At 36.7% G+C, this 125056-nt stretch overlaps 1 protein-coding gene across 1 annotated transcript; it reads left to right on the top strand.

The window, feature by feature from the left end:
* Positions 1 to 10762: 10762 nt before the first annotated feature.
* Positions 10763 to 77213, top strand: LOC141416277 (disintegrin and metalloproteinase domain-containing protein 25-like). Its single transcript, XM_074053321.1, is given in 2 exon segments — positions 10763 to 12818; positions 77107 to 77213. Coding segments are annotated over 2 exon segments (2163 nt in total).
* Positions 77214 to 125056: the final 47843 nt, after the last annotated feature.

Here is a 125056-nt window from a genome sequence, read left to right as displayed (position 1 = left end):
CAATAAGCTTAAAATGAATATGCAAAAACAACTCAATGAATACCAAGCGAACACAGATAAAAAATTCAAGAAGACTCAAAAACAATTCAATGAACTCTGAGAGGATTTCAACAAACTTCAAAATGAAACTAAGGAGATTACAAAAAAAGTGAAAAGTGAGACAAGACATCACAGGATATGAAAGAGAAGTATAACAAACATGGAAAGTCTCAGAAAAGAAAATCAAACAGAAATCCTGGGATAAAAAGTCCATGACATCAAATAAAAAATACAGATGAAAGTCACTCCAGTGGCCTGGAACAAGTGAAAGGCAGAATTTCAGGGTTCAAATTAAAAATAGATACAAGCTAAAGGTATAGGTAATATAGTCAACAAAGTAATAGCAGAAAATTTCCCAAATCTTGAGAAAGAGATGCCCATTCAGGTACAGGAAACCTCAAGGACACCAAACAGTTATGACCAAAACAGGACCTCTCTACAGCATATTATAGTGAAAAGAATTAATACTGACAACAAGGAAAGAATATTTAAAGCTGTAAGAGAGAAAAATCAGATAATATATAAAGGTAAACCCATCAAAATAACAACACATTTCTTAACAGAAACCTTAAAATGAAGGAGAGCATGGAATGAGATATTTCAGCACTGAAAAAAAGCAATTTCAGTCCTAAGATACTCTACCCAGCAAAGCTGTCATTCAAAATTGAAGGAGGAATAAAAATCTTCAATGATAAATAGAAACTAAAACAATACATGACCACCAAACCACCACTTCAAAAGATTCTGAAAGGAATCCTACACATAGAAGATGAGAACAAACATAGCCATAAAAAGATGGGAATTATTAAGCCTTAAGAGGGCCAGATGCCAGTGGTCTATACCTATAATCCTAGCTACCCAGGTGACAGACATCAGGAAGATGGTTCAAAGCCAGCATAGGCAAATAGTTCATGAGACACTATCTCTAAAAAAAAAAAAAAAAAAAAACCATCACAAGTTCTCTTTTTCCTCTTTCATGACTCATATATCTTATGAATTGTCATACTATGACCCCCCCATGAAAAGTTTTGAATTTTTCACATTGATGTATTGAAGATCTTTAGAATTAAAGGAAAACCAAATCCCAACACAGAGTAGTGAACATTTTTAAAGAAATAGGTTGAAGGAGATCCACGATTAGGGTAGGGAATCAGAAATCCTAAGCTCTGTGACTCCAGAATCCACCTTGAGATTTCAGAGCTACACTTGGGAAATTTTGATGGCTTCTAGTCAACCACCACCATCACATTAGGTGCACATAAAATTCAAGACTGACGCTTAACTTAGCCTTTAATTGCACTTAAAAGCCATAAAAATCCCACTTGGCATATCCAGATAGATGTGTCCGGCCCTGGGGAAAAAGCTACCTGGCAATTTCTCTTTTTTTTCTTTTTCTCCCAACAAGCAGAAGACAGATCATCAACCAGTCACATTGAACTCTGCAACATCCTGGAAAGCCTCCCTATGCCAGCTGGTTCCAAAGCTGCTTGTGTGAATCTGGAGAATGAACAGGTAAGCATCACGAACCACGCATGACTCCCCTACCCACCCCATGGGAACATAATCCAGTGCAGTCCCTGGGCAGACTGAACCCCCCCAACAAAACTGAAAAGCATAAACAGCAAGCTGTAATCTAACACTGACAGCAGAGGTGGGGATGCAACACTGAACCTGCCCCAAGGAATGGGGATGCGGAAAGGAGCCAAACTCTCTGTGCTGAACTTTCAGTTAACAAATGCAGGTAAAGGAACAGAAGCTGAGAACAGGGATGGAGTGACAAGCCAATCTCCCAGAGGAGCTGCTAGCACCCAGAAGAGGTCAGGAGAGACACAAAGGCTGAGAGCAGGAGTGAGGCAACAGGTCAACCTCCCAAAGCAGACAGGTGGTGGAGGGAAGTATTCAAAACTGCCTTGCCCCACCTTGCTGGGAGAGGAACTCACCAAACAGAGTTGTAGCTGAAGGGCAATGCAGCTGCTGCCTGGTGAAAACAACAAGAGCTCTGATCACCCTGCACAAACTGGAAGACTTAACTCAACTACCAATTGCAAATAACCCTGTGGACAGAAGGAACCAAATACTACACACAAGCCAGTCACATGGTGAGACACATCAGAGGTTCTGCTTGTAAACCAATACCAGGATTGGACACCTAAGGAATAACTCCACAACATTTACTAAAAGACTGAACTTTTTGTTGTTCTATACCTGGTGTATTGCTGCAGGGTTTTTTTCTGTATTATTAACTTCACCATCACCATTTTCTTATCTCTATTCTTACTCCCTTTACATTCCCTCTGTTTCCTGTGCTGCAATCCATTGTTCTCCCTCCCAACTACTCTTTCTGCTGCTGCTCATCCACTCTCTTCCTCATCTTCAACTTCCCCTCCCAGCTTTCCCCAACCTGTCACCACACCACTTCTCCCTCCTATACACTCACTACTCCCTGACTAACTAACTGTATCAACTGTATAGAACCCCAGTCCCCTGCAATCCCTGACACAAGCACCTTCCAATACAACAACAGAAATACACTCAAACACACACAAGGGGCACAAAGCCTAGAAGCACCCAAACATCTTCCCTCACTCACCCACCCCTTTTTCTACCCCCCTTTTTAGTGCCACATTTAACAATTACCCAATTTTCTATATCTAGCCTAACCACACCCCCTACCTCCCATTATTTATATATATCACCAAGGGGTTTTCTCTATACTGTGTAAATAACTGGTCTGGCATTGAGCCTGTAAACTTGTTATTGGCAAATTACCTCTCCAGGCCAGGGACAGAAAGAGCACATCAACAAAGCTAACAAAAAAGTCACTCAAAACATAAAAATTAAATCAAGGGAAAGAAAACAGGCATTTAAAACCACCAACTAGCCTATCAAAAACATAGTTACACAGCACCAATGGAGAGATGGGAAGAAGAAGGGAAGAAAAGAAAGGATTTTGAAAAAATAACTCAATACAGGATTTGGTGGGAAATGAAAAAAATAGATAACAGGTCCTGACCCCCAAAAAGTAATCATAAATGTCACTAAGGAGCCCAGTGATGCCCACAAAAAATCCTCAAAGAGAAATCTTGGAAGAAATCATGGAGAAATTCATGGAGAAGATACTAGAGATGGTTAACTATAATGTACAAAATGCACTCAAGAAATTTCAAGACACCACAAATAAAGAACATGAGAAGACACAGAAACAAATGAATTCAGAGAAGACATCAACAAACATGAAGATGAAATAAAGGACACTATAAAAAGATATGAATTAAAGATGACAACATAAAATATAAAAGAATAATTGAAAAAGATATGGAAAACCTCAGAGAAAACAATCAAATGGAAATAAAAAGTCCTTATGGTCAAACAAAAAACACAGTGGAATGCTACCCCAGCAAACTAGAACAAGTGTAACATAGAATCTCAGAGCTTGAAGATAAAACAGAAATTAAATTAAAAACAGAAAGCAATCTTAGTCAACCAACTCAAGACCTGTGAAAAGAATATGCAAGAACACAGCAACTACATCAAAAGCCCAAACCTAAGAATCATGCATATTGAAGAAGGAGAAGAGGTCCAAGCAAAAAGGGTTCATAATATATTCAATAAAATAATAACAGAAGATTTCCCAATTCTTGAGACTGTTTTGCCCAGGTATAGGAATCCTCCAGGATACCAAATAGAGTTGACCAAAATAGAACCTCTCCATGGCATATTGTCATTAAAACAACAAGCAAAGAGAACAGAGAAAGAATATTGAAGGCTATAAGAGAGAAAAAACAAATAACGTATAAAGATAAAGCCATCAAAACAACAGCAGATTTCTCAATGGAAACCTTAAAAGCAAGAAGGGCATGCAGTGAGGTAATTTGGGCACTGAATGAAAATAACTTCAGCTCTAGGACACTCTACCCAGCAAAATTATCATTCAAAATTGACACAGCAATAAAAATCTTCCACAATAAGCAGAAACTAAAACAATATATGACCACCAAGCCACCACTACAAAAAATTCTACAAGGAATTCTGCACACAGAAGATGAAAGCAAACAAACCATGAAAGGATGGGAAGTATCAAAGACAATGAATGAGAGAGTAGCATTGATTCAGCTGCACACCCTCAAACCCTTAGACAAATAAATGGATGGAATCACCACATACCTATTAATATTAATGCTGAATGTCAATACACTCAACTCCCCCATCAAAAGAGACTATTTGCCAAACTGGATTAAAAAGAAACATCCAACAGCCTTCTGTTTACAAGAGACCCATCTTATTGACAGAAATAAACACTGGCTTAGGGTAAAAGGCGAGCAGATTTACCAAGCCAATGGTCCCTGAAAATAGGCACAACTAGTAATATTTATAGCAGACAAAGTAGAATTCAAACTTACATTGGTCAATGAGACAAAGAAGGATATGTCATATTAATAAAAGGGGCAACACATTAAAAGATAGTAACAATGTTACCAATGTCAATACATCCAATTTCATCAAATATACACTAAAGGACTTAAAAACACATACAGATTGCAATGCAGTGGTAGTGGGAGACTTTAATACCCATCTATCACCAATAAATATGTCATCCAAACAAAAAATCAACAAAGAAATCCTAGAACTAAATGACACCATAGATTAAATGGACCTAACTGATGGCTACAGAATATTTCATCTCACAACAGCTCAATAGACATTCTTCTCAGCAGCCCATGGAACTCTTTCCAAAATAGATCATATCTTAGGGCACAAAGCAAGCCTTAACAAATATAAGAAAATAGAAATAATCCCCTGCATTTTATCTGATCACAGAGCATTAAAACTCTAACTCAACAACACAAGCAACAGAAGAAAAACAATTGGAGGCTGAATAACACATTGCTCAATGATCAGTGGTTCATAGACGAAATAAGAGAGGAAATCAAAAGGTTCCTGGAAACTAATGAAAATGAAAACACCAAGTACCAAAATCTATGGGACACAGCAAAGGCAGTGCTAAGAGGAAAATTTATAGCCATGAGTGCATATATTGAAAGGACAGAAAGATCTCAAACTAATGACCTAATGCTATATCACAAACTCCTAAAACAGAAGAGCAAGTCACCCCAAAATAAGCAGAAGGAAAGAAATAATAAAAATACAGGCAAAATTTAATGAAATGGAGACTTAAAAAAAATACAAATAATCAACCAAACAAAAGCTGGTTCTTTGAAAACATAAGCAAGATTGATAAACCCCTGGCCAATCTGACTAAAATTTGGAGGGAAAAGACCCAAATTAGTACAATAAGAAGCAGAAAATGGGAGATAACCACAAACACCAAGGAAATCCAGGGAATCATCAGAGACTACATTGAGAACCTATATTCCAATAAATTTGGAAATCTTGATGAAATGGACAAATTTCTAGACACTTATGACCATCCAAAACTGAACCAAGAGGATATTAACCACAAAAACAGTTCTATACCATGTAATGAAATTGAAGCAGCAATAGAATCTCACAAAAAAAGAAAAGTCTAGGACCTGATGGATTCTCTGCTAAATTCTACTGAGCCTTTAGAGAAGAACTAATACAAACACTCCTGAACTTTTCCACAAAATAAAAAGGGATGGAACACTGCCTAACTCATTCTATGAAGCCAGTATTACACTCATCCCAAAACCTGACCGGGACACATCCAAAAAGGAGAACTATAGGCAAATCTCCTTAATGAACATCGATCAAAAATCTTCAATAAAATAATGCCAAACCAAATCCAATAACATATCAAAAAAATCATTCATTATAACCAAGTCAGCTTCGTCCCATGGATGCAGGGGTGGTTCAACATATGCAGATCAATAAATGTAATACAGCACCTTAATAGAAGCAAAGACAAAAACCACATGATCATCTCAGTAGATGCAGAAAAAAACCTTTGATAAGATTCAACACTGTTTCATCATAAAAGTTCTAAGAAAACTAGGAATACAAAAAATTTACCTCAACATTATAAAGGCTATATATGACAAACCTATAGCCAACATCATAATTAATTGGGAAAAACTGAAACCATTTCTCCTAAAGTCAGGAATGAGACTAGGATGCCCACTCTCCCACTCTTATTCAACACAGTCCGGGAATTCCTAGCCAGAGCAGTAAGGAAAGAAGAAAAAAAATAAAAGGAATACAAATAGATAATGAAATAGTCAAAGTGTCTGTATTTGCAGGAAATATGATCGTATACCTTATAGACCCAAAAAGCTCTACCCAAAATCTCCTAAACACTATAAATAGCTTTAGCAATGCAGCAGGATAAAATCAACTTACAAAAATCAGTAGCCTTTCTAAACACCAACAATGAATAAATTGAGAAAGAATATAGGAAAACAATTCCATTTACAATAGCCTAAAAAAAAATCAAATACCTAAAAATAAACTTAACGAAGGATGTAAATGACCTCTACAAGGAGAACTACAAAGCACTGAAGGAAGAGATCAAAGAAGACTACAGAAGGTGTAAAGATTTCCCATTCTCATGGATTGGCAAAATCAACATAGTAAAAATGGCTATACTACCAAAGGAATCTACATGTTCAATGCAATTCCCATCAAAATCCCAATGACATTCATCACGGTGATGGAAAAATCTAGCCTACGGTTCATTTGGAAATACAAAAGACCACGAATAGCCAAAGCAATACTAAACAAAAAGAGCCATGCTGGAGGCATCACAATACCCAACTTCAAACTATACTACAGATCCATAGCAATAAAATCAGCATGGTATTACGCATACCAGTGGTACAGACTAGAGGACCCGGACATGAATACACACAGCTATGCCCACCTTATTTTTAACAAAGGTGCCAAAAACATGTGATGGAGAAAAAACAGCCTCTTCAACAAATGTTTCTGGGAAAAGTAGTTATCTGCCTGCAGAAAACTGAAAGTAGATCCATGCCTATCACCATATACTATCCACCTTAATAAATAACTACACTTGCTTCCATGGTTTACACCAATCAAACGCTTCAATGAAGTGTCTTAGATTGACATTTTTTCAACTATCAACTATCAGTTGCCTATGAAATCTATACCTGCAGTATTATTTTATTTTTTTTCTATTTTTTTGCCTGTGTTTAGTGTCAACAGCTGTCTCTAATAGACAGAGCATATTCCTGTGCAGCTAGGCACACATGATTACAGATATCTGGATTCCTTATGGTATGTTTTAAATAGGATTGAACTTTATTCAGGAACTTGAAGTAGTTCAAATGTGCCATAATATGGTTAAAGTTGTGGAAATAATATGGAACCAGGGTACAGTATGAGCAAACCTACAGAAGGTAAAATGATTGTACTGTGCATAAATAATATGGATCTAGCATAAGAAAGTAAAGATTATTCATGTTGAGCAATTATTGGAACACACTGAATGAGGATAATTCAAAGATAAGATGTAGTCATGTTGAAGAGTGTATAGAAATAAAGTTTGGTTGAGATGACAGAGCTAGAGTGCAAAGCAATCCTAGTGAATTGTCAGGTTCTGTTAGGCTGAGAGAGGCTTCTGTTGCCAGGCAGCTAAATCTAGAGCTTAATCCAATGAGAGACAATAAAGGAGGGGATTTATATTCTATGTCATCTGAGGTCTCAAAAATCTTTGCTCATAGAAATGGATATTCCAAGTGAGTCATGGAGAGATCTATAAAGAGAAAAGATCGTGGGTATCATCACCTCATTAGTTAGTAAGTCTTTCAAGAATTTTGCTCTAAAGGAGACAAGCACAAATAATGAGTTCATGAACACACAAACACACACACACACACATACACATACACACCATGATTCTTTGCCAATTGTTCATCTTGGGGAGGCTTACACTTTTTATTAACTCCCATTCTCCTCTATTTGTTTTCTTTGCTAACCCTATCCTGCATTCAATATGTTGTCACTCTGCCATTTGAAAAATACTGCAGACTCTAAATGACAGTGAGTTGTAAGTGTAATTAGGTCTCAAAGATTCATGAATTTGATAAAACTGTGGGAAGAAGAAAACAATATATAAAAAAAAAGTATATGATAGTCACCATTGTGGCCTCTGTACTCATATGACACTACATTGCTTTATAAAGGAAAATGTTACACGTCTCAGGCACTTTATGAATGAAAATGTTACATTGTCTCAGGACCTAAACCTTCTGGAGTCATTGTACAAAACAATATAATTAGCAAAAAGACAATCTGGCTTAATAAATGTTCTCTCAAGCTTGTTTCCCTTTTACCTTATAAGGTAAGGTTTCAGGAATAAAAACTGAAAATTTCTATTGGTTCAATCTCAATGGGGTGACATTACTAATAAATAATTATTTTCTATCACAGCAAAAATCTACCCTGCATAGCAATGACCAAATACATATCAAAATGATCATGTCAGAATTTTACTCACAATTTGGAGATGTCCTCAATGTTTTCTTTCAATGTTATTGCTTTCTTCTGTGTGCTCTTTGCATGTTGTGCAAGCAGTCTCTCTATATTTTACTTGAATTCTTTACCCAAGCAATGAGTGCCTTGATAAGGTAGTCATGTACTTTAACAATGAAGATAATGGTCAGTCTCATACAAGTACCCTGTGTGCAATAATTAGGCAAAAACTAACAAAAAATACAGGAGCAGTCCTGTATAAATAACATTAATGAAGAAATCTTGGTTTTATAAAAAGAGTAAAAGAACTTAGAATCAAGACAAACTTAGAATTAAGAAAACTGAGAGTGAAATGGGTCCTAGGTCCAGGTGCTGGATCTGGCCTCTTTCATTTCTGAGATCCCTACTGAGGGAAATGCGGTTTGAACAGTGTGTTTTAAGTCCCTGAGAACAGGTTTCGTTTCCCATGGTGGTTGTTTTTTGTTTTCAAATTCTAATCCACGTTGCTTTAGTGATCTCATGAAAACTGAGGATGTTTTCAGTAAATCATTAAAAATAGGTATTTTATATGTATGAAAGCAATTTTACAGATTCTGACAGAGTATCTTTGCCACAAACACTAAATATACTTGCTTAGGTATGTATCATCCAATTATATTTCTCAGGGGTACATCATAGAATCAACATATTATGTGTTTTTATTAATATTTTACCCAAGAACAATGAATCAACATTATAAGACAGGCTCTGTGCTACTACCAGATTTCTAATTTTCACAAAGTGATATACACTGGTATCATTTTGAGGTAAATTTTTGTATTTGTATTTTTAGTTATGAGATAAAACACATTTGAATGTTGATGTTGGCAGCTGGTTTCCATATAATCTTAAGATACCAGGAATTTTGATGTTTTGCCCCATGGCAATAATACCACCTTCCCCAAAGCTCTCCTCCTTCATTTTTTTTCTTTATTGTTGTGGTGGGTGGGGGTACATTGTGGCATTTACAAATGTTCTTACAATGCATCAAATATATCATACTTGAATTCACCCCCACACACACACCACTCTCCATTGCCCCCTTTCCCTCATTCTTGGAATAGTTTCAAAAGGTATCATTTTTGCATTTACATACACATACACATTTTTGCACTGTATTCACTCTACTACCCTTTTTCCCCACTGCCCCCCTTCCAATTTTGTAGAAGAAAAAAGTGACATTTTTGTTTGAGATAAAGGTAGCCACACAGGGTGTTTCCTTGTGATATTTCCTTATATATAGGTATTAAAACCCCAATGGGTTTATCTCCTCTAACTTTCTTCATTATGCCTTAGTCCCTTTCTTATGGTAGTTTCAGTCAGTTTCTTCCTTCCTTTTACATTTAGTGATTTCTTTTTCATTTCTGAAAGCATTTTGTTTTGCCTTCAGTATTATTTCATTTCCAACTCGTACTTTCTCAGCTTGTTTGATTTCCATTTCACTTCACATTGCCAAAGGCTTAAAAATAGTATTTTTCTCAATAGTATAATTGAATATAAACACTTTTGTGTACCCTCTATGTATTGACCCAAGCAAGGTAACTTCTAATTACATTATTTCTTTTTTTTATTAAAAAATGGTATCCATCAAAGTAGATAATAGTTATCATGAAGGACACATGATGCTTTGTCACTTTTCAATTTGCCAGTATTAGAGAAGATAGGACAATGATTTATTGTACCAATTACATGTTAAGGACTATGAAGAAAATAATGAGTGTGAGTATATTTTTACATATCTTTCTTCACTAATGTGACTAAATAGTTTTTCATTTTAAATAGAATGGAAGAACTATTGATACCAAGTTAACGTATACAAACGAAGATTTCACCATCAAAAAATGTATATCTTCACCTTTCCATTAAGACACTTCTGTTCTAAAAATTTACCGTGAAAAAATTCACACATGAGCATATATTTAGAAAACACTATACTGAATACAAGTGTCCTTCATCTAGATTTAGGAACTGTCAATCTGTGTCCAATGACATCCTTTGCACACACACACAGGCTAACTTGCTTAATCAAAACTAAAGAGAAAATCCAATGTAGTAGTTCATGTCATCTTAGGCCAAATTCTAATTTATTTTATTCCATACCATCCATGTTCTTTTTCTCTAGACTGGCTGACTCATAATTTCCCACTCATGTCTCTGCCTTTCTTTTTACTGCTTTTCTTTTAGTTTTCCTGCTCTGAAGAATTAAGTTTGTAGAAGACAGACCAAGAAGTCAGGACTGCATACAAACAACACAAAGGAAGGAGACAGTCCAATGCTGCCTCCTGCCCTGCCTGTGATAACTCTGGGTGAGGCCCTGGTGCACATGAGGATTGCTCTCCTGCAGTTCTGGCTGGGGATATTACTCTTCCTGTCCCAATCTATGTGTGCCCAACACCATAGCCCTCCAGAAGTAGTGATACCCTTGAGGGTCACTGGAACCAGTAAGTTTACAAGGTCTCCAGACTGGCTCTCCTATAGCCTGTACTTTGGGGGCCAGAGACATATCGTCCACATGAAGGCCAATAAGATTTTGGTATCCAGACATCTCTCTGTGTTCACCTACACAGACCAGGGCACTCTCCTTGAGGACCAGCCTTTTGTCCAGAATGAATGCTACTACCATGGTTATGTGGAAGGGGACTCAGAATCCCTAGTTGCTCTTACCACTTGTTTAGGGGGATTAAAAGGAACACTAGTGATAAATAATATTCTTTATGAAATCAAGCCAAAAAGCCTTTCTGGCAAATTTGAACATCTGATTCATAAGATGGACAATAAAGAGACAGAATTTTACCCCATGAGATGTGCACTAACAGATGAAGAAATAGAACAACAGAAGAACTTTCAAATAAGGGCTGATTCAACTCTGAAACTAAGGGGTTATGAAGACTGGTGGCCCCACAAACAAATAGTTGAACTAGTAGTGGTGGTAGACAATAAACGATACCTTCATCTGGAAAGTAATGTCACAAATGTGGAGAATGAAGTAGTTGTAGCTCTCAATGGCATGAATTCTTATTATTCTTCAGTGGGCATGGAATTTGTTTTAGTTGGACTCGAGGTCTGGACTACAAGAAATTACGTATCACCAAAAGTTGGCATAAATCCTTTCCTAAAGGAATTTTGCAGATGGAAGAGAAGAAGCTTAAATAGCCGCATTCCGCATGATATTGCACACATTTATATTAAGCACTGGTACTGTCACATGACGGGCCAAGCCTTTACTAATGCATTATGTCAGTTCCATTCCAATTGTGCAGTCACTACTTTCAATAATGATGATATGACTCGCTTTACATACTCTGCAACACATGAAGTGGGTCATGTTTTGGGTATGAAACATGATACAAATGATTGTACTTGTGGGCCACAGCACACCCATTGCATAATGAATGAAGAAAAAGTTTTTTCAACTCGATTCAGTAACTGCAGTTATAATGATTTGTATCAACACTATACAGGCTGTGTGCACTTTGGACCTACTGCAAAGTCCATCATGGCACCAGTCCAGTGTGGGAATGGTGTGGTTGAAGATGGAGAGGAGTGTGACTGTGGAACCTTAAAATCCTGTGCAAATGATTCCTGTTGTATGCTAAGCTGCACTCTGAAGCCTGGAGCTGCTTGTGCTTCTGGACTTTGTTGCAAAAGTTGCCAGGTCATGCCACCAAGGACCTTATGCAGAGATTAGGACAGTGAATGTGATCTTCCAGAGTGGTGTAATGGAACTTCACCAGAGTGTCCAGAAGATGTGTATGTGCAGGATGGGTTTCCTTGCCTGGGCATAGGCTACTGCTATAAAAAGATATGTAATAACCATCATGAACAGTGTCAGAAAATTTTTGGCAAGGAAGCTAGGAATGCAAACCATGGTTGCTACAAGGAATTGAACATGCGAACTGATCGTTTTGGAAATTGTGGTATGACTAGTGATAAATACTTAAAGTGTAAAATCTCAGATATCCTCTGTGGAAGAATTCAGTGTTACAATGTAACACAAATTCCCTTTCTGATAGAACACACTACTCTGCATCACACTCACTTGAATGAAGTCACCTGCTGGGGTACCGACTATCATCGGGGGATGACCATACCTGATGTTGGTGAAGTCAAAGATGGCACAGAGTGCGGTCTAGAACAACTATGCATTGACAGGAAGTGTGTCAATATATCAAGCTTAAAAGGTACGTGTTCAACAAATGATTGCAACATGAGAGGGATCTGCAACAATAAACAGCACTGCCATTGCCACTTTGGGTGGGATCCACCCAACTGCCTGAAGAATGGCTCTGGAGGTAGTGTTGATAGTGGACCTCCTTCAGAAAGAAAGGGTGAAGTTGCTCAAAGGGTGGTGCAAAAAAGGACTCGCATACCCTATTTTCCTATGCTCCTAGTTCCTTTTTTTTTGTTATTCTGTTTATTCATTTTGTTAGGGAATTGGCCCAAATTATCACCAAAGAAAGAAAAGCCCAATGTTCAAACTTCACCTAAAAGAAATGTTACTAAGGATGTCACAAAGAAGTGACAGAAATCCCAGAGTTCTTTAATGTTTCATGATCATAAGCATTCACCATTAAAAAATGTAAATCCTCAAATATGCCTGCTTTTCCTTATCTTAAGTAACTTAATTGTTAAGTTTATGAAATTCTTGTCTTTTCAGTTTCCTCAGAAAAGAACTAACTCATGGATATGTGTGTCTATGTTTGTGTGTGTGTGTTTTCACTTGGTGCCTCTTGATTCCAAACCACCTTCCCTTTTTACTTGCATTTTCATATGGAAAGAGGGAACATACAATTCCCATTTCCTTTTTTCAGTCCTCCTTACAGTTTTGTCCCATAGGGGACCTAATGGGAGACTGGGAACTTGAGAAAACTATGTGGTTGAGTTCTCATCAGCTTAGCCTCAGTAGAAGCTCTTTCTTTGATGGCAGCAGTGACCTTCAGTCTGCATACAATGTATATTTAGTAAGTCCCAGAGAACCAGAATTGTCAGTCCCACAGTCATAGCACAACTACCACACCACTTTACCCCACAGTTGTGACTCCCAGGACTTTGATCTCTGCAGCCAAATCAAGAGGTTCCAGATGCAAGCTGGTTGTACTCTCTCCTCAGAGGTTGGGGTCTTAGAACCATGGGACTAACCCCAAAACTCTGCTTTTGTCTATACCATACTCTTCCCTGGAATCTTCAGTCTGAATGGCAATAGGTTAAAAAAAAACAACAACAGAAAAGACTGGTAGAGCATTTGCCTAGCAATTGCACAGCCCTAAGTTCAACTGCAGTACCAAAAAAAAAAAAAGAATGTTAATGGTGACAAGTACACCTGTAGTTACCAACTTGTGATTATCTTAGAGGTGTGATTTCTCATTTTGTGACTGAATTCTGAATGATACAGAACTAACCTTCATATAATGGAGAAGGAGTCAAATGTCAGGTTTTAATTTTTCTCACTACTGCTGTTCATTACAAACTTCAGGTGATAATTTAAAGTAGAAATAGGCCTTTATCAAAATCTGTGAACAGGATAATTGTCCCTGCCATTCAACTCCTTTGTAGTTTTGCTTATAAAATATAGAACATACAATTTTATATAGGATGTCTAAGAAAACCATATTTCATGTAGAAAGAAAAAATCTCCATTAAACTTTGAACATTTAAAGGCATCAGAGAGCAGTAGATGCAAGGAGGACTAGAGAAATGAAAAGTTCAAACATAGAAATTCTGAAATGCATTGATTAGTGACCTCCATTCATTTGTCTGGAGCACTTAGCAACACTGCAGGTGAATTGATGTTGTGATTTAGTTGTTTTGTTCAGAGACAGTGAAATCCCAATCCTTTTAGTATTACATAGGACAAGTTCACAATTAGACATTTGGAGGCACTCAGTTCACCTTCATTTTTCTCTAAGTCACATTTTCTAATGTTAAATTTTTGTTAAAGTACATTTATTGTGTACAATGTAATATTTCAATGCATGTATACTTTGTATAGTGGTCAATTCAGGATAATTAACATTCTATCACCAAATATCTATCTATCTATTTGTGGTGAAAACATTCAAGAGTCCTTTCTTCTAGCTATTTATAACAAAGTATCATTGTTACCTATATTCATTCTACTGTACAATAGAGCACGAGAAATAATTTCCCCTCTCTCCTATAACATTGTACTCCTTAAGCAAATTTTATCCTATCTTCCATTCATCCATATTCTCCCTAGCTTTTGGGAACCACTCTTCTACACTCAACTTCCACAAGCTCAATCATTATACATTTGACATATAAGTGAAATCATGCAGTATTTGTCTTTCTGTTTCTGGCTTATTTCTCTTAATATAGTGCCTTCAGTACTCATTCATGGTGTTGCAAGTGACAAGATTTCATTATTTTGTTTTTGCTGAGTGGTATTCTATTTACTATATTTTCCACATTTTCTTTATCTTTTCATCCATTACTGAGCAGTAAGGCTGTTTCCACAATTTGGTTCTTATGGATAGTACTACGACAAACATACAAATGTAGGTGTTTCTTCAACACATTGATTTCATTTCCTTTGGATATATAATCACAATGAAATTATAGGGTAGATGGTAGTTTTTCAGTTTTATGTGTTTTTTTTTTTTTTTTTTTTGTGTGTGTGGGGGATCACACCCAGGTCGTTGCACATGATAGACCTTCTATTTTTAATGCTTTGAGAATCTTCCACACTATTTTCTATAACAGCTGTTCTAATTTAGTTTCCCACCATCATCATGTTAGAGTTCCTCTTTCTCTGCATTCTTGCAAGCATTTGTTAATTTTTTTGTATTTTTAATAATAGCCATTATTACTGGGATAAGGTGATATCTCATTGTGATTTGGATTTGCTGTTTTCTGATGGTTGGTGATGATGTGTATTTTCTTCTTGCACCTCTAGATATTTGTTTATTTTCTTTTAAGAAATGTTCATATTCAGGTCCTTGGTCTATTTTTGATTATTTGGAATTTGCTTGAGTTCACAAGCAAAATTTGACTTCAGTTCCTTATAAATATTGGCTATTAACATCTTTTTGGACACATAACTTGCAAATATTTTCTCCCTCTGTATAGATTGTCTCTTTGTTGTTTCCAATTGCTGTTCGGACACTTTCTATAACCACCTCAACACCATTTTTTTGTTTGTTTGTTTTGGGTTTTTTACTTTTTTATTTCTTTTTGCTTTTGTTGTGGCTCATGCTTTTGAGGTCTCATCTTAAAATATCCTTGCACAGATGGATGTCATGTGGTGTACCCCTTTTTTCTTGTAGTGTGTTCTTAGTCTTGGGTCTTTTATTTTGAGGATTAAATTTTATATCTTTTAAAAATTATAAATTAATTGAACAAAAGGTTTCATTGTAATATTTTCATATCTGCATATAATGTATTCTGATCAAATTCACCCCTTCTGTTACACTTTCTTATCCCCTTTGCTCCTTTTTAAAACAGCTTTTAGGTTAGATCAAAAAGAATTAACCTAGAAGGTAACACCCACGCACAGGAAGTCAATGTGAGTCAATGCCCTGTATAGCTATCCTTATCTCAACCAGCAAAAACCCTTGTTCCTTCTTATTATTGCTTATACTCTCTCTACAACAGAATTAGAAATAAGGGCAAAATAGTTTCTGCTGGGTATTGGGGGGGGAAGAGGGAGGGAGCGGAATGGGTGGTAAGAGAGGGGGTGGGGGCAGGGGGGAGAAATGAACCAAGCCTTGTATGCACATATGAATAATAAAAGAAAAATGAAAAAAAAAATAAATAAAACAGCTTTTAGTGGAGTATTCTATTTTCCTGCATATATATAATGTACTTCAATAATACTTACCCCTCATCACATTCCTCCTTCACCATCTAGTTTGAATCTTATATATCCAGTTTTTCCAGTTTAAAAGACTGTCCTTTCCCCATTGTGTTCTTGGCACCTTTTTTAAAAATCAGGTAGCTGTAACTTCTAGGGTTTATTTCTGGGATTTCTATGCTGATCCATTCATCTAAGTCTCTGTTTTGGCCACTTTGTCTTTATATTTTGAAGTCGGTTAGTCTGATTCCTTCAACTATATTCTGTTTTAACTCAATACTATTTTGGGTATTCAGGGTCATTTTTAGCTCTATGTTCATTTTAGGCTGCATTTTTTTCTATTTCTGTGAAGAATGACAATGAATCATACTAAAAATTGGACTGAATCTATAGATCTCTCTGGATATTAAGAGTTTTATAAATAGCATTAGTTGTTCCAATCCTTGAACCTGGGATATCTCTTTATTTTTATCATCTTTCTTTTCTTTCATCAATATTTTACAGTTCTCAATTGTAGAGCTCTGTCACTTCTGCTTTTATAGTTATTCCTAGATATTTTAACAGCTATTGTTAATGGTATTTCTTTTTTCTTTCTTTTCCACTTAATTCAATATTGGTATATAGAAATATTATTGTGTTTTGTATATTGATTGTGTTATCTTAGTTCTTTATTAGTTCTAATAGCTTTATCATGGAGAGTTCTGGGTTGGATTTTTATAAGATCATGTCATTTCAAAGTGGATAATTTGACTTCCTCCTTTCTGATCTTAGAACCCTTATATTATTTCTGTCTATCTGTCTGTCTGTCTGTCTGTCTCTCTCTCTCTCTCTTTTGGTGGTACTGGGGTTTGAATTCACTTTACTCCTATTTCATTCCTCTCCTGCATTTGGAGGTTTCCTATGTCAAAATTTCCATCTTTTTATATTATCTATTCCTTAACAAATTATTGCAGTTGCTGTTGTTTTCATATGGCTTGTCTTTTATGTATAAGGAGCTTACATCCCATGATTACCATGTCATAGCAATCTGAATTCTTTAGGATACTTTTTCTTACTCATACCTTCAGGAGTTGTCTTGCTACATGTTAGCATTCTTTTTTTTCAATGTAAAGAATTCCCCTTAGTATTTCTTCAAAGTTGGAGCATGCCAAATAAATCCCTTGGCATTTGTTTCTCTAGAAATTCCTTATCTTTATTTCTAAAGGAGAGCTTTGCTCAGTTAGATATTCTTGATTGGCAGTGTTTTCTTCAGTCCATCGAATACTCATAACACTCTCTCTGGCTGTAGCATTTCTGCTGAAAAATCTCTTTATAGGCCTATTAGAACACATTTGTGTTGTTTGTTTCTTCTTTTGCTGCTTTTTGCATTTTTTTTACCTCTGAAAAATCATATTTCATGATATTTTCTTATTTGAATTGAATTTGGTTGGTGATTTTTGCTCTTCCTATATCTTGGATATTTAAATTTTTCTCAAGGTTTGGAAACTTTTGTTGTTCTTTGAATAAACCTTCTCCCCCTTTTGGTTTACTAGTTGCTGTTGAACTCAAATGATCCATAGATTTCCTCTTGATGACATCCAATAGTCTACCTTAGGTTTTTTTTGTTGTTGTTCATTCTCATCATTCTTTTCTTTTTTCCCTCTGACTGTATTTATTCATCATCTAGCTTATAACTCACTGATTATTTCTTTTGCTTTGTCAATTATGCTTTTCATGCCTTCTACTGCATTTTTTATTTTGTTTGTTATGTTTCGTATTTCCAGAATCTTTGTGGGATTTTGCATTTTATTTCTATCTGTGTTGAATTTTTCTGATAAGTTTATAAGTTGTTTGTCTTTGTCTTCTTGAAACTCACTGAGTTTTCATACAATCACTATTTTGCTAGAATGTCTTATCCAGCAAATCATTCATCTGCATGTCTTTAGGATTAGTCAGTGACAATCTGCTTTGTCTTTGTAATGAAGCCATCTTTCTTTGGCTATTCTTCTGTCTTGTAGATTTACATGTCTTATCTATGCACTGGCATATTTGGTAGTTTTTCAAGTTCATAGCTTACACTTGGTGAATACTCAATTTCAGAGGGGTTGTTTAGAAGTTTGGGGTAGAGTGAATATTGTAGTTTGTTTCAGCATTAGAGGCTGCCAAAACTCAGTTTGAATTTGTGTTTCATAATGGCTCTTCTGAGGGTGTAGGAGGGTGAATATCATGCAAATATTATGAACACATATTTGTAAATGGAAAATGAGACTAGTTGAAACTATTCCAGGAATAAGGGAAGGAGGAATTAAAGGAGAATAATGGAGGGGATGAATTTAACTATGATATATTGTAAGGACTTTTGTTAATGTCACAATGTACACCCAGTACACTACGAATAAAAAAAAGTAAAAACACAAAATAAAAATTAATAATGGCTCCTATGATGTTGTAGTGTCATCCTATGTGGATGATTCACAGAAGAGTGAATCATCCTATGATCATCCTATGTGATTAATAATGGCTCCTATGATGTTGTTGTGATTAATAATGACTCCTATGATGTTGTAGTGTCATCCTATGATGATTCACAGAAGAGGTACCCAAGCTGTGTGACTCAGTCTGATCCTCAATTCCCGAGGATCTGTGGACTGTGTTTCCCACAACAACACACACCTGAAAATCCTCTCTACTGCAATGTCCTCCCTGGCAAGATGGAGAACCACTGTCACGTTCTGTGCTCTGGTCACAACTAACCCTACTTCTCTTTGTTACTAGCTGCCTCAGGTGTTTGGCCTCACTGGAGTTCATGACACTCCTTCTTCTTGAGTCATTTAGCTACAAAGCACCTAGTGTGGTGCAGAAGCCAAATATTCACTGCTGTCTCTTTCTAATGTAGAAATTGTGTTTATAGTCAGATTTATCATATTCTCTTCCACAGTGACGTGGTGCTAGGAGTACTGTGGACAGAGAGAACCATTTTCTATATATAGAACCAACCATGGTTCTACTCATCCTTGTTGAGGGGCTTCACAACTTCACTTTGTTTTCCTGAGGTTGTGTGAAGATACTGCTATGAGTGGATAGTTGCTTAAAATGATATTTCTGTCAAAAATTGACACTGGAAAACCTTACTCTATCACCTTGTTCCATCTTCCTTCAAAATTGTTGCTGAATTTGAAGGCTTTGTAAGATTCTGGTAAGCTAGTCTGAAGCTTCTAAAAGTTAGTTTTCTAAAATCATGTTATATTTTAGACACACAATCTATTAAAAGCTTTGTTTCAAGTCCATGTACTATTTCTCTGTTAAGATGCTAATTTGATTTAGGATTTATGTGGAGTGTTGAGTTATAAACCTGTGGATGGTAGAGCTTAATCCCTATTATCTTTCAGAGCTTGGAATACAGAATCACATAGATTCCCAGTTGAATGTCTAGTAGGTCCTGAGCAATATAAGCACAGGAGAATTATTTCAAGATTTACTAAAATCTCACTGACTTCTGATCTATCTCAATAGTGATTGACTTATGTAATCATTGATCTTCACCCTATCTTTCTAACAGAAGAAAAAGGGGAAAAAAAACACTGAAATTCTACCATTGTTTTATACACAATTACCTAAATACAATAAAATATTTTCATATGTGGTAATAGGAAAGTATCAACTGTTATTACAGCATTTTAAAAAGGAAGAAGGAACATTAGGTGTCTATGGCTCACACCTGTAATCCTACCTACTCAGGAGGCAGAGATCAGGAAGATCGCAGTTTAAAGCTAGCCCAGGCAAATAGTTCAAGAGACCCTATCTCAGAAAATCGTATCACAAAAAATTGAGCTGGTGGAGTGGATTAAGGTGAAGGTCCCAAGTTCAAGCCCCAGTACTGCAAAGAAGAAGAAGGAGGAGAAGGAGGAGAAGGAAGAAGGAGGAGGAGGAGGAGGAGGAGGAGGAGAAGAAGCAGAAGAAGAAGCAGAAGAAGAAGAAGAAGAAGAAGAAGAAGAAGAAGAAGAAGAAGAAGAAGAAGAAGAAGAAGAAGAAGAGCATATTGAGAAATGATAAAGAGTGTGAAGATAATCCAGACACTAGAACAAAAGCACATAGAAAATAATTATGCATATATACATGGAAATGTCACAATGAAACTCCCTGTATTGGTATCTTAAAAGAAGCAAAAATGTCTTTTTTTGAAAATGGAGAACAGGAAGGTAAAACCAGTCTGACTGGGAGTTGGTACCAGTGGGAAGGAGAGGACACAAAAAAAGGGTGTAGGAGGGTAAATATGGTGCAAATATTATGGAGATATTAAAAAAAGGCTAGGTCTTCTTAAAAGTCAAAGAAGGAATCATTTGTATAAGAATGAATATAACTTATAGAAAATTAAATTACATTATTCTTTTTAAAGACAATTTGAGATGTTGCTTTTCCCATGACAGATCTCATAATTTACCTATTTAGTTTCCTCTCAATTCTAAAAATGAAGAGCAAATCATATATCTAAACACTATACAGTTCATAAAAGTTAATAATTCCAAAAGTTTTAAGAATTACTTAAAATATAAACTACTATATAGATAAAATTAATTTCTAATTCAGTTAATATAAAAATATATTGAAATGTGTTTTTCTTTTAACATAAATGTTAACCTTAAAGAACCCAAGCACAAATGATAGTGCTAGAGGGTCTAATGTGCAATTTAAAATGTGGAAAATGGAATTGTTTTGATAAGAAGTTCTTGCCTCTTGAACTTCAAATAATAATAATATCCTGTTTTATTTCATATTATAATTAACTCATTTGTAAGAACTTAACTGTTACTTAATGTACTAGGTACAAACATTGAGGCTAACTCTTAAAGCCAATAGATATAATCTTACCCCAGGTAGAATGGCTATTATCACCAAGAAGAAAAAAACAACAAATGCTGGTTAGAATATGGAGAAAACAGAACTCTATTTTTTATGGGAATGTAAAATAGTAGAGCCATTATGGAAAACACCATGAAAGTCTCCAAAAATATTAAAAGTAAAATTATTGTGTGATCCAGCAATTCCACTACTGAGTACATATCCAAAGGAAATGAAGCTAGTATGTGGAAGAGACTTCTGTATATTTATTATGGTACTCTTCATAATAGCTAACATACAGAATCAACCTAAGTGTCCATCTATGATGAATGGATGAAATAAATGTAGAATATTTACACTATGGAATATTATCCAAAATAAAAGATTGAAAACCTGTTATTTGTGGCAACACAAGAAAGCCTGGAAGCCATTTTATTAAATGATATAACCAGGCACAGAAAGGCAAATAGTGTGCATTATTACTCCTATGTGGAATCTGAAAAGCTTAGTTTCATTGAAATAGAAACAGACTAGTTGTTATTAGAAACTAGGAAGGGTAGGGAAAAAGGGAATTAAGAGAGGCTGGACAAAGGGTATAAAATTATATAGGAAGATTAATATCTAGCATTCTATGTCACAGTAGTGTACCTTCAGCTAACAATAGTATACCACATATTTCAAATTGCTAAGAGAAGATTATGAATGTACTCACTACAAACAAATGATAAATGTTTGAGGTGATTAATATTCCAATTACCCTCATTGAACCACTGCACATTGTATACATGTATTGAAATGTCATACCATATGCCATAAGTATGTATAATTATGTGCCAATTAGAAATAAAAATAAAATAAAGGAAACTAAGAAAGAAAATCTGATCAATGCATTTTAAAATAGGGAAGTATATAAAATATAAGAAAGAATGTAGGATACTCTAAAAAATAGAGAATGGAATTTTTTAGAACTAAAAACTATAATGCACTATAAGAAATCAGTAGATGGATCAGATTACAGAATTACTGAGCTGAAAGACAGAGCAAGGGAAAATTTTTCACATTGAAGCACACAGGTGTAAAAAGCATAAAAATAAGGAAGGTAAGAGTGTAAAAATCTCTTAAAAAGTTTTACATCCTTAATATTGGAATCACAGAGAAAGCAAAAAGGGGAAATTGAATTCAACTAATATTCAAAGAGGTATTTGGTGATTTTTTTAAGAAGGAAAGATTTCAACCCACTGCATAGTGTGAGTCACATACTTCTTGAGCAGTTCTATTTTTTCTTGTTTTATTATTTTCTTCTGATTATTACTATCTGATCATTTATTTTCAGACTTATTCTTTTTTGTGGCAGTTTGTTCCTTGATATAATTTCTGTCTCTTTATGTATATTCAGGGAAGCTTTTGAATAACCTGTATTTGGCCAGATATTATGATTAAGCCCCTGAGTCAATCAGTCCCACTTTTTAGTTTTAACTTTTTGTGGAGTGTTTAGGGTTTTCTACATATACATGATCATGCCATCTGCAAACAGAGGTAATGTTGGTTTTCTTTTCTGATTTGGATAGATATTATTTCTTTTTCTTGTCAAATTACACTGGTTAGGACAGTCAGTACTATGTTGAGTACAAATGGGGACAGTTCATATTCATGCCTTGTTCCTGATCATAGAGGAAAAGTTTTGGTATTTCATCATTTAGTACATAGCTGTGGGTTTTTATAAGTTGATTTTGTTTCCTTAAGGTAACTTCCTTCAATACATAGTTTTTTGAGTGCTTTCTCATGAAAGTTTGAATTTTGACAAATCCATTTTCTGTTTCTATTGAGAGGATCATGATATACAATGATGATCATTTGACTTTTATCTTTCATTCCGTTAAGGTAGTGTATCAAATTGATTGATTTGCATATAGTGAGTCATCTATAGCTCTAGAATAATTTCATTAAGTCATGTTGTGTGATCCTTTTAACATGCTTTACATTAGTTTGCTAGTATTTTGTTGAGGATTTTTATATCTAGTTTCATCAGGAATATTAGGCTGTGGGTTTTTTTTTTAATCTTGTAGTATCTTTGTGTGACTTGCTAGCAGGCTAATGCTAGCTCCATAAAATGAGTTTAGAAGTATTCCCTCTTCACATTTTTTGGAAGTTTGAGAAACATTGGTATTAATTTAAATGTTTGGCTGAGTTTACTAGAAAAGCTATCTGGTCCTCAGCTTTTCTTTGCTGTGTGCTATTGTTTATTAGTGTATATTAATTGTACAAAATAATGTGTTTATTTTATATTTTCATACATACATGTAATGCATTTGATCATATTCACTTCATGATTAGCCTCTTTTTTTGTCCCCTCCTTTTTCACTGATCTCCTTACTCTTCCCAAATAGTCCCCTTTCTACTTTAGTGTCTTTTTAAAAAAAACTAGATTCAAAATATGAGAGAAAACATGTGATACTTGTCTTTCTAAGTCTGGTTCATTTTATTAAAAAATTATATAAAGTTCTATCCATTCTGATAAATAGCACAATTTTTTTCTACTTTATGGCTGAATCAATCTCCGAAGTGTATATAAATCACATTTCCTTATCCATTCATCTGTTGTTGAACACCTAGACTGATTCTATAACATCTCAATTATAAATAGTGCTATAATAAACCTGAGTGTGAAGGCATCTCTAGTGTATGCTGACTTTGATTTTTTCAGGTATTTACCAAGGAGTGGTATAGCTGGATCATATGTTAGCTGTTTATGTTTTGAGGAGAGTCCCATACTGATTTCCCTAGTAGCTGCACTAATTTACATTCCCATCAACAGTATATAATGATTCCTTTCCTTCCCACCCACACATATTAACCAGCACTTGTTTGTGTTTATGTTGATAGCCATTTTGACTAGGGTGAGATAGGACCTGAAAATATATGGAGTACATGAGCTGTGTTCCATAACTGTTGGATGCAACATTCTGTAGATGTCTATTTAGTCCACTTGATCTACAGTGCCATTTAATTCTGAAGTTTCTTTGTTAATTTTTTTTCTGGATGATGTATCTATTGATGAAAGTGGGGTATTGTAGCTATACTATTTTATCTGTCCTTTTATGTCCAGTAGTATTTATTTTATGAAAATGGGTACATCAACTTTTGGTACAAGCATATTTATAATCATATCTTCTTGATGGATTATTTCATTTATTAGTGTATAGGGACTTTCTATATCCCTTCTAATTTTGGTTTGAAGTCTGCTTTGTCTGATACGAGTATAGATACTCCTGCTGTGTTTTGGATTCCACTGGCTTGGAATATCATTTTCCATCCTTTCACTTTCAGTCTGTGTGTATGTCTTTGCCAGTGAGATTTCTTGTAGAGTGAAAACAGTTGGATCTTACTTTTAATCCAGTCAACCTTTCTTCATCTTCTAATTGAAAAGTAAAGACTGTTTATATTTAGGATTTTGTGGGGAGTTATGTACAAACTGTTTTCTTCCTCACGTTAGAGATTTCATGTCTTACTGAGTTTAATAATGTCTGATTCTTTCTTAATTCTAATTAGATTTGCATTTGAAAGTTACTTGGTACTTCCCTAATGCTATTTTCAGTACTCTTTATACTTTCCTCTTAGCATTTTAACTATAGTATGAATGAGGAGGTTCATTTCTGGTCATGACTTTTTGGAGTTCTAAATGCCGTATGTACTTGTACATCCATATCCCCCTGAGATCTGGGGAACTTTCTGTTATAACTTCATTGATTAAGCAGTCTATGCCTTTTGTCTGTATCATGGTTCCCTCTTCTGTATCAGAGATTCATAGGTTTCATTATATCCCAGAGATCATGAATTCTATGGTCATGATTTATTTTTCTTTTCTTTATTAACATCTGAATGTAAAAATTCCTCAACCTTGTCTTCGATCCCTGATATTCTTTCTTTCACCTCATCTAATCTATTGGTGATACTTTCCATTGAGTTTTGTTATTAGATTCACTGAGTGTTTCATTTCCAAGATTTCCATTTATTTGTGTTTTCAGACTCTCTTTTTACTGAATTTCCTAAGTTGTTGAATTTCTCATCCAAGTTTTAAAGTTTTTGATTACTCTTTAAATCCTCTTATTAGTGTTCAGATTCTGCAATTGTTCTTAATTCAGTCTTTATAGGTTGTATGTCAATTTTAATTTATCCACTTTTTTGAGATTGTGTGTTAGTGTATAATTCCTCATAATACATTCATGAGTTGCATAATGATGTGGCTGATTGTGAACTACATGTGCTATCATGGTCACACAGTGTTACATCTCCTAGTGATGTCATAGTCACCTTAGTTTATGTATGTATATTCTGTCACTCTATGATGTTCACACAAAGATGAATGGCCTGTGACCACATTTCTCAGAATGTTTCTGTTAGGTGATGCAAGACTGTAGTCTATATACTCCTTTTTATTTCTAATGCAACCATTATACTGTTTTCTCTTTCATTTCTGATTTGATTAATTTAAATCTCTTTCCTTAAAGTTGTCTCAATTTTGTTTCCTTTAAAAAAAAACTCAGATTTTACTATTTTTCTAAGTTTTAGCATCTTCTGCTCTAATCTTTATTTTCTTTTTTTTGTTAAAATTGAGCTTAGTTTTTAATTCTTTTTCTTTTCTGAGGTATAAAGATAGTTTGTTATTTTTTTCAAAGTTTGGTTTAGTTCTTTCTTCCTTTGTACTGTAGGAATTTCTTGCTATAAACTTCCCACTTATCACTGATTTTGTTTCATTCCATAAATTTTGCAATGCCTTTTTTCATGTTTGTTTGGTTCAAAGTATTTTCTAATTTCCCTTTTGAATGCTTTTCCAGTGGTTATAAAAGAGTACATTGCTTGATTTTCACTTACTTATGAATTTTCTTACTACAACTACAATTTCATTCAATTTTGGTTAGAAGAAATAATTGATATGATTTCAATCTTTTTAAATATATTAAGATTTGTGATATAACATGTTTTTGATTCTGGAGAATTTTTTATGGGAGCTTGAGAAGAATGCATATTCTTCTGTTGTTTGGTAGAAAATTCTTTGTATGTCTGTTAAAACCATTTAGTCCATTGTGTTTAATTGAATCACTTGGTCTATTGTGTTTGACTGATTTTCTTTTATTCATTGTTGAACATGGGTATTAAATTCTTCTAATATTTTATATTAGCATCACTTTCTCCATTTAGATTTGTCAATATTTGCTTAATATCTTTAGATGTTCTGATGTTGGAATCATATATTAATAATTGTTACATCTTTCTGTTGAGTTGACTCATAACATTATGTAAATACCATTTGTGTCTCTAATGATTATTTTGAAGTAAATTTTATTTTGTTTTGTATAAATACAGCTAACATTCTATTCTTCTGAAGTCCATTTACATGAATTATCATTTCATCACTTTCAGTTTATAAGTTCATTTGTAAATACATACACATATGTGATAGATAGAGATAGATAGATACACAGTTGTTTTTGGGTGGCACTGGAGTTTAAATTTAGAGCCTCAAGTTCTCACACTTGCTAGGTGGATGTTCTACCACTTAAGCCACACCCCTTGAGTTTCTTTTTTGCTTTAGTAATTTTTTGAATATGGTCTTTCATTTTTGCCTGGGATCATCTTTGGATTGCAACCCTTCTACCAAAACCTCCTGCCACTCTGACCACCTAATTTGCTGAGATGAGGTCACACTAATTTTTTCCCTGAACTGGACTAAACTGCAATCATCCCAATCTCTGCCTTCCAAGTAGCTGGGATTAAAGGCAATTGTCACTGTGCCTGAACTGATATATATATATAAATCTTGATGCTGTGCTTTAACAGTTTGAAAACTGTGCTTTTTGTCTGAGGAGTTTAATACATTTTCATTTAAAGTAATTATTGATATATAAGTACTTACTAGTGTCATTCTATCAATTATTTACTGTTTGTTTTGCAGGGGTTTCCCTTCTCTTTTTCTTTTCTATGTCAATTACAGTTTTTTTAATAATTACTATAAGGTTTGAACAAACTTTTTAACAACTTTCCATATATAGCTATAATAACTTAATTTTGATCATATTAAATTCTACACTTTTACTACACTTCACACATTAATAAACTCTACAATTATTCTTTGTATATTTGTCTTTTTATGTGATAGATAACATCAATTTATCCATTGATATGTAGAATATTTTTGCTTCAATTTGAAGAACTCTGTTAAGGTTTTCTTATAAGACAAATCTAGAGGTGATGAGTATCATCAGCTTTTCTTTGTCTGAAAAACATGTTATCTAACTTTTGATGTTCAAAGATAGTTTTGCCTGATATACTGTTATTGGCTAGAAGACTATTTTCATTCTGTATTTTGAATGTAGCATCCCACTCTCTCCTTTTCTGTAGATTTCTGCTAAGAATTCCACTGACAGTGTAATGAAAACTTCCTTGGTATATAATGAGTTGCTTTTCTCTTGCTGATTTCACAGTTTTCTGTTTGACTTTGATCAATTTAATTATAATGTATCTGGTGTAAAACTCTTTCTTGTTACATATATTTATTTCATTTTTTGACTGTCACATAAAATCCACACATTCATGGCATACCATGTGATGTTTCTACATGTACACATTGTGTAATCTTTGAATTAGACTAAGCATATAAGTTACCTCAAATATTCATTTCTTTTTGGTGAAAACACTCAAAATTATTATGCTAAGTGAAATAAGCCATACACAGAAAGACATTGTATGATATCATTTAGATGCAAATCTAAAAATGTCAAACTTAAAGAATTAAGAAGGATGATGATTGCCAGGGACTGGGGAGTCAGGGAGATGGAGATAGTTGGTCAAAAGGAGCAAATTCAGTTACCAGATGAATAATTTCTAGAGCTATCATGTATATCATAGGTAATATAGTTAATATAGTATGTACTTCAAATGTGTTGAGATAGTAGAACTTAAGTGTGCTTACCACACACACATGTTACTACTGTAGGCTACTGTCAGAAGATGAAAATATTGATTTTCTTGGTTGTGGGAATTATAACACAAACCATTCTTATATCAAAACACCATGTTGGATTTCTTAAATATATATGTATGTATATATGTATATATATATATATATATATATATATATATATATATAAAGTTTTACTTGTCAGTCATACCTAAATAAGATTGAAACAAAAAGTGCTATGTTCTAAATGTAATCCTATTTACAAGATGTACAAATGTAATCCTATTTACAAGATGTAGTCTTTTAATGTAAAAAACAATGATAAATTGAAGGTTGGATAATATATACAAAAGTAAAATAGTTGTATTCATCAGACTTTTCCAGAGAAATAGGATTAAGTGAAATAGATGTAGAGTAACAGGGAGAAGGAAAGAGAGCAAAAGAAAGATAAAAAAAAAGCAGACAGATAGACAAACAGACAGAGTCTTATAAGGAACTGGTTCATGGAAGTATGGATGAGTTAGCAAGCTGGAGTCCCAGGAGAGCTAATAATGTAATATTAACTGAACTACCAAGGTTTAAAAACCAGGAAAGTTCATGGTATAGTTATATTAACTGAACTACCAAGGTTTGAGAACCAGGAAAGTTCATGGTATAGTTCCAATATGAGTGCTGACAGGCTTAAGGACCAGGAAGAGCTAACTGATGCTGCAATTCAAATGCAATCAATCTAATAAGAGCACTCCTTCTCTCTTATTTGGGAGAAGAGTAATTAATAAGAAGGTCTTCAGTTAATGTTTCAAATGATTGGATGAGGTTGTCCTACCTTGTGGATAACAGTCTCCTTTGTTCAGTCTACCTAAAAACACCTTTGCAGACACACACAAAATAATGTTTTCCAAAATATTTGACCATCTAGTGACCCAGTCAACTTGACTGTTCCTTATCAACTTGGCATCTGTGGCATCTCAAACCATTTTTAATCTCCAAATAAACACCAAAAGCCCATATTCCACCTAATATGATACAGGTATTCTATACATATATAAAAACACACTGATCCTCACCCCAGAAGAGAAGTTAAACCCTTGTACGATATTTACTTTTCTTTTTGATATCTCATAATTGAAGTTACTCTGGTGTAAAGTTAACAATAATTAAGTACTATGATATAATGTTAATACATATTATTTTACATAGTAACCAGACAATAGAAGGATGAGAACAAAAATACATGCACATATGTATTCATAACAAAATAAAGCATATACACTCAGATAACTATAGACTATAGACTTAACTTATTTAATTGGTGACAAAGACACAGATGGTATTTATAACTACCTTCTACCAATAATCACAACATACTCTCTTGGGCTTCAGCAAGCACCTCAGCTGATTGCAGTTCTTTATTAATAGGAATGGTAGAAGAAAGTATTGGATGGGTCAATAGCCACATACTAGGTATATATATTAACTTGCTTAAGCAATGAAACCACATCTGCTATAGCAGCTGCAATTGAAGTCATCATATGATTCATGTATTTTCTTTTTCTAAGAACCATTTGTCTTCTGCATAGGCCAAATAGGCTCACTGAACAGGGGTTTGGTGGGAATCACTATCTCTATATCTTTCGAGTTCTTAGCAGTGACACTAATCTCTACAATCCCTCCAGGTATGTGACATTGCTTGTTGTTTACTATTTTCCTAGGTAAGAGGCAGTGCTATTGGTTTCCAGTTGGCCTTTTTCATCATAATATCCCTCACTCTTCAGGTCAGGGAACCAATGTGGAGATTCTTCTAGATGCTGTATCTGCCTGTTTTATTTATATATTCTAAAACTAGGGAAATAACCACAGGTTCAGTAACCCATTGGACCCACTGTAAGGAAGACATGAACTAAAACTTTACTGACTACCTGACGTCCTTAAGCTAAGCCCCTATGCTGGTGGACCACCGAGACAGTTTGGATCTCCTGGAATTAGTTTCAGTTCACAGCCAATGTTCAATAGTATCCAAAAGTTCTGATTATTTCCTTCTCTCTAGTGTGCAGATACTTTGGTAAAAATCCATAAGTCTTTCTGAAGAATGTTGGAAGAAACAATAATATTGTAAAAATTTTGGGCAATATGTCAAGGTACTTCCTTAAAAGAAGCCAGCTTCCTCTTCCTTCAAGAGATTTTTAATCTGTAAACTGGCTCAAATCTGGAAATTGAATGAATCCCTGCATTTATGATTAATAGACTTCTTCACTTGATCTAACTTTTCTGCTCATACCAATAAAGAAAAAACTTTGCAGGCTTCCATTATCTTTCATTTCTAGGAACATCGTGATGATATTGCCAACAGCATAGGTATATACATGTCTGACTTTTTTGTTTGTTTTAATTTTTTTGAGAAAGGGCTTTACTAGGTGAGCACAAACACCTGATCTTTCTGCCTCAGCTCCCTGAGGGCCACATCAGTCAATTTGGTTTGTGCTTGGACTCTGTCCATTATGGTTACTATCCATGTTGCCTTTTATGATTGAGTGCTGCCATGTGGGGCCTACCACCTTGGGATCCAAATACTCCCATTATATTTAGATTTTTCCAACTCAGTGATGACAGGTCCCACTGTAAGGTTTGGTTTATAGAGAAAATCAATCAGAGAGCTCTTCATGTATGCTGGGTTGTCCATACAATTCTATTTTGAAATGCACTGGTGAGGATCCAAGATGGTGACTAGGGCACAGAAGCAAACAGCCCTGAGCTCTGTCCTTGCTGTGTCCTTGCTGAGACACTGGAGCCACATTTGGCAGAAAAAAAGAACCAAGAAGAAATGGGGCTTTGACATCCTGAACCCCAAGCTGTATAAAGCTTCTCTGTACCACATTAAATACAGAAAACAGGAGGATTCCCAAGGCACCTGATGCTGGCTTCAAACCTGCTTGGGAGACATCCAGCAGACCAACAAGTGAGCAAATAAGCAGCATGTGGTATTCCCACAGCCACCCCTGGGATAAACCAGCATAGCCCCCTGGACAGAGTGACACTTTGCCCCTCAAAAAAAGAAAAACTGAATAATAAGAAATGAAAAGGAACACACAGCAGAGCGGGTGGGGTGCTCTAAGTGCACTGGAAAAGGGATGGGCAAAGAGCTGATCTCCACATGAACCTAGAGTAAACAATGACTGGAAAGTCAGGTTGACAGTGGGCAGATGACAAGCCACTGCCTGAAATAGGGCAGATAGTGGTCCACAAAGCCAATCTCTTGAGCCAGTGAGCAACTTGCAAAGTCAAATAATTCCAAAATTGAAAAACAATCAGCAAACAGCATAACACACTGACAGCAAGGAGCCAGCTGAGAGATCTCTGACCTTTCCCTAGAGAAAGGGGGCAAGGCAAAGGAACAAGCTCCCAGTAAACCAACACAGAGAAAACCCAACTGCAAAGCAGGACAGTTGAGAGAAACCACTACTCAAAACAGAATGGCTGGTGAAACACAGAGCTGATCTCCAGAACCTGAGGACAAGCCACACCTCACTGGAGGAGGAGCTGACTAAGTAGCTGCCACTGAAAAATGTGAAAAAAAACAAAACAAAACTGGTGAGTCTCCCAACCACCTGGCAACTCTAACACAGACCTTCTGCATAAATACCAACACCAGGGCTGGATGCAAAAGGAGTAACACCAGATCTACTAAGACTGACTTTCTATTGTTCCTGAAACTGGAATTTTTTTATGTGTTTGTTTGTTTGTTCCCTGTTTCTTTGTACACCACCTCTCACTGTTGATTTCTTTGTTTTTTTTCCCCTTGCTTTCTTTGTTTTGTTAATTTTATTATTGTAAGTTAGCTAATACTAAATTACACACAGACCAGGGACAGAAACAGCAGCAAGTGGAGCAATGGGAAGACAAAAAAAAGACAGAAACCACTCTCCCCCATAAAATAAATTAATACAGGATTCAAAGGTAAATGAAGAAAATGCATACCCAATTCCAGACTCCAACAAAACAAAGAATCTATGCTAAAGAATCCAAGGAAGTCCACAAGAACACTCTGAAGGAAGAAATCCTGCAAGAAATCTCTGACAATTTCATGAAGATGTTACTAGAAATGGTTATCCAAAATGTACAAGAGGCACTCAAGAAATTCCAAGAAAACAAAAATAAGGAATACAAGAAGACACAAAAACAAATAAATGAGCTCATAGGAGCCTGAAATAAATACCAAATTGATATAGAGAACACCATATAGAGAGAGATTAATGAATTTAAGGTTGGAAATTGACAATATTAAAGAGGAAGTGATCCATGATATGGAAAAACCTCAGAAAAAACAATGAAACAGAAATACAAAACCCAAAGGAGGCCACTCCAGCAGACTAGAATAAGCAGAAAGCAGAATATCTAAATTTGAAGATGATAAGGAAATTAAAGGAACAACTAAAAAGCTATTAGTCAAACAACTCAAGACCTGTGAAGGAATATGCAAGAACTCACCAACTCCATCAAAAGACCAAACCTGAGAATCATGGGCATTGAAAAAGGAGAAGAGGTGCAAGCAAAAGGAATTTGTAATATGTTCAACAAAATAATAACAGAAAATTTCCCAAATCTAGAGAAAACTATGGCCATTCAGGTTCAGAAAGCCTCCAGGACACCAAACAGACTTGACCAAAATAGAATTACCCCATGACATATTACCATTAAAACAATAAGCACAGAGAATAGAGAAAGAATATTGAAGGCTGTCAGAAAAAACAAAGCAAACAACATGCAAAGGTAAACATATAAAATAACAGCAGATTTCTCAACAGAAACTTTAAAAGCAAGAAGAGCATGGAGTGATGTATTCTGGGCACTGAATGAAAATAATGTCAACCCTAGGATACTCTACCCAGCAAAACTATCATTCAGATAGATGGAGCAATAAAAGTCTTCCATGATAAGCAGAAACTAAAACAATATATGACCACTAAGCCACCACTACAAAAGATTCTTCAAGGAATTCTGCACACAAAAAGTGAAAGCATACAAAATCATGAAAGGACGGGCAGTACCAAACCACAGTGGAAGAAAAGACAAGAAAGTAGAAAGTAACATTGATTCAGCTGCACATAATCAAACCCTTAAACAACAAAAACAACTAAATGACAGGAATCACCACATACCTATCAATACTAACACTGAGTGTTAACAGACTTAACTCCCCCATCAAAAGACACCATTTGGCAAACTGGATTTAAAAGGAAGATCCAACAATCTATTGTATACAGGAGACCCATCTCATCAACAAAAAGAAGCACTGGGTTAGGGTGAAAGGCTGGAAGAAGATTAACCAAGCCAATTGGCCCTAAAAGCAGATGGTAGTAGCAATACTTATCTTGAACAAAGTAGACTTTAAATGTACATTGATCAAATGAGATAAAGAAGGACACTCCATACTAATAAAAGGGGAAATACATCAAAAGGAAATAACAATTATCAATCTATATGCACCCAATGTCAATGCACCCAATTTCATCAAACATACTCTGAAGGACCTAAAAACATACACAAACTCCAACACAGTGGTAGTGGGAGATGTTAATACCTTCCTATCACCAATAGATAGGTCATCTAAACAAAAAAATCAATAAAGAAATTCTAGAACTAAATCACACCACAGATCAAATGGATCTAGCTGATATCTACAGAATATTTCATCTAAGTTCTGCACAATATACATTCTTCTCAGCAGCCCCTGGAACCTTCTCCAAAATTGATCTTATCTTAGGTCACAAAGCAAGCCTCAGCAAATATAAGAAAACAGAAATAACCACCTGCACTGTTTCTGATTATAATGCTTAAAAGTAGACTCAACAACAAAAACAACAGCAGAAAACATGCAAACAATTGGAATCTGAACAACACATTCCTCAATGATCAATGGGTCATTGATGAAATAAAAGAGGAAAGTAAAAGGTTCCTGGAAGTTAATGAAAATGAAAACACAACCTACCAGAACCTCTGGAACACAGCAAAGGCAGTCCTAAGAAGAAAGTTTATAGCCATGAGTGCATATATTAAAAGGACAGAATGATCTCAAATCAATGACCTAATGCTACATCTCAAGCTTCTAGAAAAACAAGAACAAGCAAATCCCAAAAGAAACAGGAGAGAAATAATAAAAATAAGGGTTGATATTAATGAAGTAGAAACATAAAAACACAAAGAATCAATGAAATGAAAAGTTAGTTCTTTGAAAAAATAAATGATTGACAGCCCCCTGACAAACCTGATTAAAATAAGGAGAGAAAAAAACCCAAATATCAGTAAATCAGAAATGAAAAAGGAAGATAACAACAAACACCATGGATATCCAGGAAATCATCAGAGACTACTTTGAGAACCTATATTCTAACAAATTTGAATATTTTGAAGTACTGGGCAGATTTCTAGATACTTATGACCATCCAAAATTGAACCAAGAGGATATTAATCACTTGAGTAGATCTATAACAAAAAGTGAAATTGAAGCAGCAATAAAGAGTCTCCCAAAAAAGAAAAGTTCAGGACCTGATGGAGTCTCTGCTGAATTCTATCAGACCTTTAAAGAAGAACTAATACCAACCCTCCTTAAACTGTTCCATGAAATAGAAAGAGAAGGAACACTGCCTAACTCATTTTATGAAGCCAGTATTATACTCATCACCAAACCAGACAAAGACACCTCCAAAAATGAGAACTAGAGGTCAATCTTCTTAATGAGCATTGATGAAAATATCCTCAATAAAATAATGGCAAACAGAATCCAAAAACATCAGAAAGCTCAATCACCATGGCCAAGTTGGCTCTCTCCCAGGGATGCAAGGGTGGTTCAACATATGCAAATCTCTAAATGTAATACAGCACATTAATAGAAGCAAAGACCAAATCCACTTGATCATCTCAATAGATGCAGAAAAAGCCTCCGATAAAATCCAATACCACTTCATGATAAAAGCTCTAAGAGAACTATGAATAGAAGGAAAGTGCATCAACATTTTAAAGGCAAATATGACAAATCTACAGCCAATATCATACTTAATGGTGAAAAACTAAAACCATTTCCCCTAAAATCAGGAACAAGACAAGGGTGCCCACTATCCCCACTTCTATTCAGCAGAGTACTGGAATACCTAGCTAGAGCAATTAAGCAAGAAGAAGAAATAAAAGGAATACAAATAAGTAAAGAAATTGTTAAAATATCCCTACTTGCAGATGATAAGATCCTATACTTTAAAGACCAAAGAAACTCTACCCCAAAACTCCTAGACTCCATACACAGCTACAGCAAGGTGGCAGGATACAAATTAACTTACAAAAAATTTTAGCTTTTCTATTCACCAATAATGGACAAACTGAGAAAGAATATATGGAAAAAATTCCATTTACAATAGCCTCAAAAAAACAATCAAATACCTAGCAGTAAACTTAACAAAGGACGTGAATGACCTCTACAAAGAGAGCTACAAACCCCTGAAGAAAGAGATCAAGGAAGACTACAGAGGTGAAAAGATCACCCGTGCTCATGGATTGATAGAATCAACATAGTAAAAATGGCTATACTACCTAAAGCAATCTACATGTTTAATGCAATTTCCAGCAAAATTCCAATGACATTCATCACAGAGGTTGAAAAATCTATCCTAAAGTTCATTTGGAAACACAAGAGACCATAAATAGTTAAGGCAATACTCAGCAAAAAAAGTAATGCTGGAGGTATCACAATACCCAACTTCAAACTATATTACAAAGCAATAGCAATAAAAACAGCATATGGTACTTGCACAAAAACAGACATGAAGACCAGTGGAACAGAATAGAGGACCTCTATATGAATCTATGCAACTATACCCACCTTATTTTTGATGAAGTTCCCAAAAATATAGGATGGAGAAAAAACAGCCTCCTCAACAAATGTTGCTGGGAAAAGTGGTTATCCATCTGCGAGAAACTGAAATTAGATCCATGTTTTTTACCCTGTACTAGTATCAACTTAAAATGGATCAAAGACCTTAATATCAGACCTGAAACTCTGAAATTACTACAGGAAGGAGCAGGAAACACTTGGGAACTAATAGGTATAGCCAAGGACTTCTTCAATAGAACCCCAGAAGCCCAGCAGCTAAGAGAAAGGATGGACAAATGGGATTTCATAAAATTAAAAAGCTTCTGTACAACAAAACAAATGGTTGCTAAACTGAAGAGACCACTCACAGAGCTGGAGAAAATATTTGCCAGCTATACATCAGACAAAGGACTGATAACCAGAATACAGAGGGAACTTAAGAAACTAAACTCTTCCAAAATCAATGAACCAATAAAGAAATGGGCAACTGAACTAAACAGATCTTTCTCAAAAGAAGAAATTCAAATGGCCAAAAATCACATGCAAAAATGTTCACCATCACTAGCCATAAAGGAAATGCAAATCAAAACCACACTAAGATTCCACCTCACCCCTGTTAGAATAGCCATCATCAAAAACACCACCAACAACTGCTGTTTGTGAGGATGTAGGGGAAAAGGACCCCTTGTACAGTGCTGGTGGGAATGCAAACTAGTGCAACCACTCTGGAAAATAATATGGAAGCTTCTTAAAAATCTAAACAAAGATCTGCCCTATGATCCAGCAATCCCACTCCTGGGGATATACCCAAAGGAATGATACACAGGTTACCTCAAGGGCACCTGCACACCCATGTTTATTGCACTTCTATTCACAATAGCCAAGTTATGGAAACAGCAAAGGTGCCCCACTACAGATGAATGCATTAAGAAAATGTGGTACTTATACAAAATGTAATTTTAGTCAGCCATGAAGAAGAATGAAATCTTATTAATCTCAAGTAAATAGATGGAACTGGAGAACATCATTCTTAGGGAGGATAGCCAGGATCAGAAGACCAAAAATTATATGTTCTCTCTCATGTGTGGACTTTAGATGTAGGGCAAATACAGCAATGTTGTTGGACTTGGGTTACATGCTTAGGGAAGAGCATACATGGGAAGTATGGGGATCTGTAGGAAACCCAAAACATGGAAGTGTCTGATGTCCTCACTGCAGAGGAGCTAATACAGAAACCCTAAAGTGAGAGAAGTCAATACGGGAAGGGGATCAGGAATGAGTGAAAAGGTCTGGTAGAGATGAATCAACTTGGGTGTAACACACTTGTGCATGGAAGCAATGCTAGGAATCTCTCTTTATACCTTCCTTATCTCAACTAACAAAAACTCTTTGTCTTTGTTATTATTGCTTATGTCTTCTCTTCAACAAAATTGGAGAAAAGGGCAGAACAGGTTCAGCCTGGAAGTGAGGGGGAATGGGGGATGAGGGATGGGGTGTGTGGCAGGGAGAAGATATGGCTCAAACACTGTATGCACATAGGAATAAATGAATAAAAAAATTGCATTGATAACATGTAACCCCTCTATACCTTTCCAGGGTGGGTATTTCTGAAATGACAAATCTATCTAACATTCCAATCTGTCTTTGTATCTCTTTGTCTACAAAAGCCAAGGCTGGTTCAGAATTCTAAATTGTTTGCTACAGATTATCTTTGTTTCCATATTTCAGTCAAGAAATGGAAACCAAAATTCTGAGAACCTTTTTAACCTCCTTAGCCATATGACTTTAAATACATAATTACTATTTAGTTAGCCCATATCAATAAATTGGTCTTGATCTAATTTTATGCTCCCTTCATCATTGTTGTTAAATATCCATCCCACACTTAATTTCTGCCTGTATAAATTCAAAACCTCAAGTAGTTCTTTTGGAGTGTACTATATGGCCTCATAGTTCACACTTTGTATCCCATCTTCATGGACATTTTGGTACCTGCATCTAATTACAGATCTAGAAGCAAAGAGGAGTGGTGGGGTGAATACTGAGGAGAAAAATATTGCCTTTCAAGGTAACTGCCTCAGGAAAGGTCACTTGCTCTAGGGAGAAGAGGTCTATTTCCACTGTGGGTAAAAGGCTTCTACTCAAAAATCTGTATTAGTAAGCATTTCCCAGAAAAAGAGAGTACAGTCAGCCCATACTCATGAGTTCTGCATCTGTATATTCAATTAACTCCAGATTTAATATATTTATAAAAAAGTGTGCCTCTTATTAACATGCATGAGTTATTTTCTTGTCCTTATTTCCTAAATAACACAGCATAACAACTATAAAAACACTTACATGACATTAAGTATTATAAATAACCTAGGAGTAGTGTAATGTATACAGCAGGATGTGAATAAACTATATGTAAATACTATTCTATTTAATATAAGTGACTTGAGAGTCCTTGAATTTTGGTATCTGCAGGAGGTCCTGAAACCAGCTTCCTACAAATATAGATGATTAAGTAGTACATGCCCTCCCCCCACACACACATGTACAGGTACTCTGTGTGTGTGTGGGGGGGTTGTAAATATATATAAAGAGATAGATAGATATTGTAAGAAATTTGATGTGGTCTGGTGGAGTGACTAAAGTGGTTGAGTGTCTGCCTAGCAAGCATGAGGCCCTGAGTTTAACCCCAGTAGTGTAAAAAAGAAAGAGATACAGAAAGAGAAAGTTGAAAGAAAGAAAGAAACAAACAGGGAGGGAGGGAGGGTAGAAAGAAGGAAGGAAGGAAGGAAGGAAGGAAGGAAGCTATAGGGAATTAGCTCAGTTGGATCACATGGTTATTGAATCTGACACATCTCAATGTGTGATTTAATGTAAATCTGCAAACCGCAGCTGCAGGACTGTTAATAGTGCATTTCCAGTACAAAGGCTAACAAGTTCAAGAACCAGAAGAAGCTGGTGTCCAATTTAAAGACAGACAGAAAGAATTCTCTCTTACTCTGGAGAGTGTTCACTTTTAGTTATATTTGTAACTTCTATTGATTGGAGGAGGCCCACATACATTCAGAAGGGAAATTTGTGTTACATAGTCTACCAACTTAAATGTTAGTCTCATTCAAAAGCACCCTCAGGGAAACCTCCAGAATAATGTTTGACTAAATATCTGAACATCTGAATAACCTATCAATTTTGTACATAAAATTAGCAATGATGATGGTAAAATAATCTTTCTCTCTCTTTATTTATTTTTTTGGCTGTCCTGGGGATTGAACTCAGGGCTTTGTGCTTACTAGGCAGGTTCTACACCATTTGAGCCATTCTACCAGTCAATGATGGCAAAATGATATATGTAGAGGTAAAAATTTAATTCTTCAAGAATCAGAGGGGAGGAAGAAAATATACAGTCATACACCTCTGAACATATATATGAAGAGTAATAATATTTTAATATAAGGTGATAAGTTGAAGATGTATATTGAAAACCTTAAGCAAACCACAAATAAACAAATACACAAAATTAAAACCAAATTGTTGAAATAGAATAGTAAATAACCCAAAGGAAGAGGAAAAGGGAACAATAGCTAACTGTTACAAAAAGAAATGAACAGTGCTTCATAGGTTTAAAAATAACTATACTGATAAATGCATTAAATATAAATGGTGTAAGCACTCCAACAAAAAGACAGATTGCCATAAGAGGAAAAAACAATTGTGAAAGGAAATATAGGAAATACACTTTAATATAAAGGAATGGATAGATTAAAAATAAAAAGGTGGAGTCTGGGGCCATAGCTCAATGATAAAGCATTTTCCTAGCGTGTACTCAGCCCTGGGCTTGATTCCCAGCACTACCAAATACATATAATGCTAAGATTATTAATAAGGAAGACAGGTTAATTATTAATAAAAAAAAAGAGTATTCATCAGGACAAATGGTATTACCACATATAAAAAGGGACATTTCTTGATACACTTCAATTCATCAAGAAGATATTAGAGAAAGAGATTCCAAGATGGCAGCTATAGGAAGGAAGCAGAAAGCATACCTCCTAAAGTACAATCTTGAAGAGACACTGGAGATACACCTTACAGTAAAAACCACTGAGCAGAGGCAAAACTTTGACTCCTCCACACCACCAGCCCATGTGTAACATCCCCACTTCACATTAAATGGAGAAACCAAGGGGACTCCTGTGCTGCTTCCAGAGGGCAGTGTCCAGATGACTTGGGAAGACATGGACCACAAGGTGAGCTAAGCGGCACATGGTACTCCCACAGACAACCCTGGGCCAGATCGGCACAGCCCCCTGGACAGACTGACCCCCACCAAGGGAAAAAAGAGAAAAAAAATCTGAATAATAAGCAAAAACAACAAAAAAGACACATGGCAAAGAAGGTGGGGTGCCCTGAGCAACAAAGGGGGGGAAGGGATATCCCTCACAACAAGCCGGCTGGATAAGGTAGGAGCGGTGGAACACACCCAGCAACCAGGAGCGGGAAAGCTTGTAAAAGTGGCGGTGGGAGGAAAACTCCATAGGAGAGGGGGGAAGACCCACTTCCCATGTGAACTGTAAATAAACAATCCGGCCTGAGAAATTGGGTGCAGTTTCACCTCCCCCAGTGAGCTTGGAAAGGGAAAGCTTGTAGCAGTGGCAGTCGCACCCAGGAGAATTCTAAGTAAACAAAGCCTGTAGGGCTAGGTGAGTGTTAAGCTCACTCCTGAGATCTGCATAAATAAAGCCTCCAGCAACAGCAGGCTGACACTAGCCATTCACAGAACTGTCTCCAGACTCTTTTTTTTTCTCCCTACCTTTGATGAGACAACAACCAAACTACACCTGCATGCTGAAAAAATTACTGAAACTGTATTGCATTTGAACTTGGGACACTTTGTGGTATTTTTTGTTTGGTTTGGTTTGGTTTTTTCTCCTTTGATGAGACAATGACAGAACTACTTCTGAGTCACCATCTCCAGGACTACAGGCTGAAGGACTAACACCAAAATTATTAAGACTGAAATTTTATTACATTTGAACTTGGAGATTTTTTTTTAATTTGTTTATTTATTTTATTTTTTTCTCAATCCTCTCTCTGTCTCTCTAATGCCTGTTCAACTTATTGTTGATTACTACACTATCTCTCCTTGTTTATATCTTTGAAACTTTTTTGTTTGTTTTAGTTTTTTTTGTTTGTTCACTTGTTTTTCCCTCTTTCTTTAACTTCTTTGCTTTCACTCTCCTCTCACCCTTCCATTCTAAATATCACCATTGCTATTATTACAAGCTAGAAAATACTTAATTGCACACAGTACAAGGACAATAACAACACCAAGGGCAATGACAGGAAGACAGAAAAAACAGGGAAACCAGCTTCCCCACAACAAAAAATTAGTACAGGAACCAGAAGGAAAAGAAGAAAACAGATACTCAGATCCAGACTCTAACAAAATGAAGATAAATTATGCCAAAGAACCCAATGAAGCCTACAAGAATAATCTAAAAGAAGAAATACTACAGGTAATCAATGAGAATTTTATAGAGATGATACTGGATATGGTCAACCAAAATGTAAAGGAGACACTCAAGAAATTCCAGGACAACAAAAATAGAGAATTTGAAAAAGACAAGAAGAAATAAAAGCAACAATAGAAGCACTGTATAAACACCAAAGTGAAACAAAGAACACGATTAATAAAGAGATAAATGAACTCAGGTTGAAAATAGACAACATTAAAGCAGACATGACTCAGTATATGGAAAACCTCAGGAAAAAGAATGAAACAGAATTGCAAATCAAAATGGAAGGCATATTATCATTAAAACAACAAATACAGAGACCCAATAAAGAATATTGAAGGCTGTAGGAGAAAAACAAATAATATAAAAGGTAAACCCACCAAAATTACAGCAGACTTCTCAACAGAAACATTAAAAGCAAGAAGCACTTGGAAATCCAGGAAATCATCAGAACTACTTCAAGAACCCATATCCAAATAAATTCGAGAATCTTAAAGAAATGGACAGATTTCTAGATACATATAATCATCCAAAACTGAATCAAGAGGATACTAATCACCTGAATAGATCTATAACATGAAAAGAAATTGAAGCAGCAATCAAGAGTCTCCCCAAAAAGAAAAGTCCAGGAACTGATGGATTCTCTGCTGAATTCTATCAGACCTTTAAAGAAGAACTGATACCAACCCTCCTTAAACTGTTCCATGAAATAGAGAGGGAAGGAAAACTGCCTAACACATTTTATGAAGCCAGTATTATACTTATCCCAAAACTAGGCAAAGACACCTCCATAAAGGAGAACTATAGGCCAATCTCGTTAATGAACATTGACGCAAAAATCCTCAATAAAATAATGGAAACCAAATTCAACAAAACAAAAAAATCATTCACCATGACCAAGTAGGCTTCATCCCAGGAATGCAGGGGTGGTTCAACATATAAAAATCAATAAACGTAATAAACCACATTAACAGAAACAAAGACAAAAACCACTTGATCATCTCAATAGATGCAGAAAAAGCCCTTGATAAGATCAAACACCATTTCATGATAAAAGCTCTAAGAAAACTAGGAATAGAAGGAAAGTTCCTCAACATTATAAAAGCTATATATGACAAACCTACAGCAAGCATTATACATAATGGAGAAAAACTGAAACCATTCCCTCTAAAATCAGGAACCAGACAAGGATGCCCACTATCTCCACTCCTATTCAACATAGTACTGGAATTCCTAGCTAGAGCAATTAGGCAAGATGAAGGAATAAAAGAAATACAAATCAGTAAAGAAACTGTCAAAAAATCCCTATTTGCAGATGACATGATCCTATACCTTAAAGACCCAAAAAACTCTATTCAAAAGCTCCTAGACACCATCAATAGCTACAGCAAGGTAGCAGGATATAAAATCAACATAGAAAAATCATTAGCATTTCTATACACTAATAATGAACAAACTGAGAAAGATTTATGAAAACATTTCCATTTACAATAGCCTCCAAAAAAAAAAATCAAATACCTAAGTGTAAACCTAAAAAAGGATGTGAACGACCTCTACAAGGAAAACTATAAACTTCTGAAGAAAGAGATTGAGGAAGACCATAGAAATTGGAGAGATCTCCCATGCTTATGGATTGGTAGAATCAACATAGTAAAAATATCTAAACTCCCAAAAGTAATCTACATGTTCAATGCAATTCTCATCAAAATTCCAATGACATTCATTAAAGAGATTGAAAAATCTACTGTTAAATTTATATGGAAACACAAGAGGCCACAAATAGCCAAGGCAATACTCAGTCAAAAGAACAATGCTGGAGGTATCTTGATACCCAATTTCAAACTATATTACAAAGCAATAACAATAAAAACAGCATGGTACTGGCACAAAAACAGATATGAAGACCAGTGGAACAGAATAGAGGACCCAGATATGATGCCACACAACTATAACCAACTTGACTTTGACAAAGGTGCCAAAAATATACAATGTAGAAAAGACAGCCTCTTCAACAAAAACTGCTGGGAAAACTGGTTAGCAGTCTGCAAAAAACTGAAACTAGATCCATGTATATCACCCTATACCAATATTAACTCAAAATGGATCAAGGATCTTAATATCAGACCACAAACTCTAACGTTGGTACAGGAAAGAGTAGGAAATACTCTGGATTAATAGGTATAGGCAAGAACTTTCTCAATGGAATCCCAGCAGCACAGCAACTAAGAGATAGCGTAGATAAATGGGACTTCATAAAACTAAAAAGCTTCTGCTCAACAAAAGAAATCATCTCTAAACTGAAGAGACCACCCACAGAGTGGGAGAAAATATTTGCCAGCTACACATCAGACAAAGGACTGATAACCAGAATATATAGGGAACTTAAAAAACTAAGTTCTCTCAAATTAATGAACCAATAAAGAAATTGGCAAGTGAACTAAACAGAACTTTCTCAAAAGAAGAAATTCAAATGGCCAAAAAAACACATGAAAAAATGCTCACCATCTCTAGCAATAAAGGAAATGCAAAATCAAACCATACTAAGATTCCACCTCACCCCTGTCAGAATAGCCATCATTAATAACACCACTAACAACAGGTGCTGGTGAGGATGCAGGCAAAAAAGGAACCCTCTTACACTGCTGGTGGGAATGCAAACTAGTACAACCATTATGGAAAAAAATTTGGAGACTACTTAAAAAGCTAAATATTGATCCACCATATGATCCAGCAATACCACTCTGGGGATATACCCAAAAGAATGTGACTCAGGTTACTCCAGAGGCACCTGCACACCCATATTTATTGCAGCACTATTCAAAATAGCCAAGTTATGGAAACAGCCAAGATGCCCCACTACTATTGAATGGATCAAGAAAATATGGTATTTATACACAATGGAATTTTATGCAGCTATGAAGAAGAATGAAATGTTATCATTCACTGGTAAATGGATGGAATTGTAAAACATCATTCTGAGTGAGGTTAGCCTGGCCCAGAAGACCAAAAATCATATGCTCCCCTCATATGTGGACATTAGATCAAGGGCAAACACAATAAGAGGATTGGACTTTGATCACATGACAAAGTGAGAGCACACAAGGGATGTATGAGGATAGGTAAGATACCTAAAAAACTAGATAACATTTGTTGCCCTCAACACAGAGAAACTAAAGCAGATACTTTAAAGCTACTGAGGCCAATTGGAGAAGGGGACCAGGGGCTAGAAAAAAGGCTAGTTCAAGAAGAATTAACTTAGAAGGTAACACACATGTTCGGGAAATTAATGTGAGTCAACTCCCTGTATAGCTATCCTTATCTCAACTAGCAAAAACCCTTGGTACTTCCTATTATTGCTTATACTCTCTCTTCAGCAAAATTAGAGATAAGGGCAAAATAGTTGCTGCTGGGTAGCAAGTGGGTAGGGGGGAAGAGGGAGGGGTCAGGGGGTTTAAGGGAGGGGGTGTGGGAAGGGGGGGAGAAATGACCCAAACATTGTATGCACATATGCATAAAATAAAAATTTTTTAAAAAAAGAAGATATTAGAATCCTAAATGCATAGAACCAATACCTCAGTTTCAAATAGAAGCAAAAGAGGCTAGGATGACAAACTTAAACATTCACAATTACGGTTAGAATCTTAACATTCTTTTTGCACTAATTAATAGAATGAGTAAATATAATTTCAAAAGTATAAAAATTTGAATCATGTTATCTATCAAATTGATTTTTATAGCATGTATGCCCAGTACCAAGAAAAATCTTGGCAAACCATAAAATAAACTTAAAAAGATTGAATTATAACAGGGCAAGTTCTCCAACTACCATAGGGTTAAATTCAACATCAATAAAATGTGGGGAGGCTCCATTTTTTTAGGCCTATGGTGAGACAAAACTTCATGGTGGGCAACACATGAAAATTTAAAATACTTGAAATATTTGAAAATTTAATAATACTTTTTAATAGTTCATGAGAAAAGTAAGGAAAATTGGAAAACACTTTGAAATACAATAAGACATGAAATATAATATAACAAAATATGTGGGATGAATTGAACAGGGAGTTTAGGAAAATTTGTAACATTAATACTAATAGAAAAAAGAAGAAAGGTCTAAAGTCAATGATCAGATGTTCCACGTTAAGAAGCTAGAAAAAAGAAAAATTATTAAACTTCAGGTAAATAGGAGGAATAAATTATTAAAGATACAATCTCAAATCAAAGAAATTTTAAAATTTTATGTATAATATATAACCCATTATAAAACCTCATGGGCTCCATAAAAATTCTGTATACCTGAATATTTTATTCTATCCTTATCCTTTCAACATGCTTTAGATTATGATTATTAGCTTACCAAAATTTTTTTCATATTTTTTATTATTTCTTTTTTCTATATTTTTTCATTATTGTGCTGAGTAGGGGTACATTGTGGTACTTATAAAAGTTCTTACAATATAGCAAATATATCATATTTGAATTCAATTCCTCCACCATTCTCCTTTATCAACCTTTCCCCCATTCCCAAAATGGTTTCAACAGGTCTCATTTTTCCATTTACATACATGTGTATACAGTATTTGCACCATATTTACCCTCCCATGCCTTTTCCCCACCTCCTCCACTCACCACACCAATACCTGGAGGTATGTAGCAAACCCCCAGGCAGGATATATTCTGCCCTCTTGTTCTCTGATTTTGTAAAAGAAAAAAGTGAAACTTTTGTTTGTTTAAGATAGCTATACAGGAAGTTTCCTTGTCATATTTCCATGTATATATGTATTATAAAGTGAAATGATTCATATCCTTCAACTTTCTTCTTTGTACTTTAGTCCCCTTCTTAACCTAGTTATAACATGTGTAAAAATACTATATTCATTCTTGTATAAAGAGTATAAAAACCTCTTCACCTTCATAACTTCCTTGTTATAACCTCCCTCTCTTGTACATGACCTTCCCTTAGCATGACCTGTTTTTAATAACATTGTTGTATTTGTATTAGATCTATATTCCACATATGACAGAAAACATGCACATTTGGCCCTCTGAACATGGCTAATTTCACAGATGATCTTCTCCAGTTCCATCCATTTGCTTGCAAATGACAAATTCTCATTTTTTCTTTGTGATTAAGGAAAATTCCATTATATACAAGTACTACATTTTCTTAATCCATTCATGAGGACTGGGACATCTTAGTTTAGCTATTATGAATATGTTGCAAGAAACATGGGTTTGCAGGTGACTTCATTTTAAGCTGACTTACATTCCTTCAGTTATATCCCTAGGAGGGGAATTGCTGGATCATATGGCAGCTCTACTTTTAGTGTTTGAGGACTCTCCAAACTTTCCCATAGTTGTTCTAATTTATATTTCCATTGGCAGTGCATGAGGGTTCCTTTTCCCCCCATACCCTCACCAACATTTGTTATTGTTTGTGTTTTTGATAGTAGCCATTCTAACAGGAGTGAGGTGGAATCTTAAAGTTGTTTTGATTTGCATTTCCTTTATGAGCATTTCTTCATGTACTTTTTAGCCAATTGGATTTCTTCTATTGAAAAATTTCTGTGCAGTTCATTTGCCCATTTCTTCATTGGGTCATTGATTTTGGGGAAGTTTAGTTTTTTTAGCTCCCTATATATTCTGGTGATTAATCCTTTTTCAGATGTATAGGTGGCAAAGATTTTCTACCATTCTTTAGGTTAGCCTCTTCAATTTAGAGAACATTTATTTTGTTGTGCAGAAGCTTCTTAATTTCATGTAGTCCCATTCTTCAGTGCTTTCTCTTAGTTGCTTAGAAACAATTGAGTTTGACTGAGGAAATCATTGTCTATGCATATTAATTAAAATGTATTCTCTGCCTTTTCCTGTACCAGCTTCAAAGTTTCATGTCTCATATGAAGGTCCTTATTCCACTATGAGATGGTACTTGTACAGGGTGAAAGACATAGATCTTGTTTCAGTTTTCTTCATGCACATATCCAGTTTTCCTGGCAATATTTGTTGAAGAGGCTGTTTTCTCCATGATATGTTTCTGGGACTTTTGTCAAAAATCAGGTGGGCATAGCAGAATGAGTTCACATCTGGATCTTCAATTTTGTTCCACTGGTCTTCATATGGGTTTTTGTGTTAGTACCATACTGTTTTTATTGCTATGGCTCTATAGTATAGTTTGAAGGTGAATATTGTGGTACCTCCAGCACTACTCTTTGTGCTCAGCATTGCCATGGCTATTCACAGTCTTTTATGCTTCCAAATGAATTTTAGGGTTGATTTTTCTTTTTTCTTTAATTTTTTTTATTATTCATACGTGCATACAATGCTTGGGTCATTTCTCCCCCCTGCCCCCACTCCCTACCTTACCACCTCCCACCCTCTTCCTCTCTCCCCCACCTCTCAATACCCAGCAGAAACTATTTTGCCCATATCTCTAATTTCGTTGCAGAGAGAGTATAAGCAATAATAGGAAAGAACAAGGGTTTTGCTAGTTGAGATAAGGATAGCTATACAGGGAGTTGACTCACATTAATTTCCTGTGCATGTGTGTTACCTTCTGGGTTAATTCTTTTTGATCTAACCTTTTCTCTAGTTCCTGGTCCCCTTCTCCTATTGGCTTCAGTTGCTTTTAAGGTATCTGCTTTAGTTTCTCTGCATTGAGAGCAACAAATGCTATCTAATTTTTTAGGTGTCTTGCCTATCCTCATATCTCCCCTGTGTGCACTCGCTTTTATCTTGTGACCAAAGTTCAATCCCATTGTTGTGTTTGCCCTTGATCTAATGTCTGCATATGAGGAAGAACATATGATTTTTGGTCTTTTGGGCCAGGCTAACCTCACTCAGAATGATGTCTGCAATGAATGTCATTAAAAATTTTGAGAATTGCATTGAACATGTAGATTGCCTTTGGTAATATAGACATTTCATTTCCATTGATCCTACCAAAACATGAGCATGGGAGATCTTTCCATCTTCTGTAGTCTTTGATTTCTTTCTTCAATGGTTTATAGGTTTCCTCAGAGAGGTCTTTCACATCCTTTCTTTTTATTTTATTTTATTTTTTTTAATTATTCATATGTGTGTACAATGCTTGGGTCATTTTTCCCCCCTGCCCCACCTTCTCCCTTACCACCCACCCCATCCCCTCCCTCTCCCCCACATCCCCTTGATACTATTTTGCCCTTATCTCTAATTTTGTTGAAGAGAGAGTATAAGCAATAATAGGAAGGAACAAGGGCTTTTGCTAGTTGAGATAAGGATAGCTGTACAGGGAGTTGACTCACATTGATTTCCTGTGCATGTGTGTTACCTTCTAGGTTAATTCTCCTTGATCTAACCTTTTCTCTAGTTCCTGGTCTCCTTCTCCTATTGGCCTCAGTTGCTTTTAAGGTATCTGCTTTAGTTTCTCTGCATTGAGGACAACAAATGTTATCTAATTTTTTAGGTGTCTTACCTATCCTCATATCTCCCTTGTGTGTTCTCTCTTTTATCTTGTGATCAAAGTTCAATCACCTTGTTATTCACATCCTTTTTTAAGTTGATAACTCGATATTTTTGTGAGACTATTTTATATCGAATTATTTTACTTCCTCAGTCTGCTCATTGTTGATGTGTAGAAAGGCTAAAGATTTTTGTAAATTGATTTTTCTATCCTGCTACTTTGCTGAAGCTGTTTATGGTGTCTAGGAATTTCTTAGAGTCTGATGGGATTTTTAGGTATAAGATCATGTCATCTGCAAATATGGATAGTTTGAACACTTCCTGTCCAATTTGTATTCCTTTCATTTCTTCTTCCTATCTTATTTCTCTGTCTAAGAATTCCAGTAAATATGTTGAATAGGAGTAAAAAGAGTTGCCATCTTTGTCTAGTTCCTGACTTTAGAGAAAATGGTTTTGGTTTATCCCCCTTTAGTTTGATGTTGGCTATAAGTTTGTCATATATAGCCTTTATTATGTTCAGGTACATTCCATCTATTCCTAATTTCATCAGAGCTTTTATCATGAGGGGATGTTAAATTTTATTGAAGGGTTTTTTCTGCATTCATTAGATGATCGTGTGGATTTTTGTCTTTGTATCTGTTAATATCTTGTATTACCTTTAATGATTTGTGTATGTTGAACTACCTCTGCATCTCTGGGATAAAACAAACTTGATCAAGGTGTATGATTTTTTAGATTTGCTTTTGAATTCACTTTACCAATATCTTATTGGGGAATTTCGAATCTATGTTCATTAAAGAGATTGGCTTGTAATTCTCTTTTTTTGTTGTATCCTTGTCTGGTTTTGGTAGGAGTGTAATATTGTCTTCCTATAATGAGTTTGACAGTGTTCCTTACCTTTCTATTTTGTGAAAAATTTGAGGAGTGTTGGTGTTAGCTATTCCTTAAAGAACTGATAGAATTTAGCAGTGAAAAATGTCACATCCTGGACTTTTCTTTTTTGGAAGGTTCTTCATTACTACTTCAATTTCCTTGCTTGTTATACATCTGTTTAGGTGATTAATATCTTGTTTCAATTTTGGATGGTCATATGTATCTAGAAATTTGTATATTTCTTCAAGATTTTCCAATTTACTAGAATATAGGTTTTAAAGTAGTCCCTAATGATTCCCTAGATTTCATTGGTGTTTGTTGTGATCTCCCATTTGCATTTCTAATTTTATTAATTTGGATCTTTTCCTCCTCATTTTACTCAGATTTACCAGGAGTTTATCAATCTCATTTATTTTTTCAAAGAAACAAGTTTTTCTTTTGTTGATTCTTTGAAATTTTTTTTGGTCTGTATTTCATTGATTTGGCCCTCATTTTTATTATTTCTCCCCTTCTGCTTGTTTTGGGTATGACTTGTTCTTGTTTTTGTAGTTTGTGATGCAGCATTATGTTATTTGAGATCTTTCTGTGTTTTTAATATATGCACTCATGATTATAAACTTTCCATCTAGGACTGTCTTTGCTGTGTCCCATAAGTTCTGATAAGTTGTGCTTTCTTTCTCATAAATTCCAGGAAATTTTTTTATTTCCTCCATTATTTCTTCAATGATCCACTGATCATGGAACAATGTCTTTTTCAGTCTCCAGATATTTGAGTGTTTTCTGTTGTGTCTTTTGTTGTTCAATTCTATTTTTATTGCATTGTGACCAGACAGTTTTCAGGGGGTTATTGCAATTTTCTTTTATTTGTTAAGACTTGCTTTGTGACCTGAAATAAAATATGTTTTGGAGAAAGTTCCATGGGCTATTGAGAATAATGTGTATTGTACTGTTTCAGGGTGGAATACTCTGTAGATATCTGTCAGGTCCAGTAGATCTACGGTGCCATTCAATTCTAGAGTTTCTCTGTTGTTTTTTTTTGTTTTGACAACTTACCTATTTGTGATAGAGGGTACTGAATCATCCCACCACCACTATGTTGGAGTCTGTCTGTGCTTTTACATCCAGTAGTGTATGTTTAATGAAGTTGGGTGCATTGATGTTGGGCACATAAAAATTAACAATTGTTATTTCCTCTTGATATATTGTTTATTTTATGAGTATCAGTGTCCTTTGTCTTGTCTGACTAATTTAGGTTTGAAATCTGCTTTATCTGGGGTAAATATTGCTTTGCAACTTTTGCCTGTTTGGGGAGGGGGGTTCTGTTAGCTTGATAAATCTTCTACACTTTCACCCTAAGGCAATGTTTGTTTCTATCTGTAGGTGAATTTCTCATAAACAGCAGATTGTTGGGTCTCCCTTTTTAATCCAATTTGGCAATTTGTGTCTTTTAATAAAGGAGTTGAGTCCATTCACAGTCCGTGTTAATATTAAGAGATATGTGGTGATTCCTGCCATTTTGTTGTTATTGTTGTATAAGGGTTTGTGTGTGTTAATTTAACTCCCTGCTACTCTTTGATTACTTGTCTGCTTTTCTCTTGAGGTTTAATAATTCCTATCCTTTCATGGCTATGTTTGTTTTCATATTCTGTGAATAGAAGTCCTTTCAGCATCTTCTGTATTGGTGGTTTAGTAGTCATGTATTGTTTTAATTTCTGTTTATCATGGGATATTTTTATTCCTCCTTCAGTTTTGAATGACAGCTTTGCTGGGTAGAGTTCCTAGGACTGAAATTATTTTCTTTCAGTGTTCAAAATACCTCACACCATGCCCTTCTTTCTTTCAAAGGTTCTGTTGAGAAATCAGTTGTTATTTTGATGGGTTTACCTTTTTATGTTACCTGTTTTGCTCTCTTACAGGCTTCAGAATTATTTCCTTGTCCTCTATGCTAATCATTTTCACTATAATATGCCAGGGAGAGGTTCAGTTTTGGCCATGTCTTTTTGGTGTCTTGGAGGTTTCTTATACCTGTATGGGCATCTCTTTTTGGGATTTCAGAAATTTTCTGTTATTATTTTATTGAATATATTATCTATAACTTTGGCTTGCACCTCTTCCTCTTTGATGCCCATGATTTGCAGCTTTTGTCTTTTGATAGAATCATGGTGTTCTTAATGTGTTCCTTTTGCAGCTCTTGAATCTTTTGTCTAAGAATTCTTCTGTTTTTTATATATATATATTTTTTTTTTCTTTGATTCTTGAAATGCGGCCTTCTACTTGTTCCAGTCTGCTGCAGGGGTTTTTAGCTATATTTTATTTGATTTAAGAAACTTTTTGTTTCCAGGATTTCTGTTTGTTTTTTCTGAATACCGTGCATACTATCTGACCACAATGCAGTAAAAGTAGAACTCAACAACAAAAGTAAAGACAAAAAACATGCAAACAGCTGGAAACTAAATAACTCATTACTTAATAAGAATGGATCATCGATGCAATAAAAGAGGAAATTAAAAAGTTCCTGGAAGTCAATGAAAATGAAAGCACAACCTACCAGAACCTATGGGACACAGCTAAGGCAGTCTTGAGAGGAAAGTTTATAGCCATGAGTGCATATATTAAAAAGATTGAAGGATCCCAAATCAATGACCTAATGATACATCTCAAACTCCTAGAAAAACAAGAACAAGCAAATCCCAAAACAAATAGAAGGAGAGAAATAATAAAAATAAGAGCTGAAATCAATGAAATAGAAACCAAAAAAACCATACAAAGAATTAATGAAACAAAAAGTTGGTTCTTTGAAAAAATAAACAAGATCGATAGACCCCTGGCAAACCTGACTAAAATGAGGAGAGAAAAAACCCAAATTAGTAGAATTAGGACTGCAAAAGGGGAGATAACAACAAACACCATGGAAGTCCAGGAAATCATCAGAGACTACTTTGAGAACCTATATTCAAATAAATTTGAAAATCTAAAAGAAATGGACAGATTTCTAGATACATATGATCATCCAAAACTGAACCAAGAGGAAATTAATCACCTGAATAGACCTATAACACAAAATGAAATTGAAGCAGCAATAAAGAGCCTCCCCAAAAAGAAAAGTCCAGGACCTGATGGATTCTCTGCTGAATTCTATCAGACCTTTAAAGAAGAACTGATACCAACCCTCCTTAAACTGTTCCACGAAATAGAAAGGGAAGGAAAACTGCCAAACACATTTTATGAAGCCACTATTACACTTATCCCAAAACCAGGCAAAGACACCTCCAAAAAGGAGAACTACAGGCCAATCTCCTTAATGAACATTGATGCAAAAATCCTCAACAAAATAATGGCAAACCGAATTCAGAAACACATCAAAAAGATTATTCACGATGACCAAGTAGGCTTCATCCCAGGGATGCAGGGGTGGTTCAACATACGAAAATCAATAAATGTAATAAACCACATTAACAGATGCAAAGACAAAAACCACTTGATCATCTCAATAGATGCAGAAAAAGCCTTTGATAAGATCCAACATCATTTCATGATAAAAGCTCTAAGAAAACTAGGAATAGAAGGAAAGTTCCTCAACATTATAAAAGCTATATATGACAAACCTACAGCCAGCATTATACTTAATGGAGAAAAATTAAAACCATTCCCTCTAAAATCAGGAACCAGACAAGGATGCCCACTATCTCCACTCCTATTCAACAAAATAAAAGGAATACAAATAGGTAAAGAAACTGTCAAAAAATCCCTATTTGCAGATGACATGATCCTATACCTTAAAGACCCAAAAAACTCTACTCAGAAGCTTCTAGACATCATCAATAGCTATAGCAAGGTAGCAGGATATAAAATCAACATAGAAAAATCATTAGCATTTCTATACACTAACAATGAGCAAACTGAAAAAGAATGTATGAAAACAATTCCATTTACAATAGCCTCAAACAAAATCAAATACCTAGGTGTAAACCTAACAAAAGATGTGAAAGACCTCTACAAGGAAAACTATACACTTCTGAAGAAAGAGATTGAGGAAGACTATAGAAAGTGGAGAGATCTCCCATGCTCATGGATTGGTAGAATCAACATAGTAAAAATGTCTATACTCCCAAAAGTAATCTACATGTTTAATGCAATTCCCATCAAAATTCCAATGACATTCATTAAAGAGATTGAAAAATCTACTGTGAAATTTATATGGAAACACAAGAGGCCACGAATAGCCAAGGCAATACTCAGTCAAAAGAACTATGCAGGAGGTATCACAATACCTGACTTCAAACTATATTACAAAGCAATAACAATAAAAACAGCATGGTACTGGCACAAAAACAGACATGAAGACCAGTGGAACAGAATAGAGGATCCAGATATGAAGCCACACAACTATGAGCAACTTATCTTTGACAAAGGAGCTAAAAATATACGATGGAGAAATAGCAGCCTCTTCAACAAAAACTGCTGGGAAAACTGGTTAGCAGTCTGCAAAAAACTGAAACTAGATCCATGTATATCACTCTATACCAAGATTAACTCAAAATGGATCAAGGATCTTAATATCAGACCCCAAACTCTTAAGTTGATACAAGAAAGAGTAGGAAATACTCTGGAGTTAGTAGGTATAGGTAAGAACTTTCTCAATGAAACCCCAGCAGCACAGCAACTAAGAGATAGCATAGATAAATGGGACCTCATAAAACTAAAAAGCTTCTGTTCATCAAAAGAAATGGTCTCTAAACTGAAGAGAACACCCACAGAGTGGGAGAAAATATTTGCCAATTATACATCAGACAAAGGACTGATAACCAGAATATACAGGGAACTTAAAAAACTAAATTCTCCCAAAACTAATGAACCAATAAAGAAATGGGCATGTGAACTAAACAGAACTTTCTCAAAAGAAGAAATTCAAATGGCCAGAAAACACATGAAACAATGCTCACCATCTCTAGCAATAAAGGAAATGCAAATTAAAACCATGCTAAGATTCCACCTCACCCCTGTTAGAATAGCCATCATCAGCAACACCACCAACAACAGGTGTTGGCGAGGATGCGGGGAAAAAGGAACCCTCTTACACTGTTGGTGGGAATGTAGACTAGTACAACCACTCTGGAAAAAAATTTGGAGTCTACTTAAAAAGCTGGACATCGATCTACCATTTGATCCAGCAATACCACTCTTGGGGATATACCCAAAAGACTGTTACTCCAGAGGCACCTGCACATCCATGTTTATTGGCACTATTCACAATAGCCAAGTTATGGAAACAGCCAAGATGCCCCAGCACTGACGAATGGATTAAGAAAATGTGGTATCTATACACAATGGAATTTTATGCAGCCATGAAGAAGAACGAAATGTTATCATTTGCTGGTAAATGGATGGAATTGGAGAACATCATTTTGAGTGAGGTTAGCCTGGCCCAAAAGACCAAAAATCGTATGTTCTCCCTCATATGTGGACATTAGATCAAGGGCAAACACAACAAGGGGATTGGACTATGAGCACATGATAAAAGCGAGAGCACACAAGGGAGGGGTGAGGATAGGTAAGACACCTAAAAAACTAGCTAGCATTTGTTGCCCTTAATGCAGAGAAACTAAAGCAGATACCTTAAAGCAACTGAGGCCAATAGGAAAAGGGGACCAGGTACTAGAGAAAAGGTTAGATCAAAAAGAATTAACTTAGAAGGTAACACCCACGCACAGGAAATCAATGTGAGTCAATGCCCTGTATAGCTATTCTTATCTCAACCAGCAAAACCCCTTGTTCCTTCCTATTATTGCTTATACTCTCTCTACAACAAAATTAGAAATAAGGGCAAAATAGTTTCTGCTGGGTGGTAAGGGAGTGGGTGGTGGCGGGGGGAGAAATGAACCAAGCCTTGTATGCACATATGAATAATAAAAGAAAAATGAAAAAAAAAAAAAGAAACTTTTTGTTTCCAGGATTTCTGTTTGTTTTTTCTGAATTTCCCATATATTTTTTTAAACTTCTCTTTCATATCTTGTGCAGTCTTCTTTATTTCATATATCTTTTTTTGCAATCTCCTTAGTTTCATTTTAGCATTTGTTGAAATCCCTTTTCAGTTCATTTAGTTGTTTCTGTGTCTTGAGTTTTTTTTTATCAGTGTTCTCTTGGGATTCATTGAGTTGTTTTTGCATATTCACTTTAAGCTCCTCTTTAAGCTCATTGGACATTCTTATCATCACTGTTCTGACATCTAAGGATTCATCCCGTTCACTTTTCACCAAATCTTCTATTATGTTGTTGTTAGTCTTTTCAGGCATCATATTCTCTTCCCTCTTTTTCTCTCCATGTTTCCACTTTGTGCTTTTCTTGTATGTTGATTAGTTATTTGGGGGTTTTAATCACTTGTTATCTTTCCCTTGTCCTAATTTCTATGCTCTGACTAGCTTAGTTACTAGCTAGGTTGTTGTAATATTTATGTTCCCTGACATGGAAGCATAACTTAGCAATAACAAATTCACAGGTTCAATGCCAAACCACTTATTTACAAAATATATAAAAACCCCTGATAATATTATCCACAAACAGTGGGTATTGGGGAGATAACAGTTATTTGCATAGGGACAGATACTTATGTAATTAAACAGATGGCTCTTGAAGAGGGGGCTGTGACTGCACTGCCCTGTCTTACCACAGTCTGGATCAGCTCAATGTTCTGCCCCACCCCAACCAAACAGAAGTGAAATTCTACCTCTGTTTATTTGGCCACCAGTTTTGTCTGGGGAGGGGGTGCAATCTGCCCACCAGATGTTCTGGAATATGTGGTTTCTTCCACAGTAGAGTTGCAGTTTCAGTTGGTAGAATCAGGTCAGCTCCAGGATGGGTCAGGCAGACATCAGTCTGAGTTTCTGTGTCTGTGAATATGGCTAATCCAGGACATCCTAGATGCTCACAGAACTCATTCTGCACTTCTCTGTGTCTGTGTTGTGTTTTTGGAAGAAAAGAAGCCAAAAAAAGGAAAAATGGTTTTCCATCATGTGGACCAGACATTACTGGTCCACAGCACCTGGGCTTCCTGGGTTGTTATGTGCTATAAAAAGCTAATTAAAGGTCGGTCATTGTGCTATATGTGCACCCTATGTATTGGCAGTATTTTAGTTGGCAAAAAAAAGCTGAGTTACCCAATCCTTTCTACCATGAATCTGAAGTAATCTTCTGGAATTGTAGGGCTCTGGGTTCCAAGGTTCTTCAGTCATCTGCCAGCTTGGTCTTCCAGATTAAAGAAATTATTAAAATGCATGAGCAATAAGGAAAGATGAAAGAAACTATACTGTATTTTTTTAAATAAGCAATAAAATTGATAAAAATTGTAGCAATACTCAAGAAGGAAAATAGATCCAAATTACCATCAGGAATAAATGAGAGAATGTCATTATAGATTCTATACATTTTAAATGATTATGAAGAAATACAACAAACACTCTTATACCAAAAACTTGACAACTTGAAGAAACAGGGATATTCTTTGAAAAATTCCATTCACCAAAACCATATACAAAAAGTACTTCAACTAAATACCCTAGTATTTGTTAAAGGAATCATGTCTGTAATTAAAAGCTTCACACAAAAAATCCTCTGGCCCAAGATAACTTTACTTATAAGTTCTTCAAAACTCATACTAATGGTCTTACATAAATTTTTCTGAGGATATAAGAACAATATTTTCTAATTTACTTTACCAGACCAACATTTTCCTGGTGTCAAAACAAGATAAAGACATTTCAAAAAAGAAACATAGAGACTACTATCCCTCATGAACATAGAGGCAAAAACCCTCAGCAAAATACTAACAAGTAAAATCCAGAAATATAACAAAAAAGGCAGTGCATCATAATCAGGTAGAATTTATCTAAGGAATGCAAAGGTGATCTAATATATGAAAAACAAATCAACATGATATTAATAAAAAAAAGTTTCACTGCAAATGTTCCACCTCAGCAATAGCAGGCAGCCTATTGCCCTGACAGTCTCACCATTACTTATTTATTATTTAATCATTTTCACAATATTAATCACAAGCTGAAGTTTCCCTGTTCATGCTCTCCCTTCTTTGTCTTATGAGCTTTACACTAACAAGGACCAACCTGTTTATCTTCCTCACTGTCCTATTCCCAGACCCTAAAACAGTTAACAAATAGTTGACCAAATAAAGGAACACATAAACATGAACTTCAATGGATCATTTGAAAACATTATATGCTATAGTAAGAGAGGCTTTTAACATGCAAATTAGCTATCCTGGGGAATAAATCATACCAAGAAGGTCTTGAATCACTTCCTTGAGGTTAAGAGTTTTTGGAAGTTTTACAACAAATTAAAATTTCTGCTAGAATTTTAGTCAAATATTTTAGCATTTTAGACAAGTAATTTGCATATCAATTATAAATATTTATTTCAAAAGATATTTATATTCATATCTAGTGTATAAAGGGTGCACATATTTAACAAATTATAAAATAAGAAACTATTCTTGGTTTGAAAGAATCTGAGCTGAAAATTTATAATGCTAACTTTATGGAAGCATATACTGGTCTCACTGGTTTCTTGTCTTAGACACAACAGTGAGTTAAGTAGAAAGTACTCTTGTACTTGTAGCTTAACTTCCAGTCAGAAATTGAAATCAGGGTGAGGGGGAGAGGAGGCAGAGTGGATGGTAAGGGAGGGGGTGGGGACAGGGGGGAGAAATGAACCAAGCCTTGTATGCACATATGAATAATAAAAGAAAAAGAAAAAAAAAGTGAAAAAAAAAAAAAAGAAATTGAAATCAAGGGTTTTTGGCTTGTGTCCAGAAAATTCATGCAGCTCCTACTATTTCAATGAAGATCTTACTTTTTCAATGTTCATAAAAGATCTACAACAAATCAGTTCAACTGAAAGTCAGGGAAAACACTGACCTGTCAACATGGCCTTAGTCACAGAGTTGAACGAAGTCCATGAAAAAGAGTAAAAAGTGATATTCAGAACCACTTGTAAAGAGCTTTTTAGAAATCCTTTTTGCCCTGCTATATTTCACTCCATATCTGTCTGCACTTTGCCATCACTGTATCTATTCTAACTGAATGGTTGTTAAAATGAAGAAATAGGACATCAGTTGACAAAAAAGAAGTCCTTGAATGTGGACACTTCTGTTTGCAGGGAGTGAAAGACTAACTGAGCTGATCAATATTACAGTCTCAAGTGCTTTGCATCTGGGCAGTACAATGCTAACTGGTCTGCACTACTGCCTACTGCTAATGATGAGTGGAAATTCACCTTATTCAATTGTCACTCAAAGCCACAGCACATTCATTCTTATGCAGCTGTAAATCATAATTTTACAGAATAAGGACTCTTTTTTTTAAAACTAGGGTTGGAGGGAACCTGACACAATGTGGAAGTGGAAATTTAATGTATGCTAATTTCTACACCTGCACATGGGGAACAGGTAGCAAATGCTGGTATCTGAGTTGATGATGATGCTGCCTGGCACATTAATGAATGCTTTTAAGTTGGTATGACACAAGCAGTTACAAACATGGATTTTCATTCTTTGTATGTTTTTCTCAAATAGTTCTGAACAAAAGCAAAATGTGCTCTGGCCACAGAAAGTTTAAGACAGTAGGTTATTTCTTATTGATCTAAATTTTATCTAAGTAATAAACATTTATACATTTCTTAATATATGCCTTGCACTCTTTAGCACTATGTACATGCCAACTTGTTTAATCCTTAAAGCCACTCTAGTAATTATACTAATAATTTACTATTATGATTTCTAATTTACAGATGAAAAACAGTGAGACAAAGACTTGTCTAAGACCACACAGCTAGTAACAATCAAAGTAAGAATTTGAACCCAGAACCTGAATATCAGTAGTTAACCACCTCATTATACCATGTAGTGTTTCTCTAATATACCAACATGTAGTTAGTGTTACATTGCAAAACCAAGCGTATCCTGATCAGCTCTATAGAAACATATCTGATATAGTTAGTTAATTTAAAATTCCATTTTTTCTATTATTAGTAAAGATTATGCTATCAAAAAATGCCCCTGCTTTCACCCTGCCTACCTCTTCCATGAGATATACTCCCAGTTGTATATCTAGTTCAAAGGATTAACAAGAATCATCCCCCAATGCAAAACATATAACATGTTCTCCATGAGGAAGACCAATGTGTAAATTCAAATTCCTCTTGCACTTCCAATAACATGAAACTCATCATGAATAGTTCTCACTTAAAGAACATTTTAGGGGAGTCAGGATAAGATGGCAGAGTAGTAGCTTTCTCCATTGGACTCCATTAAAGAGAGTTTGGATAACAAAAAAGAGACCACTTACAGAAAGTGCCAAAGAGAGGAAGAGTATGGAGAAACACAAAAATGTGATGGGATATGTGACAAATACTATGAATCAAAATCATGACAGAGAAACAGTTTACAGCATAAGCCCCATCTCCCCCTTAGGGGAGGGGAAGCCAAAGTCTCCTCCAGAAGGTAAGTCAGGCAGCTGCTGTGACAGACTAACAGACCTAACTCTGGGACAATAACTACACTGCTTGTAAACCCTAATGCCCATGTGGGGATAAGACAGGACAGTAATTCCCTTGTGTGACGGGCCAGCTACAGACAAGACAACCCCTCATTCCCCATACCTCAGAGAGCAATAACCAGAAACCATCTCAAGAAAGGCCTCTGAGGTACTTGGGGATCCTGGTCACTGACAGGCTTTGACTTTCAGCTAGTTAAAGAGAAGTTAAAGAAAGCTGGGGTAGGGAATTGGTGAACCTGCCTAAGTGCCTGTGGAAAATATCCAAAACAAAGCACCTAGACTTTGCTGGCAGAAAGATCAGATATCTGCAGCTCCTTCCAGGCAGGCAAGTTTTGGGGTTAAGCAAATCAGGGGACTTGAAAAATCACAGCCTATAAAGTTCTGGGATTCCCAGTCACAGTGCCCATGTGGGAATCTGACAACAGAGACAAACATAACAAGAGTTAGGGTCAGATGGAGCAATCTGAGGGCTCCTGGTAGGAAAACAGCAAAAAATACCCAGACATTGGTAGCTCTGTCCAATCCTGCCACAGTGGCTCAATTGAATAAGGTCAACTTCAAAACCAAAACACTGAGTCCCCACTGACTGAGAATGCAAGCTAAAGCAGCTGCCTAACTACAATGACAAAGCAGCAAGCTTCTAACTGAGCAAATCTGGGGACTTAAAAGTTTGCAGCTTGGGGAGTTCCAGGTCTCACAGGGTCTGCATGGGAGACTTACCCCAGAGGCAGATGTAGAGAGGGCAAATTTTAACTGCAGCAATCTGAAAAGCCCAGAGGTCCATGGCCCTATGCTTTCAAGACCTACTCACAGCACAAGCATCACTGCCCACTTAGATCTCTCTGCATTTTGACAGGAAGTTTCACCTGCATAGACCCAAAACAATTCAGAGAGGCAAAGCTCTTTAAGAAAATTGATCTGGACAGTGTCAATCATGCAGTCTCAGTTGCCTTCCTCTGAGGCCCCTGTTATACCCTAAATTAGAGGTGCAACTTACACTCCTAAAGCTGTTCTCATAACAAGCAGAGCAAGAAGGACTAACTTGGACAAATGCAGGGAATACTAAGAATATCTGTCTCCAAGAAAAATATAAGTATTTTGGTGTTTTGTTTTGGTTGTCATTTTTGTACTTTATTTCTTGTCTTTTTTCCCTTCATCCAATTTGTTTTCATTTGCTGTTTCTCACCTTTTTCTTTCTTTCTTTTTCTTTTCTCTATTTTTTTTTAAATTTGGTTTTTAATTGTTGGAATCCTTTCTTTTCATTTTCTTTTTTCCTCCATATTCCCCAAATCTTTTGCTATTTCCTTGTTATAAATATATAGATCTCTCTTATACTATTATCTCCTTTACCTACCTCCCCTCCTTTCCACTCCTCTCCCTTCCCCATACCCAAGCCTCATAACACTTAATTTCTAATCCTTATACATTTTAAACAGTGTTAAACTCCCAGACCATCCCCAAGAAACATGTTTTGCTCCCATACAATCTTAGTGAGGAAACAGATGAGGGCTGCAATTGTTTGCTACTCATCCAAATATTTGATTTATTGCTGAATTGTTAACCTTGTCACTGCAGTAGGAAGTAAAAGGAGACTTAGACCAACAGATGTCACAACACAGAAATTTAAATATGAAAAGCCAAGGCAATATCTCACCTCCAAACACCCACAAAAAATTAACATCTGAATCCAAGGACAATGAATTTGCTGAAATGTCTGAAAGATAATTAAGAAGCATACTATTAAAAATGATTACTCACTTCAAAGAAGATTCAACTAAACAGATAAATGAAATTAGAAAATCAATTCAAGACCTAGACAAGAAAGTCAGCAACATGGAAGAGAAATTCAGCAAGTAAATGGAAATGGTGAGAAGTAACCAAGTAGAAATGCTAGAAATGCAAACTTCAATAAATCAATATGAGGAACAGGAGATAGTATTATCAGCATTCAAAATCAAGATGAAGAAAGAATATCAGAGGTGGAGGACATGATAAAGGAGATATTACATACAAACAATGACAAAGAAAAGAAAAGAATACACATGGACACAACATACAACTGTGGGACACAATCAAAAGACCAAACCTAAGAATTCACTGGGGAAGAAGGATCTGAAATACAAACTAAAGGCATAGAAAACCTATTCAATGAAACCATAAGAGAAAAATTTCCAAATCTACAAAATGATATAGAAAACCATGTACAGGAGGCATTTCAACCTCCAAGTAGACATGATCAGAAAAGAATAACTTCATATCATATCATAATTGAGATGCCAAAACATAAGAACAAAGAAAGTGAAGGTTGGACCACAAAAGGTCAAGGAGAAACTTCTCTTTCCCAGGAAACACCCACCTGCATGTGAAAGACATCTCCACCCAGGCAATATGCAAGAAAGACTTTAAAACTCAATCCCCATCCTGATCTACGGGACCACCAGTTTCTGGGTCCCCCCTGCATGCCCCACCAAGCAGTCTCTCTTCTCTTCTCTACAAATAAAATCTTTTGAATCTCTGCTGCTGGAGTCTGCCTGTGCCTTCATTCTCAGAGTAGACTCAAGAACTCTGAGCACCTAAACTCCTGCATGTGTCATCTATACATCATACTTCATGATGCATGAAGGGACAGGTCTTCACCTGAAGTCAGTATAAGTTGTGCCAAACTAGGAAAGGCTGCCTAGGAACATGACCATGACCATCTGGCATTCTGATGGAGTCTGTTCTCCAGAAGAGCTGCCCCACCATGGCCTAGCTATGGTAGACCTCTCAGGCCAGGCTGACCTGACCTTCTCTCTCTCTCTCTCTTTCTCTCTCTCTCTCTCTCTCTCTCTCTCTCGTTAAGGAGCATTTCTTCCTTGAGAACCTGAGGAAAAGTTCCAAGCCCATTTCAGCTGTAAAGCAGACAACCCAAGAAATTGGGAGCTAGCTGGGGGCTTATACTGGACTGCCAATGCTACGTGGGCAGAGCTGAATTTCAGTGCACTGAGGCTTTTTTTTCCTCTCAACTCTCTCTCTCTCTTTCAAGATCTGACCTACTTAGGAGGGGGTCTGAAAACAGCTAGTAGAAAGGAAAGTTTCTCTTCAAGCTACAAGGGTGCTCTGGCCAGGGCACTCCCTGTTGTCACCCAAAGCCTGGAGATGCAACTTCCTGACCTACCCTGAGGCTCCAAAGGTGGTTAAGTCTCAGACCCCTCCAGCCATGTCTGAGGCAAAGAGATAATCAGATCTCTTATGCTCCCTTCATGGTTTCTGTGCCCAGAGAGTGGAGGTCACCCCTCACTTTCAGTGCTCCAGTACTGCCCTTGGGCAGGATTGACCTGGGCAGCAGTGGTAACCAATAATCCCTCATGCATTGAGCCTGGAATCTCTATTTCCCCCCAATCCTCAGCCTCTCTTCCCCTTTCTCAAGTAGTTCAGGATGCATGCCCTCTTCCCCAACCCCCCCCACCCCCCATTCTAAACAACAGTGGGCTTCTTTCTTCAGGGAGTTTGGGAAAAATCCCAGCAGGCACCAAAACGTGCTAGTCTCTAACTTGGGCTTAACTGCCATTGTCAAGCATCTAGTTAAATTAGTTAAACAGGTTCTGTAGTCTGCCCTTGGGGAGGGGAGAACAGTTAAAAGACATAGACCTCAAGGTCTTCTCCAGTTTTGTCCCTTACCACTGCAAATGCCTTCAGATGCTCCTTCTCCTTTTCATAAAAAGCACATATGTCTCACAGGGATATATAGGGGACAAAAGTCTACTTCATCAGTAGAGGACCCACTCCTCTGCAAGGGTCCTCCCTCTGGCCATGCCTTTCTTTTGGTTACTTTGATAGAGTTCTTTTTTTTAATTACAAGCCTTCAGCTGATAGAGGAGAGCCATGTACCTGGGTCACAGGGCAAACAGACAAGTCAAAATAAATAAATAAGAAATTAGTCAGGGGCTTTCCAGGGGGGTGGCTGCAACCAGAAAACCTAAATGTCATCTGTGACCTTAGCCACAGGTGGTAGCAGCAGGACAGCAAGGAAGAGAGGGATGCCCCCTCCCACATAGAGTTTCTCCTTATCCAGGGATGCCTAGGTAAAAGGAGAAACATCTGTTAAGGTGATCAGTTTTCCCCTTTTAGATGGGAAATCAAGCCTCAAGGATCTTGGAAGGATCCCTCTTCCCCGCTTACTAAAATATTAATTTTAACAAAAGTGACTCAAGTTTTACTGCACCCAGGCCTGGCCACTGTATCCTCTGGGAAATAAGGAAAGATGGCCAGCAGGAAGGAGCATTAATTATAATACCATTCGTCAATTAGACATGTTGTGTAAAAATAAGAGGGAAAGTGGACTATATTCAATTTTCTTTTTTTTTTTTTCATTTTTCTTTTATTATTCATATGTGCATACAAGGCTTGGTTCATTTCTCCCTCCTGACCCCACCCCCTCCCTTACCACCCACTCCACCCCCTCCCGCTCCCCCCGCTCAATACCCAGCAGAAACTATTTTGCCCTTATTTCTAATTTTGTGGTAGAGAGAGTATAAGCAATAATAGGAAGGAACAAGGGGTTTTGCTGGTTGAGATAAGAATAGCTATACAGGGCACTGACTCACATTGATTTCCTGTGCGTGGGTGTTACCTTCTAGGTTAATTCTTTTTGATCTAACCTTTTCTCTAGTACCTGGTCCCCTTTTCCTATTGGCCTCAGTTGCTTTAAGGTATCTGCTTTAGTTTCTCTGCATTAAGGGCAACAAATGCTAGCTAGTTTTTTAGGTGTCTTACCTATCCTCACCCCTCCCTTGTGTGCTCTCGCTTTTATCATGTGCTCATAGTCCAATCCCCTTGTTGTGTTTGCCCTTGATCTAATGTCCACATATGAGGGAGAACATACGATTTTTGGTCTTTTGGGCCAGGCTAACCTCACTCAGAATGATGTTCTCCAATTCCATCCATTTACCAGCGAATGATAACATTTCGTTCTTCTTCATGGCTGCATAAAATTCCATTGTGTATAGATACCACATTTTCTTAATCCATTCATCAGTACTGGGGCATCTTGGCTGTTTCCATAACTTGGCTATTGTGAATAGTGCCAATAAACATGGATGTGCAGGTGCCTCTGGAGTAACAGTCTTTTGGGTATATCCCCAAGAGTGGTATTGCTGGATCAAATGGTAGATCGATGTCCAGCTTTTTAAGTAGACTCCAAATTTTTTTCCAGAGTGGTTGTACTAGTCTACATTCCCACCAACAGTGTAAGAGGGTTCCTTTTTCCCCGCATCCTCGCCAACACCTGTTGTTGGTGGTGTTGCTGATGATGGCTATTCTAACAGGGGTGAGGTGGAATCTTAGCATGGTTTTAATTTGCATTTCCTTTATTGCTAGAGATGGTGAGCATTGTTTCATGTGTTTTCTGGCCATTTGAATTTCTTCTTTTGAGAAAGTTCTGTTTAGTTCACATGCCCATTTCTTTATTGGTTCATTAGTTTTGGGAGAATTTAGTTTTTTAAGTTCCCTGTATATTCTGGTTATCAGTCCTTTGTCTGATGTATAATTGGCAAATATTTTCTCCCACTCTGTGGTTGTTCTCTTCAGTTTAGAGACCATTTCTTTTGATGAACAGAGCTTTTTAGTTTTATGAGGTCCCATTTATCTATGCTATCTCTTAGTTGCTGTGCTGCTGGGGTTTCATTGAGAAAGTTCTTACCTATACCTACTAACTCCAGAGTATTTCCTACTCTTTCTTGTATCAACTTAAGAGTTTGGGGTCTGATATTAAGATCCTTGATCCATTTTGAGTTAATCTTGGTATAGGGTGATATACATGGATCTAGTTTCAGTTTTTTGCAGACTGCTAACCAGTTTTCCCAGCAGTTTTTGTTGAAGAGGCTGCTATTTCTCCATCGTATATTTTTAGCTCCTTTGTCAAAGATAAGTTGCTCATAGTTGTGTGGCTTCATATCTGGATCCTCTATTCTGTTCCACTGGTCTTCATGTCTGTTTTTGTGCCAGTACCATGCTGTTTTTATTGTTATTGCTTTGTAATATAGTTTGAAGTCAGGTATTGTAATACCTCCTGCATTGTTCTTTTGACTGAGTATTGCCTTGGCTATTCGTGGCCTCTTGTGTTTCCATATAAATTTCACAGTAGATTTTTCAATCTCTTTAATGAATGTCATTGGAATTTTGATGGGAATTGCATTAAACATGTAGATTACTTTTGGGAGTATAGACATTTTTACTATGTTGATTCTACCAATCCATGAGCATGGGAGATCTCTCCACTTTCTATAGTCTTCCTCAATCTCTTTCTTCAGAAGTGTATAGTTTTCCTTGTAGAGGTCTTTCACATCTTTTGTTAGGTTTACACCTAGGTATTTGATTTTGTTTGAGGCTATTGTAAATGGAATTGTTTTCATACATTCTTTTTCAGTTTGCTCATTGTTAGTGTATAGAAATGCTAATGATTTTTCTATGTTGATTTTATATCCTGCTACCTTGCTATAGCTATTGATGATGTCTAGAAGCTTCTGAGTAGAGTTTTTTGGGTCTTTCAGGTATAGGATCATGTCGTCTGCAAATAGGGATATTTTGACAGTTTCTTTACCTATTTGTATTCCTTTTATTTCTTCTTCTTGCCTAATTGCTCTGGCTAGGAATTCCAGTACTATGTTGAATAGGAGTGGAGATAGTGGGCATCCTTGTCTGGTTCCTGATTTTAGAGGGAATGGTTTTAATTTTTCTCCATTAAGTATAATGCTGGCTGTAGGTTTGTCATATATAGCTTTTATAATGTTGAGGAACTTTCCTTCTATTCCTAGTTTTCTTAGAGCTTTTATCATGAAATGATGTTGGATCTTATCAAAGGCTTTTTCTGCATCTATTGAGATGATCAAGTGGTTTTTGTCTTTGCTTCTGTTAATGTGGTTTATTACGTTTATTGATTTTCGTATGTTGAACCACCTCTGCATCCCTGGGATGAAGCCTACTTGGTCGTGATGAATAATCTTTTTGATGTGTTGCTGAATTCGATTTGCCATTATTTTGTTGAGGATTTTTGCATCAATGTTCATTAAGGAGATTGGCCTATAGTTCTCCTTTTTGGAGGTGTCTTTGCCTGGTTTTGGGATAAGTGTAATACTGGCTTCATAAAATGTGTTTGGCAGTTTTCCTTCCCTTTCTATTTCGTGGAACAGTTTAAGGAGGGTTGGTATCAGTTCTTCTTTAAAGGTCTGATAGAATTCAGCAGAGAATCCATCAGGTCCTGGACTTTTCTTTTTGGGGAGGCTCTTGATTGCTGCTTCAATTTCATTTTGTGTTATAGGTCTATTCAGGTGATTGATTTCCTCTTGGTTCAGTTTTGGATGATCATATGTATCTAGAAATCTGTCCATTTCTTTTAGATTTTCAAATTTATTTGAATATAGGTTCTCAAAGTAGTCTCTGATGATTTCCTGGACTTCCATGCTGTTTGTTGTTATCTCCCCTTTTGCAGTCCTAATTCTGCTAATTTGGGTTTTTTTTCTCCTCATTTTAGTCAGGTTTGCCAGGGGTCTATCGATCTTGTTTATTTTTTCAAAGAACCAACTTTTTGTTTCATTAATTCTTTGTATGGTTTTTTTGGTTTCTATTTCGTTGATTTCAGCTCTTATTTTTATCATTTCTCTCCTTCTATTTGTTTTGGGATTTGCTTGTTCTTGTTTTTCTAGGAGTTTGAGATGTATCATTAGGTCATTGATTTGGGATCTTTCAATCTTTTTAATATATGCACTCATGGCTATAAACTTTCCTCTCAAGACTGCCTTAGCTGTGTCCCATAGGTTCTGGTAGGTTGTGTTTTCATTTTCATTGACTTCTAGGAACTTTTTAATTTCCTCTTTTATTGCATTGATGATCCATTCTTCATTAAGTAATGAGTTATTTAGTTTCCAGGTGTTTGCATGTTTTTTGTCTTTACTTTTGTTGTTGAGTTCTACTTTTACTGCATTGTGGTCAGATAGTATGCATGGTATTATTTCTATTTTCTTATATTTGCTGAGGCTTGCTTTGTGCCCTAGGATATGATCTATTTTGGAGAAGGTTCCATGGGCTGCTGAGAAGAATGTATATTGTGTAGAGGTTGGATGAAATGTTCTGTAGACATCTACTAGGTCCACTTGATCTATTGCATATTTTAGATCTTGGATTTCTTTATTGAGTTTTTGTTTGGATGACCTATCTATTGATGATAATGGAGTGTTAAAGTCTCCCACAACCACTGTGTTGGTGTTTATATATGCTTTTAGGTCTTTCAGGGTATGTTTGATGAAATTGGGTGCGTTGACATTGGGTGCGTACAGATTGATGATTATTATTTCCTTTTGGTCTATTTCCCCTTTTATTCGTATGGAATGTCCTTCTTTATCTCGTTTGATCAATGTAGGTTTGAAGTCTACTTTGTCAGAGATAAGTATTGCTACTCCTGCTTGTTTTCGGGGGCCATTAGCTTGGTAAATCTTCTTCCAGCCTTTCATCCTAAGCATATGCTTATTTCTGTCGGTGAGATGAGTCTCCTGTAAGCAACAAATTGTTGGATCTTCTTTTTTAGTCCATTTTGTCAAACGGTGTCTTTTGATGGGTGAATTAAGTCCATTAACATTAAGTGTTAGTACTGATAGGTATGTGGTGATTCCTGCCATTTAGTTATCTTAGTTGTTTGAAGGTTTGATTGTGTGTACCTAACTTGATGTTACTCTCTACTGTCTTGCTTTTTCTTATCCTGTGGTTTGGTGCTGCCTGCCTTTTCATGGTTAAGTTGGGTGTCACTTTCTGTGTGCAGGATCCCTTGCAGAATCTTTTGTAATGGTGGCTTTGTGGTCACATATTGTTTTAGTTTCTGCTTATCATGGAAGACTTTTATTGCTCCATCTATTTTGAATGATAGCTTTGCTGGGTAGAGTATCCTGGGGTTGAAGTTATTTTCATTCAGTACCCAGAAGATCTCATCCCACGCTCTTCTTGCTTTTAATGTTTCTGTTGAGAAGTCTGCTGTGATTTTGATGGGTTTACCTTTGTATGTTACTTGTTTTTTTCTCTCTTACAGCCTTCAATATTCTTTCCTTAGTTTCTGAACTTGTTTTAATGATGATATGTCGTGGAGTAATTCTATTTTGATCTGGTCTGTTTGGTGTCCTGGAGGCCTCTTGCATTTGTATGGGAATATCTTTCTCTAGATTTGGGAAATTTTCTGTTCTTATTTTGTTGAATATATTACGCATTCCCTTCGCTTGCACCTCTTCTCCTTCTTCGATGCCCATGATTCTCAAGTTTGGTCTTTTGATGGAGTCGGTGAGTTCTTGCATTTTCTTTTCACAGGTCTTGAGTTGTTTAATTAATAGTTCTTCAGTTTTTCCTTTAATTACCATTTCATCTTCAAGTTCTGAGATTCTGTCTTCTGTTTGTTCTATTCTGCTGGATTGGCCTTCCGTTTTGTTTTGCAGTTCTGTTTCGTTCTTTTTTCTGGGGTTTTCCATATCCTGGCTGTTTTCTTCTTTATTGTTGTCTATTTTTGTCCTGAGTTCATTTATCCATTTATTCATTGTGGTCTCTCTTTCACTTTCGTGTTTATACAGTGCTTCTATGGTTTCCTTTATTTCTTCTTTTGCTTTTTCAAATTCTCTATTTTTATTGTCTTGGAATTTCTTGAGTGTCTCCTGTACATTTTGGTTGACCCTATCCAGTATCATCTCTATAAAATTCTCATTGAGTACTTGTAGTATGTCTTCTTTTAAATTATTCTTGTGGGCTTCATTGGGTCCTTTGGCATAGTTTATCTTCATTTTGTTGGAGTATGGATCTGAGTTTCTGTTCTCTTCATTCCCCTCTGGTTCCTGTACTAATTTTTTGCTGTGGGGAAACTGGTTTCCTTGTTTTTTCTGTCTTCCTGTCATTGTCCTTGGTGTTATTACTGTCCCTGTACTGTGTGTAATTAAGTATTTTCTAGCTTGTAATAATAACAATGGTAATATTGAGAATGGAAGAGTGAGCTGAGATGGAAAGCAAGAAGTTAAAGAAAAGGGGAAAACAAATATACAGACAAGAGGGAGAAAGCAGAACAAGGTATCAGACAAGAGAGTTTCAAAGGTATAAACAGGGAGTGTTAGTGTACTAATCGACAGTAAGCTGAACAGACAATAGAGAGACAGAGGGAAGATTGAAAATCAAAGATAAAAAAAATAAAAAATAAGTATATGAAAGTAATATCTATATATAAAAATGAATTAAAATAAAATGGAAAATAGAAAATTAAAAAAAAAAAAACCAAAAAACTTTCAAGTTTATATGCAATGCAATTTCAGTCTTAATAATTTGGATGTCCGTCTCAATCTCCAGTCCTGGAGTTGGTGCCTCAGATGTTGTTCTGTAGTTGTCTCATCAAAGGGGATGCATAAAGTAGAAGAAAACTACACTCACACACACACAGAAGAAAAAAAAAAAAAAGCCCCACCAAGTGTCCCCAGTTCAAATGCAATACAGTTTCAGTAAGTTTTTCAGCTTGCAGGTGTAATTCGGTTGTTCTCTCATCAAAGGTAGGGAGAAAAAGAAAAAAAAGTGTCTGGAGGCAGTTCTGAGAGTGGTATCTGCAACTGTGGCTTGCCTGCCTGCTGCTCTCAGCCTGTAGCTGGCGGCGTTATTTATGCAGATCTCTGGGGTGAGCTAGCACTCACCTGGTCCCACAGGCTTTGTTTGCTCAGAGTTCTCCTGTGCGGGGGGGGGCCTCTGCTACAGGCTTTCCCCTTTCCAAGCACTGGGAAAGGTGACACTGCCCCGAGTTGTCAGGCCTGTGTGTTTATTTACAGTTCACGTGGGAAGTGGGTCTTCCCTCCTCTCACAAGCGTCCCCGCTCCTGGTTGCTGGGCGCGCCCCACTTCTGCCAGAGCCTCTCCAGCCCGCCTGGCTTGTTTATTTACTGTCCTGGGAACAATTCCCTTCCCCCAATCTTCAGCGCTCAGGGCGCCCCACCCTCTTTCCAGCGTGTCTTAACTGTTCTTATTGCTTAGTACTCAGTTTCTCTTTTTTCCCGGGTGGAGGTCAGTCTGTCCAGGGGGCTATGCTGCTCTGGCCCAGGCTTGTCTGTGGGACTACCGCGGTACCACGAAGCTCACCTGGTCCGCATCTTCCCAAGCCGTATGGGCGCCGGCCACTGGCGGCCCCGGGGGCCCTCCTCGGTTCTCCGTTTAACGTGAAGTGGAGATTCTCTGCGCCGGCTGGAGATGTGGAGGGGTCAAAGTTATGCCTTTTCTCCGTGATTATGCCTGCAAAGTGTGTCTCCAGCGTCTCTCCAAGATTTCACTATAGGAGGGTCGCTTTCTGCTTCCTACCTCTAGCCGCCATCTTGGAATCCTCTCAACTTTTCTTTTTCCTATGTGACCACCCAGAGTGGCTGAGCAAATGCAGGCCAAATACACAGACCATGGTGACCCTTTGCAAAAAGCCCACAAACTCCCTTGAGGAACCAAAGAACCCATCTGATGCTCCATCATCTCCTCCTCTTCCCCTTACCCAGCTACCTCACAAACCAAACATCAACCTACAGGACTCTACCCCCTCCCATTAATTTCTGGAGGGGATAGGGCTCACATTCCTTTTAGAGTGAGTGAACTTAAAGAAATAAAAAAATGATTTAGGAAATTACACAGAAAATTCAGATCAGTACATTCAAGCATTCAGAGAAGTCAGCCAAAACTTTGAACTGAGCTGGAAAGATGTAATGCTATTGCTATCTCAGACCCTTACTTCTCTGGAGAAACAGCAGGTACTTAATCAGTCAGCCAAAGCTGGAGATGATTATCGCTTAGATAAATGTGGACATACAGGCTTCACACTGGGCCCTCACAGGAGAAGGAGGGGAAGAGAAAAGAAAGACAAAGATACTGGATACCTAAAAGGGAATCCCAATTACCAATTCCAGCAGAAGGTCAGGCAGTGCCTAGGTATGACCCTAAGTGGGACCCTGAAAATAACAAGGATGAATGGACCCATAACCACCATATCCACTGCATTCTTGAGGGTCTAAGGAAAGCTAAGATAAAACCCCTTAATTACTCCCAAGGACCTTAGAAACCCCAGTAGCTTTCCTACAGAGACTTAAGGATGCTTTACAAAAGTATACCAATATTGTACCAGAGTCACAGAAGGAGGAAATTGTCCTAAAAGATAAATTTCTAACACAGTCACCACCAGATATCCATAAAAACTTCAAAAATTGGTGGCCAAAGGGATAAGAGATCTAGGCCAATTTGTACATGTAGCCACGTCCATATACTATAATAGGGACTTAGAAAAATAAATAAAAGAAGGACCTGGAGAAGGAAAAAAGAAAGGATAAATGGCAGTAGGCTCTGATTGCAGAGCTCAGAGAGGCTTCCCTGGGGCAGGTCCAATCCAAGGACATGCTTTCAACTGGACAGGCAGCCCATTTTAGGAAGGATTGCCCCCAGAGAAAGCTACCTCCAGGATCCTGCCCCATTTATCAGGGAAAACATTGGAAGGCACACTGTCCTTGGTTCCCAGGGGAATTGAGGCCAGAGTCTACCACCCAATGACAGGTCCCAGGGCCTCCCGTACAGACTCCTGGAACCACCATAAAAGCAGAGGAGCTCCAGGTTATACTTACTATCAAAAAGCAAAAGGTCAGCCTCCTTATTGATACTGGAGCCAGCATCTCAACTATTCCTTTCTCTCCCAGACCCAGGTCCTCCAAGAAAAGTACTGTTTGGAGCATATCAGGCCAGCCTTTAGAGCGTTGTTTCACTCAGCCTTTAGCCTGCTCTTGGGGAGATTTCATTTCTGTCACTCCTTTTTAATTGTCCCAGAAACCCTTATCCTCTGCTAGGGCAAGATGTTCTGTCTAAATTGGGGGTACTTTTACCCCCAGGAGAGTACTTTTGCTTTCCCTTAATAGTAGAACAAGTATACCCCATGGTGTGGATGATGAACATACTGTGGGATGGGCATGAACAGCAGTCCCACTCCTAATTCATCTCAAAGATCTCTCCTGGTTTCCCCACCAAAAACAACATCCTTTAAGGCCAGAAGTTAAGGAGGGGCTAATTCCCATAATCAAAGACTTAAAGAGGCAGGGACTGCTAATAGAATGCTCCAGCCCATGTAATATTTCTATTTTCGGTGTCAGAAAGGAACAAGTGGTGGCTAGTCCAGGATCTCCACCTGTTCAATGAAGCAGTAGTGCCTCTCCACCCTGCAGTTTCAAATCCCTATATGCTTTTAGCCCAAATACCTCCAGGTACTCCTTACTACTCTGTCTTAGACTTAAAGGATGCCTTCTTTTACATTCCTTTACATCCTAAAAGCCAATCTATCTTTGCCTTTAAGGACCCTACAAGAGAGTCTGGACGGGTCACCTGGACTGTCCTCTCCGAGGGATTCAGAGACATTCCCCATCTCTTTGGGTTGGCTCCAACCCAAGACTTGGCAGAGTGGCAATATCCACAAGCTATTCTGCTATAATATGTAGATGACCTCCTGCTCTGTGGACCAACTGAGCTTGCCATTTTATGAACCACTGAATCCTTACTAAACTTCTTAGCAGAGAGGGGTTATAAAACCTCTAAGGAAAAAGCCCAATTGTGTCAGTCTAAGGTTACATATTTAGGTCTTGTCATGGAGAAAGAAATGAGGGCTCTAGGAGAAGATAGAATCTGTCCAATCCTGATGTTTCCTCTACCTAAAACTTTAAAGCAATTGAGGACTGTTTGGAGGGTGACAGGATACTGTAGAATTTGGATCCTGGGATATGCAGACCTAGCCAGGCCCTTATATCAAATCCTTAAGGAAGTAGTTACTGAATGGATTTCATTGTCCCTATTCCTAACAGCAGTTAGGGTGGTCACTGAGAGGGGGGACTTGAAGAATGGACTGCAGGAGGTTAAGGAGACACTTCTTCCCAGGAAATACCCATCTGCATCTGAAAGACACCTCTGTCCTTAGGCAATGCACAAAAAGGCTATAAAAACCCAATCTCCAACCTGAGCCACAGGACCACCAGCTTCCAGGTCCCCCTGGAAAAACCAACACGAGACTCAATCTGGAAAAAGCAATAGAAACAGGAATCAGTAAAAACCTTTCAATCATAATCTAAATGTAAGGGTTGGCAGGAAGGCAAGGAGGGGAAAGGAGATAATGCATGCTCCACCATGCAGTCTTTCTCTTCTTTTCTCTACAAATAAAATCTTTCCAACCTCTGCTGCTGGAGTCTGCCTGTGCTTTCATTCTCAGAGAAGGCTCAAGAACCCTGAACACCTGAAAATTCCTGCACAAGTCATCTGTGCATGAAAAGGATACTGAAAGCTGCAATAGAGAAACAATGGCTTACATATAAAGATAATAACATAGGAATCATCTCAGATCTCTCAGCCCAAACCCTAAATTCCAGAAAATCATGGAACAATGTAATTCAAGCTTTGAGAGAGAATAACTGCCAACCAAGAATACTATATCCAGCAAAGCTGCCCTTCAATCTTGATGGAGAAATAAGGATCTTTCAAAATAAAGATAAGCTAAACCTATTCATGACCACCCACCATGCATTACAAAGGATAGTCAAGGAAATCATTCATATGGAAGATGATGAAAAACAATCACAAGCATGAAAGATCAGGGAAGAATAAAACTCAAAAGGGGAATGGACAAGTCCATGAGAGCTAGAAAAGTTGCAATCATGATCAATTCAGCAAACTAGAAAAACCAAAAGATGAACAAGCCAAAAGTACAGAAAAACCAACATGAGACTCAATCTGGAATAAAGCAATAGAAACAGGAATCAGTAAAAACCTTTCAATCATAATCTAAATGTAAGGGTGTGGCAGGAAGGCAAGGAGGGGAAAGGAGATAATAAGAGAGAATGAGTGCAACAGTAAAACAACAAGAGCAAAAAAGAAATGAATTTGAGGAATGTCAAGTAGCACCTGGCATGAGACCAGAGAAGGATCACCTAGCCCTAGAGGTTAAAATCGCCAATGAAATAATATGTGAACATGTATGGGACAAGCTGTAACCCCCATTTCTGTAACCTGCTCTGAATGGTATATAAGGAATGCCCCCTCTGAGCCACTCATCTGGGATTTGGAGGGCAGCGTTTTCACCTCCTTGTCACTGGCTCAGCATCCCCAGCCTCCCAGGAGGGCCACCCCTGCAATGTGCCACCAGATATATTGATCTGAGGGGAGGGAGCCTCTCTCACAGCAAACTGAGGAGGTGAGTTTCAGTTGCACAAAGGAACCCAAAAAGGCTCAGGGACCAATTTGGGAACCCCGATTATCAGACTGGTAAGAACCCAGGTTCGAATTCAGGCCTGCCACAGGAGGAAGAAGGGGAGGGGAGTCTGATCGCCTCTTAGAAAGACACCCTAGTAACCTCCTTTTGAGGTGAAACCATATCTCTCAGGTTCAGAGAGCAAGGTTCTGTGTGAGAGTGTGAAAGTGTGAGGCTGAGATGCAGCCAGCTACAAAGCAAATGCAGCATCCTGATCCACAGGTTCATGAGAACTCATATAGTCAAGGGTGAGCCCTAACAGAGACTTAGGTCTGGGCTTATATGGACTCACTATGGCCAAGACATGACTGAATCCCCACGAAGGGAGCAGCTGGAGACAAAGCAAATGGTGTTATTTGTTTTCCCCTGTGTGCCAGAGAGAAGGTCCCCTTACCTCCTCTCCACAACCCTCATCCCTTCTGTTTCTTACTCTGTCTTAACATCTAGTAATGGGAGGAACAGAATGAGAACACCCCCCAGAGTGTGTGCTTAAGAACTTTAAAAAGGGATTTAATAGAGATTGTGGAGTCAAAGTGACTCCTGAAAGGCTTAGGACCTTCTGTGAAATAGACTGGCCTGCTTTTGGTGTAGGATGGCCCTCAGAGGGTCATTAGATAAGGTCATAGTCAGTAGAGTTTTTGAAGTGGTTGTAGGGGAGCCTGGATACCCAGATGGTTCCCAATATTGATGGCTAGCAGGATGCAGTCTCAATCATCCACGTGGCTAAAGCCCCACCTAGAGAAAACATGTAGGGTTATGGTAGCCAGGGCAGCAGCAGCTTCCAAGTGCAGGGAAAAATGTAAGAAAAACCAGAGAAACCCATATTAGTAGGGGACCCCTAGTAGACCCTTCCCCCTTATGTTCCACTGACCCTCCTCCTTCATGGAAAATCCTCAGGCTGTGATTGATCTAATGCAGCCCATCATCCAAAATCAAAAATTCACCTAGACAAACTGTTGACATCTTCTTCTGACTCTATTTAATACTGAGGAATGACACCATATAACCTTGGCAACTCTCAAGTGGCTGGAAGATTATGCCCTTGAGGGCATTCTAAATGCCCAAGCCTATGCCCAGGGCCAGGTCCCTGAAGAAGACCCCATCTGGGACTCTAATGATGACTGTGATTACCAGTGACTTAAACAGTACTGGGAGGGGAAAGGCAAGAGGGGAAAACACCACAAAGAGAGACAACAGAAGTCCTCCAAGGGCCAAATGAGAGAGCCTCAGCTAGTTTATGAGCAGCTATGTCAGACCTTCAACCTATTCACCACTTTCAACCCAGAGGTGACTGAAAACCATGGATAATTAATGCAGTCTTTGTCAGCCATGCCAGGGGTATGTAAGACAAGAATTAGAAAAGCTTAAGAGGTTTCCTGCTATGAACACCAGCCAGCTTCTGGAAGTGGCCACAAAAGTCTTTGTTGATAGAGATCAGAAGACTAAATGAGAGCCCAATAGAAAGATAAAAAAGAAGGTGGATTTCTTTGCTGTGGTTCTAGCTGAACAGTTAGGTGGCCCCAGTATGCAGGCCATGGCAGAGGAACAGGCAATCCCTGTGGACAGTGGACAGCACTACCAGAATGGACTCACCATAGAGAGGAGCTAAGACAAGACCCATGTGCCTACTGTTGTCAGGAGGGACACTGGAAAAATGAATGTCCCCAACTTCCCAGGAACTTCCAGAAGGCCTCCTCCCCAGACCAGAGGCAGAGGTCAAGTTATTAAATGAAAGTATTGGTTTGCTCATGGAAGAAGTGGTGCCTGGGAGGAAGACACTGTCAGGCTGGCCACTTTAGATGATTATGAGGAGGACTAGGACAGACCAGGCTCCATTCTACTGGGCCCCCAGGAGCCTATAGTCCAAATGAAGATAGGGGTTCATCTTGTTGACCTAATGGTGGACTCTCACTTTGAATATACCTCCTGTGGTGGTAAAATTAAAGCCAGGAGCTATTTCTGTTAGCCAGAGGCAATACTACATTCCTCACAAGGCCCAAATTAGGATCTAAAATCATCTTGACAAACTACCGCTGTGCAGTCAACTCAGCAATTGTCACTTTACAAACTGTGGTCCCAAATCCATCACACTTTTGGGCCTTATCCCAGCTGAGGCAAAGTTCTTTACCTGCCTATACTTTAAGGATACATTTTTCTACATCTGCCTGGCTGCAGAGAACCAACCCATCTTTGCCTTCCAATGGGAAAGTCCTAATATTGAAGAGAAGGGACAATGGATTTGGTTGCTACAAGTCTTCAAAAACTCTCTCACTATCTTTGGAACTGCCTTGGCATCTAACCCAAAGGCCTTCTCAGCTGACCAGCATGGCTGCACACTCCTCCAGTATGTAATTTGCTTTCTGTTGGCTGGACCAACTCAAGAATATATGAAAGGAACTCTCCTCCTTTTCTCCCTTTTGTAGAAGGTAGGATATAAAGTTTCATGAATGAAAGCCCAGATTAGCCAGGATATTGTCAAATATACCTCAGGTTTCACCTACCATAAAGACAATGTAGACTAGGCCTTGAGAGGAAACAGGCCATTTGTTCCAGTCTAGCCCCCAAGACCCATTTACAGATTAGAGGATTCCTAGGGGCTGCAGATTTCTGCTGGTTCTGGATCCCAAATTATTCTCTTGGCAAAATCCCCTTATGAAGCCACAAAGAGGAGAGAACAGGAAACATGATATGGGGAGAGGAGCAATAAATAAATAAATAAAGCCTTTAAAGAAATTAAGAGGCACTCACAAATGCCCCTGCTCTGGGCCTACCAGATGTGATGAAGCCCTTCTTCCTATATGTACATGAGAGACTGGGGAAAGCTGTGGAAGTCTTGACCCAGCTGCAAGGTTCCTGTGGCCTATTTATCAAAGCAACTTGATGCAGTTTCCCCAGGCTGGTTGCCATGCCTACGCACCTGGGGCCCACTGCCATCTTGGTGGCTGAAGCAGACAAACTTACTTTGGGACAAGAACTCACAGCCTGAGTTCCCCACTCTGTTTTAAAGTATGGACAAAAAATTCTGGAATTGCTAGAAGCTGTATGGGCCTCTAAGCAAGTAGAGGTCGTACCCTGCTGAAGGCACCACAAGGGGGAGACAACAGCTATTTGGGGAAACTGAAAAGCTGATCAAGAAGCCAAACAAGCAGCTCTCACAGGAGGACAAATTTTAACCTCACTCACAACTGCCATATTCCCATGCCCTTTATCTGAATGGGACCCCTGGTATACTTCGCAAGAATAGGCTTGGTTTGAGACTGAAGGAGAAAATTTTCTACTGGGCAGATGATGGAAGTCTGCCCAAGGCTGTATTGCAATTCCAGAATCACTAGCTCACACATTTGTCAAGCAGTTCCATGAAGGAATTCACTCAGGGAAAACAGCTCTCAAGACCACCTTGGCCCAGCATTTTATGTCCCCAAGCTCTCAAGCATATATGAGAGATACAGTCTGTGTGCCAAAAGCAATCCCAAACAAGGGCCAAGAGTGCCACCATTAGTGCAAAATATTGGAGGAACTCCTTTTAAAAACCTGATTGTGGACTTTACCAAGATGCCACAGGCCAGAGGATGTAAATATTTGCTGGTGTTTGTCTGCACCATCTCAGGATGGATAGCAGCCTTCCCTATTCAGACTGAGAAAGCCCAGGAAGTGGCCAGACCCCTGTTAAATGAAATCATCCCTCAGTTTGGAATACCTGTGTCTACTGGATTGGACAATGAGCTGGCCTTTGTGGTTGAAGTGGTACAGTTGGTGGCTAAGGGCTTAGGATTGACTTGGAAGCTGCACATGGCCTACTGACTCCAGAGTTCAGGGAGAGTAGAACCTATAAATAGGACTCTAAAATTGCAGTTAGATAAACAATGCCAGGAGACCCACCTACAATGGAAGTAGTTACTGCCCATAGCCTTCCTCAGGATTAGGTCTAGCCCCACCAAATGGACAGGTCCCTCCCCTTTTGAAATTCTTTTTGGGCTCCCACCCCCCTTTAGTCAAAGGCCTGTGAGAAGACCTTAAAAAAATGAGTGACCTCACCCTGAGACAGCACAAACAGGACCTTGGGTTGATTCTCTCAAAAATCAATGACTTGGACTAAAGGAGTGTCTCAAGTGGTAGAGTGCTCACTTTGCAGGAGCAAAGCCCTGAGTTCAAGCCTCAGTCCCACCCCCCCAAAAAAAGAAAGAAAAAAAATCAATGACTAAGCAATAGAGACACTCCCCATTTGCCTGACAACTCCTACACATGCTTATAAACCAGGAGATGCTGTTTGTGTAAAGGAATAAAATGTTCAATCTCTAAAGCCCTACTGGAGGGACCCTTTAGCTGTTGTTTTTCCATCCCCACTGCAGTTAAGGTAGCAGAGATCATTCTCTGCATCTACCAAAGCTGAGTAGCTCATTGCTCTCACATGGGTGCTCCAGATCACTGCAGGAGTGCAGGACCCTGCTCCCAGGAGACAAGACACCATGAATGACAAGACATCAGCCCTGCTCTAGTCATTTTGGAAACTGACCAGTCTACGCACAGTGGAAGCTTGAGTAGTCACCCATCTCACCTTTGAGGATGAGTCCCTTCCATGTTTTCTTCTTGCTAATCTTGGTCAGCTTTCTGCCTGGGGACTCCCAGGCCTTGGACTGTGACTCATGTATGTGCACTGCCTAAGTGGAAAGTATTGTTACCAAAACTCTGTTTCTCCACACTTATTATTCTTGTGCAGACCTAGAAGGATGGTGTCCCAGTGACCTGTTTGGGGGCTGGTTCTGAACTCTAAGAAGGTTCGAGACCTTGCCTTAGGAGCATGCCTGATATTACCCTGCATAATCCCCCTGGTACTGTGGTCCTTTAGGACCATTATGGAATATAAACCCTTCAATCAAGATGGTGCTCCTTGACCCAGAAGTGGGTCTGAGCATCAAAGGGGGGAATGTGGCAGGAAGGCAGGGAGGGGGGAAGGGAAATAATGATAGACAATGAGGGAGATGAGAGGAAATGAGTGCAACAGGAAAACAAAACAAACAAACAAAAAACAGATTTGAGGAATGTTAAGTAGCATGGGGTAAGACCAGAGAAGGGTCACCTCACCCTAGAGATTAAAATAGCTAATGAAATAATGTGTGACTATGTATGGGACAATCTGTACCCACCATTTCTGTAACCTGTTCTAAAAGGTATATAAGAAAAGCCCCCTTTTTTCTTGGGCTCAGCCTTTGGACTCGAGTCTGCTAAGTTGCTGCTGGCTTGCTTAATGAACTTGCTTCCTGAAATCTTTGGTGCCCTATTTCTCTGTCTGAGTTGTCCTACAACAAGGGGACTTAATTCTCCCATTAAAAGGCACAGATTGTCTGATTAAATCAAAAATCAAGATCTAACAATTTGTTTTCTTCAAGAAACACACCTTACAACCAAAGACACACACAAACTAAAAGTGAAAGGTTGCAAAAAGATTCACCAGACATGTAGGAACCAAAAGCAAGCAGAAGTAGTTATGTCATATCAGACAAAGCAGATTTTATGAAAAAAAATCAGTCATAAGTGCTGAAGAAGATCATATCAATAAAATGAATAATCTAGGAAGAAGATATAAAAATTCTAAGTAAATATGCATCAAATATTGGTGCCTCCAAGTTCATAAAGCAAGCACTCCTGAGATTAAAGGAACAGATAGGTCCATACAATAATAGTGGGAGATCTCAACAAACCACTCCCATCCACAGACAGAACATCCAGATAAAAAATTAGCAAACATATCCAAAAACTACATAATACTGTGGATGAAGTGGCTTAGCAGACATTTGCAGAGTATTCCATCCTACAGAAGCATATTACATATTTTTCTTAGCAGCCCACAGAACTTTCTCCAAAATACATCACATCCTTGATCATAAAGCAAATCTCAAAAAATACGAATACAAATATATATATATATACATAAATGTATATGTATACATATATATGTGTCTGTGCATGTGTGTAAGGAATATATAGAGAGAACATAATTGAATAAAATTATAAAGAAATAATAAGGAAAACTAGAAAAATCAGTTGCATTTCTATACAAAAGCAATGAACAGTTTGAGAAAGAAATCAAGAAAATAATACCATTCATGATAGCTTAAAAAATTAAAATACCTAGGAATAAATTTAATGAATGAGGTGACACATACAATGAAAATTATAAATTACTAAAGAAAGAAATCAATGAGGTCATTAGAAGATGGAAGGTTATCCTATGCTTATGGATCAACAGAAACAATCCTGTGAAAATGTCGATACTACTGAAAGCACTCTATATGTTGAATGCAATCTCCATCAAAATTCCAATTATATTCTTCACCAATATAGAAAATTCTTCCCTACAGTTTATATGGAAACAGAAAAGACCTCAAATAGCCAATGCAATCCTAAGCAGAAAGAGCAATGCTGAAGGTATCACAATACTTGACTTCAGTCTATACTACAGAGTCACAGTAACCAAAACAACATGGCACAAAAGCAGACATGAAGACAAATGGAGTAGAACAGAAGACCCAGACACAAACCCACACAACTACAGTCATTTGGGAGGAAGAGTGCCTGCCTAGCAAGTGTGAGGTCATGGGTTCAAATTCAAGTACCACCAAAAAACTAAGTCCTCTTTTACTAAACTTCTAATTTGGCCACTTAAAACTGACTTATCGTATGATCTTTCCTATCACAAAACGTAGCATCTTCTACCTTACAAATGCTAAGTTCCAAAACCTAGGAGTTATCTTTGAGTGTTCTTTTTTTCAACCTCATATCTTGTCATTAGCAAATCCTATCTATTCTGCTTGTTTAAGAAGTCTTTGCTTGCTTCATGGTTATGAAGCTGTTCACTTATTTCTTCTTATAAAAACTTCACTGTTTAACCTTTAATTTTTAGATTTGACATTATTTGTGTGTGTGTATTGTAAGTAGGACCAAAATACATTTTCCATCTTGATTTCCAACTGACCCAAGCCTATTTATTGAAAATGCTATCCTTTCCCCATGGGCATTTTTTCATAAATCCATATTGTCTACTCTAATCCATTGGTTTACTTAGCTATAAATATTACTATATCATTATAGTTGATACTTATATCTGAAAATGTAAATACTATAAATGTATTTCTTTCTCTAACTAATTTCTTTTTTGGTACTGGAGTTTGAGCTCAGACTCTTGTACTTTCTAGGCAAATGCTTTACCACTTGAGCTACAACCCCAGCCAATTTTATTTTTGAATTATCATACATTAATAATATGAAGGGATTTCATTGTTATGATTCTATACATGCACACAGTGTACCTTAAGCATGTTCATTCTTCCATTATGTTTCCACTCCACTTTCCTCCCATCACCCCTTTTCCAGACAGTGATTGGTGGATCTCATTATGTTGTCTTCATGTGTATATATGTAGCAAATCTGGATTCTCTTTGTCATTCAGTATCCTTTACTTTCTACCTCCTCCTTCTGCTGATATCCCTAGACACTTCCCCATATTTTCAAGTGTTATTATTATTATTATTATTGTCATTATCATCTAATTTTTGGTCTAGCTTTCACAAATGAGCAAGAACATGCACTATTTGGATTTTTGAGCTTGGTTTATCTTGCTCAGCATGATGAACTAGAGTTCCATCCATTTTTCTACAAATGACATATTTTCATATATATATATAAATAATTTCATATTTACATATATATAACTGAATAAAGCTGCAATAAACATGGGTATGTAGTTATCTCTCTTGTATTTGATTTACACTCTATGCCTAAGAATGGTATGGTGGAGTCATAAGTCTACTACACAAGTAGTAGACTACTTTTAGGTTTTGAGGAATATCCATAGTGATATGATTTCCATATTGATTGCATAGTTTACATGCTCACCAACAGTATTTGAGGATTCTTTTTCTCCCCACATCCTTGCCAATATTTCTTGTTGTTTGTTTTTTGTTGATTGCTAATCTGACTAGGGTGACAGAGAAACTTAGGGTAGTTTAGATTTGCATTTCCTTTGTGGTTAAGGGTGTTGAACATTGTTTCACGTATTTGTTAGTCATTTAAAGGTCTTCTCAACTGAGGCCAATAGGAAAAGGGGACCAGGAACTAGAGAAAAGGTTAGATTAAAAAGAATTAACCTAGAAGGTAACACCCACGCACAGGAAATCAATGTGAGTCAATGCCCTGTATAGCTATCGTTATCTCAACCAGCAAAACCCCTTGTTCCTTCCTATTATTGCTTATACTCTCTCTACAACAAAATTAGAGATAAGGGCAAAATAGTTTCTGCTGGGTATTGAGGGGGGGAGCGGGAGGGGGTGGAGTGGGTGGTAAGGGAGGGGGTGGGGGCAGGGGGGAGAAATAAACCAAGCCTTGTATGCACATATGAATAATAAAAGAAAAATGAAAAAAATAAATAAATAAAAATAAAGGTCTTCTCATCACTGTCAATTCAATTAATTTCCCCATTTATTAATTGGACTATCGGGGGGTTTTGCTGTTCAGTTTTTTGAGCTCTTTGTATATTGTGGATACTGATCCTTTGTCTGTAGAATAGCTGATGAAGATTTTCTACCATTCTGTGGCTTATCTCTTGATTCTGGGAACTGTTTCTTTTCATGTCCAAAAACTTAATTTGATGCAGTCCCATTTGTTAATTTTTGCTTTTATTTATTTTTATTTCCTGTGCAATGAGAGTCCTATTCAAAAAATAATGATGTAGACCAGTATCTTCCAGCATTTTCCCTGAATTTACTTCTTTAAGATTTCACTTCTTTAGGATTTCACTTCTATTCTTGATCCTTTGCATTTTCATTATAATATGAAAATAGCTTATCAACTTATGCACACACACACATATGTGCACATGGCCAATATATATGCTGGGGTGTGTGAGATTTACACATGACTTTGAAGATAATTGACAAAAGTAGGGAGAAGACATTAACAGGCCCTTAACAAAAAAGAATATTCAAATGACCAATACATGTATTAAAATGTCATTATTCATGAGAAAAATTCTAATTCTAAAACCTAGCAAGATTTCATTAAACATTCATCAAATGTCTACAGGGAAAATCACAGAAAATACCAAGTTTTGATAAGAATATGGAGCAGCTAGAATTTTTAGATAGCAATGCTTTAGAAGACCATTTGTCAATAGCTGGTAAAAATGACCAAATATATGTTCTATTACTTAGCAATTTCCCATCTAAAGTAAACCCAACAGAAAAAGACACAAGGAGAGAGGTAGGGCAATTTAGTGGCTTAAAAGTTTCCTCCATTTGACTCTGTGCATGAAGGAGAGACAATATATTCTGAAGAGAGAAAGAAATGAAGAGTATGGTGAGTCAAGAAAGATCTATAGGACAATTGAAAAGCATGGAGAAATAGAATGGCAATAGAGAAAAATGGAAACAGTCTGCAGCTCCAACCCCAGCTTTCCCAAGGGGAGAGGAAAACAAAATTGCAGCCACAAGATAAGCCAGGTGGCCCTGGCAACAGACTGGCAGACTCGGCTTCAAGATAAGCCCTCACTTCTCATATGAGAATTTGGTATTATGCTGACTACTCTTGCATGTAAGGCTAGCATTGGAGAAGAAAGATATTTTGTCACACCCCATCTTGGATATTTGCCTATTATTTGAGACTATGCTAATTTGAGGACCTGAAAACAAGGAGCTGGGAGCCTGAAAACACTGTCCAGGTCTGAGACAGTCACAACCAGAGATGTAAAGAAGGGGAAATTTTTGACATGAACTCTCTGAGAATTTTAAGCAGCAGGGAGCCTGGGAGGTGAAGGATATAGTTGTCAGTTGTCCTGCCCTCTTTGGTTTGGAGAAAGCCCCATTGACTATGAGTTGCTGTCAAAACAGAGTTCTGGGCCTATGGCAGGATCATGACATAAAAGAAGGGGAGTATGCAAGCTTAAGGTATAGAAAATGTAGGCAAATATTGAGAAAGAGATTATCATTCAGGTATAGGAAGCTTTTAAAACAACAAAAAGTCAAGACCAGAGAAGAAACTTCTCCATTTCATATTACAGCTAAAACACTGAGCATACATAAAAAGTGCAGAATATTTAAAACTACAAGAGAGAAACACCATGTCACATATAAAGGCAACCCTATCAGCATAACAGCAGATTTATCAACAGAAACTCTAAAAGCAAGGAAGGCATGGAATGATGTATTTTAAGCACTGAAAGAAAACAGCTGCCAATCTAGATTACTGTATTCAGCAAAGCTATTCTGCACTATTGATTGAGAAATAAAAACCTTCAGCAATAAACAAAAAGTAAAGGAATTTATGGCCAATAACCCAGCACTGCAGAAGATAAGTAAAGAATTCCTACACACAACAGAGGAAGATAAACACAACAATGGAAATATGGGAAAGAATAAATTTTACTAGATGAGTAAATAGCACGTGAGGTTTAGGAAAGAATCAAACAAAAAAACCAACAAAATGACACACATACCTTTTAATAATAATAAGTCTGAATGCTAATGATCTGAATCCTCCAATCAAAAGACACAGACTGGTAGATTATATGCTTTGAAAAAAGACCCAATAATTTGTTGTGTACAAGAAATTCACCTCACAGGAAAGGAAAGAAAGAGAGAGAAAGAGAGAGAGAGAAACAAACAAACAAACAAAAGAGAAGGAAGAAAGGAAGGAAGGAAGAAAAGAAAGGAGAAAAGAAAAAACCTATCACAGGTTTAGTATGAAAGGATGGAAAATATATTTCAAAAAATGGAACCTGAAAACCAGTAGTACTTATATTCATATATGACACAGGTGACCTCACAAGGAAACACCCTGTCAGCTACCTTAAATGAACAAAAAAAGTACTTAAAAAAATAAAAACAGATAAGAGGAAGGCAGAATATGCTCTGTCTGGGAGTGTTGGTGGGGGAGGTTGTGGGGAAAGGGTGTAGGAGGATAAATATGGTGCCAATATTGTGTACATATGTATGTAAATGGAAAAATAAGACCTGTTGAAATTATTCCAGGAATGGGGAGGAATGAAAGAGAATGATGGAGGGTGTGAATTCAACTATGATATATTGTAATAACTTTTGTAAATTGTACAATGTACCCTCCCAGCACAATAATGATAGATAGGTAGATAAATAGGTAGATAGACAGATAGATAGAAGATAGATAGATAGATAGATGATAGATTAAAAAGACAAAAAAACAAAAAGTGACCTCAAACAAAAACTACTAAGAAGGAACTATGAAGGTCACTTCATTCTGGCAAAGGGAAAAATCCATCAAGTGGATAGAACAATTATAAATATATGCACTGAGGACTGGGAATGTGGCTCAAGTAAAGTGCACTTGCTTAGCAAGCAAAAGGCCCTGAGTTGAAATCAGTACTGATTTTTAAAAAAACACAAAAAATAAAATAAAATAAAAACATATATGCACCAAACATCAGCACACCCAATTTCATAAAGCAAACACTACAGCATATAAAAGTATACACAGACCCCCCAACATAATGGTAGGTGATTTAATACTCTGAACTCACCAATAGATATATAATTACAAAAAAAATCTACAAAAAGCTTCAGAATTAAGTGATACTATAAAATCAAATGAACTTAACTGACATCTACAGAATATTCCATCCAACCACTATAGAATGTACCTTCCTTTCAACAGCCCACTGATCTGTCCCCAAAATAGATCACATTTTAAGCTATTAAAAACTCTCAACAAATAAAACTGAAATAGCTTCCTGTATTTTCTCAAACCACCATTAAATAAAACTAGAAACAATGACAAGAAATAAAACAGAAAATATTCAAACATATGAAGAAATAAAAGGAGGTAAATCATAATGTTCTTAGGATCAAATGAAAATGAGAAGGCTGAGATCAGGAGGATGGTGGTTCCAGGCCAACTTGGGCAAAGAAGTTTGTGAGATTGCATCTCAGTGGAAAAAGCTGGACATGGTGGGATACACCTATCATCCAGTTATGGTAAGAAGCATAAATAGGAGGACCATGGTCCAGGCCAGCTTAAAAGCAAAAAAATGAGACCCTATCTTAAAATAATTAAAGCATAAAGGGTTGGAAAAATGGCTCAAATGGAAGAGCCCCTGCCTAGCAAATTCAATGCCCTGAGTTCAAACCCCAGCATCATGCACACACACACACACACACACACACACACACACACACACAAAAGAAACAAAACACAATTTGTTAGAATCTTTGGGATGCAGCAAAGGCAGTGCTAAGAGGAAAGTTTATGACTCAATGCCTTCAAAAATCAGTAATATCTCAAACAAATAAGAGATGATTCACCTCAAGCTCTTAAACAATAAGAATAAGACAAAACCAAAGTCAGTATAGGGAAAGAAATAATGAAGATCAGGACAGAAATTAATGCAATGGAGACTTTAAGAATGACACACTGAATGAATGAAACAGTGTTGGTTCTTTGAAAAGATAAACAAGATTAACAAGCCCTTATACAAACTAAGAAAGTGGGAAGACTTAAATCAACAAAATTAGAAAAGAAAAAGAAATCATGACAAATAGCAATGAAATTCAAAGGATCATTAAGGAATAATTTGAAAATTTGTATTTCAATAAACTGGAAAAAATGAACAAATTTCTAGATTCATACGAACTATGAAAATTTAAACAAAAGGATGATATATAAAAAGATGATTTATATAATAAGAGTAAGATTGAAACAGTAATAAATTATCTCAACAAAGAGAACCCCAGGATCAGAGAATTCATTGCTGAATTCTACCAGACCTTTAAAGAAGAGGTAACACCAATGTTCCACACACTACTTCATAAAATAGAAAGGGAAAGAATGCTATCAAACTCATTCTATGAGCCAATATTACCAAAACCAGATAAGGCATAAATGAAATAAAAATTATAGCCCAATTTCCTTGAAGAATGTAGGCACAAAAAATGCTCAATAATTACTTGCAAAACAGTTTCAAAAGATCATGCACTGGTATTGGCATGAAAGCAGATATGAAGACCAGTGGAACAGAATAGAAGACCCAGATATGAATCCATGCAGCCAAGCCCACCTGATTTTTGACAAAGACGCCAAAAGCATATGATGGAGAAAACACATCCTCTTCAACAAGTGTTGCCAGGAAAACTAGATATCTGATTGAAGGGAACTGAAACTAGATCCAAATCTTTCACCCTTTATAAGTATCAATTCAAAGTGGAGCAAGTACCTTAATATAAGACCTGAAACTATGAAACTAGTACATAAAGAGCAGGGTGAACACTGGAATTAATAGGTATAGGCAATGACTTCCTGAATAGAACTAAAATAGCTCAGCAACTAAGAGAAAAGATTGAGAAATGGGACTACATGAAATTAAAAAGCTTCTGTAGAACAGAAGAAATGGTTACCAAATTCACCATTTCATTGATCTCATGATGATTTCAAGATTTAAAAATTCTATATTTATCTTATATAGGAAAACATCAACCATATTCACCTTCTTGACTTCCTTCTTTTACTCTCCCTCTCTCATATGTGACCTCCCTTTAGCATGACCTGTTTTTCATAATATTGCTTATATTTGTATTAGGTCTATATGTAGAAACATATGAGAGAAGACATCCAGCTTTTGACCTTCTCAACTTGGCTAACTTCATTTAAGATGATGTTCTCCAGTTCTATCCATTTACCTGCTAATGAAAAAATTTCATTCTTTTTTGTGGCTGAATAAAATTCCATTGTATCTAAATACCACAGTTTCTTAATCCATTCATCAGTGGTGGGGCATCTTGCTGTTTCCGTGGCTTAGCTATTGTGAGTAATGCTGCAAAAAGCATGGGTGTGCAGGTACCCTTATTGTAACCTGACTTACATTCCTTTGGGTATACCCTTAGGAGTGGAATTGCTAAATCATATGGCAAATCTATTTTCAGATTTTTGAGGAGCTTCCATACCATTTTCTACAGTGGCTGTACTAATTTACCTCTCCACCAACAGTGTATGAGGGTTCCTTTTTCCCTGCATCTTCAGCAACTTTTGTTGTTGTTTGTGTTCTTAATGATAGCCATTCTAATAGGAGTGAAGTGGCTTCTTAAAGTGGTTTTGATTTGCATTTCCTTTATGGCCAGGGATGTTGAGTATTTTTTCATGTGTTTTTTTGGCCATTTGGACTTCTTCCTTTGAAAAATTCTGTTCAGTTCATTTGCCCATTTCTTTATTATGTCATTGATTTGGGGAGAGTTTAGCTTTTTGAGCTTCCTGTGTATTCTGGTTATTAATCCTCTGTCAGATATAGCTGGCAGTAATTTTCTCCCATTCTGTAGGCAACCTCTTCAATTTGGTGACCATTTCTTTTGTTGTGCAGAAGCTTTTTAATTTCATGTAGGCCCCTTTCTCAATGTTTTCTCTTAGTTGCTGAGCCATTTTAGTTCTATTTAGGAAGTCATTGCCTATGCCTACTAATGCCAGCGTATTCCCTGCTCTTTACTGCACTAGTTTCAAAGTCTCAGGCCTTAGTCAGCTGCCAGTGGTTCATGTCTGTAATCCTAGCTATTCAGGACACAGAGATCAGGAGGATCACACTTCAAGGTCAGCCTAGGCAAATACTTCATGAGGCTCTATCTCAAAAAAAAATCCATCACAATAAAAGGGGGGCTGGGGGAGTGGCTCAAGGTGTAGGCCCTGAGTTCAAGCTCCAGTACTGTAAAAAAAAAAAAAAGAAAGAAAGAAAAAGAAAAAGAAAGTGACTAAGGGAGAAAGAAGAAAAATAGAGAAGAACCAATTTGAGTTGTAATACATACATATGGAACTGTCACAAGGAAATTCCCAGTGTAGCTATCTTAAACAAACAAAAATGTCATTTTTTTCTTTTACAAAATTAGAGAATAGGAGGGCAGAACTAGTCCTGTCTATGGTGTTGGTGCCAGTAGGGGGAGGAAGGATTTGGGGAAAGGGTGGAGGAGAGTGAATATCATACAAATACTGTGTACACATGTATATAAATGAAAAAATGAGACAATTAAAACTATTCCAGGAATGAGGGAGAAAAAATAAAAGAGAATAATGGAGGGGGTAAAGTATGATATATTGTAAGAACTTTTGTAAATGCCATAATGCACCCCAGAAAAACAATAAAATAAAGAAAGAAAAAAGGTCATCCACCATGATCAAGTTGCTTCTATTCCAGGGATTCCAGGAATGCAAGATTTATCAACATATGTAAGTCAATAGAACTAATACAGCAGATAAACGGAATAAAGTATGAAAATCACATGGTCATTTCAATAGCAGCAGAAAATGCATTTGATAAAATTCACATTCCGTCATGATAAAAAACTAGGATAAGAAACTAGGAATGAAAGGGAGAAAAAATGCTGTGCAATATCATATTAACTGGAGAAAAGCTGAAACCATGTCCTCCAAAGTCAGGAACAAGACAAGGGTGTCCATTCTCTCCACTCTTGTTTAACACAGTAATTAAATTCTTGGCCAGAGAAATGAAGCCAACAAAACTAAAGGGATACAAATAGGAAAGGAAGAAATCAAATTTCCCAATTTGCAGATGATATGATTCTATATTTAAAAGACCCTAGAGACTCCGCAAGAAAACACTTTTGGCAAATTAGCAGGAGACAAAAGTAACATAAAAATTAGTAGCTTTTCTATATATCCATAATGAACAAGATGAGAAGAAATCAGAAAAAGTAATCCCATGTATTGTAACTTAAAAAAATGCCTAGGAATAAACCTAACTAAAGAGGTGAATGATCTGTATAATGAAAACTATAAAGTATTGTACAAAGAAATTGGAAAAGATACTATAATATGGAAAGAACTCCCATGGTCATGAATTGTTTGTCAGAATAAATATTTTGAAAATGGATATACTACTAAAAACAATCTACAAATTCAATGTAATAACCATCAAAATTCCAGTGTTTTTCCTTATAGAAGTAGAAAAAAAAATGAATCCTAACATTCATATGGAGGCATAAAAATACAGAGTAGCCAAAGCAATCCTAGCAAAAAGAGGATTGCTGGAAGCATCACAATACCTGATTTCAAATTATACTACAGGGGCCTAGTAACAAAATCAGCATGGTACTGGCAAAAACAAACAAATAGACTAATGGAACAGAAATCCCAGAAAAAAATCCACACAACTATAGCCATCTTATTTGAAACAAAGTTGCCAAAAATATTCATTGGAGAAAAACTGGATATATATCTGTAGAAGACTAAAACTAAACCTTCACTTTTGACCCTATACAAAAGTCAACTCAAATAATCAAAGACCTAACTATAAGACTTGAAACTTTTAAACTACCATAAGGAAACACTTGAAGATTTAGGCACAGGCAGTGCCTTCCTGAATAGGACTTCAATTGCTTCAGAAATAAGAACAAGTTCTGTTTAGTTCACTTGCCCATTTCTTTATTGGCTCATTAGTTTTGGGAGAATTTAGTTTTTTAAGTTCCCTATATATTCTGCTTATCAGTCCTTTGTCTGATGTATAGAAGAAATTCAAATGGCCAAAAAACACATGAAAAAATGCTCACCATCCCTAGCAATAAAGGAAATGCAAATTAAAACCACACTAAGATTCCACCTCACCCCTGTTAGAATAGCCATCATCAGCAACACCACGAACAACAGGTGTTGGTGAGGATGCAGGGAAAAAGGAACCCTCATACACTGTTGGTAGGAATGTAAACTAGTACAACCACTCTGGAAACAATTTTGGAGGTTACTTAAAAAGCTAGACATTGATCTACCATTTGATCCATCAATACCACTCTTGGGGATATACCCAAAAGACTGTGACACAGGTTACTCCAGAGGCACCTGCACACCCATGTTTATTGCAGCACTATTCACAATAGCCAAGTTACGGAAACAGCCAAGATGCCCCACCACTGACAAATGGATTAAGAAAATGTGGTATCTATACACAATGGAATTTTATGCAGCCATGAAGAAGAACGAAATGTTACCATTCACTGGTAAATGGATGGAATTGGAGAACATCATTCTGAGTGAGGTTAGCCTGGCCCAAAAGACCAAAAATCGTATGTTCTCCCTCATATGTGGACATTAGATCAAGGGCAAACACAACAATGGGATTGCACTTTGAGCACATGATAAAAGCGAGAGCACACAAGGGAGGGGTGAGGATAGGTAAGACACCTAAAAAATTAGCTAGCATTTGTTGCCCATAACGCAGAGAAACTAAAGCAGATATCTTAAAAGCAACTGAGGCCAATAGGAAAAGGGGACCAGGAACTAGAGAAAAGGTTAGATCAAAAAGAATTAACCTAGAAGGTAACACCCACGCACAGGAAATCAATGTGAGTCAGTGCCCTGTATAGCTATCCTTATCTCAACCAGCAAAAACCCTTGTTCCTTCCTCTTATTGCTTATCCTCTCTCTACAACAAAATTAGAAATAAGGGCAAAATAGTTTCTGCTGGGTATTGAGGGGGTGGGGGGGAGAGGGAGGGGGCGGAGTGGGTGGTAAGGGAGGGGGTGGGGGCAGGAGGGAGAAATGACCCAAGCCTTGTATGCACATATGAATAATAAAACAAAAAAAAACTATTAATAAAACTAAGTAAACTAAGAAAAAAAAAGAGACTTTGAATTACTAATTAAATCTCTTTATCAGCTAAAGAATTACTCAAACTTCATATTTCTTTGTGATTTAGTCCTTGCAGATTTTATGTTATAAGTAATTTGTCCTCTTTCTGTGGGTTATATAATTTGCTACTGCATAAATTTTCATAGTATACTTTTATAATCTTTTTAATTTCCATAGAATTAAGAGTCATATACCCATTTTCACTGTCACTTTTAGTAATTTGCATCTTCTCTCACTTTATTATTCTATCTAGCTAAAGAAGTGTCAGCTTTTTTCATCTTTTCAAAGGATCTTTAGTTCCACTGATATTTTGCTGCTATCTTTGTTTTCTCTGCTGTAATCTTTATTACTTCCTTCTTTTTTGTTATATTCAGTTTTTGTTTGTTTTCCCTTTTATATCACCTTTTGGGTATAAATTTTTGTTGTTGATTTGCAGTCTTTCTTGTTTTTAATCTAAGAATGTATACCTTCATATTTTTCCCTTAAGATTGCTTTCATTTTATCACATAAGGTTTCGCATTCTTTTTAATTTGGGTTTTATCTAAATATTTTCTAAATTTTCTTGTGATTAGCTTTTTCATCAATGCTAAGGTGTGGTTTTTAATTTTCAAAAATGTATGAAATTTCCAATTTTACTTCGATTTATTGATTTTTAATTTTATCCCATGTGATAAGGAAAAAGATACTTTTTGATATTTATCTCTTAGAATCAATTGGGACTTAATTTGTGTCCTACCACTTGCCTCTTCTGGTAAACATCCCATGCCATGTGCACCTGAGGAGAGCATGTATGCTGTTATTACTAGGTAGAGTGGTTTTATATGACTAATATGCACATTCTGATATTTGCAAAAGGTTATTTTTTGCCAAAACTGTATCTTTCAAGTTCTGGAATGCATTCTGCCTGTCATTATGTTGAGGTAATGGGATGGGTGGCTGGTAGTTCCTGTGCTAAAAAGATGAAATAAAATTAATCCCAATTTACTACATAAAAAAAAAAACATGTTAATATAAGACCTGAAACCTTGAAGTTAGTACAGGGAAAACCAGGGAAACACTGGAATTAATAGGCATAGGCAAGGACTTCCTCAATAGAACTCAAATATCTCAGCAACTAAGAGAAAGGACTGACAAATCTTGGGTCTAACTGAAATTAAAAAGCTTCTGCACAACAAAAGAAATTGTTTCTAAATTGAAGAGGCTCCTCAAAGTATGAGAGAAAATCCTTGCCAGCTATACTTCTGACAAGAGTTTGATAACCAAAATATGCAGGGAGCTCAAAAAGTAAACTTCCCCAAATTCAATGAACCAATGAAGAAATGGGAAAAAGAACTGAACAGAACTTTATCAAACAAAGAAATCCAGATGAATAAAAAAACACATGAAAAAAATGTTACACATCTTTGTCCATAAAGGAAATGCAAATCAAAAGTACATAAAGATTCCACCTTGTTTTCCAAGATGGCAACTAAAGGGAGGAAGCAGATAGCATGTGTTCCTTAAAGTAAAAATTTTCCTGAGATGCTGGAGACACACTGGACAGGAAAAACCACCAAGAAGAGGCAAAACTTCGACACCTCCGCACCCCCAGCCTGCACTTAGCTCCTGCACATCACAGAATATGGAGAAACCAGGAGAGCTCCTACACTACCAGCCATGGGCTCTGACCCCACTTGGCAGATCCACAGGTGAGCAATAAGCAGCACATAGTTCTACCACAGCCTCCCCCAAGAAAAATCAGCATAGACCACTGGACAGAATGACCCCAGCCCTGCAAAATAAATAAATAAATAAATAAAACTGAATAATAAACAAGCAACTGAAAAAAAGGACATGTAGCAAAGAGGGCGGGGCACCCTGAGCTCTGGAGTAAGGGAGAGGAGCGCTTCCCCATGTGGCATGCTCTGCCCAAGAGTGGGGGAGGGGAATTTCCCCACACGAACTCTAAATAAACAAGCTTGAAGAAGAAGGTGGGAGTGGAGGCCCCCACAGAGAGCTTGGAGAGGGGAAGGCTTTCAACAAAGGCTGATGAGAGGCATGCTCCAGCACAGAGAGGGGGAGGAGCACTTTCCCACATGAACTGTAAATAAGTAAGGACCGCAATTTCAACAGGCTGGTAGGGCCAAACACTGGAGAAAAGAAAAGGCGCAGGCATCCAGAATAACCTTAAATAAACAAAGCCAGAAAAAACTAGTAATGTACAGAGGTAAACCCATCAAAATCAGAGCAGATTTCTCAACAGAAACATTAAAAGCAAGAAGAGCATGGGGTGAGGTATTCCAGGCTCTGAATGAAAATAACTTCAACCCTAAGATACTCTACCCAGGAAAACTATCATTCAGAATAGATGGAGCAATAAAAGACTTCCATGATAAGCAGAAACTAAAACAATATACGACCGCAAATCCACCTCTACAAAAGATTCTTCAAGGGATTCTACACACAGAAAGTGAAACCCAACATAACCATGAAAGGGCAGGCAGTACCAAACCATAGGAGAAGAAAAGGCAAGAGAATAGAGAGTAACATCGATTTAGCTACACACAATCAAACCCTTAAACAACTGAGACAACTAAATGACAGGAATCACCACATAAGTATCAATACTAACACTCAATGTTGACAGACTTAATTCCCCTATCAAAAGACACTGATTGACAAACTGGATTGAAAAGAAAGATCCAACAATTTGTGGTTTACAGGACAGCCATCTCATCGATAAAAATAAGGATAGGTTTAGGGTGATTTACCAAGCCAGTGGTTCCTGAAAACAGGCAGGAGTAGCAATACTTATCTCAGACAAAGTACACTTCAAACCTACACTGATAAAACGAGACAAAGAAGTACATTCCATACTAATAAAAGGGGAAATACATCAAAAGGAAATAACAATTATCAAGCTATATGCACCCAATGTCAATGCACCCAATTTCATCAAACATACCCTGAAAAACCTAAAAACATATATAAACTCCAACACAAAGGTAATGGGAGACTTTAATACCCCCCTATCAACAATAGATAAGTCACCAAAACAAAAAAATCAATAAAGAAATCCTAGACCTAAAACATACCATAAAGCAAACAGACCTAGTTGATGTCTTCAGAACATTTCATCCAACCTCTACACAATATACATTTTTCTCAGCAGCCCATGGAACCTTCTCCAAAATTGATCATAGCCTAGGGACTACTCTGGAAATAATAGGTATAGGCAAGGACTTCTTCAAAAGAACCCCAGCAGCTCAGCAACTAAGAGAAAAGATGGACAAATGGGACTTCATAAAATTAAAAAGCTTTTGCACAACAAAAGAAATGGTCTCTTAACTGAAGAGACCACCCACAGAGTGAGAGAAGATATTTGCCAGCTACACATCAGACAAATGACTGATAAACAGAGTATACAGCGAACTCAAAAAACTAAACTCTCCCCAAATCAATGAACCAATAAAGAAATGGGCAACTGAACTAAACACAACTTTCTCAAAAGGAGAAATTCATATGGCCAAAACCACATAAAAAATGCTCATGATCTCTAGCCATAAAGGAAATGCAAATCATAACCACACTAAGATTTCATCTCACCCCTGTTAGAATAGCCATCATCGAAAACACCACCAACAGGTGTTGGAGAGGATGTGGGGAAAAGGACCCCTTGTACACTGCTGATGGGAATGCAAACTAGTGCAACCACTCTGGAAAACAATATAGGTGTTTCTTAAAAATCTAAGCATAGATCTCCATATGATCCAGCAATCTCATTCCTGAGGATATACCCAAAGGAATGCAACACAGGTTACTCCAGAGACACCTGCACACCCACGTTTATTGCAGCGCTATTCACAATAGCCAAGTTATGGAAACAGCCAAGATGCCCCATTACTGACGAATGGATTAAGAAAATGTGGTATTTATACACAATGGAATTTTATGCAGCCATGAAGAAGAATGAAATCTTATCATTTGCAAGCAAATCGATGGAACTAGAGAATATTATTCTGAGTGAGATTAGCCAGGCCCAGAAGACCAAAAATCGTATATTCTCTCTCATATACAGACTTTAGATCAAGGGCAAACACAGCAAGGGGATCAGAAAATGTGGTATTTATATATAATGGAATTTTATTCAGTCACAAAGAAGAAAGAAATTTTGTCACTTGCAGGTGATCGGGTGGAACTGGATAGCATCATCCTAATTGAAGTTAGCCAAGTTCAGAAGGCCAAAACTTGCATGTTTTTTCTCATATGCTGAATATAGACCCAATACAAATGTAGCAATATTATGAAAAGCAGGACATGTGAAGGGGAGGTTACACACAAGAAGGGGAGAGTAAAAGAAGGAAGTTAAGGTGAATATGGTTGATGTACACTCTATGCAAGAATGAATATAGAATTTTTAAACTGGTTGAAACAACCATAAGAAAGGGATTAAAGTTGAAAGAAGAAAAGTAGAGGAAATGAACCAAATTGGACTATAATACATATATACGTGGAAGTGCTACAAAGAAATTGCCTGTGTAGCTATCTTAAACAAGCAAAAATGTCATTTCTTTTTTTTTCTTTTGCAAAATCAGAGAACAAGAGGGTGGAAAAGGTCCTGCAGGCAGAGGGGTTATACCAATACGAGAGGGGAGAATGTGGGGAAAGGGTGTAAGAGGGTAAATATGGAGCAAATATTGTGTACACATGAATGTAAATGGAAAAAAAAGATGCCTGTTGAAACTATTCTTGAATTGGGGGGGAGATAAAGGAGATTGGTGGAGGGGGTGAATTCAAGCATGATGTATTTCATATATTGTAATAACCTTTGTAAATACTACATGTACCCCCACTCTGCACAACAACAATATAAAATTTTAATAATGCTGGAGAAATTGCAGGAAAAGGGGACCTTAATATATACTATTGGTAGGAATGCAAATTAGTGCAGCCATTATGAAATCACATATAGGTTCCTCAATAACCTAAAAATATAAATACCATATTATCCTCCAATACAATTCTTAGGCATGTATCCAAAGGAATGCAAGACAGCATTCAACAGAGATACCTGCATACCTGTGTTCACTGCAGTGAGATCCACAATAGTCAAGGTATGAAATCAGTGTGATGCCCTTCACCAATTATTCAGCAATAAAGATGAATGAAATTGTGTCATTTACAGAAAAGTATATGGAACTGGAGAATATGTTAAGTGAAATAAACCAGACTGAGAAAGACAAATACCATGTTTTCCCTCATGTATGGCATCTGGACCTAAAAAAAGAAAAAGAGAGAATAGTGACAAGATTGTTAAAATGGGGACTGTTGATGGGGGAGTACTAGCAAGAGGGGTTGAACAAAAGGAGAAAGTGACAGTGGGAAGGGATAAATATTAATACAATATATGAATGTATGAAATAGAATATTGAAAACCATTATAATTGTATAAAAATGGGAGAAGGGAATAAGAAAAAGTTAAGGAGGGGTGAATAAAATCAAAGTACATTCTATCAACTTATGGAAATATTACAATGAAATTCCTTTGTACAATTAGTATATTCTAATTTAAAAAATAAAATATACCCAACAGTTTACATATTCATCTACTATGTGGACATATGCAGTTATATATACATATGTGTGTATATATGTAGGTATACACAATACTCACACACACATACTCAGACACATATGTAACTGAATGAGAATGAGCAACGGAATAGTCACACAATAAAATTACAGCAGCTAGAATTAACAAGGGACACAGTGGTTCTAATAATTCTCAAAGCATAGCAAGCAAAATAAATCACAACCAAAGAATATATTTATACTTTATATGTCTACTCCATTTTCAAACAGTCAAAAACAATTCACAATGTTCAAAGGCAGCGCAGTGGTTACTTGTGGAGGTCAAGTTAGAAGCACAAAGATGGCCTCTAAGATGCTGGAATGTTCGATGTGTTGTTTATGTCCTAATTATAGAGGTATATTTAGTTTGTGTGATTTTTCAATCTGAATATTTAAGCTTTTCACATTTTTCTGTAAGTTATGCTTCAAAAAATAGTTTTTGAACTATTTTAATGATTATACCTGGTACAATTTGAGCTTCAAAATCAATAATAACTGCATTGTACCATAGAACATGGAATTTTAGAAGGGAATTCTTGAGTCCACACTTATATAACAAATAAATAAATGAGAGGCAGTTTTTCTTTACAACAAAATTAAAATATAGCAATTGGATAGATTTAGAAATTTGCCTTTTTTGCCATTACCAAAAAATGCTTGATTTAGGCAATAATTATCAAAAAATACTAAAAGTACTGGATGAAATTTGTTAAAGAGCAGGTTATCTCACCAGAGGTTAAAAGAGAGAAAAGTTTTTCTTTTACTTTGAAGAAATCTGATAGGCACTTGGTTAATCAAAAGTAGCACGGGTCAAACTGGCATCATAAGCCTCCTGAATCACGTAATGAGGCATACGTGACATTGCTTCTGTGGTATGACTGCAAACCAAATATACAAAAAAAAATTGTTAGGGGAAATAAGAAAGGAAAAAGAGAAGGAAAGCAGTAAAATAATCCAAATCTAATCATGAGAAAGCAATATGATAAATCTACATTCTGTGAGACTATCATAAGTCTCACAAAACAATACCACAATACCAATACCACAAAACAGAATTTGATAGAGTCTAACTTTTCCAAGGACAAACTGATAATGTAGGAAATTAAATTAGATCCTAGATTAGGAAAGAAAATTTTTGGTAAGGACATTATAAAAACAATTATATATTTGCCTGTGGACTTATGTTAGATAATATCTTTGTGTATACATTAAATTCCCTGAATTTGATGTGTATTAAACATATGTGAAATGCCACTGAATTACTAAAGGTTGAAGAGTTGTGATGCCTATAATTAAGTCCTCAAGGCTGAAAAAAATAACTACTTACATATAACATGTATGGTAAATACCAAAAAAGGTAAAGTAAATCTGGCAAAATATTAATGATTGGTGAGTTCACATGAAGGAAATATTCACTGCCATAGTCTAATAACTTTTCTGCAAATCTGGATAACCTGAATGAAATTAAAAGTTTGAAGAAAAAGGAAAAGGAAAAAAAACTCAAGCTGTAGGTTGTGAGTGTGATTATAAATTTTGTAAGTTTCTTATACAATGTATGGCATATTGTAAGCAGGATAGTGATTTGATGATGGTGATATTGATGATGACAGAGATGATGCAATGTTGAACCAAGTCAATTTGCTTTATAGAATGCCTATATGAAGTATTGTGTTTGATGTTCTCTATTATTAATGACACAGTGAAATAATTCCTTTGTAAGTAGGATTTTCTATATAGGAAATTGTATTCCTTTGCCTTTTTCTTTTCCATTGAAATTAAGGGACAGTATTAAATGACAGCGACTGAAGCAACAAACCTGTAATTGCTGATTCTTAGTTGGCAGTGTGGCTGAAACAGATGACACATATTTTTGGATTTCTGTGGTTAATCAAATGTTTTTTTCCCTAATCAACCCCATTTTTCCCCACTAAGGCTGTCAAAGAAGTATGCCATCTGACACCATTAAAGAGAATGACTGCCAGTGTATTTGGGAAATAGGCAGACTGTCAGCGGCTCAGCAATTTGAGGGGGAAATGGATGTTACATTGGCATTAGGACCAAGAGGGTAGCAGGAAGATCTTGGAAGAAATTTATAATGTTTTACTTCATAACACCTGGATGTTTACTATGTAGTCTATGTGATAATAAATGCACCATATGAAATACTATAATATCTTTTTGCTTCTAAAGCATGAGAATATGTTCACTCTCTTGATTGCAGGCATAGTTTCATGGGTATAATCTCTCAGAAGATTAGTATCAACTACTGAGAAGAAACTAATACTGAAATTGAATCATCTTTTATGTCCCATGATTGCCGTCTAGTAAAATAGTAATACACTAAGTACCAAGAGATTTGATGAAATGTAATTTTTCAAAGTGCACAATAAACGAAAAAGGATTATTTTTATTTCATACACTCTATCATATGGTGAAAGAAAAAGGGAAGATCATATCATTGAAGTTACAAATTATGTATAAGTCTCATCCATAGCCAGCACTTTCATTCAGGGTAAGTTAATAGCTCATTAATTCTATTGTGTGTTACATGAATTAACATGATCTTACCTTTCATGCATTTTTAAACTATGTAAAATTAATTGTTACATATTTCTTAGTAAAAACTTGTTAAAATTAGGACACAAATGGCCCAATATATCTTGGTATAAATATATTAGCAAGTATTAGTTTCTTCTTAGTTATTTAAAGATCTAAGTATAAATTCTTAAAAAGAAGTTTTTCAAATGATATTGTAATTATGAAAATCATTTTTCTTTACAGATATTCAAAATTGCAGCATTTGGGAAAAACAGGCTTTACATCATACTTTCTTTACTGTTTTAAAGCCTGGAAAACTATTTTATAAACATAGTCAAAATGTTCTATACCTTCCTCATGTCATCTGTTTCTCATGAATTTGACATTATGAGAAGTTTTTTTCTCTTTATTCATATATTTGTATGTACATACATTGTTTGGGTCATTTCTTCCCTCTGCCACCTGCCCCCTCTCCCTCCCCCTACTCCCCTCGCTTCCAGGAATAACATGTTCTGCCCATTTCTCCAATTTTGAAGAGAAGACATAGGCAATAATAAGAAAGACAAAGCATTTTTGCTGTTGAGATAAGGATAGCTATACAAAGAGAGTCCTAGCATTGCTTCCACACACAAGTGTATTACAACCCGAATTGACTCATCTCTACCTGACTTCTTCACTATGAGAAGTTTTGAAAGGAAAGAAAAAAAAGATAGCATAACTTGCCACTTAAACTATACCCTTGAATCAGCATTAGGTTGGTTTGGGTATATATTAAAGTATTTAAAGAAACATGGTAGGATTTGTATTGGGGATCTGAAGAGTTATATTTGCTTTGATTTTATTTTTTTTAAAAAATAGAGTATTATAGTACAGGTTAACTATGGAGTGAGAAGTTAAAATTTTCCTTTGCCCTCTTCCTCTCTGGAAATAACCACAGTTAAATGATTTTTATATATTATTTGGATTATCTTCTGTGCATATACAGATGAGTTTTGAATCAAAGTGGAATATTTTAGAAAAATGGAAGGCAGTGTCCAAGTCATAAAACCCATACTGGTAACCTCCATGTGGAAACTACTGTAATAAAATTTTATAGAAGTTTCAGGAGGGTAAAAAGATGGAAAAGTCATATTAACTGTCTTCAATTACTGTGTGTTCCTGGAATTTACAAAGACAAATTCCACAAAAGGCAATTCACAAAGACAAATTTGGGTTGTTGCAATACATGAGAATGTGTTATGGAAGAAAAAAATAAAACAGAGAAAAAGGATTGATTCTACCTTGATCAATTATTCTGTACTCATCATATATGGAAGACTGACAGTGCACAGTACGTTTAGAGGGGAAATAGCCTGGTGTAGCTCAAGTTTAGAATACATGAATGGGTATGTCAATTCATAAGTTTAGAAAAATAGGTGGAGTCACATTTTGAATATTATACAGTAGACAAAGTGGTGATATTAGTGGTTATTTAAAAATACACTATCAATATCAGATATGTATTATGTATTTTACAATATATGTGTACACACACACACACATTTATTTCCAGGGAAGAGGAGAATGTATCAAAGAAGGAAAATATTAAGATGAGGAATGCAGGAACTTATTGTGATCCTCCAGGAAGGGCCCATCAGAATAGGAACCAAAATAAAACAAGTTTAGAGACATTTCAAAGGAGAAGGACTAATGTGAAGATTGGATGTGAATATTTCATTTTGGGACACAAAGCAGAATGCTTGAGGAAGTTGCAATATTTCTTGCTTGAGTGACCATGTGGATGTTGAAGTTATTAATTAAGAAAGAGAATATAAAAGAAGCAGCTGATGCAGAATGGGAAGAATAATGAACTTGGCTTTGAAAATACTGAATTTGTCTGTGGAGTCTAGCAAGAATCATCCAGGAAGCAGTGTGTGGGACATTTAAGTTAATTGAATGGGAAGAACTCAGAGCCATAAATTTGGAGATCATTTGCATATAGTTGATATCACCCAGCAAGATACTGGAAAGTGAAAGGATGTTCAAGAGGTAAACACATTCACCCAGAGAAAATGCTGGGAAGGAAGGAAAAGAAGAACAAAGAAAAGAGAGTCTGAAGAAAGGAAGAGAAATAGCAAATACATACAACTCCAGTCAGCTCACACCACCTCAGCATCACTTCTGCTCTGAGAGTGCCCTGTTATTTTTCTCCTGGGCTGCAGCAATGGGTGCACCTCAGCTACTTCTTTATTATCAACTCTATTCCTTCAAGCACATTCTGTCTTTCAGATACACTAAGAATGGAGTTTATTAGTTCCTCTTCGCCCTCCTATCCCTAACAGAATATATTTTTAGTTTAAAAGAGTTTTTGTTGTTAGATATTGTACAAAAAGAGGAAGAGCTTTTTAAAAATACAAATAACAGATACAAACAACAGGGAATTCCAAGATGGCGGCTAGAGGCAGGAAGCAGAAAGCGAGCCTCCTATAGTGAAATCTTGGAGAGACGCTGGAGACACACTTTGCAGGCATAATCACTGAGAAAAGGCATAACTTTGACTCCTCCACATCTCCAGCCGGCACAGAGAATCTCCACTTCACGTTAAACGGAGAACCGAGGAGGCCCCCCGGGGCCGCCAGTGGCCAGCGCCCATACGGCTTGGGAAGACGCGGACCAGGTGAGCTTCGCGGTACCGCGGTAGTCCCACAGACAAGCCTGGGCCAGAGCAGCATAGCCCCCTGGACAGACTGACCTCCACCCGGGAAAAAAAGAGAAACTGAGTACTAAGCAATAAGAACAGTTAAGACACGCTGGAAAGAGGGTGGGGCGCCCTGAGCGCTGAAGATTGGGGGAAGGGAACCCTTCCCGGGACTGTAAATAAACGAGCCGGGCAGGCTGGAGAGGCTCTGGTGGGAGCGGGGCGCACCCAGCAACCAGGAGCGGGGACGCTTGTGAGAGGAGGGAAGACCCTCTTCCCACGTGAACTGTAAATAAACACGCAGGCCTGACAACGCGGGGCAGTGGCACCTTTCCCAGTGCTTGGAAAGGGGAAAGGCTGTAGCAGAGGCCGCCGCACAGGAGAACTCTGAGCAAACAAAGCCTGTGGGACCAGGTGAGTGCTAAGCTCACCCCAGAGATCTGCATAAATAACACCTCCAGCTACAGGCTGAGAGCAGCAGGCAGGCAAACCACAGTTGCAGATACCACTCTCAGAACTGTCTCCAGACGCTTTTTTTTCTTTTTCTCCCTACCTTTGATGAGAGAACAACTGAATTACACCTGCAAGCTGAAAAACTTACTGAAACTGTATTGCATTTGAACTGGGGACACTTGGTGGGGCTTTTTTTTTTTTTTTCTTCTGTGTGTGTGTGAGTGTAGTTTTGTTCTACTTTATGCATCCCCTTTGATGAGACAACTACAGAACAACATCTGAGGCACCAACTCCAGGACTGGAGATTAAGACGGACATCCAAATTATTAAGACTGAAATTGCATTGCATATAAACTTGGAAGTTTTTTGGTCTTTTTTTTTTTTAATTTCCTATTTTCCATTTTATTTTAATTCATTTTTATAAATAGATATTACTTTCATATACTTATTTTGTACTTTTTTATCTTTGATTTTCAATCCTCTCTCTGTCTCTCTATTGTCTGTTCAGCTTACTGTCGATTAGTACACTAACACTCCCTGTTTATACCTTTGAAACTCTCTTGTCTGATACCTTGTTCTGCTTTCTCCCTCTTGTCTGTATATTTGTTTTCCCCTTTTCTTTAACTTCTTGCTTTCCATCTCAGCTCACTCTTCCATTCTCAATATTACCATTGTTATTATTACAAGCTAGAAAATACTTAATTACACACAGTACAGGGACAGTAACAACACCAAGGACAATGACAGGAAGACAGAAAAAACAAGGAAACCAGTTTCCCCACAGCAAAAAATTAGTACAGGAACCAGAGGGGAATGAAGAGAACAGAAACTCAGAGCCAGACACCAACAAAATGAAGATAAACTATGCCAAAGGACCCAATGAAGCCTACAAGAATAATTTAAAAGAAGACATACTACAAGTACTCAATGAGAATTTTATAGAGATGATACTGGATAGGGTCAACCAAAATGTACAGGAGACACTCAAGAAATTCCAAGACAATAAAAATAGAGAATTTGAAAAAGCAAAAGAAGAAATAAAGGAAACCATAGAAGCACTGTATAAACACCAAAGTGAAAGAGAGAACACAATGAATAAATGGATAAATGAACTCAGGACAAAAATAGACAACAATAAAGAAGAAAACAGCCAGGATATGGAAAACCTCAGAAAAAAGAACGAAACAGAACTGCAAAACAAAACGGAAGGCCAATCCAGCAGAATAGAACAAACAGAAGACAGAATCTCAGAACTTGAAGATGAAATGGTAATTAAAGGAAAAACCGAAGAACTATTAATTAAACAACTCAAGACCTGTGAAAAGAAAATGCAAGAACTCACCGACTCCATCAAAAGACCAAACTTGAGAATCATGGGCATCGAAGAAGGAGAAGAGGTGCAAGCGAAGGGAATGCGTAATATATTCAACAAAATAATAACGGAAAATTTCCCAAATGTAGAGAAAGATATTCCCATACAAATGCAAGAGGCCTCCAGGACACCAAACAGACCAGATCAAAATAGAACTACTCCACGACATATCATCATTAAAACAACAAGTTCAGAAACTAAGGAAAGAATATTGAAGGCTGCAAGAGAGAAAAAACAAGTAACATACAAAGGTAAACCCATCAAAATCACAGCAGACTTCTCAACAGAAACATTAAAAGCAAGAAGAGCGTGGGGTGAGATCTTCCGGGCACTGAATGAAAATAACTTCAACCCCAGGATACTCTACCCAGCAAAGCTATCATTCAAAATAGATGGAGCAATAAAAGTCTTCCATGATAAGCAGAAACTAAAACAATATGTGACCACAAAGCCACCATTACAAAAGATTCTGCAAGGGATCCTGCACACAGAAAGTGACACCCAACTTAACCATGAAAAGGCAGGCAGCACCAAACCACAGGATAAGAAAAAGCAAGACAGTAGAGAGCAATATCAAGTTAGGTACACACAATCAAACCTTCAAACAACTAAGATAACTAAATGGCAGGAATCACCACATACCTATCAGTACTAACACTTAATGTTAATGGACTTAATTCACCCATCAAAAGACACCGTTTGACAAAATGGATTAAAAAAGAAGATCCAACAATTTGTTGCTTACAGGAGACTCATCTCACTGACAGAAATAAGCATATGCTTAGGATGAAAGGCTGGAAGAAGATTTACCAAGCTAATGGCCCCCGAAAACAAGCAGGAGTAGCAATACTTATCTCTGACAAAGTAGACTTCAAACCTACATTGATCAAACGAGACAAAGAAGGACATTCCATACTAATAAAAGGGGAAATAGACCAAAAGGAAATAATAATCATCAATCTGTATGCACCCAATGTCAACGCACCCAATTTCATCAAACATACCCTAAAAGACCTAAAAGCATATATAAACGCCAACACAGTGGTTGTGGGAGACTTTAACACTCCATTATCATCAATAGATAGGTCATCCAAACAAAAACTCAATAAAGAAATCCAAGATCTAAAATATGCAATAGATCAAGTGGACCTAGTAGATGTCTATAGAACATTTCATCCAACCTCTACACAATATACATTCTTCTCAGCAGCCCATGGAACCTTCTCCAAAATAGATCATATCCTAGGGCACAAAGCAAGCCTCAGCAAATATAAGAAAACAGAAATAATACCGTGCATACTATCTGACCACAATGCAGTAAAAGTAGAACTCAACAACAAAAGTAAAGACAAAAAACATGCAAACAGCTGGAAACTAAATAACTCATTACTTAATGAAGAATGGATCATCGATGCAATAAAAGAGGAAATTAAAAAGTTCCTAGAAGTCAATGAAAATGAAAACACAACCTACCGGAACCTATGGGACACAGCTAAGGCAGTCTTGAGAGGAAAGTTTATAGCCATGAGTGCATATATTAAAAAGATTGAAAGATCCCAAATCAATGACCTAATGATACATCTCAAACTCCTAGAAAAACAAGAACAAGCAAATCCCAAAACAAATAGAAGGAGAGAAATAATAAAAATAAGAGCTGAAATCAACGAAATAGAAACCAAAAAAACCATACAAAGAATTAATGAAAAAAAAGTTGGTTCTTTGAAAAAATAAACAAGATCAATAGACCCCTGGCAAACCTGACTAAAATGAGGAGAGAAAAAACCCAAATTAGTAGAATCAGGAATGCAAAAGGGGAGATAATAACAAACACCATGGAAGTCCAGGAAATCATCAGAGACTACTTTGAGAACCTATATTCAAATAAATTTGAAAATCTAAAAGAAATGGACAGATTTCTAGATACATATGATCATCCAAAACTGAACCAAGAGGAAATTAATCACCTGAATAAACCTATAACACAAAATGAAATTGAAGCAGCAATCAAGAGTCTCCCCAAAAAGAAAAGTCCAGGACCTGATGGATTCTCTGCTGAATTCTATCAGACCTTTAAAGAAGAACTGATACCAACCCTCCTTAAACTGTTCCATGAAATAGAAAGGGAAGGAAAACTGCCAAACACATTTTATGAAGCCACTATTACACTTATCCCAAAACCAGGCAAAGACACCTCCAAAAAGGAGAACTATAGGCCAATCTCCTTAATGAACATTGATGCAAAAATCCTCAACAAAATAATGGCAAATCGAATTCAGCAACACATCAAAAAGATTATCCACCATGACCAGGTAGGCTTCATCCCAGGGATGCAGGGGTGGTTCAACATACGAAAATCAATAAACGTAATAAACCACATTAACAGAAGCAAAGACAAAAACCACTTGATCATCTCAATAGATGCAGAAAAAGCCTTTGATAAGATCCAACATCATTTCATGATAAAAGCTCTAAGAAAACTAGGAATAGAAGGAAAGTTCCTCAACATTATAAAAGCTATATATGACAAACCTACAGCCAGCATTATACTTAAAGGAGAAAAATTAAAACCGTTCCCTCTAAAATCAGGAACCAGACAAGGATGCCCACTATCTCCACTCCTATTCAACATAGTACTGGAATTCCTAGCCAGAGCAATTAGGCAAGAAGAAGGAATAAAAGGAATACAAATAGGTAAAGAAACTGTCAAAATATCCTTATTTGCAGATGACATGATCCTATACCTTAAAGACCCAAAAAACTCTACTCAGAAGCTTCTAGACATCATCAATAGCTATAGCAAAGTAGCAGGATATAAAATCAACATAGAAAAATCATTAGCATTTCTATACACTAACAATGAGCAAACGGAAAAAGAATGTATGAAAACAATTCCATTTACAATAGCCTCAAAAAAAATCAAATACCTAGGTGTAAACCTGACAAAAGATGTGAAAGACCTCTACAAGGAAAACTATACACTTCTGAAGAAAGAGATTGAGGAAGACTATAGAAAGTGGAGAGATCTCCCATGCTCATGGATTGGTAGAATCAACATAGTAAAAATGTCGATACTCCCCAAAGTAATCTACATGTTTAATGCAATTCCCATCAAAATTCCAATGACATTCATTAAAGAGATTGAAAAATCTACTGTGAAATTTATATGGAAACACAAGAGGCCACGAATAGCCAAGGCAATACTCAGTCAAAAGAACAATGCAGGAGGTATTACAATACCTGACTTCAAACTATATTACAAAGCAATAACAATAAAAACAGCATGGTACTGGCACAAAAACAGACATGAAGACCAGTGGAACAGAATAGAGGATCCAGATATGAAGCCACACAACTATGAGCAACTTATCTTTGACAAAGGAGCTAAAAATATACGATGGAGAAATAGCAGCCTCTTCAACAAAAACTGCTGGGAAAACTGGTTAGCAGTCTGCAAAAAACTGAAACTAGATCCATGTATATCACCCTATACCAAGATTAACTCAAAATGGATCAAGGATCTTAATATCAGACCCCAAACTCTTAAGTTGATACAAGAAAGAGTAGGAAATACTCTGGAGTTAGTAGGTATAGGTAAGAACTTTCTCAATGAAACCCCAGCAGCACAGCAACTAAGAGATAGCATAGATAAATGGGACCTCATAAAACTAAAAAGCTTCGTTCATCAAAAGAAATGGTCTCTAAACTGAAGAGAACACCCACAGAGTGGGAGAAAATATTTGCCAATTATACATCAGACAAAGGACTAATAACCAGAATATACAGGGAACTTAAAAAACTAAATTCTCCCAAAACTAATGAACCAATAAAGAAATGGGCATGTGAACTAAACAGAACTTTCTCAAAAGAAGAAATTCAAATGGCCAGAAAACACATGAAAAAATGCTCACCATCTCTAGCAATAAAGGAAATGCAAATTAAAACCACGCTAAGATTCCACCTCACCCCTGTTAGAATAGCCATCATCAGCAACACCACCAACAACAGGTGTTGGCGAGGATGCGGGGAAAAAGGAACCCTCTTACACTGTTGGTGGGAATGTAGACTAGTACAACCACTCTGGAAAAAAATTTGGAGTCTACTTAAAAAGCTGGACATCGATCTACCATTTGATCCAGCAATACCACTCTTGGGGATATACCCAAAAGTCTGTTATGCCAGAGGCACCTGCACATCCATGTTTATTGCGGCACTATTCACAATAGCCAAGTTATGGAAACAGCCAAGATGTCCCAGCACTGACGAATGGATTAAGAAAATGTGGTATCTATACACAATGGAATTTTATGCAGCCATGAAGAAGAACGAAATGTTATCATTCACTGGTAAATGGATGGAATTGGAGAACATCATTCTGAGTGAGGTTAGCCTGGCTCAAAAGACCAAAAATCGTATGTTCTCCCTCATATGTGGACATTAGATCAAGGGCAAACACAACAAGGGGATTGGACTATGAGCACATGATAAAAGCGAGAGCACACAAGGGAGGGGTGATGATAGGTAAGACACCTAAAAAACTAGCTAGCTTTTGTTGCCCTTAATGCAGAGAAACTAAAGCAGATACCTTAAAAGCAACTGAGGCCAATAGGAAAAGGGGACCAGGAACTAGAGAAAAGGTTAGATCAAAAAGAATTAACCTAGAAGGTAACACCCACGCACAGGAAATCAATGTGAGTCAATGCCCTGTATAGCTATCCTTATCTCAACCAGCAAAAACCCTTGTTCCTTCCTGTTATTGCTTATACTCTCTCTACAACAAAATTAGAGATAAGGGCAAAATAGTGTCTGCTGGGTATTGAGGGGGGGAGCGGGAGGGGTGGAGTGGGTGGTAAGGGAGGGGGTGGGGGCAGGGGGGAGAAATGAACCAAGCCTTGTATGCACATATGAATAATAAAAGAAAAATGAAAAAAAATAAAATAAATAAAAAAATAAAAATAAAAATAACAAGGAAGTTATTAGGATTAAGTGAAATCTTAAATGTTTTTACCTCACTATTCATGTCATTTGAAATGTAAGAGAAATAAAACTGATGGTTCTTAGCTACCTTCATCAGCCTTTTCTAAAATGTCAATTATCTTTTTATGATACAGGCAGTTCCCATGAATCTTTCCTGGAGTCCTCTATCCACATTCTTCTCTAGGCATAATGCTGGTAAGCTCCCAAATAATGTTAAACAACTAGATCCACCTGTAAGAATCATTTATATCTCAGAATCAATGATTTTCTGCTGTTTGATGTTATAAAATGAGGCCTTATGTTATTCCTGACATAAGTCAGTCTAGCAGGCACTGAAAAATGTTCAATATTTTTCTCTTCTCTATGTTTTATTTCAGTGTCAACAACAATTACAATCTTCTGACACAAAACACTGTGAAATAAGAGACAATGTCGGCTATGCTTTAGGTCCCAAAAAGCTTATTAGAGAATAGCTATTTATCTATTAGAAGAGAAGAAATAACCTAGGAAGGGAGAACTATCTACAGAACAACGAGCATACCCTAAAGGAGACATCACAACACTCTTCAGAAAGTGAGGAATATTTAATAAATATTACTGATAAATGCAATATGTGGTCCATTTAGACCCATATCTCACGCTATCAGCCAAAATTACTCTATTCAATGACAAATGAGGTTTTTAGGTTTAAAAATCATACAAATTAGAAAAATAAAATAAAAATTGAGTGATAAAAGAATTTGAAGATGCAATTCACAAAGGAGGTTAACACATTTTAAAATTAATATCAGTTTTAAATGTGGGAAAGAATGGAAACAGAGTATATGAAAATTTTTACATTGAAAAAGTAGGAGTGTACCATTACTCTAAATTTCACAACCATTTTGGGAAGTAATTTGGCAACGTAAGTAAAGGTCTTTATACTTCTTTAAATTGGTAATTCTAGTTTGGTACAAGTTAAAACATGACTCAGAAAATCATCAAATTGAAAGTCATTATTCATTCTCTTAATGTAGCATCCAATAAAATTCTAATTATAAAACTATATAAATAAGAGTAAAATCTTCATAACTACAAGTAGAAAATTATGATATAAAATTACAAATGCTGTACAAAATAATTACTGCTAGGTAAAATTCATATTTTCATTTGAATTATGATGTATAATGTGCAAAATGGTTGTAATAGTATTTGGGAAAAGTGGTTAAAGCTGCATATTTATTCAATTTTGAAATTTTGTTATAGTTTCTATGTTGTTATCACAATTTTTTAAAAGTGTTCCTTACTGTAGCAGAATGGACCTTGAGTCATTCATTTCCTTTACCCTTTGCTTCCTTTCTTGATAACTCTTGTGTTCTTAAATTGTCTTGACTTTTATTCAATGTTAATTTATACAAAATACATTGAGTTACAAGGGTCATATCTCATCAAATTACTGCTACAATAATATTTCTGATCAAATTAGAGGAATCTCAATGGCCTGCAATGACAAACTGAGTTTGCTCTTGTTTGTGTTTGGCTCTGAGGTCTGCAGACCACCTCAGGCCACTCTGATTCAGGACACAAGTGTCTTGATTCTGGACTCTAGACTTGAGCCCTCTCCATTTGCCTTAGGGGAGGCCAAGGATATTGAAACAGGCTCTTCTCACAAATTTCTGATGAAATTGTGTTGGCCGAATGAAATTTGGGATTAAAACAAGTATCAATTTGAAGGAGAAATTTACCCTCCCACTTTGGTTCTGTAAAGTCATATGACAGAGGGAGAGAATGCAGAATGAATAGTAGTCATGTCCACCAGAGATGGGTTTATTTTCATCTTTATATTTCAGAAAAAATAAAGATAATTGGTTATTTAACAATAACCTATCTCAGCCTCAATTTTCTCACTAAGTACAGATGATAACAGCCTCTATTTTGTAGAATGTTGTTGAATTAATTAGATAATGTGGGTAAAGTGCTTAACATAATGCTTAATACATGTTATCTGTTATGAATCTTAGAGCCTCATCCAATTCTGTGAGATATCTATGACATTTTATAGTGTATAATAAGCTACCATACCAATAAAAAGATAAGTAGAAGACAAGAAAATTCTCTCTTAATTTTGCTTCAAGTTTTTAATTTGTCCTCTATGTCATCTGAAGGATATCTAGACAGCCTATAATATATAATAAATACTGAGGACCAGCCAGGTCTTCTTGTGTTTACAGAACACCGAAATAGTGGAGATGGTTTTGAGATGATTTGAGTAATGAATTTGCTTTATGAGTCTAACTGAGGTTAAATAAGATTTATAATCCTACTTAGGTTCCAGGTAGGCCTACATACCTGCAGGAAGTTGTAGTTACCAAAGGGATGTAGAACAGGAAGCCTGTGAGAGTTAATTATACCTAGACCACACAGATCTGATCACCCTGAAATTAAGACAGCCTGACCCATGAAAATACTAAAATACTTGTTATCTTCAGATTGTCCTTCTTACTTATGTAACTTATTTGGCCTAAAAGAAGTCTAGCCATCACAATATAAGCCCTATAAAGGTCATGATTAGAAAAACTTAAAATTATCACTAACTGAAAATTTTTAAAACTCAGATCTAGCTCTGAGTTTCTTCAGTTGACCTCTAGGGTTAAACTCCCACAAGAGTATTTGAAAATATGGAAGCATATATTAATTCATCAGATATTTTACTAAGAAAATGCCACTTATCATTTTCTCAATTGAAAAAGTAATGTCTTTGTAATTTATCAATTTTTTTTCTGTTTTTTAAATATTTTATGTGACATGGAATAGAAAAAGAAATACTGGTTTTGGATCAGTTGTCTTAACTCTGTGATTCAGGTATAAGCTTAAATATCCACAGGGCTTTCACCAACGTCTCACTTCACAGGATGTCATGCTAAGTCATATTCTACATACCTTCATTTTCTTTTTCAATTCCAGCAATAGGGTACAGACCTCTTGCTTCCAGGAGAAAAGAAGCCTTGTAAAAATTTGACCTTTGTGAATATTGGAAAGGGGGAAACAATCTGAAGTACACCTTCATCTTTTTGGATTGATTCTTCTTTGGTGCTCAGCAGGATCACCTTACTTCTTCAAATGAAAGGCACAACCCCTCAGGGGTCAGGTCCTTTGCTGCCTCCACCAACCCTAGCATCACTCACAATTTTGGTCAGGCTTTTATGTATTTATTTATTTACTTACTTATTTACTTCTTTAGGTGGTACTGAGTTTGAACTCAAGGCCTCTCACTTGCTAGGCAGGTATTCTACCACTTGTGCCATGCTCCCAGACTTTTTTATATATTAGTTGTTCTTCAAGTAGGACCACATTTGTGTTGGCTTTTCAAGACTACAGTCCTTCTACCTGTGGCATCCGAGTAGCAGGGTCCACAGGCACTGTACCACCATGCCTGGCTGTTTATTGTGATGGCCATCACACTACTTCTGTTTAGGCTGACCTTACAATGATATCCTCTCAATCGCTACCTCATTAATAACTGGAATTACAGGTGTGTACTATTGTGCCAGGTCTAATCAGAATTTTTTTATAAAACCCACCTCTTTGTCTTCTCTGTAGCCTTCAATATGTTATACCTCTCTGAGTCCTTTTCTCATGTACAAAAAATTTGAGCTTCCCTCATTTGTAAAACACCAACAAAAATCCTATTTGCTAATAGCAGCAGCTATTTACTATAAGAAATTTCTGAATTCTACCAAATAAACCTTTTCTTAAATCTTCTAATTTCTCTCATGCAACTACCTGCCTTCTGTTAAAACCTCCTTATCTTTATGCATTCCTGACACAAGTTCAAAAAAAACCAAATTTAAAATTTTTCTTTTTGTTTACCTTACCACACAGATTATATGACTCTAAATTAATTAACTAGTTTTCCTCTGGTTTGGATGTTTTCCTAATCTAAAGACAGTACAGTATGGCCAACCCCTAAAGTGGTATAAGACAATGTGTGGAAGATGCTTAGGATAATTCCACATCATTAAAAAATCAACAACATATGAGTACCATTTGTTTTCATAGTTAATGCCTCTCAAGTCATAGGCTTGGAAAGTAAAGGTATCGTATTTGGTTATTTGATTATTCTATCATTTTTGCCCTCTTACAAAGCTCTCTGAAAGATGAATTTACCCCTAAAAACCAGTGTTAAAATTCCATTGTAAAGTAAGTGACACATCTCTTTTTTTAAATTTATTTATTCACTTATTTATACTTGCATACATTGTTTGGGCCATTTCTCCCACCTGCCCCCTCCCTCTTCTACACCCCTCACTTCCAGGCAGAACCTGTTCTGCCCTTTTCTCCAATTTTGTTCAAGAGAAGACATAAGCAATAATAAGAAAGACAAAGCATTTTTGTTAGTTGAGATAAAGAAAGCTATACCAAGAGATTCCTAGCATAGCTTCCATGAACAAGTGTATTACAACCTGAAATGATTCATCTCTACCTGACATTTCAAGTGGTTTTTGTCTTTGCTTCTGTTAATGTGCTGTATTGCATTTATAGATTTGCGTATATTGAACCACCCCTGCATCCCTGGGATGAAGCCGACTTGGTCGATTTGAATGATCTTTCTGATATGTTGTTGGATTCGGTTTGTCATTATTTCATTGAGGATTTTTGCATTGATGTTCATTAAGGAGATTGGCCTATAGTTTTCCTTTTTGGAGGTGTCTTTGTCTGGTTTTGGGATGAGTGAATACTGGCTTCATAAAATGAGTTAGGCAGTGTTCCTTCCCTTTCTATTTCGTGGAACAGTTTAAGGACACTTGGTATTAGCTCTTCTTAAAGGTCTGATAGAATTCAGCTGAGAATCCATCAGGCCTGGAAATTTCTTTTTTGGGAGATTCTTTATTGCTGCTTCAATTTCATTTTGTGTTATAGATCTATTCAAGTGATTAATATCCTCTTGGTTCAATTTTGGATGGTCATAAGTATCTAGAAATTTGTCTACTTCAAGATTTTCAAATTTATTGGAATATAGGTTATTAAAGTAGTCTCCAATGATTCCCTAGATTTTGTGGTGCTTGTAGTTATCTTCCCTTTTCCATTTATGATTTTACTGATTTGGGTTTTTTTCTCTCCTCATTTCAGTCAGGTTTGCCAGGGGTCTGTCAATCTTACTTATTTTTTCAAAGAACCAGCTTTTTGTTTCATTGATTCATTGTATGTTTTTTTTGTTGTTGTTTCTATTTCATAAATTTCAGCCCTTATTTTTATTATTTCTCTCCTTCTGTTTGTTTTGGGATTTCCTTGTTCTTATTTTTCTAGGAGTTTGAGATGTAGCATTAGGTTTGAGATCTTTCTGTCCTTTTAATATATGCACTCATGGCTATAAACTTTCCTCTTAGAAGAGCCTTTGCTAAGTCCCATAGGTTCCAGTAGGTTGTGTTTTCATTTTTATTAACTTTCAGGAACCTTTTAATTTCCTCTTTTATTTCATCAATGACCCATTGATCATTGAGCAATAAATGTGTTTTTCAGCTTCCAATTGTTTGCATGCTTTTTACTGTTGTTTTTGTTGTTCAGTTCTAGTTTTAATGCATTGTGATCAGATAGAAAGCATGGGATTATTTCTATTTTCTTATATTTGCTGAGGCTTGCTTTGTGCCCTAAGATATGATCAATTTTGGAGAAGGTTCCATGGGCTGCTGAGAAGAATGTATATTGTGCAGAAGTTGGATGAAATATTCTGTAGACATCAGCTAGGTCCATTTATCTATAGTGTGAATAGTTCTAGAATTTCTTTATCAATTTTTTATTTAGATGATCTATCTATTGGTGATGGGGAGTATAAAAGTCCCCCTCTACCACTTTATTGAAGTCTATATATGCTTTAAGGTCCTTCAGGGTATGTTTGGTGAAATTGGCTGCACTGACATTGGGTGCATGTAGGTTAATAACTATTATTTCCTTTTGGTGTATTTCACTTTTTATTAGTATGGAATGTCCTTCTTTATCTTGTTTGATCAATGTAAGTTTGAAGTCTACTTTGTTCAAGATAAGTATTGCTACTCCTGCCTGTTTTCAGGGGCTTGGTCAATCTTCTTCCAGCCTTTCACCCTAAGCCAGTGATTGTTTCTGTCAATGAGATGGTTCTCCTGTAACAGATTGTTGGATCTTCCTTTTTAATCCAGTTTGCCATATGGTGTCTTTTGATAGGGGAAGTTAAGTTTGTTATCATTCAGTGTTAGTATTGATAGGTATGTGGTGATTCCTGTCATTTAGTTGTTTTGTGTTGGGTTTGGTTGTGTGCAGCTGAATTAATGTTACTCTCTGATCCTGTCTTTTCTTCTCCTGTGGTTTGGTGTTCCCTGTCCTCTCATGGTTTTGTTTGCTTTCATTTTCTGTGTGCAGAATTCCTTGAAGAATCTTTTGTAGTGGTGGCTTGTTAATCATGTATTGTTTTACTTTCTGCTTACCATGGAAGACTTTTATTGCTCCATCTATTTTGAATGATAGCTTTGCTGGGTAGAGTATCCTAGGATTGAAGTTAGTTTCATTCAGTGCTTGGAAGACCTCACTCCATGCTCTTCTTGCTTTTAAGGTTTCTGTTGAGTCAATGCCCTGTATAGCTATCCTTATCTCAACCAGCAAAAACCCTTGTTCCTTCCTATTATGGCTTATACTCTCTCTACAACAAAATTAGAAATAAGGGCAAAATAGTTTCTGCTGGGTATTGAGGGGGTGGGGAGGAGAGGGAGGGGGCAGAGTGGGTGGTAAGGGAGGGGGTGGGGGCAGGGGGGAGAAATGAACCAAGCCTTGTATGCACATATGAATAATAAAAAAAAATAGAAAAAAAAAGGCTGACAAAAAAAAAAAACGTTTCTGTTGAGAAATCTGCTGGGATTTTGATTGGTTTTCCTTTGTATGTTATTGGTTTTTACTCTCTTATAGTCTTCAATATTCTGTCTCTATTCTCTGTGCTTGTTTTTTTAATGGTAATATGTCATGTGGTAGTTCTATTTTGGTCAAGTCTGTTTGGTGTCCTGGAGGCTTCCTATACCTGAATGGGCACAGTTTTCTCTAGATTTGGAAATTTTTCTGTTATTATTTTGTAGAGTATCTTATGAATCCCTTTTGCTTGCACCTCTTCTCCTTTTTCAATGCCCATGATTCTTAAGTTTGTTCTTTTGATGGAGTCAGTTAGTTCTTGCACATTCCTTTCACAGGTCTTGAGCTGTTTAAGTAATAGGTCTTCAGTTTTTCCTTTAATTTCCATTTCATCTTCAAGTTCTAAGATTCTGTCTTCTGCTTGTTCTAGTGTGTTGGAGTGGCCTTCCATTGTGTATTGTGTTTCTGTTTCATTTTTTTTCTTAGGTGTTCCATATCATGGGTCACTTCCTCTTTAATATTGTCAATTTTCATCTTTAGTTCGTTTATCTCTGTATTTATAGTGTTCTGTGTTTCACTTTGGTGTTTATTTAGGGTTCCTGTGAATTCATTTATTTGTTTCTGTGTCATCTTGTAATCTTTATTTTTGGTGTCTGGGAATTTCTTGAGTGCCTCTTGTACATTTTGGTTGACCATGTCTAGTAATATCTCTATGAAATTCTCACTGATTACTTGCAGAATTTCTTTTTTCAGGGAGTTTTTGTGGGCATCCTTAGTTCCTTGTTGTCATTTATCTTTGTTTTGTTGGAGTCTGGAACTGCTATCCACTTTCTTCAATTTCCTCTGAATCCTGTATTAAATTATTTTGGGGGAAGAATGGTTTCCATCCCTTTTTTGTATTCCTATTGCTCCATTTGGTACTGTGTAACTATGTTCTTGATAGGCTATTGTGGTTTCAGTCACCTATTTTCTTTCCCTTGTTTTGTGGGTGTGTTGGATTTTTTAGGTTCGTGTATGTAGGCTATTTCTGTCCCTGGTCCATCTGTAATTTAGTGTTAGCTAACTCACAATAGTAAAACTAACAAAACAAACAAAAAGTCCAAAAACAATGATAAAAAAAATCAACAGGGAGAAATGGGCAAACACACACAAACAAACAAACAAACACACAAAAAAATTTCCAGATTTAGGAACAATAGAATTAATTAATAGTTCTGGTGTTACTCCTTCAGCATCCAGTCTTGGTGTTGGTATTTAAGCAAAGGCTCTGTCTTAGTCTCACCAGGTGGTTGGGGAGTATAGCCAGTTTTTTTTTTTTTCTGTCTTTCAGCAGCAGCTTCTTAGTCAGGTCCTCCCTCAGTGTGGTGTGGCTTCTCTTCAGGTTCCAGAGATAAGCTCTGTAGCCCACCAGCTGTCCTGCTTTGGATTGGGTTTTTGCTGTGTTGGTTTACTGGGGGCTTGTTTCTTTGCCTTGCCCCCTTTCTCTAAGGTAAGGTCAGTGATCTGTCAGCCAGTCCCCTGCTGTCAGCATGTTGCAATGGTTTGCTGATTGTTTTTCAGTTTTGCAGTGTTATTTGACTTTGGGTGTTGCTTACTGGCTCAGGAGATGAGCTTTGAGGACCACTACCTACCCTATTTCAGGCAGTGGCTTATCACCTGCCCACTGTTGGTCCTTCTGTCTTTCCAGCCTTTGTTTACTGAAATTTAGCATGGAGATCAGCTCCTTGCCCCTCTCTCCTTCTCCAGTGTGCTTTCAGCAACTCCGCCCCTCTGCTGTGTGTTAGTTTTCAGTTCCTTGTTTATTGTTTAGTTGTTGGTGTGGTTGTGGTTGCCGGGCAGGGGGTCAGTCTGTCCAGGGTGCTATGTTGGTTTATCCAGGGGTGGCTGTGGGACTACCACATGATGCATGGTGCTCACTTATTGGTCTGCTAGATGTCTCCCAAGCAGGCTTGGAGCTGGTGTCTGGCAGCTCAGGAGCCCTCCTGGTTTCTCAGTGTAACATCATGTGCAGAAGTTTTGTATGGGTTGCAGGTGCAGAGTGTCAAAGTTTTGATTCTTCTTGGTGCTTTATTTCTACCAAGTGTGGCTCCAGCATTTCAGCAAGATTTTTGACTTATGGACCTCATGCTGTCTGCTTCTGCACTCTAGTCACCATCCTGGATCCTTCATACAAATTCTGGGGTCACATGAAAGAGGCCCTATACCATCAAAAGCTATTTCCAATGCCCAGCCAGGAGATCTGAGCGGGAGGAGGGGTGCGGGCTCATCTGCAGTGCAGTTGCCTGCCACACATCTCTTGAGGCTTACTTAACGCTTTGTAATCCAAAAGTAAAGGTCAGCATATGACTCTCACTTGAAAATAACTTTAAAACTCCCAACTTAATCTAAAATTCCATCTGATAACACAAAGCTTCCTAATTTGCCTGCATCTTCTCACAGCCCACTCCATTAGAATCTTCCCCTCCTACTCCACTGCACTGCTTGAAATCCACACTGTTTATAAAACAAGATCTAAATCCTAACTTTTCAACTTGACCTTTTAATCTCACATGAGCTGTTCTCTGCTAACCTTACCAGTACCATTTTTTCACCCTTCTTGTGTTTATATTCTTCTCCTCCTACATTCAGTTTCTTTTCCTGCTCCAACATGCATTGTTCTATGTTTTTTAGAATTTTTCACATGATGTGTGCTCTAGACAGATGATTTTTTTCTTAACCTTCTTTCTTCTTACTTCCTCAGCTTACCTGATTCATTCATGACTAACATTCAAGTGCAATTCAAAAATGAAGTCTTTAAAGGAGGTGTCCCTAACTCTAAGCCACAAATCTGCTGTATCTGCTCATCAGCCTGTATAGAGTTTACCCCTTATGACACTTCTTCAAGGCTTCAATTTGGTTTATTTATTCATTTGGCTATTTGCATTTATTTCTTTCTCTTGGCTAGAATCTATGTTACATGAGACACTGCCCTGTTGACTACTGCAACCCATAAACTAGAACAATGGATGACACACAGTAATAATATAACAGACATTGAGTTGTATTTATGGAGCAATTAAATTATCTCCCTTACTTGACAGCTAATTTGAAGAAATCAGGAAAATCTATCTATTAGTTAATTTTTTAAGTGGACCCTCTACTCAGTGCACTGTAAATTAGTTGGGACTCAATATTTAATGAATGAGTACACATACTTCAGAGGGCCCTGGGTGTGGCTGTGCTAGATTTCCAGATACATCACTTCCCCCACTAGACTTCCTCATCCCCTATCTCTGGGCAGCACCATGAGAAGGGCAAATTAGGGCTTCCACTGCAAAGACTTTTCTGTGAAGACTTGCATTGAGCAGTTTTATCATATCTATTTTTTTAATTTATTTTGGTTTTGGTGGCTCTGGAATTTGAATTCAGGGCCTCATCCTTGCTACCACCTAACAAGGCATTATTACTGATTGAGCCACCCCACTAACCCTGCTTTATCATTTCTAACTTCACCAAGTGGAAAAGAAAATTGATGCCAAGTGGTGCAGATGTAGGACAGAGTAGGAGTTCTGACAAATTAATCATTCAATTCACACAAATATTAAAGCAAATATAACACCAGGGAAAGACTTCAAAGTTGTTTTTTTTTAAAAAAAATCCTTATATCAAAGAAATTTACTTGAGAAAGAGAAGAAAGAAAGGAAGTAAGGGAAGGAAGGAAGAAAAGGAAGGAAGGAAGAAAAGGAAGGAAGGAAGGGAAGGAAGGAGGGAGAGGGAGGTAGGGAGAGAGGGAAGGAAGGAAGGAAGGAAAGAAGGAAGGAAGGTAGGTAAACTCCTGGACTTATGAATAAAATGGTAAGTGACACAGGTTACTCCAGAGGTACCTGCACACCCATGTTTATTGCGGCACTATTCACAATAGCCAAGTTATGGAAACAGCCATGATGCCCCACCACTGACGAATGGATTAAGAAAATGTGGTATCTATACACAATGGAATTTTATGCAGCCATGAAGAAGAACGAAATGTTATCATTCACTGGTAAATGGATGGAATTGGAGAACATCATTCTGAGTGAGGTTAGCCTGGCCCAAGAGACCAAAAATCGTATGTTCTCCCTCATATGTGGACATTAGATCAAGGGCAAACAAAACAAGGGAATTGACTATGAGCACATGATAAAAGCGAGAGCACACAAGGAAGGGGTAAAGATAGGTAAGACACCTAAAAAACTAGCTAGCATTTGTTGCCCTTAATGCAGAGAAACTAAAGCAGATACCTTAAAGCAACTGAGGCCAATAGGAAAAGGGGAACAGGTACTAGAGAAAAGGTTAGATCAAAAAGAATTAACCTAGAAGGTAACACCCACGCACAGGAAATCAATGTGAGTCAATGCCCTGTATAGCTATCCTTATCTCAACCAGCAAAACCCCTTGTTCCTTCCTATTATTGCTTATCCTCTCTCTACAACAAAATTAGAAATAAGGGCAAAATAGTTTCTGCTGGGTATTGGGGGGGAGAGGGAGGGGGTGGAGTGGGTGGTAAGGGAGGGGGTGGGGGCAGGGGGGAGAAATGAACCAAGCCTTGTGTGCACATATGAATAATAAAAGAAAAAAAAAAAAGAGCCACGCACTGGTGGCTCATGCCTGTAATCCTAGAAAAAAAAAATGAATAAAATGGTAGGCAGGATGACTGTCTTTCTAAATTTAGAAAGCAGTCTTAGATTTTTTCCCTAAATTTCACTGAGATTTAGCTATAGCAGCTATGCTGTGTATCAGCTGGTAAGGAAGGCTACGAATCCTACAAGGATTGCATATCAGGGCCATCAGTGACTTTAACACTCACCTTATGAAATTTGATGTCAAAAATCAGCTATATTCTAAAATTAACAAACTGCACTTAATATCTAATACATTGATTTTTAATAAAATAAGTATAATCAACTTATATTTTAAATATGTCACTATGTGTACCCAATTATGAAGTTATCTCAAAATATTTTGGTGAACTTGAACTATAGGTATATAAACTAAATGATCAATTTAAAATATTACCTGATTTACCCAGAAGTTTAAATACATATTGTAGTTCAGTGTCATATAGTAAAACTTTGTACAATGAAGAAAATGCTCTGGTCTATTGTCTTCTATGGAAGACACTAACTACATGTAGCCATGTGACTAGTGGAACAGATATTGAATTTTTAAATTTAATTTTAACTAATTTAAATTTTAATTGGCTTGTGTGGCTAGTGGCTAGCAAACTGGACTAGATGGCTCTAGAAGATTACAGGTCTTCTCAGAAACATCAATTTTTAGTTTTTCCTATAGCTCATAATTTTCACTTGTAAGTTTAAAACACAATGAAGATTTAGAAATATGTTATGTATAATGGTGGGAACATCAAGTAAAAAGTGTGTCCCATTACTTACGAAGCAAGATTAATTGCTATATAAAATGAGATTGAGGAGAAGAGACATACATTGAGACATTCTGGAATCAATAACTTTAAAGAAAATCTTTGTGTCTTGGGAGTTACCACTTTGTTCTTCTAAGTTCTCAGGAATAAAAGAGTATGTGTAGAAATGGCAAAGACTTTCATTTTGCAAATTATTTTCAAGTGATTGTTAAAAAAAAACTCATTTACAAACCACATCCCAATACTTGCATTTGTGATGTATTATGATAATTATTCCTTAGCAATAATTTCAAAAACTGTTTTAAATGTCTTCTTTCTTTTTTTAACCATTAAGTAATGTGACCTCTATAAACATCAAAATCTAGCAGTTTGAAATCATTTTAAGCAAGGTGAACTTTATTGTTATTTTAACTGAAGGACATGTAGTACATGAGAAAGTTCTTAAGGACATAGTACTCTTTTTCTGAAGGATAATTTTAAAGAAAGACAATTGTCATATATTTATATATATAACTTAGAAAAATCAGACATAAGTACTGATGCTTACTTTTTAAATTGTATATATTTTATTTTCAGTTACATGAAATATTTTCCCAACCCATCTTTGAAAGTTTTCCTCTCTTAATTATAAAAATACTAATTAACCCAGAAGTTTGGATTTAGTTGAGAGCAATTCCACAATCCACTAAGCAGTGACATCATGGAGGACCATGGGCTTGTCATACAGTGAAAGAGGTATGCAATCATCAATACTGATTCTGGCATCTAAAAAAGGAGTAAGTAATCATTTTGAAGCCCTCTATATGCACAAGTATCCTACAGTTATGCATTTACTAACAAATAAGACAAAATACACTGGCAGACTCTCCTATAAGGAGGTCAAAGAACCACTCCCAATTTAACTCTGCAAACCCCTCCACTAATAGTAAATGATGCTTAATATGTATCACATAGTTCTGCTTTATTACTAAGAATTAGTTGAATAGAAAGATGAAAAGAAATGTTAATTGAACTCAATCCAATGATGAATCCTCATATCCATAAGCTGAAATTAGTGATTTCTAGAAGCAAATAATTACAGTGTGATGATATTCTTTGCAGAAGAATTAAGGTGCTTTCAGGTGCTCTGCTTGGATCTTTAGCTTAATGGAGCAGATCAATCACAAGAATAATGATTAGATGGATATTTTGTTCTATTTTTAATGAATATGAGTCACTTGTATTCATTAAAATTAGAAAAGATTAATGAATCACCTCAATTACAGAATTTCTGTATGTCTTTAAAAACTGACACTGTCTGGCAATAATAGCACATATAATATTTATGAAAGGCTGGCTTTCTGTAATGAGAAATTCAACAATTGCCATGATAATTACTTAGGAAGCAAAGATTAAATATATGGTAATGAAAGTAAGACTCCAGTGTAGACAGTGTGCATAGCATAACAGCAGAACTCTTGGACTCAGGAATACTTCTCTCGTCTGCAGGGAGAGGCATGTATGCCCCCACAATCACGCCAATGGATATGAAACTTCACTTACATAAAGTAATTTTCATTATTTTTGGTATAATTTTCTCATATTTTATTAATAATTTCTTAGTCTTAAAATTTGCTTTCTTCTCTGAACATCACCCTGTCACTTCATTACTTACTTAATGCCAAATTATTTTATTTCACCCACATCTTTTTCTGAGTAAACACCTGTTTATTAAATTTTCTAAGTTGTCTTTCACTCATTTCATTTCTTTTAATATTTCGTTGGACTATTTGAATTTACAAATACTTCATACAAGTGGTTTCTAATGCAACTAAGTAAGAAATCTGCTTCTCAAAGAAGTTCTGGAAGCATTCTTAGTCTGCTCTGTAGTAATCTTTTATATCTAATCCCCTCCTTGTTTTCTTTAGAAACTTTATAATGAGAACCATAACAACACAAATC

The sequence above is a fragment of the Castor canadensis genome, chromosome 14 (genome assembly GCF_047511655.1).
Source record: "Castor canadensis chromosome 14, mCasCan1.hap1v2, whole genome shotgun sequence".
NCBI lineage: Eukaryota > Metazoa > Chordata > Mammalia > Rodentia > Castoridae > Castor > Castor canadensis.
This window is presented reverse-complemented; position numbering and strand designations above follow the sequence as displayed.